This window comes from Rhinopithecus roxellana, chromosome 5, assembly GCF_007565055.1.
Source record: "Rhinopithecus roxellana isolate Shanxi Qingling chromosome 5, ASM756505v1, whole genome shotgun sequence".
Lineage (NCBI taxonomy): Eukaryota > Metazoa > Chordata > Mammalia > Primates > Cercopithecidae > Rhinopithecus > Rhinopithecus roxellana.
The window spans coordinates 141227096-141371274 of record NC_044553.1 but is presented as its reverse complement, the minus strand read 5'-3'; the positions used below and the strand labels follow the sequence as shown (position 1 = coordinate 141371274).

The 144179-nt window shown below is 36.0% G+C and overlaps 1 non-coding gene and 1 pseudogene across 1 annotated transcript; both read right to left on the bottom strand.

The window, feature by feature from the left end:
- Window positions 1–35622: 35622 nt before the first annotated feature.
- Window positions 35623–135517, bottom strand: LOC104657391 (annotated as a pseudogene).
- LOC115897845 lies at window positions 66538–66599 on the bottom strand. Its single transcript, XR_004057625.1, has one exon. It is a non-coding gene; the product is annotated as a U7 small nuclear RNA (small nuclear RNA).
- Window positions 135518–144179: the final 8662 nt, after the last annotated feature.

Genomic DNA, 144179 nt, shown 5'->3' with positions numbered 1-144179 from the left:
CAAGCGATTCTTCTACTTAACCTCCCAAAAGTGCTGGGATTACAGACTTCAGCTACCTCACCCACCCAACAATTCCAATGAAACATTTATAAAGTTAAGCGCCTTGTACTAATAAGGAATATTTAACAAAACGTACAACAAATATCCTACTGTGAGATAAAATATCAGAAACATTGCCTTAACAGTAACCCACAAAGCAAGGATTTTCAGCCCTTGCTATGTTCAAAATTTTACTGAACTTCAAAAAATGTAATAAGAAAAGTAAGACAGATAAAAACAATAAATGTAAAGATTGAGAAGTAATGAAAAAAAGACTTGTCTTTAGAGTAACACAGGATGGGTTCTAGAATTTTCCCCAGTACTGAGAAGTTTCCACAGGTTCTGCTACTGTGATTCAAATCCATATAATTTAACTGAGCTTTTCTCTATATAACTATGACCATCTTTACATGTTGAATGTGTACAGTTACAAAGGTAAACACGCACTGTCCTCTAAGATTCCATATGGTACAGAGATTAAGGGGTTCAGTGATTAAAATATGGAGTCAGAAAGAGTTTCAAATTTTGTTTTGCCACCTTAATAACTGTGATGTAGGTTCAAGTTAAATGACTTTTCAAGCCTCAGTTTCCCAGGGTTAAAATGGGAATGACAGTGTTTCGTGAACATATCTGTTGTCAACTTGATCATTTAAGATCAGCTAATACAAATATCTAACCCTTATGATAGTCATGCTTTTTTTCTTTTGTATTATATTATTTCCATAACGAATTTCAGAACCCGATTATATTGGACAACCTCATGTTCATTTCCATTCAAATTTGTCCCTTTAAGTTATTTAACATGATTCGCTATGAAGGTATCCCTACTTGGTATTAATATCTTGGCATCTGATACTGGTATGTTTGTTATGCTTGTTTTTTCAACATTTTGTAGGTTTTTATATAATGAAAACATTTGTCAGAATACAATGATTGTCAAAATTTATGATTGTATTCTGATAACACTTGCATTCCTCACTTGGGATTTCCCAAGACAGTATGGAAAAAAAGGATATATTTTATTTTTAGAAATTGTGGATGAATTAATAAATAGTTTGATTTCCTGCAGGTTTATGATAGTAGTTTTCTCAAAAATATAATGTTTGAGACTATCACTGAAACACTTATTTAAACAAAATATAAAATTATGTACAGTGTTTTACAAATGTGAAAAATATACAGCAGTATTAAAACTAGACATAAAGCAAAGCTATTTTTTCTATTTCTTAATTGTAATTATTTTACAATTATAAAAATGAAATAAAATTGATTATAATTGATGTGAGGCATTGGTCATTTACCTCTAAACTCTAAGAGTTTAAATCTTCCAAAATAATTTTCAATACTAAAGATATTTTCTTCCTGCCTTTTAGTGAGTAGTAAAAAATACCTCTAGAGGAATAAGTGAAAAGAGAACAATACCTTTCAAAGATGAAACCAAGATACTCTAGAGTGGAGAAGTTATTTGCTTTGGTAATATATAATTTTGTCTCAAGAAAACAGAGAACTGGAGAAAAAAAACAGAGAAATATTTAAAAGTTGTTTATATTTTTTCTCCTATTGCCATTTACGAAAAGAATGGAAAAAGGAACAGAAAATACAGACAAGCAGATGAACCTGAGGCCTGGTCTCAGGCTCTTGCCCCATTTGCTTTTGGTAGAGATGGACCTGCTCCGGAAAAGGCAGCAGATGTGCATGGGCTGCCTGGACTTGAAGGAGATGGGCAGAGGAAGGGGTGCTTAGCACAGAATTCTCAGATGTAAGCAGTCAGTAAAGCTGCTCTGCCTTAAATATGTTCTGTTAAATGTTCATATTCCTATACAATTCTACCAAGTGCTTGCCCAAAGCCTAATCTCAGTTCCAGCCATGGCAGCCCCCAGCCGAGGAGAAGCCTGGTCATATGTCCATAGCAGATGGCAATCATTTTATGGCAGTCTGGTTTACTCCTGTTTTATACAGGGTTATAGTGTTTCAACATTCATTAGGTTCTGATGAAGGACAACACAATGACCCCAGAATAGATGAAAGGTAGAAGAACTCTTTCTAACTTATAGCTCTGAAGGAGAGAAGGCTGCCACACAAAGCCACACAGGGACTTCTACCCAGGGAAAAGCTAATAGCCAGCTGGAACTGTAGGAGGTGGCTTATACATATATGGCAAGCAGGAAGGGGTTGCTAGGTTTAGTAGCCTTCCTATATACAGGTGCTTTGCATAATTCCATGGACCCTAAGGAAAAGGGGCTGTCCCAAGATATTTAGCACCTGGAGACCTCTGGCAATTGGGTGTGTGTATTGTAACTTGGAATCATTAAAGCCCAAATAAGGGAAGTGGTTGAGATGTATGCTTAGCAAATTGCCCATGAATGGTAATTAAGAATTCTTAGCCACAATCCCAAACCTGGGCCAGGACAACACTTGTGAAATATTATATTACACACACGTGGTTTATCTTTAGAAATAGATACAAATTGTCTATAGGCACTAACTGCCTAGAGTTTGGCTTAATATTTTAAATCAAGATCATCTCTGCTCTTACTGCCTTTGGCGAGCACACAGATTGTGTGCCTTTGTGCACCACAGATTGACAAACTGTGGTGCGCAGTAAAGCATTTTCCATATGTTTCCCTTTCCCCGCACATGAATAGCCTCCCCCATTTCTACATCACTCACTGGAGTGACATATCTGTTAATAAATGATGAGGCTACATTAACACCTCATTATCACTCAAATTACATAGATTACATTAAGGTTCACTCTTGGTGTTGTGGATTCTGTGGGTGTAGACAAATGTATACATGTATAATGTAACACAACCACCATTATAGTATCATACAGAGTAGTTTTACTGCCCTAAAAATCTTGTTGCACTCCATTTATTCATCTGTCCTTCCTCTTATCCCCTGGAAGCCACGGATCTTTTTACTATCTCCATAGTTTTACCTTTTTCAGAATGCCATATAGTTAGAACCACACAGTGTAGCTTCTTTTAGATAGTAATATGCATTACATTTCCCCTATGTGGTTTTCATGGCTTGATAGCTTATTGATTTTTAGCACTGAACAATATTCTATTGCCTGGATATAACAGTTTATTAATTCTTTCACTTACTAAAGGACATACTCATTGCTTCCAGGTTTGGGGAATTATTAATAAAAATGCTACAACACACCATAAACATCCCTGTACAAGATTTTGTATGGATATAGTTTCAACTCTTTTGAGTAAATACCAAGAGTGACTGAACACTGGATCATCAGGTAAGGGTATGATTGGTTATGTAAGAAACTGCCCATCTGTATGCCACAGTGACTGGACCATTTTGCATTCCCACCAGCAGTAGATAAGGGTTCCTGTTGCTCCACATCCTGGCCAGCATTTGATGTTGTCAGTGTTCTGGATTTTGGCCATTTTATAGATGTGTGGTGATATCTCAATGTTTTAATCTACATTTCTCTGATGACATATGATGTGGAGTATCTTTTCATATGTTTATTTACAATTTTTTGACTTCTTACCGACAGTGGGGGTTATTATGATGTGGGTGACATGGTTTTGTTTGTGTGTCTGTGTGGAAGCATGTAAATGTATATATGTCCATGTGTACAAGTCATACCCAGAGGCCTATCCTTCAGAATCCTCTACTTTAGTGTGTCAATTGAATCCAGGTCTCTGTTTGTATGCTTGAGGCTTAAAACATATTAAGTATTTAACATTCTCTGATTATTTATTCAGTTTTTTAATGTATTTAGTACTGTATATATCCCTTCTATTCTATCTCATTATTCCAGCAATAGGATAACTTAGGCCTCCTGAAGTGCTGTTCATGATGCAATACTAAATTGATGGAAAATGATTGCTCATTTTTCATTTGTTCACAATTTTAAACACATGTTATTACTTTTTTAGTTACAAGTTTTAAACTTCAACTATTTTTATTTACTGGAATACCTACTTGGAATGATCTTAGAGGCCAGCAGTTGATAACATATTATTTTAAAAATAAAATATGATGCTTTGTAGTTGGATTTTTAAAAAATCAATCATGCTTGTCGCCATCAAGAAAGATGTAATTATGTAAAAATGAAATCTAAATTGATACGAAGGAGATAGTCTTTATATTTGACAATGTGCTTTTCTAATAACATTTTCAAAAAATAAAATGTAGACATCCCTCCAAGACCATGCTTATGTCTAATCCTGTAGAAAAATATGCAGATATGTAGAGACATCTTGTCACATTGAGCATCATCGAGTTATCATGACACTGAACAGGCTCTGTCAAGTCTACGTATATGAGTACTATTGGAGAAGGTGAGGGACACATTTTAATGTGCAGATAATTCTGGTTTTACTATTGCCCACTAACTTCTTAAGTGCAGGTAGAATACTAGAAAGAAAGAGAAAAACAATTTTCAAAAAACCTTGGAAGAAAGAAAACCACAGACAATCCTGACTACCTTGAAATGGACATGTCAGCAAGCTGTGGGGTGTCCAAGACCAAGACACACAGTCATTTTCACTAAAATACTAATCCCAGCAGAACACTAAGTGTAAATCTAGTTACTTGCTATTCAGTGGCATTAATAAATCAAATTATCCAATGACAACTATGAAAAATTATATTTTTCTTTTATAAAAAACTTCACAGAAAAATTTGAACAGTTGGCAAATTAAAGAAAAAAAAAGTTGCAAATCAAATTCTAGCAGACTGTGTGAACTTGACCTTTCCTTCCCCATTATCCTGCCACTGTAAACTGGTAAAACACACATAACACTTATAGAAAAGACTGACAAGACCACATAAAAGAAAAATAATTTCCCTTACCTCTAAGTCCTCTCAAAAATGTCACTTGTTTTGGTCTCACATTCAGTGAAGTACCAGTTTTTTCAGGGACTCAATTTCCCTTATTTATATTTCATTCCCAAACCAAACATTTGGCATAATTTTGGTTAAGAAGGTTACCGTCACCATCTTTCATATCTAAGCACCATTGCTATGAAATTAGATTATAAATTACTACCCCTATGGTATATGAGTTAAAGTAGTGTTGCGTTATAAAGGATGTCAAGTGTTTATTTTATAATTATGCCATTCTACAGGGAACTTCAGTAAGTGAATCATGTGTGAGAAAGACAAACTCAATTTGTCCATTCAACAATAAGATTAATTTTAGAGAATTAAACATCCATTCATTTTAAAAACTTCTAATGAGAACTTACTACATTCCGGAGACAATACTGAGAGCATAAAGATAAATAAAACAAAGATCCTACCCTTTGGGAACACACATCAGAATAAAGGAGAGAGAAATGTGACTAATCCGAATACATGCTATCTTTCTCATGAATGATTCCCAGTGTGTCCACAGCATCTGGTAGGAGTTCAGCAATATTTTTTTAAATGTGTTAACAGAAAACAAAATAAAAGCTCTTGTAGGAATAAGATCACAGAGAGTTATACATGGGAGTTTTCTGAAGGTGATAGGGATAGGGAATAAGGATTTGTCTAAAATGAATGTACTCAGATTTGCTAAATGAACAGGTCATTATTTTTGAGGAGGGTACACAGTTGAAAGAAGATGATGAGGCAGAAGGTTAAACTGCACAACCAAGGAATCCAGTTAATACACCAGAAAGAACCTAAATAATATGTTCACAAGAGACTGAAAATGACACAAACAAAGTAATGGGTCTTTATATTGAGATACTAAGCTCTGAGGAGCAGGGACTATGTCCACTCTGTTCACTAGTATATTCCCAGGGGCTATGGAAGTTCCTGCAGCATAGAAGATACTCATTAAATATTGTCAGATGAATGAATGAAAACAATAATTGACATTTACAAAGGCTTTACTCTGTTCTTTCTATTATCTATGTTTATCCTCAGCAATTCTATGAGACATTTTCTATATTTACCCCCAGGAAACTCAAGCGAAGAAAGGAAACATAACATGCACAAATTTTCCAAGCAAAGTAAGATTGGAGCTGGAATGTAAAACTCGAGGTTGCAGATGCCAAAATTGGGACTGTATATCCCACTGATTCAAATAGAGATGTCTGTACATTTTTGTATCCTAATTTTCTTACTATTACCTAAAACTCAATAAGCTTATACATGACTCCCTTATGTTTTTGCAAGTACTTTCTAATTAATGATGTATCTGCATTGCCTAATATTCCAGTTACTAAACCTGTGTGACAAATTATCACAAAATGCATGGCTTACAATAATAAAAACATTCATTTTATTCATTAATATGCAATTTGGTTGGTTTTGGCAAGAGTAGGTCCACTCAGCTCTGCTTGGCATCAGCTGTGATGGTTCAAAGGCTGTGATTATCTGAAAGCTTGATCACTTTCATGTCAGGATGGCAGCAAGGCCTTAGCTGGGACTGTCATCTGGAACAACTATGCTCTCTCTATGTGGCTTGGGCTTCCTCAGAGCATGGGGAATGGGTTCCAACGGTAAACATCCAGAAACACAGAGAGAAGAGAAACGGATTGAAACAGAGATGCAGAGCAAGAGCAAAAGAAGAAGAGAGAAGAAGTAACTTTGCCGCCTGGTATAAGTTAGCCTTGGAGTCATACATCTCTATTGCCACTGTCTATCCATTAGCATGAATCATTAATGCCATCCAATGCTCACGAGGAGAATTAAACTCCATCTTTTTATTGAGAAGTTGCAGTGTTTAGAAGACTGCTTGGGACAATAAATACTACTGTGAGCATTTTTGAAAAACTCAACCTTTCCGATCAACCATAAAACAAATAGGAAATTCCTTTAGAAAATGGAATATAGATTTTTCATATTCATGGAAAAGAGTTAATTCCTAATGTCTTGATAATATCAATATCTTGTGTTAATTAATAATTTACTCAGTGTTAGTATTCACTTAATCCTCATAGATCCAGTTATTATCTCTATTTTAAGGTTACAGAAATGGAGGCACAGAGAAGCACAGCAACTTGCCAGTGTTACACAGCTAGTAAGGGATGTAGCTGGCGATCAAGCCAAGGCAATTTACTTTTGCTATTAGGTGCCACTTTACTGCCTTTCTTAGAGGAGTCTTGAAAAAAATAGTTATTAGCCAGTCACAGTGGCTCACGCCTGTAATCCCAGCACTTCAGGAGGCTGAGGCAGGAGGATCACTTGAGACCAGGAGTTTCAGATCAGCCTGGTCAACATGGTGAAACCTCATCTCTACTAAAAATACAAAAATTAGCTGTGCATGGTGGTGCGTGCCTGTAGTCCCAGCTACTTGGGAGACCAGGCAGGAGAATTGCTTGAACCTAGGGGGCAGAGGTTGCAGTGAGCGAAGATTGTGCCACTGCACTCCAGCCTGGGTGACAGTGAGACTCCATCACAAAAAAAAAAAAAAAAAGAAAGAAAGAAAAGAAAAAAGAAGGAAATAGAGTTCTTACTCTTACTCTACAGACAATGTTGACGGTTTGATCTTTCTTCCATACAATTTCCTTCCATTCACATGTTCTAGACAACACAAACTGATTTGGTTATACTGGCAATGTGTCCACTTAAAATATCGACAGAAAGAAACTCCATTACACAACTGAATTTCATGGTTTTTTTTGGCAAAGAAACTTATTTTATGAGCTGTTTTAGCAAATAACTATATATGTAGTTCATTAATATTTAAAATGTTAACAAATATTAAAGTGTAAGATATAAAGAAAAAGCACAAGAGAGATTTGAAATTTTTCTAAAAACAAATATTGTATATTATAGAATGTAAACTCTTTACTTCATAAACTGATCAGAACCTATATGTAAATAACAATATATGTTAAGTCAGGAAGCAGTTGAGGAATGTATGAATAAGATAAAGATATATCCTATTTTTCTTTGAAATGGTGAAGAATATTCTTGAAATATCTGCTCATAGTTTTCTGATTATATACTGTTGTGTCCTCAAACACAGTTTTTATTTTTAACTACATAGGATTATTATTTGCCAAAGCACTACTGCAATTTAAAAAATAATACATTATTAAAACTATTAAAATCTGGATAATTGGCATCACTGCAAAGTAATGTTAAAATCCTAGTTTCTCAGCACAGTATTCATGATTATTATTATCATAAAAAATCACTTAATGACTTCCTTTTTGCATTTTACACCTATATAAATTCAAAAAGCAATAGTCTTTTCCTTGTAAATTCTCATCATGCAAATTACACATTTCTGCTTATCTGTAGAAATTTTGAAAAGATTCATGGCATTCATGGACTTTTTAAATAAAAAAGAAAAAGCACTTTTCTGTACCTGGCTAATTAAAAAAAAAAAAAAAAAAAAAAAAAAAAAAAACCTAAACTTTTGGCTACTTTTTAGTAAACAACTAGATTATTTTATCTACAACTTATCATCCACCCAGTGTGAAAATTTATCACCTGTGATTTGAGATATAAATACTGATGTAAATATATAGCGTTTTAGCTTGACATAAATATGTTACATTAAATGGGTTAACATTGTTTAACATATGTTGGTTGTATATCAAAATGATTTGGTTCCCTTTAAAATGTCAGATTGTTGAATCACTTTAGAATATTCCAGTAATTAACTCAGACAACCTGGGTTTTAGGTGAGATGGATAATAAGAAACAGCTGGATCAGCTATTCTGCCATCAGGAGATATCGTCATAAAAGAAGGAGGTTTATAGACCCAAGTTCATAAAATATTAGAATGACAAAGTACCACAGAGATTGTATAACCAAACTGACACCTTTTAAGGATGAGAAATATGAGGTCAAGAGAATGACTTACCCAAAGTCACATAGCAAGTTAAGTGTTACAGTCAGCCGAGAACCAAAGTCTCTGTTTTCCAACACAAGGTGTCATCTTTTACATCCTACCATCTGCAATATGGACTGCAAGAAAACTAAAAACGTGGGTTTTTTTTTTTTTTTTTTTTTTTTTCCAGTACTATTTTACTTACTCTGGGGAAAAACCACAGCAACAAAACATGCACAGAGTGTCTTTGAGATATTAACTCTCAGAAAACACCGTGAAAGAATCTGACAAAATTAACTCCAAAGCTGTAGTTGGTTCCAGACAAAAGTATCTTTTTGGATTAGCTACAACACTTAACCTTAAACTATTTGACAGTATGTACAGGCTTTTAGTGCTTATAAGTTGCAGTAGACGGAATAATAACCACTCCAAAATATCAAGACCTAATCCCTGGAATTTATACATATTGTCTTATTTAGGAAAAGTCTATGCAGATGTGATTAAATTAAGAATTTTGAGATGAGGAGTTATGCTGGAATATCTGGGTGGACCCTAAAAGCTATCACAGTTATCCTTACAAGAAAGAAGCAGAGGGAGACCAGACACAGAAGAGAAGACAATGTGAAGAAGGAGGTGGAGATTAGAGGGATATGGCCACAAGCCCATTGTATAATCAGAGTTCTCCAGAGAAGCAGGATGAATAGAATGTATATATAAATGTATATAGAGAAAGAAACTTATTTTAAGGGATTGGCTTTTGTGATTGTGAAGACTTGGTGTATTAGTTCATTTTCATGCTGCTAACAAAGACACACCCAAGGCTGGGCAATTTACACAAGAAAGAGGTTTAATGGACTTACAGTTCCACGTGTCTGGGCAAGCCTCATAATAATGGTGGAAGGCAAGGAGAAGCAAGTCACATCTTACATGGAAGGCAGCAGGTAAAGAGAGAGAGCTTGTGCAGGGAAACTTCCCCTTGCAGAACCATCAGATCTCATAAGACTTATTCACTATCATGAGAACAGAACGGGAAAGACCTGCCCCCATGAATCAATTACCTCTCACTGAGTCCCTCCCACAATACATGGGAATTCAAGATGAGATTTGAGTGGGAACACTGCTGAACCATATCACTTGGTGAATTCAAAATCTAATGGGTGAAGTCATCAGGCTGGAGACTCAAGAAACAGTTTTAGTTCAAAGTCAAAGGCAGTCAGGATGGAGAGCCCAGAAAAAAGCAATATTGCGGATGAAATCCAAAGATCAATAATCATATGCTGATTATTATTTACTGAGTAAATAATCAAAATCAGTATAAATCCATTTCATCAAGAAAATGCTTTTAATCATTAAAAATGATGTTTCTGTTGATGCATGTTGTTATCAAATGAACTGTTATAATTGTTTGAAATGGTAAACCCATGACAGTGAATAAACTGAAGTTAAGACAAATTAAAAGCCATAGGTAAAATAAAAGCTACTGGTAGAATTTCCCCTTGTGAGAGAGGTCAGACTTTTCGGGGTTTTTTTTCAGGCCTTTCACTGATTAGATAAGGCCGACACACACTAAGGAGAGAAATGTGCTTTACTCAAAGATGTAAATGCAAATCTTAGACAAAAGCACCCTCACAGATACATCTAGAATAATGTTTTCTGGAAGCTGTGGCTCCATCAAGTAGACACACAAAATTAGACGTCATACCCAGGATTAGTCACTGGAAGCAAAAAGAGACAAGGAACAGATTCACTCCTGGGGAACCTGGAAAGATTATTTTTATGTTTTACTTTCTATTTTTTTTTCTAAAGAAACTATATTTTAAAATTCAAAATCAACTGTATGAATCTCTAAATACATTAAGTGAAACATCCTGAGGCACTTGGCATTCCAGTTCCCATAATCTTTTGCCCCATTTTATCAATCACTGCCATATTAATAAGGATTTTTAATAGTAGTTGAATAAGAGTCAAAATGTCTGAGCAAAAAGGAGTATAAATGTACTTCTTCAAGAAAATGCCTTTAATTATTAAAAACAATGGTTTTGTTGATGCATGTTGTTATTAAATATACTGATATAATTGATTTGAAATGGTAAATCAGTGCCAGTGAGTAAATTGAAGTTCATTCAAACTAAAAGCCATATGTGGGAAGTCATACCACACAAGCACACACACACATACACACACAAATATTTATATATTGACTTGTCATTTAGAACAGTGCCTAGCACAGAGTAAGTGCTACCCGTAAATTTATTAAATATGTAAATAAATCATTTAAAAATACAATTTAGCATAAATAAAAATTAAAAATACAGCTAGAAATAAATCCCATAAAAGATGCAAAATAGCCATTTAAAAACTTTTAAAACTTTATAGTAATTGAAGAATAACTAAACCATTGAGAGATGCAGCTTTTTTTTTAAAACTTTTATTTGAAGTTCAGGGGTACAAGTGCAGGTTTGTTACGTAGCTGAACTCGTGCCATTGTTGTAAAGATTATGTCATCACCTAGGTGTTAAGCCTAGTACCCATTAGTTATTTTTTTATCCTGTCCCTCCTTCCATCCTCCACCCTCCAAAAGGCCCCAGGGTGTGTTTTTCCTCTCTATATGTTCATGTGTTCTCATCATTTAGCTCCCACACGTAAGTGAGAACATGGGATACTCAGTTTTCTGTTCCTGTGTCAGTTTGCTAAGGGTAATGGCCCTTAGCCATTTAGGCTGATTCTATGTCTTTGATATTGTGAAGAGTGGAGATGCAACATCTTTATGGATTTGAAAATACAATTTGATAATGATGTTACTTTCTACCAAAATCATCTACAATCCAACTCTAGTCAAAATCCCTATGGGAATTCATGTAGAACCTGTGAAGCAAATTCTAAAATTTAGATTGAACAGAAAAATATCAAGCAATTCTAGAAAACAATTATCTTAGAGGACTCATTGCCAGATAACAAGCATATTGTAAACCTACAATAATTAGAAAAATCTTAACCCTCATGTATTACTTGTGGAAATGTAAAATGGTACAGTCACTTTGTTAAACAGTTAAACACTGTGTTAAACAGTTAACTTTACAAAAGTTAAACATGAATGACCACGTGATTCAGGAATTCCATTCCTAGGAATATATCCAAGAGAAATGTAAACATATGCCCACACAAAAACTTGTACATGAATGTTCATAGAAGGATTATTTATAACATTGGGAACAACCCAGTGTTCATCAACTGATGAATAGAAAAATATAAGGCAGCATATTCATATAATGGGATGTTATTCAGCAATAAAAATGAATGAAGTACTGCTACATGCATGGCTCAATCTTGAATAAATTATCCCAAACAAAAGAAGCCTGTCACAAAAGACCACCTATTGTAATTGTAGGATTCAATTTATATTAAGGGCAGAGACCAGGGAAATCTATAAAGAAAGTAGATTAGTGGTTTCTTAGGCCTGGAGTAAGGTGTAGTAGTGGATAGAAAGGGTTGAGGAGTAGGTGCTAATGAGTATGTGGTTGTTTTAAGAAGGATAAATATATTTCAAAAGTAGATAGTGGAGATTGTTACACAATCCTGTGAATAAACTAAAAATTATTGGATTGTATAGTTTAAATGGATGACTTATATGATATGAGAATTATACCCCAATAAGTAATACTCCTGCATGGGTAAACTAAAAGAATAATTAAACAGAATAGAGAGCCCAGAAACAAAAGCACTCATGTACTTAAACTTAATTTATTATACCACTGGGTTTTCAAATCACAGGTTAAAAATAGATAATAATTAGTAAATGATTTGAGAACAATTTGTTATTCATATGGGAAATATATGAAATGAATTCTTATCTACTCTATGAAATATTTTTATTCCACAGAGATTAAATAAGTAAATGCTATAGACAAAATGGAAACATTCTGAAAAAGAAAATAGAGAGCATCTTTATTTCTTTGGAATATTTAAGAAAAAGCAAGGCATGGTAGCTCATGCCTGTAATCCCAGCACTTTGGGAGGCTGAGATGGGAAGATTGCTTGAGCTCAGGAATTCGAGACCAGCCTGGGCAATATTATGAAACCCCATCTCTACAAAAAATACAAAAAAATTAGCCAGGCATGGTGACATACATCTGTAGTCCCGGTACCTGGGGGACTGAGGCAGGAGGATCCCTTGAACCTGGAAAGTTGAGGCTGCAGTAAGCCGAGATCATACCACTGAACTCAAACCTGAGGGGACAAAGTGAGATCCTGTCTCAAAAAAAAAAAAGAAAGAAAAAAATCACTAAACAACTAAATATAAAAGCATAAAGTTGACAATTTTTACTATATTAAAATTAAGAACTTCTGATCACATTAATATGCCACCATAAAGATGAGGATAAAGCACAAACTAGAATATTTATAGCATACATTTAAGTGACCAGAGAATTAGTATTTAACTGAATGGTGTATACCATTATACTCCAAATGATTTTTAATATCAGTATCTAAATGAATCATAGTATAATTAGTATCCAAATAAATTAAAGAATAACGAATAAGCAAAAGACTAACACCGTCATAAAAAATGTGAAAAGACATAAACTGGAAATTCACAGAATTAGAAGCCGGCATGGCTGACAGAAGGATGACAATTCTTAGACCTTATTACTAATTTTGAAAACTCTTAAAACTGCAAGGAGTGCATCCATTGGTCTGGCAAATATTATAAGACCAGGTCTTGCCAAATACTGGTGCCGGTATGGAAAATATATATCTTCATGTGCTTTGGAGGGCATATAAATTGTTATAAACACTCTGGAGAAGAATTTTGAATTATCTAGCACATTTGAAGATGTTCATAACTCATGCCCCAGCAATTTCTCTCTTACATGTATTCCCTATATTAGCTCTTGTACACCGGAAGATATTCATGAAAACATGCATGCCGCTGTTGTTTGTAACACTGAGAAAATGTAGAAAGTCAATAGACTCACGGCAGAGTACTATAACGTGGTAGCATGGGTGAATAGCTCAAGAATAATATTGAAATATAAGAGGAGGCCTTAGAATAACACAAAAGGCAAAATCATATTTCTATGTCCCTAAAAGAAATGTTTAGGGATGTAGAAAATGTGGAATGTAAGGAAAAGATATCGAACAGACCAGGGTCAGGCATATTCTACACCTCGGAGTTGCTGGTAAAGCTATGTTGTGGGTATGTGGATGTTTGTTTTTATTTTTATTGTTTTAAAAAGGCAATTAATGGTTAATGTAATATTTTGCATATATAATTATTATGAAAAGAAAATTTTTGTTTGTATAGAGATTTCTCAGTGGAGAGTAAGGAGGTAAGTTATTTTTGTTGTTCTGTTGGTTTGTTTGTTTGAGAGACAGGGTCTTTCTCTGTCTCTGTCTCTCAGGCTGGAATGCAATAGCAGGATCGTAGACTATAGCTCACTGCAGCCTTGATCTCCTGGGCTCAAGCAATCCTCCCTCCTCAGCCTCAGCCTCTCAAAGTGTGGGATTACAGGTGAAAGCCACCATACCTCGCCTTTATTTTTATTAATTCATTTTAGTAACCCAAGAATTTCAGACTGTTTACTTCACTCGTCTTTGTAATTGGCAAAGCTATCTAAGCAAATACTAAATGACATGAGAGTTAATCTAATTTAATGTAAAAATTCTATTACAACTACTTGATTTTTACTATTTTGGGGTAATTTTCCAATGAAAAATTTAAATGTTACTTTACAAGGCTAGATAAAACACTTTTGTTCATTAAGATAATTTGCTAAACCATATTTTAATTTTATCTGTTCCTCTATATCATAGTTTTTTTTTTGTTTGTTTTTTGTTTTTTGTTTTTTTTTTTTTTTTAAGACAGGTCTTGCTTTGTTGCCCAGGCTGGGGTGCAGTGGCATGATCACGGCTCACGACAATCTCCACCTCTCAGGCTCAAGCAATCCTGCCTCCTAAGCCTCCTGAGTAGCTGAAACGATAGGCAAGCTGTTTTATTTCTTAATACTACCAATGTGGTGGAGATTTCTTGATAGAACCTATAAGGTGGAAACTTGCTTCTGCTGCCTTCCTGGTGCATCAGAATGGACAAACACAGTCCTGGGGCTGGGTGTCTTGCGGAACCCAACTTTCTTCTTAATTTATAAATTACTATAGATGACATTTATCATGTTTTTAGTTAAATATTTCCATTAAAAAATTCCATCAGAGAAAAGTAAATCTAACATAAATTAACTCCAGTCCATCTTTTTAATTGTCACTCTTTATAATTCTCAATAGAATGTTTCCATAAAACCAGTTTTACTAGATGGTGTGATAAGAAAGTAAATTTTAGTTTTGATTGCTTTAGAATATAAAGTCCGCTCAACATTTCATTCATTAATTTTAATTATACCATTTGTAAGTAGTTTATGGTGGACTGGCCCTGAGCCAGACTCCTGTGTGCACAGGCAATGCACTTCAGTGATGATGTTTCTCCCTTCCATATGTCACATCAAGAAAAGGAGACTACTCTACTCATATGATCTATTTTGCTGGAACAATGTCAGGCTTTTTACTGGGATTCACCAGTTTTTCGGAGCATTCATTTTCTACTCTACTGAATATAAAAGTCATATCTCTATATAGGGTCCATTTTTATAGAAGGACCAATGAGTGTCTGAGTTCAAATGGGTCGATAAAGAGAAGGGTTGACAGTCAGTCAACACAGATTTATATAAGAAGGGAGATAAAAAATGAAAAAATAATATAAGCAAGAGAGAAAAAGAGATTGAGAGAGATTAGTTTTACTTTTATTTATTATTATTTTTTTTTTGAGGCGGAGTCTCGCTCTGTCCCCCGGACTGGAGTGCAGTGGCCAGATCTCAGCTCACTGCAAGCTCCGCCTCCCGGGTTTACGCCATTCTCCTGCCTCAGCCTCCCGAGTAGCTGGGACTACAGGCGCCCGCCACCTCGCCCAGCTAGTTTTCGTATTTTTAGTAGAGACGGGGTTTCACCGTGTTAGCCAGGATGGTCTCGATCTCCTGACCTCGTGATCCGCCCGTCTCGGCCTCCCAAAGTGCTGGGATTACAGGCTTGAGCCACCGCGCCCAGCCTACTTTTATTTTGTTATAAAGAGCTATTTCTTTTCTAAAATTTCCCAAAGCTGAACTCATGCATTCATTTATTCACTGATTTAATAAACACCTTTGGAGAAACTGCTGTGAGTCAGGGAATTATGCTAGGTAACACTGCAAAATTTCTTAAAAGTTTTCCCCAAAATTTCTCTCTGATATTCCTTGATACAAAAGGTTTAAAGGCTATGTTACTTTAACGAAGGGACTGATGAAGGTTAAACAAGTTTTTTACTACAGAACTTGAATAAATTGTTGAAAGGACATATAACGTAAACAAAGGGGTTGAAGAATGTTAAACACATTTGTTTATTGCATTCTCGTGACCTTTAATTTATAAGTATGCATTATAAATCTCCAACAGAAGCATATTCTATGCAGATTTTTCTAAGAATATTTCATTGAATAATCATTTTTATGTTTGTTTTTCATTTTAGGTTCATTTTAAGCTATGAAAAAAGTCATGAAAATGATTATTCGGTCAAATATTTTAAGCATTTAACCCTGAATATGAGTTTAAGATAAGAAGCTGATCTTTGTAGATTCACAATTCTAAATATAACTGGCAGGTGGGAAGAGGAGGCTTGGTTTTTTCTTTTGTTTTTGTGTTTATAGTTTTGTTTTAGGAAAACACCATATTTGCATTAAATATTTAATATCCTCTCTTATCAAAGTGGTCATTTTGTTTTCTGTTTTTCTTTCTAGCTATATTGGGTATAATTGACAAAAATTTAAGATGTACAGTATTTAATGTACGCATATGTTGTGAAATGATTACCAAAATAGGACTAATTAACATATCCATCACTTTACATAATTACCTTTTCGTGTTATTTATTACTAACAATTCTAGCTTTTGTATTGAATGGTTCTTCATACATACTAATTTATGCAACAATTATTTATTATATGTTATTATATACTAGACACTAAAAATAGGAAATACATTTTTGCAATAATTTTGAATTTTTTAAACTTAAATTATATTTTTAACCTACAGAGTGTTATGGCTTCTTTAGGAGCTTAAATGGCTTTAATAACATTTGTTGACAGATTAATCATTTCTGTGACACTTATGAATCATAATAATTCAAGTAAAATTTGAGTGTAATTGAAAAATCTCATATCATTAATACTCATTTTCATTACTCTTTAGCAAAAAGAAAAAACTGCTTTACAAACAGTTGATTACAAATTATATGACTATATCTGAAAATTTGGAAAACTGCATTTAACTAAGTATATTCTTAATGTTTCTGCTATAGAAAAAGAGAGAGACTGAAGAAGAAGAAGGAAATAAATACTTAAAAATGTGTATCTAAGCTGTATTTAAGCTATGAGACAGTGATGAGGGGGGAAATGTTATTATAATTAAGAAGGAACTACTGAAGCCATATAACCTCGTTAATCACCTTTTGCCAAAATCTCAAGCCATTTTAAAAATAGTCTGTACCTAAGACATGAATATGCCTTTAACAAACTCTTAACTTTCTGCTAAATTGCCTAAAAACAGTCCAGAACCCTGCAGTTAAAAGGTTGTACAAGTGAGCCTGTTAAAAGTAATAAACTAGGATCTATTGAATTATATGATTTGTTAGTAACTACCATTGAAAAACAAAATTGAACAGGATAATATCTGAGTAAGCATTAGACTTAAAAAGGGGAGATGTGCTAATGAAAAATTAGCCCATTAGCAATGATTAATAACATAATTTGCAATCATTTATATGTGACCCAATAAAAACAAATGTGGAAGGTTAGTTTTCCAATCTGGTAAGAGCTGACAAAACCTTGTTTAGACTAGAGCAAAATGTGATTCCTTTCCAGGCTTTGAAGCTGAGTCAACACAGACAGAACGAAGTGTAGATTTATTTTGGACAATTCTCTATAATTTGGATTACCATAGACTCTTTTCCAAAGTTCACTGCATAATTTTGACTTCTTTTTTACTTACTCTGTGTACTTTGTGTATCTAGAACTAAAGAAGGTATAAATGGTACCAGAAGGGTTATGGAGAGTATTCAAAAATCAACCACGTTTGTTTAAAAACAAAAAATTCAAAAAAACTACATGTTTAAAAAAATTGACACATGTGCGGTAATTTTATTTCTCAAAAAATAATTTCTATGTTAAGATTGGCATGGCGAAATTAGTTTTTAAACGAAAACTGGGACCTATGATTTGACAATACATGTCTTCCATGTGAAATATTTATAAGGACAGTTTTGCAGTGTTTTAAAATTGAACCAATTTAGTTATACAATTAGCAAATCACATTTATTAAAAATGTATCCTCTTTCAACCAGAATATAAGCCTATCGTGTATAAGAAAAATGTGGTATTCAACTTGTTATCATCAGATTCTAGAGCCTTGTGTATAGATTTTGTACAATTAATCTTTTCAATGGTTGAATAAAATCTTGTAGGTAATTAGAAATTTACTGGAAAACCCAAGCTGTCTGGTCAGTTTACATTTAGGCAGTAGAGTCAGGTTTCAGATAATCCCTTCTGTATTACCACAGTGGTTTTTGTTTGTTGGTTGGTTTGTTTTGAGATGGAGTTTCGCTCTTGTTGCTGAGGCTGGAGTGCAATGGTGCGATCTCAGCTCACTGCAATCTCCACCTCCCGGAATCACGTGATTCTCCTGCCTCAGCCTCCCTAGTAGCTGGGATTACAGGTGCCTGCCACCACATCCAGCTAATTTTTTGTATTTTTCGTAGAGGCGGGATTTCACTGTGTTGGCCAGGCTGTTCTCAAACTCCTGATCTCAGGCCATCCACCCGACTCAGCTTCCCAAAGGGCCATCATGTTTTGTGAGAAGACCTTTCCTTTTAGGTTATGTAAAGAATTACCACAATTATCCATTTTACACAGCTCATGTCTAAATGCAGCAAGGGAATGGACCAGGGCACAGTTAAATTGGGCCACACACAGTGTTGTTGCAGTCATTTTTACAGATGAGAATGTGCTATTGCTTGACCAATAGAGCTTCAGCATTCCCTATTATCTTGCAACTAGAGGAGGAAAATCCTGGAACTTAGTTCTGTCAGTCTGTCAGGATTTCAAGACCATGCCCTATTCCTATACCTCTCCCTGCACTTTTTCTGAATTTTTGGACATTGGACAAGAGAATTTTGTGACCCTCTTTAATAGGAAAAACTCTTCCCAACTATATCTTCTGTATCGACTGTCTCTATTTTGATGTTACTTGATCTGATTTAAGACAATGGCACTTTTTTATGTAAATAAATTTGACCACTCTGCATTCTATTTTTCCTTTGGTTTTTAGTGTCTTTAGAATAATTCAAACTAAAAGAATCTTATTCCAGGTAAAGGAAAGTCTACTATGAAGCATGCTAATTGAAAAGCCCTCATCTTTTCATCAATCTTACCACCATGTCTCCAGATATAGAGAGATCTCTACTGATAACATGCTCCTGGAGATGAACTTTAAAATAGTTAACATAGTGGCAGTGATCTAGCTTAGAACAGAAACTATCTAATCCCAGTTTTCCTTCATTCTCTCATTTTTCACTTTCTCCTTATCCATCTCCCATCTACTTTCTCAGGATTCATGATCTAATATTAATTTTATATGCTTGTTGCTATGAACCACTTATTTCCAGGGGCATAAGGATATGTGTGACAAAGCTTCAACTTATGTTTAAAGATTCTCCCTTCTCCCAATATCTTATATACAGGTTTACGTATATAGGCAGCCTATAACAAATTCCCACAAAACATACTCACATATATATTCTTTCATATTGATTTAAGAAGACATAACTTCTTAAATGTAATCAGCAAATGTTCTCTTCATATGAGATCTCTGTATTCTAAACAACTGTAGAAAAGTAGCACAGGTATCTATACCTCTTTATGATTGCTAGACTCCTATCTACATGAACACAGTAAATGAAAGACAGACAAAACACAGACAAAATTAGGCTGCACTAATGTTTCTCTAGGATAAAATTAGTACATGAAATATGAAATATATGCATTTAAAAATCTTTGATTTTGAAATTTAATGCCTATACTAAGGTTTTTCATTAAGGTTAATTATTACTTTTATCTACTCATGTGTTATCTGTTTTGTTTAGCACAAATTTTTGTATGAACTTGAAAAATGTAGAGGAGTTAGCAAGCTTCTGAAACAATCATCTTCTAACGAGAAAACCTTTACCTGCAGGCTCATATGTCTCCGTTCGTGGTCATATTTTGATTGTTAATGAAGAACTAAGATAATGCATTAGCTTACAGGATTAATACTGACCTTTTATCAAAGGATGTCTGTTGCAACAAATCCTATCACTCACTCACTCACTCACAGTAATGTTGTAGTTGGGAGGGCCAACTGAGGTTACAGCAGAAAAATGAACAAGCTTTAAATGTCAATACTTGTGAAATCCATGAAGCATAGCTAAAATAAGTAGTTTTAACTAGTTAAAACTACTTAAAATATCTTTAAGACAAGATTAAGTATCAAGTTTATGGTAGATCCTGGTAATTTGAAGAATGCCGCCTTCCAAAACAATACGCCCTAATCTTCCGAGTCTGTAATATGTTATCTTATGTGGGTACAGAGATTTTGAGGATGTGATTGAATTCAGAATCTTGAGATCCTGAGATTAACCTAGATAATTAAAGTAAAGCAAATATGCGTGCAAGGTCCCGATAAGAGTCAGGCAAGGGGATCAGAAGAGTAGTAGAAGGTGTGATGAAGGGAAGGAAAGCAAGAGGTTAGTGTGGTGCAGAGAAGGGGACCCCAAACTGAGACATGTGGGTGCCCTCTATCAGCTGGGAAAGACAATAAATGAATTTTCCCTTAAAATCATCAGAGAGAACCACCCCAGCCAATGCTCCTGAGAAGGAATTTGGACCCCTGGCCTCCAGAACTATAAAAGAATACATTTTGTTACCTCAGCAATAGGAAACTAATATATAGACATAAATCATTTTTGAGGGGCATAGGGGATAATCCAAAAGAACTTCAGATGTCCTTAATGATGTTCTCCTTTTTTACAAGTGAGATGTGAGAAAAAATATGATGATGAAAATTACCTTTTCCATATAGTTTAATATTCACACTATGCTGAAAAAAAACCTGATTTTAATGCCATTTTACATTTTTCCAACATCTCCTCTTCATTTCTATTTAATTCTCAAGGATTAATATAATTAATCTCTTTGTAGGTCAAAAATCCTAAACATTTTATTATTTTTATGTCTTCTGTTTAAGATAAGAGATTCTCGTAAAATTAGTCTTATTTAAAATTTAGTACGTAAATGTGGCAATTTGTAAAATAAACTTGTGTCATTGAATTTTGATTATTAAGTTCAGAAAGAAAGGAAATAGAATTTGTTGCCTGGACATCAGAAAATGTGGGTTCTACCTTGACTTAGTACATTCAAGCGTCTATAACTAGCATACCCTGATAGTTTTTTTTTTTTTTTTTTTTCATTTTATTTTATTTTATTTTATTTATTTATTTATTTTTTTTATTATACTTTAAGTTCCAGGGTACATGTGCATAACGTGCAGGTTTGTTACATATGTATACTTATGCCATGTTGGTGTGCTGCACCCATCAACTCGTCAGCACCCATCAATTCATCATTTATATCTTGTATAACTCCCCAATGCAAGCCCTCCCTCCTCCCCCCTCCCCCCTCCCCATGATAGGCCCCAGTGCGTGATGTTCCCCTTCCCGAGTCCAAGTGATCTCATTGTTCAGTTCCCACCTATGAGTGAGAACATGCGGTGTTTGGTTTTCTGTTCTTGTGATAGTTTGCTAAGAATGATGGTTTCCAGCTGCATCCATGTCCCTACAAAGGACGCAAACTCATCCTTTTTTATGGCTGCATAGTATTCCATGGTGTATATGTGCCACATTTTCTTAATCCAGTCTGTCACAGATGGACATTTGGGTTGATTCCAAGTCTTTGCTATTGTGAATAGTGCCGCAATAAACATACGTGTACATGTGTCTTTGTAGTAGAATAATTTATAATCCTTTGGGTATATACCCAGTAGTGGGATGGCTGGGTCATATGGTACATCTAGTTCTAGATCCTTGAGGAATTGCCATACTGTTTTCCATAATGGTTGAACTAGTTTACAATCCCACCAACAGTGTAAAAGTGTTCCTATTTCTCCACATCCTCTCCAACACCTGTTGTTTCCTGACTTCTTAATGATTGCCATTCTAACTGGTGTGAGATGGTATCTCATTGTGGTTTTGATTTGCATTTCTCTGATGGCGAGTGATGATGAGCATTTTTTCATGTGTCTGTTGGCTGTATGAATATCTTCTTTTGAGAAATGTCTGTTCATATCCTTTCCCCACTTTTTGATGGGGTTGTTTGTTTTTTTCTCGTATATTTGTTTGAGTTCTTTGTAGATTCTGGATATTAGCCCTTTGTCAGATGAGTAGGTTGCAAAAATTTTCTCCCATTCTGTAGGTTGCCTGTTCACTCTGATGGTAGTTTCTTTTGCTGTGCAAAAGCTCTTTAGTTTAATTAGATCCCATTTGTCAATTTTTGCTTTTGCTGCCATTGCTTTTGGTGTTTTAGACATGAATTCCTTACCCATGCCTATGTCCTGAATGGTACTACCTAGATTTTCTTCTAGGGTTTTTATGGTATTAGGTCTAACATTTAAGTCTCTAATCCATCTTGAATTAATCTTCGTATAAGGGGTAAGGAAAGGATCCAGTTTCAGCTTTCTACTTATGGCTAGCCAATTTTCCCAGCACCATTTATTAAATAGGGAATCCTTTCCCCATTTCTTGTTTCTCTCAGGTTTGTCAAAGATCAGATGGCTGTAGATGTGTGGTATTATTTCTGAGGACTCTGTTCTGTTCCATTGATCTATATCTCTGTTTTGGTACCAGTACCATGCTGTTTTGGTGACTGTAGACTTGTAGTATAGTTTGAAGTCAGGTAGCGTGACGCCTCCAGCTTTGTCCTTTTGACTTAGGATTGTCTTGGCAATGCGGGCTCTTTTTTGGTTCCATATGAACTTTAAAGCAGTTTTTTCCAATTCTGTGAAGAAACTCATTGGTAGCTTGATGGGGATGGCATTGAATCTATAAATAACCTTGGGGAGTATGGCCATTTTCACGATATTGATTCTTCCTATCCATGAGCATGGTATGTTCTTCCATTTGTTTGTGTCCTCTTTGATTTCACTGAGCAGTGGTTTGTAGTTCTCCTTGAAGAGGTCCTTTACATCCCTTGTAAGCTGGATTCCTAGGTATTTTATTCTCTTTGAAGCAATTGTGAATGGAAGTTCATTCCTGATTTGGCTCTCTGCTTGTCTGTTACTGGTGTATAAGAATGCTTGTGATTTTTGCACATTAATTTTGTATCCTGAGACTTTGCTGAAGTTGCTTATCAGCTTAAGGAGATTTTGGGCTGAGACGATGGGGTTTTCTAAATATACAATCATGTCATCTGCAAACAGGGACAATTTGACTTCTTCTTTTCCTAACTGGATACCCTTGATTTCTTTCTCTTGCCTGATTGCCCTAGCCAGAACTTCCAACACTATGTTGAATAGGAGTGGTGAGAGAGGGCATCCCTGTCTTGTGCCAGTTTTCAAAGGGAATTTTTCCAGTTTTTGCCCATTCAGAATGATATTAGCTGTGGGTTTGTCATAAATAGCTCTTATTATTTTGAGGTACGTTCCATCAATACCGAATTTATTGAGCGTTTTTAGCATGAAGGGCTGTTGAATTTTGTCAAAAGCCTTTTCTGCATCTATTGAGACAATCATGTGGTTCTTGTCTTTGGTTCTGTTTATATGCTGGATTACGTTTATTGATTTGCGAATGTTGAACCAGCCTTGCATCCCAGGGATGAAGCCCACTTGATCATGGTGGATAAGCTTTTTGATGTGCTGCTGAATCCGGTTTGCCAGTATTTTATTGAGAATTTTTGCATCAATGTTCATCAGGGATATTGGTCTAAAATTCTCTTTTTTTGATGTGTCTCTGCCAGGCTTTGGTATCAGGATGATGTTGGCCTCATAAAATGAGTTAGGGAGGATTCCCTCTTTTTCTATTGATTGGAATAGTTTCAGAAGGAATGGTACCAGCTCCTCCTTGTACCTCTGGTAGAATTCAGCTGTGAATCCATCTGGTCCTGGACTTTTTTTGGTGGGTAGGCTATTAATTGTTGCCTCAATTTCAGAGCCTACTATTGGTCTATTCAGGGATTCAACTTCTTCCTGGTTTAGCCTTGGGAGAGTGTAAGTGTCCAGGAATTTATCCATTTCTTCTAGATTTTCTAGTTGATTTGCGTAGAGGCATTTATAGTATTCTCTGATGATAGTTTGTATTTCTGTGGGGTCAGTGGTGATATCCCCTTTATCATTTTTTATTGCATCTATTTGATTCCTCTCTCTTTTCTTCTTTATTAGCCTTGCTAGCGGTCTGTCAATTTTGTTGATCTTTTCAAAAAACCAACTCCTGGATTCATTGATTTTTTGGAGGGTTTTTTGTGTCTCTATCTCCTTCAGTTCGGCTCTGATCTTAGTTATTTCTTGCCTTCTGCTAGCTTTTGAATGTGTTTGCTCTTGCCTCTCTAGTTCTTTTAATTGTGATGTTAGAGTGTCAATTTTAGATCTTTCCTGCTTTCTCTTGTGGGCATTTAGTGCTATAAATTTCCCTCTACACACTGCTTTAAATGTGTCCCAGAGATTCTGGTATGTTGTATCTTTGTTCTCATTGGTTTCAAAGAACATCTTTATTTCCTCTTTCATTTCGTTATGTACCCAGTAGTCATTCAGGAGCAGGTTGTTCAGTTTCCATGTAGTTGAGCGGTTTTGATTGAGTTTCTTAGTCCTGAGTTCTAGTTTGATTGCACTGTGGTCTGAGAGACAGTTTGTTATAATTTCTGTTCTTTTACATTTGCTGAGGAGTGCTTTACTTCCAATTATGTGGTCAATTTTGGAATAAGTGCGATGTGGTGCTGAGAAGAATGTATATTCTGTTGATTTGGGGTGGAGAGTTCTATAGATGTCTATTAGGTCTGCTTGGTGCAGAGATGAGTTCAATTCCTGGATATCCTTGTTAACTTTCTGTCTGGTTGATCTGTCTAATGATGACAGCGGAGTGTTGAAGTCTCCCATTATTATTGTATGGGAGTCTAAGTCTCTTTGTAAGTCTCTAAGGACTTGCTTTATGAATCTGGGTGCTCCTGTATTGGGTGCATATATATTTAGGAGAGTTAGCTCTTCCTGTTGAATTGATCCCTTTACCATTATGTAATGGCCTTCTTTGTCTCTTTTGATCTTTGATGGTTTAAAGTCTGTTTTATCAGAGACAAGGATTGCAACCCCTGCTTTTTTTTGTTCTCCATTTGCTTGGTAGATCTTTCTCCATCCCTTTATTTTGAGCCTATGTATGTCTCTGCATGTGAGATGGGTCTCCTGAATACAGCAGACTGATGGGTCTTGACTCTTTATCCAGTTTGCCAGTCTGTGTCTTTTAATTGGAGCATTTAGTCCATTAACATTTAAGGTTAATATTGTTATGTGTGAACTTGATCCTGCCATTATGATATTAACTGGTTATTTTGCTCGTTAGTCGATGCAGTTTCTTCCTAGCCTCGATGGTCTTTACATTTTGGCATGTTTTTGTGATGGCTGGTACCGGTTGTTCCTTTCCATGTTTAGGGCTTCCTTCAGGGTCTCTTGTAAGGCAGGCCTGGTGGTGACAAAATCTCTAAGCATTTGCTTATCTGTAAAGGATTTTATTTCTCCTTCACTTATGAAACTTAGTTTGGCTGGATATGAAATTCTGGGTTTAAAATTCTTTTCTTTAAGAACGCTGAATATTGGCCCCCACTCTCTTCTGGCTTGTAGAGTTTCTGCCGAGAGATCTGCTGTTATTCTGATGGGCTTCCCTTTGTGGGTTACCCGACCTTTCTCTCTGGCTGCCCTTAAGATTTTTTCCTTCATTTCAACTTTGGTGAATCTGGCAATGATGTGTCTTGGAGTTGCTCTTCTGGAGGAGTATCTTTGTGGCGTTCTCTGTATTTCCTGAATTTGAATGTTGTCCTGCCCTACTAGGTTGGGGAAGTTCTCCTGGATGATATCCTGAAGAGTGTTTTCCAACTTGGTTCCATTTTCCCCCTCACTTTCAGGCACCCCAATCAGACGTAGATTTGGTCTTTTTACGTAATCCCATACTTCTTGCAGGCTTTGCTCATTTCTTTTTCTTCTTTTTTCTTTTGGTTTCTCTTCTCGCTTCATTTCATTCATTTGATCTTCAATCGCTGATACTCTTTCTTCCAGTTGATCGAGTCGGTTACTGAAGCTTGTGCATTTGTCACGTATTTCTCGTGTCATGGTTTTCATCTCTGTCATTTCGTTTATGATCTTCTCTGCATTAATTAGTCTAGCTGTCAATTCTTCCACTCTTTTTTCAAGATTTTTAGTTTCTTTGCGCTGGGTACGTAATTCCTCCTTTAGCTGTGATAAGTTTGATGGACTGAAGCCTTCTTCTCTCCTCTCGTCCAAGTCATTCTCTGACCAGCTTTGATCCGTTGCTGGCGATGGGCTGCGCTCCTTCGCAGGGGGAGATGCGCTCTTATTTTTTGAATTTCCAGCTTTTTTGCCCTGCTTCTTCCCCATCTTTGTGGTTTTATCTGTCTCTGGTCTTTGATGGTGGTGACGTACTGATGGGGTTTTGGTATAGGTGTCCTTCCTGTTTGATAGTTTTCCTTCTGACAGTCAGAAGGACTGTCTGTTGGTCTGTTGGAGATTGCTTGAGTTCCACTCCAGACCCTGTTTGCCTGGGTAACAGCAGCAGAGGTTGCCGAAGATAGAATATTGCTGAACAGCGAGTGTACCTGTCTGATTCTTCCTTTGGAAGTTTCCTCTCAGGGGTGTACTCCACCCTCTGAGGTGTGGGGTGTCAGACTGCCCCTAGTGGGGGATTTCTCCCAGCTAGGCTACTCAGGGGTCAGAGACACACCTGAGCAGGCAGTCTGTCCGTTCTCAGATCTCAACCTCCGCGTTGGGAGATCCACGGCTCTCCCCAAAGCTGTCAGACAGAGTCGTTCGCGTCTGCACCGGCTCCCGCTACTTCCCCTGTTGGTCTTCAGCTGTGCGCTGTCCCCAGAGGTGGAGACTACAGAGACAGGCAGGCTTCCTTGAGCTGCTGTGAGCTCCACCCAGTTCGAGCTTCCCAGCGGCTTTGTTTACCTACTTAAGCCTCAGCAATGGCGGGCGCCCCTCCCCCAGCCTCGCTGCTGCCTTGCGGATAGATCGCGGCAGACTGCTGTGTTAGCAGTGAGGGAGGCTTCGTGGGCGTGGGACCCTCCCGGCCAGGATTGGGATATATTCTCCTGGTGTGCCTGTATGCTTACAGCGCAGTATTGGGGTGGGAGTTACCCGATTTTCCAGGTGTTGTGTGTCTCAGTTCCCCTGGCTAGGAAAACGGATCCCCTTCCCCCTTGCGCTTCCAGGTGAGGCGATGCCTCGCCCTGCTTCAGCTCTCGCTGGTCAGGCTGCAGCAGCTGACCAGCACCGATTGTCCGGCACTCCCTAGTGAGATGACCCCAGTACCTCAGTTAAAAATGCAGAAATCACCGGTCTTCTGTGTCGCTCGCGCTGGGAGTTGGAGACTGGAACTGTTCCTATTCGGCCATCTTGCTCCGCCCCCTTCACCCTGATAGTTTTTACACCCCATAAATGTACTCAGTTTCAGAGGCTGGGAAGTTAACAGTCAAGGTATCAGCATATTGGATGTTTGATGAGGGACAGTTTCCTGATTCATAGACAGTCTTCTCATTGAAACCTCACATGGCAGAAGGAGTGAGGAGGGATCCCTCTGGAGCTTCTTCTTTAAAAGCACTAATTCCACTCATGAAGGCTCTGCCCTAATGACCTTTTCACTTCCCAAAGACTTGACCTTCTAATACCATCACTTGGTGATTTAGTTTTCAACATATTAATTTTAGGGAGGACATAAACTTTCAGAACGTATTATTGTCCCTGAATCTCAAAATTCATAGTCTTCTCAGATGCAATACTCTTCTCATACATTTCATTCTATTGTTTCCAAAGTATTAATTTGTTCCAGCAGTAACCAAAAAGTTTAAAGTCCAAAGTCTCATCTAAATATTACCTATGTCAGATAGGGGCGAGACTTAGGGTACAATTCATTCTGAGGCAAATTGTTCTCCATCTGTGAACTTGTGAAGTTAAACATGTAATGTGCCTCTAAAATACAATTGTGGTTCTGGCATAAGATAGATACTCCCATTCAAAAAGAAAGAAATTTGAAAGAAGAAAAGAATGAAATGTTCCTAGCAAATCTAAACCCTTAAGGCTCAAGAACATATGTGTATATATGGGAAGTTGTTTAAGTCAGATATCTGGATTGATCACACTGGGGAACTGAGAGTTGGTGTAGGACTAGAAACTGTTTCAAGAGTGACTAAGCTTTACTTCTGGCATAAAAAATGTAAACATATTCAAAATGGATATGAAGGCAACATAAAATTATAATAATTCACTACATATTGGCATAATCATTGTATTGGTATCAGTTGAAAATCTCTTACTTATCCAGACAGTCTCTCTCCTTCCATTTTTCCTTCCATATTTACCCCTCAAGATATATATTGTCAATTTACGTATTTTTACTCTCTAAGTTTGCCTTTGAACATCAACCAAATTCCTACACGCAGATGTTGGTGTAACTGTAAGGGATATCTTTCTTTTTCTTTCTTTTTTTTTTTTTTTTCAGGACTCTTACCCTCTAGTAATGCACTTGCTATTCCTTACCTTCTTTAGCAATTTCTCCAAACAGAGCAAGTGACCAGTCACTACAGCAGCCTGAAGCCCCAAATTTCAAACTTTTCCCTGGAAAATTAAGGTTGCTATTTGAAACAAAGGAAATAAAACCAAGCAAAGTAAATAACAAAAGTGAATATGCTGTGGGCATGAAAATTTTAAAGCAATGTTACTAAAGTTGTAACAATGGCCCGTAGAAGGAGTATGCATAAACTCACACTCTGTCATTTGACATTTAGTTCTTTGCAAAGTGATTTGAGGTTTCAGGGCTTAAAAATATTGTGTAATTTATTTAACACTTATATAGTAATTTATATTTGTTACAATCTTACACAACTTTTATTACTTTGTGATTTATACTTGCTCAGTGTGCAAAACACTTCCTACATATTAAGGGAGAGCTTTTGAAATTGATCACTTTTTCAGCCTCAATAAGTTGTCATGTAATAAATTATAATAAGCTTAAATACTCATTAGTTCAGCAACCCGTTCAAGTTCAGTGTAAGCTAACTGCAGCCTAAAGGAAATAGACCAGCATCCTGAAATATGGCATTGATCTCTGTACTTTCTTGAGTTGATACTCCTTTCAATCATAGTATTTGATTCTATAATTGAGACTTCCAATACGGATGCTCAAGAATTTAAGAAAGCTTAGCTACTTAAATATTCAATCAATTCAAATATCATGAAAAACTTACATCGTTCAAGGCAGGACCAATGATTTTGAATTATCAGAAATTCGTCTAAGTTTCAAGAATATGTTTTGAACTTGATTGGTTCAATTCAGAGTTATTCAGCTAGTGTTTAATACTAGATTCAAAGTGGTACACAACAAACAATGAAAGGGATAGGGCAACTGTAATATGTAACTGACATGTCCTGTATCCCTTTTTCTATTTACAGTATAATCAAGATACTAGATAAATCTGGGTTTTGAATAAATAAGGCAGGCATAAACTAACCAAGGGCATCCTGGAGCTGACATTTGCTTGCACTGCGTCACTAGAACTAAGCTGTGAATCATGTTTCATACTGCTTCAACATTTAATATGAAATTACAAAGCAAGGCAGTAAGTAGGGCTGAATAATTTTAATGCAGTATATTACTTGGTTGCTTACCCTAACTCCAAGTTTTAAGTTAAAGGCAATCTTTAGGCCAGGTACAGTGGCTCACGCCTGTAATCCCAGCACTTTGGGAGGCTGAGGTGGGCGGATCAGCTGAGGTCAGGAGTTCAAGACCAGCCTGGCCAACATGAAGAAACCCCATCTCTAGTCAAAATACAAAAATTAGCCAGCCATGGTGGAGCATGCCTGTAATCCCAGCTACTCAGGAGGCTGAGACAGGAGAAACATTTGAATCAGGAGGTGAAGGTTGCAGTGAGCCGAGATCACGTCACTGCACTCCAGTCTAGGAGACAGCGCAAGACTCTGTCTCAAAAAAATAAAAAAAAAATCTTGAAAGCCTACTGATAACTTAGAATTCTGTTGATTTAAGTAACCACATGTTAATTGTTCTTCAATAGAAATAATTTTTATTTATGAAACTTTGTTTTCTGTGTAGATACTAACTTTATTAATAATAATGCTCTCCACTTTCATATATGCTACATCACTGACCAATTTTAGGTGTTTTCTCTTTTCCAGAAATCACTGGAGAAAGTAAAGAGGTTTTGGCATCAACTCAACTTGGATCGTAACATTGACTCTGCCACTTTCTAGTTGTAATGAGCTTCAATTTTTGTCTTCTTATAAAATGAGGATAATATTACACACTTCACAGAGTTATTGTGAGAATTCATTTAAGTAAATGAAGTAATTGACATGAAAACTGATTATGTAACTTGCCTAAAGTCTTCCAACTAGGAATGATGCTGCATATATTTAAATCTCTGTCTGTGACACTAAGGTAAGTGCTTTTGAACTACAACTTGTTGGTATTGGAAACAGTGCACAGTAAACTGTTATGTACTCAACCTTTATTTCTGCACGGAATCTTACACACTGCTTCTATTAAATACACACAGTTAAAATCTTATGCATTTAAAGTTTCTATCAGAGTGTGTAAAATCTCCTACTCTGAATACTAAGGTAGAGAAGAAATGTGCTCCTTCAGGTTCAAGAAGATTACACAAACCAGTTCTAAGAAACAGCCAGCCCTTCTTACCATGTAGTCATTTTAAAATAGATTCACAAATTATTTAATAATCCTCCACCCTTCTAAAGATGGAGCCTGATTTCCCTGACCTTAAACAAGTACTATCCTTACTAATTTGCTTCTAATTAATGAAATATGGTGGAGGTGATTGTGTGTGATTTCTGAGACTAGATCATAAAAGAAACTGCCTTATCCTGGTCTTTCTCTTCGAGTGCTTGCTCTGGGGAAAATCTGTTGTCATGTCATGTGGGCCCTCAAGCAGCCCTAAAGAAAGGTTAACATGGCAAAGAATTGAGCTCTTCTGCCAGCAGCTAGCAAGGAAATGAAACCCTGCGCCAACAGCCACATAAGGGGACAATCTTGAGTGAATCTTTCAGTCCCAGTGAAGCCTTTAGGTGATGGCAACTCAGGCCAACAGCTTGACAGCAACATTATGAAAGAATCTGAACTAGAATCACCTGACTAATCAATGCTGAAATTAATGACTCACAGAAAATGTTAGATAATAAATGTTTATCGTTATAATCCAAAAAGTGTTAGGGTAATTTGTTTTGAAGCAATAGATAGACAATGCACTACTGCTCTAAAGTACGCACAAAGAAATATGTCGTCCAAGACTTCTGCCTTTTTGTGTTTGTTTGTTTGTTCATTTGTTTGTTTTTTGAGACTGAGTCTTGCTCTGTTGCCCAGGCTGGAGTGCAGTGATGCGATCTCGGCTCGCTGGACCCTCCACCTCCCAGATTCAAGTGATTCTCCTGCCTCAGCCTGTACTACAGCTGAGACTACAGGCACGTGCCACCATGCCCAGCTAATTTTTTTGTAGTTTTAGTGGGGACGGGGTTTTACCGTGTTAACTAGGATGGTCTCAATCTCCTGATCTCGTGATCCGCCTGCCTCGGCCTCCCAAAGTGCTGGGATTAAAGGCATGAGCCACCATGCCTGGCCCCTTTTTCTAAAGAACAAAAGAGAATTCAGCTAATTTTTGCTGAGATATTTATTACAAAACAAATAAATTTGCACAAATCTAGTAGGTGAGTTCAGTTGGAATAAAGGAGTATAATTTATCTAAGAAACAGATTTGAAGTTTGTGTGCCATGATATTCCTTTGAGTATCAGATTATCATATAAGGTAAAACAGTGTAGAACTTTTTAGGCAACATGGGAGACACATGAGCATTAGTAAATTTTTAAAATTCTTCTAGTATCCCAAGGGATTTATGTTCTCCAGGTGACAGTGGATCTAAAATAAGACTTGCAATCATGACTTCAACTTTGATGCAGATCATAAAATCACAGAAAGGAAGCTTGCATCAGAACTCAGTCAAAAATAATGCGATACTTAAGCAGACTCCAAGTGCTTGGGGAGTGAAATTCAGCTTTGTAGATGCGCATACAGCTCCCACAACCGTCAGAACCCTCTGACAGAGGGCAGGTTGCTGATGCATTACAGAATGCTTCTGGCTGGTACTCTGTTTAAACAACCTAAAGTGATGCATAGCTGTTGGTGCTCTATTCTAAGCTGAAATCTAGTCTTTTAAACTTAGATTTTCCGCTTCATTTATGCAAGAAATAGAATAGTTCTCTCTGTAATTCACTTAACATTCTGTCTTAGTTTATGAGATATTTTCAAGAGGAAGAAATCATAGAATAAAATAGCTATTTAATAATAGGCATTAGTATTAGTATTATTAATAATACAATGTATTTTACGATAATGATAGAACTTTAACACCCTTTGTTCTCAGCACATTTTACCTATCCCGGATCTATTCTCCTGTCACTGAAAACACACCTACGTAGTCCTATCACATATTCTGGGCACATTGTAGGCACTGATAGAACTTATTAAAGGAAAAAAATATATATAACTTCCAATAGATGAAAAGCTAATTGGTGTGTTATACTTCTTTGGTGAAAGGCATTGTCCTCTTTGATCTACTGTATAATGAGATTTATTTGGAACATCAAAGCTTTCCATAAAAACTGAAAAAATGTTTTGAACAGTAACATAAGCATCACATTATTGTGACTTATTAGGGAAATGCAGAAAGATGGAGCAGCATCATACTTTTTGAAATAAGGAGATCATCCTCTTAAATAAAAGGCTGTTGTTTTGAGCACAACATGTTTTGGAATAGGTCATTTCGATTATTGATTTTGGATGTATTATGAAGACCTGGCCTCTTCTTTTTAATGTTAAGAAATGATCTTCTCTTTTAAATCTATGTTCTCACTAGCCTGCTCAATGCTTTTCTAACACTGATATTAATGGAATAATATAACTACAGTAATTTCACATTTTCATTTCTTTAAAAGAAAATCTCTCAGAATATCTCTTATGGTTCATGCTTTAATAATGATGTCAGTTATAATACTACAGGGGAACTGTCATTTCTTCAACATGAACAGGAAAATTAGAGCTAAAGAGCCAAGACTAGAATGATGGCCTAAAGGCAAAACACCAAGACTGCCTTTAATTCAGGATGTAGATCTACCTATAACCAAATAAGCAGACCTCTCATATTTCTAGATAGTCTAACTTAGTCCAGTAGAGAACTAAGCTGAATTTTGTAGACAAAGCCCACTAAACTAATAAAGAATATATGCATTTTCCTGGCCTTCCCTCTTGCATTTCTTTCTTGGAACTTTGCATGATGGTTGTTACTTACCGAGGACCAAGTCTTCTAAATAATAAATGCAACCTAACTCCAAAAAGCCCATTTTAATGGCTTTCTTTTGAGAGTGGTTCACAGTGAATTCTAGTCACTTGTTGTCACAGCTCCATCGTCTGTAACTCTTTCTTGATACAGTGAACTGCAAATGAGAATCAGAGCTGAAAGTTTGTGTTATGTACGTACAAATACTTATATAGGTTTTATGCAGCCATGTAGGCACACACACACACACACACACACACACACACACACACTGTATTAGGTATAGCTTTTCCTGAGGGTTCATAATGAAAGCTATAAACTCTTATCCTTCCTAACGGTTGACATTTCAAATTATTGACAGAGGGACAGAGAAGGCATGAGGGGGCACTGTGCCATCACCATGGGGAGGTTTGAATTAAAATCAGTAGGACTTCAACAGGTGCTGACTGTACCAGAGAGAATGTAGGCAGCTCTCATCACTGCTTTACATCACACTGTAGAACAATAAGCATTTTTCCTTGCTGCTGCCTCAAGGCAGTAGATAATTTTTTAAAATACATGTTTGGTGCTGTGAAAGAAAAACAGGATCTTCGAATCTTCATAACACTAGGCACTCCATTAGTTGGAACTCTGTCCTGACATCGAGGTGCCTCTGTCTAGGTAATGCACCCAAGGCTGTGGCAGCCTCCATTTTTCAAAATATAGATGTAGATAGCCATGGTCCCACTGCTAATATACTCTGTGTGTCATCAGAGATGGCACTGCATGTATGCTGCAGAGATTTACCATCTGTGCCCTCTGAAAGGGCAGCCACCAAAGCCCTCTCCACACCTCGGCCCACTGGAGCCACACTTGGTGTGACTGAAGAGTGCTGCCCTGGAATGTCAGGAGCAAAGCATTGAAATTATTCTATCCCCTAGGCCCTTGTACTCTGGGCCTGTGATGCAAAGGTCAGCTCTAATAATTTCCAAAATGCTTTTGGGCTCATTCTTCTATTGTATTTATGAATAGCACCTGGCTTCTGTTGACATGGAAAATTCACAGAAATCACCTTATTAAATAGTAGCTTGGAAACATCTTTGTTGTCTTTTGAAAAAGATTTCTCATAGTTTTCTTATGCGGATAAATTGAGAGTTTTCCAAAATGCTAAGCTCTGCTTCCCTCTGGATTAAAAATGTAACATTTAAGCATTATATTCTTTTTATTTTATTTTATTTTATTTTATTTAATTTTATTTTATTTTATTTTTGAGGCGGAGTCTCGCTCTGTCGCCCGGGCTGGAGTGCAGTGGCCGGATCTCAGCTCACTGCAAGCTCCGCCTCCCGGGTTTACGCCATTCTCCTGCCTCAGCCTCCGGAGTAGCTGGGACTACAGGCGCCCGCCACCTCGCCCGGCTAATTTTTTGTATTTTTAGTAGAGACGGGGTTTCACCGTGTTAACCAGGATGGTCTCCATCTCCTGACCTCGTGATCCGCCCGTCTCGGCCTCCCAAAGTGCTGGGATTACAAGCTTGAGCCACCGCGCCCGGCCAAGCATTATATTATTTTAGCATTTTACTTTAAGCACTCAAGAGAAGTCAAGCTTCACTTTCAAGACTTTACTAAGAAATAGCTTCAGCTAAATATCTAATTTCATTACTCACAAGTTCTACCTTCCACAGAACACTAGCACACAAACAGAATATAGCTAAGTTCTTTGCCACATTATAATAAGAATTTCCTTTTCTTATTTGTGTTTCCAATAACACATTTCTCATTTTTGTCTGAGACTTCATCATAATGGCCTTTATCCTTCATGTTTATAATAGCATTCTGTTAGGGATTACTTAGGTATTCTCTGAAAATTGAGGCTTTCTATCTGAGTCCTCACTAGTATCACCCTTAACAATCTGTTCATAGCAACATAAGCTTTTTTTAAACTGCACTTCAAAACTCATCCAATCTCTACACATTACCCAGTTCCAAAGACTTCACATTTTAGGTATTTGTTACAGCACCACCTCCCTTTTTCAATACTGATTTTTTGTTGTTGTTTGTTCATAGTTTGTTTAGGCAGTTATAAGAAAATGTCATGGACTGGGTATCTTTTTTTTTATGATGAAAAGATATATATATATGTATGTATTTAGAATTAGGCAGCTGGACTCAGTTTAGATGATCCCAATTTTGTTAGCAACATCCAAAGCATCGTAATCAAGAGTCAGTCGAACATATGCATTCTTCTCTCCATCAGGCCGAATCAGGGTGTTGATCTTGGCCACATCAATGTCACAGAGATTTTTCACAGCCTGTTTGATCTGGTGCTTGTTGGCTTTAACATCCACAATGAACACAAGTGTGCTGTTGTCTTCTATCTTCATGGCAGACTCAGTGATCAGCGGCAAGTTGACGATAGCATAGTGGTCAAGCTTGTTTCTCTGGGGGGCGCTCTTCCGAGGATATTTGGACTGCCTCCGGAATCGCAGTGTCTTGGGCCGCCAGAAGGTGGGTGACGTGCGGATCTTCTTTTTTGTGTGTGGCTTTGGACACCTTGCAACACTGCCTTCTTGGCCTTTAAAGCCTTCGCTTTGGCTTTGGCTTTAGGAGGGGCAAAAGCTTCCTTCTTCGCTTTCGGCGCCACCTTGTGAAAAGGCTGGACTGGGTATCTTATAAGCAACTCTTATGTTTCACAGTTCTAGGGTTAGCCCAAAATCAAAGCACTGGCAGATTCAGTACCCAGTAAGGGCCCATCTCATAAATAGATGGTTCATTCTGGGATATCTTTTACAAGGGCACTGATTTCATTTATGAGAGCTCTGACTTCATGACCTAAGTACTTCCCAAAGGTTCTGCTTCCTGGTACCATTACATTAGTGATTAGATTTCCATCAAATTTGGGGAGAGGTACAAATATTCAGACCATATTATTTACTATGCCAAAACTAGTAAAACAAGTGATACCATTTTAACTATCTAAAAGTGAGGAAATGTCTTTCATAATTGATTTTTATAGCTACATTTTTTAACATATGATGAACTAATATGAAGCAAATAAATGTGATTATGTAAAACAACATGAAAATCGGTTAGAATAAAACATTTTAGTCCATGAAATCTTAATTTTATTAATATTTTGACTACATAAAATACATTTTCACATTTACAGAATGAGGAAATACGAAAAATAATAAAAATAGTTTTGTTTAATAAAAGGCATCCAAATTGCAAAAGAGGAAGTCAATTTACCTTTTTTTGCTGATGACATAATTGTATACCTAGAAAACTCTAAAGACTTCTCCAAAGACTCCTAGACTTAATAAATGATTTCAGTAAAATTTCAGGACGCAAAATCAACATACAAAAATCTGAAGCATTTCTAAACACTAGTTACATTTAAGCTGAGAATCAAACTAAGAACTCAATCCTGTTTATAACAGCGTCTAAAAATATAAAATACCTAGATGTACATTTAACCAAGGAATTGAAATATCTCTACAAGGAGAACTACAAAACACTTATTAAAGAAATTGTAGATGACACGAACAAATACAAAAACACACCATGCTCACAGATTGCTAAAATCAATACTGTTAAAGTGACGATAAAGCTCAAAGCCATCTACAGATTCAATGCAATTTCTTTAAAATTACCAATGTAATGTTTCACAGAATTAGAAAAAACAGTTCTACAGCTCAAAGCCAAAACAATCCTAAGCAATTGGAACAAATCCAGAGGCATCTAATTACCTGACCTCAAATTACAATACAAGGCTATAGTAAATAAAACAGCATCATACTGATAACAAAACTAGACATACAGAACAATGGAACAGAATAGAGGATCCAGAAATAAAGCTGCATACCCTAAACCAACAGATCTTTGACAAAAATCAACAAAAATAGATAGTGGGAAGAGGACACCCTATTCAGTAAATGGTGCTGGGAAAATTAGCTAGCCATATGCAGAAGAATGAAACTGGACCCTCTCATCTCTCATCATACACAAAGGCATTTCCTCATCAAAAATTAACTCAGGATGGATAAAGACTTAACTGTAAGACTCCGAAACTATAAAAGTCCTAGAAGAAAACCTAGGAAAGACTCTTCTGGATTGGCCTAGGCAAATAATTTATGACAAAGATGCCAAAAGGAAATGCAACCAAACCAAACCAAACAAAACAAAAGGGCTTTAAACTAAAAAACTTCTAGAGAGCAAAAGAAATAATCAATAGTATAAGCAAACAACCTACAGAATGGGAGAAAATATTTGCAAATTATGCCTCTAGCGAAAGTCTAGTATTAAGATTCTATGAGGAACTCAAACAACTCAACATAAAGAAAACAAACAACTCAATTAAAAACTAGGCAAAGGACATGAACAGATATTTTTCAAAAGAAGACATACTGTGGGCAACAGACACGTGAAAAAATACTCAACATAAATAATCATCAGAGAGATGCAAATTAAAACCACAATGAGATACATTCTAACACTATTTGGAATGGTTATCATTAAAAAGTCAAAAACAACAGATGTTGGCATGGACTTAGAATAGAACTTTTTTACACTCCTGGGATTGCAAATTACAACCTCTATGGAAAATTGTGTAGAGATTTTTTCAAATATCTAAAAATAGAACTACCATTCAACCCAGCAATCCCATTATTGGATATCTACCCAAACAAAAGAAATAATTACATTAAAAAAAGATAAATGTACTCATGTTTATCACAGCACTGTTCACAATAGCAATGTCATGAAACCAATCTAAATGTCCACTACTAGTTGATTGGATAAAAAAATGTGGTACATATATACCATGAAATATTATGCAGTCATAAAAAAGAATAAAATCATGTCCTCTGCAGTAAAATAAATGCAGCAGGAGGCCAATATTCTATTCTGAGTAAAATAACTCCCAAACAGAAAATCAAATACTACATGTTCTCACTTACATATCAGAGCTAAACAAAGGATACCTATGAACATAAAGATGGAAATAATATACATTGGGACCTCCAAAGGGAAAAAGATTGGAGGGGGTTAAGAGTTGAAAAATTACCTGCCAAGTACAAAGTTCACTATTTGGATGTGGGTTACACTAGAGACCTACCCATCATGATGCGATATACCCATATAATAAACATGTGCCTGTAGCCTCTGAATAAAAAATTTTAAAAATAATAATTTGATTAAAAATATTATACATGATTCAATTTTATCCTCTAAAATTGTTTTTAATATAGTTGATATTCTATCTTTCTAAAAAATGTCTAATATACCAGAAAAAATGATGGGAAGAAGCAATATTTGTGATGAGCTGATTAAGTTTAGAAGATAAACTGACAACAAGCCACCTTTCCACAGCAAATGGTTCTTGGATAAGTGCCATGCCCTTGTCTCCTTCCTTTGGATTTCTGCCACGCTAAGACTCAATAGAAGCTATAAGTATTGAACCTGGCCAATTGCTTAATTCCTTTTAACTTTGCTTATTTAAACAGAAACTACATTCTATAATGAATATATTTTTGCAAAGTCCTTCCTGTAGGGAACGTGTTGAGCAAATAACATTAACAGCTTTGGAGTTCTGTTTTGAAGTACTTTGATTTGCTTAATATAGTCCTATAAATTATCTCAGTTTAACATTAGGGTTCTGTATTTCCCTAATTTTGGAAGGATTGACAGAATTCAAAGCCAGTCTTCAGAGTTAAGATAGTCACACACTCTATGTGTTTGGGAACTTTTTTCTTTCTATGTATTTGTTACTTTCAGGAAATTTCAACATAATTACAGTATTCAGAGGTAGTGCACAAGGTTTTAGTCTATTGCCTAACTCTCAGGGGATCTTTGAAGAAGCAAATTAGTCACAGTTGCATGTCCCTTCAGAAACATTGCTCTTATGTATGTATTCAGATTTATAATTGAATGTTTGAAAAATAAGTAAGTGTTTTATTAACCCAATACCTTTGATGTTTTCTAGTAGCCATCAGGAAGGAGAAAAAATTTAGTTTTGCTGCAGTTGCCAATAAACCTAATGAGGAATTGTGATACCATGAGAAATAATGTCAAGTACTACGTATCTAGACATAATGGTGATTTAACACTATATTCCTGAAATAAGGATATTTGTAGTGTGAACATCACAATAGTATTTTATATTATTCTTATGATACTACACTTAGATTTTTCTTTTTATGTTAATTTTATTGATAAATATTAAGTATACATACTTTGGGAATACATGTGATAATTTAATACATTCATATAATTTGTAAAGATTAAGTTAGTGTACTTAGGAAATCCATCACCATAAATATTTGTTTCTTCTTTATGTAAGAATCATCTTAATTCTTCTCTTCTAGCTATTTTGAATTGCACAACAGATTATTGTAAACTATAGTCACCCCACTGATTTATCAAACACTGCTTTATTTTTTCTATCAAATTTTATTTGAATGCATTAATCAACCTCTCTTCATTCCCCCCTCTCTTTCTTGGTCTCTGGTAGCCACATATTTACTCTCTATATTCATGAGATGCACTTTTTTTTTTTTTTTTTTAGCTCAAATATGAATGAGAAAATGCAATATTTGTCTTTCTGTGATTGACTCATTTCACTTAATGTAATGGCTTTCAGTTTCATTCATGCTTCTGCTAATGACAGGATTGCATTTTTATTTGTGGCTGAGTAAGCAGTGTGTATACATACCACGTTTTCTTCATTCATTCATTCATTGATGGACACTTAGGTTGATTCTTCATTTTGGCTATTGTGAATAGGGCTACAGTAAACATGAGTGCAGATGTCTCTACAATATATTTATTATACTAGAAGTGGAATTGCTGGATCATATAGTAATTCTATTTTTGTAGTTTCTGAGGAACCTCCATACTATTCTTCATAGTGTCTGTACTACTTTACATTTCTACCAACAATGTATGTGCGTTCTCCTTTCTCTGTGTCCTCACCAGCTTCTATTACTGTGTGTCTTCTTATAAAGCCCATTTTAACTGGGGATAGATGATATCTCATTGTAGATTGGATTTTCATTTCTGTGATGATTAGTGATATTGAACACTTTTTCATATACCTGTTTGTAATTTGTGTGTCTTCTTTTGAGAAACGTCTATTCAGATGTTTTGACCACTTTAACATCAGATCATTATTATTACATTTTGCTATTGAGTTATTTCAGCTTCTTATATAATCTAGTTGTTAATCACTTGTCAGGCAGGTAGTTTGCAAATATTTTCTCCCATTCTCTGGGCTGTCTCTTCACTTTGCTGACTGTTTCCTTAGCTGTCCAGAGTTTTTTTAGCTTGGTATAATCCCATTTGTCTATTTTTGCTTTGGTTGTCTGTGCTTTTGAGGTCTTAACACCCACTCTCAAAAAAACAAGAAAAAAATGTACCCTAACCAGTGTCCTAGAGCACTTCTTCAATATCTGTGATTTATTTAGAAACTCAATATATACCTTGTTTAAACCCTTTCTCAGTCACTCAGGCTTCTTTTTTTATTGAATAGATGTAATAACAAGTCAGTGATAATTGACTAGATTGATTACACTATACACCAAATTCAAGTAAAATAAATATATTAAATTACTTTTGAATAATCATCACCAATGTGAGCTGACAGATATTCACCAAAAGTGAGGTATGTTTCAGAGTAACATGAACTCTGATTTTTGACCTTTTACTAGTCTATACTTTGATTCAGTGATTTGTATGATTGTACTGAAACTACTTCAAAATATTGCATATTTGAGTAATATAATTATGACTATAATAGATGCCAAAATTGAAAACAAAACTGTATTTGCTGGTGAAAGAGAAGAGATTAATATAATCAATTAAATTTGATGAAGCAAACATAGCATGAATGAAAAAGACAGCATTCATTAAACACTTTTAGATGTGAAACACAATACTGAGAGTTTTTACATAGGTTTTCTTATTTAATTCTTACTATAACCCTGGAATATGGAATGTGTATTACTATTATCCATGTTTGATAGATTTGGAGGTCAAAGGATGAAGTACATTTTTCAAAGTCACAAATTCAGGTTTTGAATGTAGTATAATTTCAAAGTATCTCATCTGCTTTGTGCAATAGTGCCCTCCTAAAAGCATATGCTGTGGCCTAAGTAACCAATCAGACTATAATAATAAGATGAAAGACAATCATTAGGTAATGGTACACATAAAAATGACTTGGACTTTAGAGAATAGTGAATGAAATGTTAGTAAATGGTGATAACTATAGCATCAAAAATTAAAGTGATCTTAGATAGTAACTAACTAGAACTAAAATTCAACTGGGGCCACAGCTAGCACATTAGAACACTTCAGTGAGAATTCCAAAAAGAAAAAGAAAGTGCCACTCCAGGCAGATTGAGTCACAAAATACACCTCTACTTGATAGACCAATAATGATAAAGTGTCCCCTCCAGCAGACCAACTAGAAAGACACGCTTACTCTAGGGTGAGAATCAGAGCCAAAGCTTGAAGAGATAACCAATGATCATTTGCTCCATTTTAACCCTCACTATGTAATGCTAAATAGTTTTTACCATATTTGTATTGATTGAATTTGATATTTGGTGTGGATAGACATCTAATTTAACTTTTTATTTAAGAATATCCTTTTTTTTTTTGTCCATAACATTTGCTAACTAGTTCATCCTTTCCCTAAAGATCCACAACAGTTGATATAATTTATGATCCCAACGAACAGTTTTGAGAGTGCTAATTGCTAAACTAAGTCAAGGCAACTGATCTAAGCTAGATGAAAAATAAAACTAGGATAAATGTTTACTCTACTTTTGGATCAGAGACCATATATATGACTCCGTTAGTTTATTTGTGCTTGCAATGATTTCACCCTGTCTGAATTAGTAACGCCTCAGTGTTCCACAAGAGGGAACCAAAACGGTGAAGTACTACATTCACAGGAGAAACTGAAAGAAAGAACCTCAAAATGCCTAAGGAGTTGACTGATGAAGGTGTTTCTCTACCAAAACCATTCAATAAAGACTGCAGGAGATGGGTCTTTCTTAAAGTGTAATGACAGTACAAGACTTCAAGGAACATACAAAACTAAGAAAACATGAAGTTGACAAAGAAACATGGTAATTCTCCAGTTACTAATGACAAAGAAATGGAGATCTATGAACTTCTTGACAAATAATTTTAAGCAATTTTTTGAAGGAAGCTTAGTGAGCTACAAGAGAACACAGGCAATTCGTTGAAATCAGGAAGATAACACATAAACAAAATCAGAAGTTCAAGTTGTGTTTCTATACATTAAATACAAACTGCCAGAAAAAAGAATTTAAGAAAACAATAACATGTACAGTACAATAAAAAATATTTAGGAATATATTTAATCAAGGAAGTAAAAGTTTTATACACTGAAAATTATGACATTGTTAAAAGATATTGAATAAGAAACAAATAAATGGAAAGATATCACCTGTTTATGGATTGGGAAAATTAAAATTGTTAAAATATCTATAGTACTAAAACAATCTACAGATTTAATGCAAATCCTATCAAAATTTCACTGGCATTTTTCATACAAAGAGAAAAAAATTATAAGAATTTTATATGAAAACAAAACACACAAAGTAGCTAATACAATCTTAAGAAAGAAGAAAAAGGTGGAATCATCACACTTTCTGATTTCAAATTGTAAGGCTTATTAATCAAAACAGTATGATACTAACATAAAAATAGACATATATTCATACAGATATACATATACTTGTGTGCATATATGTGTGTGTGTGTACATACACACATATATGTACTGGTATACATACTGGCATAAAAACAGACACATGCATACATATATACATATACATGTATGCGTGTCTACACACACACACACACACACACACACACACATATATATATATATATAGTGGTATAGTCTATTCTAAAATAGAGAGCCCAGAAATAAACCCACACATATGCAGTCAATAATCTCCAACAAAGATGCCAAGAATACACAAAGGGAAAAGGAGGGTCTCTTCAATAAATGGAAAAACCAGATATTCATATGCAAAGGAATGAAATTGGATCTTTTCCTTACACCATACACAAAAATCAACTCAATATGAATTAAACACTTAAATGTAAGACTTGCATTGATAAAATTCCCAGGAGAAAAACACAAGGAAAATGTTTGCTATCTTTGAAATGATTTTTGTAGTATAACATCAAAAGCATAGAAAATACAAGCAAAAATGAGAACATGCAACTACATCACATTAAATCTTTCAAACAGCAAGAAAAAAAATCAACAAATGACAACGGCACTTCCAAAATGAAAGAAAATATTTACAAATCATATATATATATATGAATTAATATCCAAATACATTAGAAATTCATACACTCAATAGCAAAATACCAAATTACCTGATTAAAAAAATATGGACAAAGGACCTGAATAGACATTTTTCCAAAGAAGACATACAAATGGCCAACAGATACATGAAAAGGTGTTCAACATCAATAATCATGATGGAAATGTAAATCTAAACTTCAATGAGCTATTACCTCATGCCTATTAGGATGGCTATTATCAAAAAGACAATATATAAACAAAGTTGATGAGGATGTGGAGAAAAGGGAACTCTTACATATTGTTGGTCGGAATATAAATTATTAAAACCAGTAGAGAAAAAATTGGGAAGGTTCCTTACAAAACTAAAAATGGAACTATTATATGATCCAGCGGTCTTGCTACTGGGTACATATCCGAAGGACATAAAATCACCATCTTGAAGAGATATCTGCACTCTCATCTTTATTGCACCATTAATTTACTGTACAAGTCAAGTTATGAAAGCAATCTTAGTGCCCATACACGATGGGACTTAGCATGGTTGTGATATAATTTAACAATGTATATGTATGTAAAATAATGATATTGTACACCTTAAATACACCCAATTTTTGTCAATCATACCTTAATAAAGCTGGAAAAGTATACCAGTAGTTATTAAAATTTAATAGTTTTCCTCATTTATTAAACTTTTTTATAGAAGCAAAGAGTATGTGATCTTTTAACATGTCATTTGTAGAAAAAATTAAAATAAGACATATCCAATGTTTATTTGGTTGCCTACAAAGATCACAGTTACATTAGAGAAAATAAAAGCATCCAAAAATAACAACAAAAACAAAGAAAAACTGACAAAGTGGAATTATTTTTGTATGCATCTAATGTTCTACCAACTTCAACCCAAAGCTGGTAGACAACTGTTGATATCTGTTAACCAGTTTGTTATGGCTTCAGTCTTAAGTGGCTAGGCACCATTCAATTCATTATGTTACCTTTAATTAATCTAAAAAGCCAGTGAGATAAAAAAAATCCAGTGACAGACTGGATGAAGAAAATGTGGCACATATACACCATGGAATACTACGCAGCCATAAAAAAGGATGAGTTTGTGTCCTTTGTAGGGACATGGATGCAGCTGGAAACTATCATTCTCAGCAAACTATTGCAAGAACAGAAAACCAAATACCGCCATGTTCTCACTCATAGGTGGAAACTGAACAATGAGATCACTTGGACTCAGGAAGGGGAACATCACACACCGGGGCCTATCATGGGGAGGGGGGAGGGGAGAAGGATTGCATTGGGAGTTTTACCTGATGTAAATGACAAGTTGATGGGTGCTGACGAGTTGATGGGTGCTGACGAGTTGATGGGTGCAGCACACCAACATGGCACAAGTATACATATGTAACAAACCTGCATGTTATGCACATGTACCCTAGAACTTAAAGTATAATAATAATAATAATAATAATAATCACTGCATAAAATGTTTTCCATCTCACATTTGCCATGTCATAGATAATACTTTTTTTTCCGTTTGCCTATGGAGGTGAGTTCATTTAATTTCTAAAAAGCCTTAAGATGACCAAATTTTTAAATGACTGACAATATTAATTCTGCTTTGGTAAGTCAGTTACAACTGACTTCTGTTTTGGTAACCGGATTACAGTTGATTTGTTCGACAGTGGCATGCAGAAATTGTAAAATGGAGGTGCCCCTTTATTATTTTTATAACAATTTTATTTAAATTCAGGCACATTTTATTTTATTGTGCTTTACTTTATTGAACTTTGCAAACACTGTATATTTTTACAAATTAAAGATTTGTGGCAACCCTGCATAGAGCACGTATATCAGCACCATTTTTCCCAACAGCATGAGCTCACTTTAGGCTTCTCTTTCACATTTTGATAATTCTCATAGTATATTCAAAGTTTTCATTACTATTATGTCTGTAATGGTGATCTGTGATCAGTGATCTTTGATGATAGTATCGCAATAATTTGAGGGCATCAAAAACAAAACCCATATGAGATGGAGAACTCAGCTGATAAATACTGTGTGTGTTCTGACTCTTCCACTGACCAGCCCTCACGCCATTTCTCCATTGTCTTCAAGCCTTGCTATTCCCTGAGACACACAATGTTGAAATTATGCCAATTACCTACCCCACAATGGTCTTTAAGTGTTTAAGTTACAGGAAGAGTCACACATATTTCTTTAAATCGAAAGCTAAAAATGAATAAGCTTAGTGAGGAAAACATTGTCAAAAAACAAGATAGGCAGACAGCTAGGCCTTTTGCATCAAACAGTCAGCCATGCTGTGAATGCGAAGAAAATTTACATGAAGAAAATGCTAATTTAGCGAACACCCAAATGATAAGAAAGTGAAACACCCTTATTGCTGATATGGAGAAAGTTTGAGTGGTTTGGATAGAAGATCAAACCAGTCACAACCTTCTGTTAAACCAAAGTCTAATCTAGATCATAACCCTAACCCTCTTTAATTCTATGAAGGCTGAGAGAAGTGAGAAAGCTGTAGAAGAAAACATTGAAGCAAGCAGATGTTGGTTCATGAGGTTTAAATAAACAGCCCACCATATCCATAACATAGAAGTGCAAGGCAAAGCAGCACGTGTTGGGGTAGAAGCTGAAGCGAGTTATCCAGAAGATCTAGGTAAGATAACTGATGAAGTTGACTACACCAAACAGCAGGTTTTCAATGAAAACGAAATATCCTTATGTTGGCAGAAGATGCCATCTAGGTCTATAGGTAGAGAGGAGAAACCAATGCCTGGCTTCAAAACTTCAAAGGACAGGCTGACATTCTTGTTAGGGTCTCAGCCAGCTGGTGAATTTAAGCTGAATCCAATGTTTATTTACCATTTCAAAAAGCCTAGGGCTATTAAGAATTATATTAAATCTATTCTGCCTGTGCTCTATAAATGGGACAACAAAACCTGGATGACAGCACATCAGTTTATAGCATGGTTTACTCTATATTTTAAGCCCACTCTCAAAACCTAATACTCAAAAATAAAACAAAGTAGATCTCTTTCAAAATATTACTGCTCAGTGACAATGTACGTAATTACTCAAGGGCTCTGATGCAGATGCACAAGGAGATGAATGTTGTTTCCATGCATTATAACGCAATATCTATTCTGTAGCACACACATCAAGAAGTAATTCTGACTTTCAAGTCTTATAATTTAATAAATATATTTTGCAAGGTGGATAGATGATCAAAGCAGCCAAAACAAGCAGCTGCCATAGAGAGTGATTCTTCTGATGGATCTGGAAAAGGGAACAGAAAAGCATCTGAAAAGGATTCACTATTCTAGGTGCCATTAAGAACATTTGGGATTAATGGGATGAGGTCAAAATAGCAACTTTTACAGGAGTTTGGAAGAAATTGACTCTAGCCCTTATGGATGACTTTGGAGGTTCAAGACTTGAGTGGAGGAAGTAACTTCAGATATAAAAATCACAAGAAAACTGGAATTTGAAGTGAAACTTTAAGATGTGACTGGATTGCCGCAATCTTATGATAAAACTTGAATGATATGAGTTTCTTACTATGCATGAATTTACTCTTGGTGAAAATGTTGTGAACATTGTTAAAATTACAAAATTACAACCAAGGATTTAAATATACATAAACTTAGTTGAAAACGCAGTGGCAGGATTGAAGAGAATTGACTCCAGATTTCAAAGATCTACTGTGGGTAAAATGCTATGAAACAGTATTGCATGCTACCCAGAAATTTTTCATGGAAGAGTCAATTAAGTAGCAAATGTTATTGTCATGTTAAGAACTTGTCACAGTGACCGCAGTCTCAGCAACCACTACCCTGATCAGTCAGCAGTCATAATTGTTAAGGAAAGATCTTTCAGGAGTTAAAGGATTATGACATGCCGATGATTCAGTCCATTGTTAGCATTTTTAGCTACTTTCTAAATTAAGGCATGTACATGTTTTTGACATACAGTATTGCTCACTTAATAAACTATAGTATGTCTAGTGTAAACATAAGTTTTACATGCACTGAAAGAAACAAGAAATTCATGTGGTTTGCTTTCTGTTACATTTGCTTTACTGTGGTGGTCTGGAACAGAAACCCCAATATCTCTGAAGTATGCCTGTAATTAAGTTAGTTATTTTTAGCATCTTTCTCATTTACAGTAGAAATAGAAAGTATAAAGCCACATGTATTTTATTCATTTTCATGTGCCCAGAAACAAGCATGCTGTGTTTCACATCGAAGGTTTTAATACATCATTTTTTAAAAAGAGATTATACTGGTGCAAGGCTTTGCATTACTACAAACCAATCTAAAATGTTATTCAGGTAAATAAGGGAAATGCACATATTATTAATCAGCAGATCCTGCTAATCTATGAGGATACAGGTGTTAAGAACCACCCATAAAAACATCCATTGAAGTGCATTACATATAAAATAGGGACAAAATGATGAATGTAGAGTCAACAACCAGCAGAAAAGATCCAAAATGGATTTAAAATCCACGTCTGGGAGCATTTCTTCTATTCAAAGAAAAACATTTTATATCAGAAATTTCCAAAAGTTTTCCCTTTGGCACCAGTCAATTCAGTTCTACAATATCAAAGATTTACAACGATAGCTAGAAAAAACAAATTTGTGTAATCAGCCAGCAAAAGCTGCCTGATTGTGCAATGTAAACTCTGTATTATACTAAGAAAGGAGCTTCTACAAATGAAAGGCATGTCCACTCACTGATAAATAAACTCTCCATTAAATAAAAATGTTTTGTATCCAAACACATTTATAATTGCGTATTACAGTTGGAAGAAATATTTTATTTTTAAAAGCACTTAAAATTAAATATTGGCATATACTTTATCAACCACTACTGATAAATGGCAGATGGTATAAAAAGCACAAATACACTCTTGTATATTCTGTGACTTCAGCCTAGCCAACTCCTGAGGTCCACATTAACATCTAGATGCTGGGATTTTGTTGGTTTGTATGAATGTGGCCTGATCATTTCATTATTAACTTCATATTTATTTACGACAGTTGTATATTTTATGAATCATCTTTTTATCAATTGAGCATTCAAAAATTATGCATAATTTACCTCCTAGTAATAATTAAATTACATAAAAGGTAGACTTCAGTTTTGAAATATTTGGGAAAAATGAAGCATATCTGAAGGAAAACAAATTTTCAGGAGATTTACTCAAGAAAATTGCTATGGTCACACATGGTTTCTGGCATGCCAAAACCATCTCGAGGAGTTAATTTACTTAAGATTTGTGTCTTTGTGAATATCATAAGTTTGCAGTTAGGCAAAGAGTAAAAGGTAGATGGTGATATAGATAGCCTCAGATGCACGTGTAAGCTTTAAAACATGTTCTTTCTACATTTTGATATAGGTAGCCAAGGTATCAAGTTGCAAAATAACTTTTTCAGTTATGTGATCTATGGACCCTATGGCTGGCAGCAGATGAAAATGTGGAGTCCAGAGTTTCAAATCATGTCAGATGAAGAATCAATAGTGCAAGCTTTTGTAGAATAGGTGATAACTTTCAGATACTCTTCCTTAAAAATTACAGTAAAAGAAAGCTGATTGTCATTGGATATTCAAGTAAGGTTGTGTAAGAAATATTTGTGTTTGTTTCTGCTTGCTGAAACTTAAAACACCAAGGATTTCATTATAATTTGCCTAATTCCTCATTCTGTTTGATAATAATACCTAGAAACAACCTTTGTTAATATTTCTGTCAATTATGCAGACAGTGGTAACCACATATTATCATATTTCTCCAGTTAATTCACTTTATGAGAAAGAAAACATTCACCAGACATTTAATTTTCAGAAGTTCTTCCAAGTTAATATTGAAGGTTCTTATACTAATCAGATGCTGAACATATTCTATGGCAGTTCTTTTATGCCAAAGGCACAAAAATTCTCAAAAGCTACCAGATGTTAAAACTGTTTATTTTTTTCCAATACTTGTATTTTGTAGATCAGGACGAGTCATCACTTTTAGCACGTGTTACTTGGCACTTAAAAAATGTCCCTCAGTGCTCTGGGAAAATAATAACTAAATATTTTTAAAAATCTAAAAACTTCCCCAAAATCTTCTTGTGGCCCATCTTATTATGTTTTTAAAAAAATAAGATGACCATACTATCCTAAGGGAAAGCATTTTCTAGTAATTCATTTTTTTGCTAAAGTGGATACTGTTTAAATAGTCCTTCTAAAAACATAGCAAGCAGATTGTTGTTTCTATAGCAGTAACAGTACTATTTCAAGTTAAATAAAAATTAAATGTGTTCTAAATGATAGGGCACAGCTTATTTTAAGTGGCTTGACTCTCAAGGTGTATGATGAGACTTGTTAAGGCTAGCTTCCAAAGACACAGTTATTTAAAGGAAACTGGTTAGATGGAGACAATATTCAAAAAAGTTCAGCATTATGTACTCATTCATTCATTCATTCAATAAGTAAGGCCTTCAGTTGTTCTTCTAAGAGTGGGTGGAGGCTTTTTCTTCTTGACACTTACATTCTAGTAAGGAAGAAAGAAAAAATAAAAAGTCAAATAAACAAATTCTTAAATATATAATGCCAAGTAGCAATAAACAGTAGGAAGAATAGAGAATGAATAAGAATAGTGAATAGAGATTAAACATAAGTGACTATTTGTGACCAAATGGATAAGGAAAGTAGTCGCTATGTGAGTAGAGACATATATGTGGCAAGAAGGTGAGACATGTTTTTCTAGGGAGAAATAAGTTGAAAATATGCTTAACATGTTTGAGAAAAAGCAAAGAGGCCAAAATAGTTAAAACATGTCAAGAGAAAAGAGAAAAATAAGGCATAAAGTTTGAAGGCAGCACAAACCAGATCATATAGAAGAGAGTAGTTCATGGAAAGGAGTTGGAGCAATTTAAGAGATTTAGAAAGAAGACTTATATTAAAATAATCACACTGACTAATGTATGGAAGAATATGCTATGGGTAGAAACAAATATGGCAGAAGTAGGACAAACTAGGAGACGATTACATAATCAAGGCAAGAGATGAGGGATGGTGGCTTGATCAGAGGTAGTAGCAGTGAAGCAAAGAAAATATATTTGGGATATATTTTCAATGTGGTGTCATTTTCTAAAATTGAAAACACTTGGAAAATAACAGCGATGAGTGCAAAGGTCAAACTTTAGGCAAAAGCCATATTAAGGTTATGATCGTTAAGATAGATACCTATTAGACATTTGAGTAAGAACGTAAACTATATAGATAGATATTTAAGTATAGAAGAGAATTCCATGCAATAAATTAAAGTTTTGAAGTCTTGAATATTTTTAAAGCCACACATACCAGGAAAATGAATGAAAAGAGACAGAAAGATGTCTAAGTTGGGAGCCCTGGAGCACTGCAACATTCAAAGACTGCAAAGAGAAGGAGGGCTCTTCAAAGGATATTGATATAGAGAAGTCAGTGAGATTGGAGGAAAGCCATGAGAATGCAGTGAACCTAAAATCATGTTTAAAAAAGTTAGTGTTTAAACAAGGATACCCTGAATAACTGCTGAAGAAATGTCAAGTAACATGTCCTGTGAATTGGTCACTGGGTCACTGGGCTTGGCAGCATGGAGGCATTAATGAGGTGATTTTTCTTGGAGTTTAGTGGGAAGAAAAATCAGACTGAAGCAGTCATCCAAAAAGCTGAAGAGTGAAACATTCAAAGTATATTTGTATTTTGAAACATTAGACTGTTCAAAGTACGTCCGAAACACAGCAATTGCAAATAGCATGTTATCATTAAAAACATGAGCCTTTAATATAACATAAAACAGTTTGCGTTTTTTAAGTTTTCAATAATCAACCAGAAAAATGATTATAATATTAAATATGTTATGATGACTTTTGACCAAGAAAAATAAGCTCATATGAAATTGTAATTGATTTTAGGAATGCCAAATACAATCTTTAATCATGAAATAAGATAACACAGAGATGAAAGTTTAATTTAAGAATATTTTGAATAACTTTTATACATCATACATGACCAGAACCTTTAGGGAATGAACTATATGAACAGTCTCTTTCCTTTTGCAATAATGTCTTCACTGTCTTCAAAAATTCAGTCTTTATGTTTCTTATGGTTGAAATATAAAGACTTTTACATTTAAAATTACTTAGTCTTGGAATTGGCTTTTTTCATGGCCTAACCCAACAAAGATTTTAATATTTTTCTCAAAATGTATCTACTCCTTGATCAAACTAGCCCTTCTTTCTGGGCTAGTATGAATGTCTTTCCTACCGTAATATTCATGAGGACATAGACTTTGTCCGTAGAATTCAAATTCAGATTTCTTCTTCCTGACAGTTTCCATAATATTCATAGTCACGAGCTTTTGCTTCTGTCCTATTGAGCTTCGCTGTACTGTTCTTCGTATTATCCTGCCACATTACTCTGTATGCCAGCATGCCTTGCTTCCTACCAGGGCGCAAGTCCTTCACTACATAAGTCTATGTTCTGTTCAACCTTGCAACTTGATATTACTAGCTTACTCAATAGCCTACTTAGCACATAAGTACCTGAAAATGTTGTAAGAAGTATTTAATTAATTATTTGTCTTGTGAATTCCTCAAGTGGCAGAAAAAGTAATGTGCCTACTCATAATTTATTCGTTCCAATGGTCATAATAAATTTAGTAGTTTATTTTCAATTTGATACTATTTAATTGCTATTTATATATTTTTTGGAGTATTTCCATAATAGCCCAGAACAATACTGACAAAGTGTATTAAATGGTGAAATTGTGGAGTCTCTGCTTTTGCTGATTTTCTTAGTATTTAAATATTTGTTGTTTCTTAATCTATATTTTCACATTTAGTTTTCTTATTTTCTCATATAGATATTAAAATGTTTAAGATATTATTTATTCAATAGCAACAGTAGTGATTAAATCAGATTATTTCCAATTTAATATCTGTCAGATAAATGAAGAATCATGTAAGAAATAGCTGAAATCACAATTGAACTACTATGCTATAGGTTAGTACAAATGAAATTCCAAAAAAAAGTATGCCTGCCCTCACGAAGCATAAATTTATGTTGGAAAATTAAAATATTGTAGTTGGATAGAAATTTGCTCATAAAAATCAGATAAACAAAATACAACATTTTTATCTTCAGAAATCTTCCTAATTGCTGGGAGGCAGTAAACTAGAATAGTATTTGAAGAATCAATTAATGATATCTCAATTTTTCCTGATTTATGTAGCATCATTTGAGTAAATATCCTGTCTCTTCAAAGGCAAATTTCATGATGTGGCTGAAGTTGTCCACTGCTTTCTCTTTTCTTCTCAAAGATGGATTCTGGACCAAAGAGGAAATATGGTTGCCCCGGGATTTAAAAAGCAGAGTTCAGGGGTGAAGGTGAGGACTCTTTCTGATACCAGTCCTTATGTGAGTCAATCAGCTCTCCAGTGAAACTCTTTTGATCCTCCTATACGTGTGTGAGATGACTCCCAGAGTCTGTCACTGGCCTTCTTGATGACTGACGTGCTAACGTTCACTCTCGGTGACATGCAGCCCGTGATCTCCATGGTGCGAGAATAACCCAGTGCACAGCCCGCTTCCCCTTGCTGACTGATTCATTTCAACTCTCGCTGGCACTGCATCACTTCAAGGTCTGACCGTGGTTCCCGTTAAATCTTAAACCTTGATGGCTCACCCTACAGCTTTAGGACAAAAGCCTGCTTTGTCCCTCTGCAAACATATCCCTTCTGGACACGGACACCTCTCAACTACTCATTAATCAGTTACTTTACACTTTCCCCATCTCTCTGCAAACATATCTCTTCCGGACTCCCACATCCCCTCAACTACCCATTAATCAGCTACTTTACACTTCCCCCACGGGGAATGTGGATATTGTGGTTTCCTTCCATGCACATAGGAACCACCGTCGGGCAAGAAATGGTACCTCAGTCTATCTCATCACTCTAACAGGCCTGCACTCTTTGTGCTGGTAGGTTGCCACACAGCTCCCCATAGAGCAGGATTATTTTCAGAGTTCAAAATAGGACTCAGGACAAAATCTCCCATGTTTTTCAACCAACATATCTAACACATCTCTTCTTCAGAAATTTAAAACCAAAGAAGTGAAATCAAATGTGCCTCACGGTTGCTTCTTCAACCTCTATTCTATCTGTTTCTCACAGTTCTCTGTGGCTGGAGGGAAGGCTTTATATATTTTTCCTGATCTGGAAGAAAATTTCGATACATTATACTCATTCACCCCTTCCTAGGTGGCTTTTACTTTCTTCTCCTGTGAGAATACTGGTCAGGATGCTGGAGAAATACAAACTCCCCAAATGAAGAAAAAACGAAAACAATGTTTCTCTATATAAGAAGACTATGATTAGAATGAATTCAAGAACATAACTCTCTTCAGGGTATGGTATTCTGAATTGAATATATTTATATATCATTTATTATGCTTAATTTTTTATTATATTTTATTTGTTTGCATTTGCTATTTTGTGCCATACATCTAGATTTTACCGCTTTTCTTTTCTTTTCTTTTCTTTTCTTTTTTTTTCTTTTCTTTTCTTTTCTTTTCTTTTCTTTTCTTTTCTTTTCTTTTCTTTTCTTTTCTTTTCGAGACGGAGTCTCACTCGGTGGCCCAGGCTGGAGTGCAATGGCACGATCTGGGCTCACTGCAATCTCCTCCTCCCAGGTTCAGACCATTCTCCTGTCTCAGCCTCCACAGTAGCTGGGACTACAGGCGCCCGCCACCTCGCCCGGCTAATTTTTTGTATTTTTAGTAGAGACGAGGTTTCACCGTGTTAATCAGGATGGTCTCGATCTCCTGACCTCGTGATCTGCCCGCCTCGGTCTCCCAAAGTGCTGGGATTACAGGCGTGAGCCACCGTGCCCGGCCTTTTTTTTTTTTTCTTTTAATCTCTGATTGCTAGAATATTTTTCTGAAAAAAAAAAAATAGGGTCAAATCAAAAGAATTCAACGGTTCTTTTATAGACCTGTTAATCTAAAGCTATACTGTGAATAATTTTATGTCTAGATTATTATTTTCCTAGGTGTGGTCTATGGACCTATCTGCTATAAATATTTAATTTGAGATTAATTTTAGCTACCCGTGACAAGGCCATGGTGCTTACGTTTTCCAGGTATTATCAAGATTTATATACATAGAGTAGCAACTATTATATTTTAGCTTGTTTTACAAATTATACTAATTAGAGGGTGGAAGCAATGTAATTTTAAAATGGAATATTGGCAGGTTAATATTTGCATTCTGTTATTAAATAGTTATTCTATATGTTTAAAATACAGAGTAGAGCTGATGAACTGTACATCATACAGAAAAGAAAAAAATGCTAGTTTTCTTCTAAATTCAACATAATTATATCTTTACTCATCATTCAGCTTCAAAGCTAAGTGTCAGGTTTCCAAAAGACAAAAATAGCTAATTTATTCTGCACTTAAAAGTTTTGGATTTTTCTGAAATATGAAAAAAGTGTATTAATTATTAGAATTACTTGAAGGTGAAGGAATTGAGTTCTTTCCAGTTTTATGATTTTATAAGATTGTAAAATCATTTGATTGATTGTGGTTTCTTCAATAGTTGTAATATCCAAAGTGATTGATATCCATAGAGTATCTTCTATGTAGGAGGAAGGCATTATTTTTAATATCATTATTACCATCTGTAATACTAAACTGCCATTTCTTTTTCAGTTCTCTGCTAGGCATTGTATTAAGGTTATTATATCAAGTTCTAGTAACATCCTTATCAAAGTTTTAAAAATGTATCCTCCCATTCTATGGATTAGAAAAGTGAATCTCAGAGAAATGAAACTATCTAAAATTCTTCATTTAGTGAACAACAACTAGTTAAGATTTCAATCTAATTTACATGCCTGACTTGAAAACCTGTGTCCTCCTAGATATACGTTGTCATATGGCTAGAATAATCCATGAAAAAAATTTTCAAGGGTATATCATAATGTTTTAGACATTCTATATTAAACCAGTTAATAGGCCTAGTCTATAAAAATGAACTTCTCAGTTGAAAAAGTTTGGGAATATATGTGTATTTCAAAGACATCAAACCAAGGGGACCCTTGGGAGGTTGAGGGTTTAAATAAAGCCAAACAGAGAGTGATGACATCAGCAGGTCTTATTGGGCATTCACTCTTGGTCTACGAAGACTTCTCTGAACACTGCCTCCTCCCTTACCCCAAGAACAGCTGATCCCCTTTTGTTTCTGTCAATTATCTGTTTTTCTTTTTTAATTTTTTTTTTCCGCGCTTGTCTCTCTCCATTGCAGTTCCTTGTGTTGTAATAACGTAACTAAATTATTAGCCAATTGCTATTTACTTCTCCTACTATTTACTTTAATTTCCTGGCCCTGCCCTTTATCCTTCAACCTTAATTAAAAGCTAGTTTCTTTCTGGAGTTTGAGTATCATAAACCAAATCCTAAATATGCCCAAGAGGAACACATAATGAGCAGAGAAAGCTGCTTTATCAAATTTGGGCCATTGAAAGGAGGAAAGGTGGGCAATTTAATAAAATCTGTGTAGATGAATTTTCATACTGGATAGGAATAAATGTTTCCTCAATGACCTGTAGGGCTAGATGAACAACAGAGTAATTGATCGATCTGCCTCTTCCCAACCTATTAGCACTGTTTAAGTTTTCCACAGCAAGATAGTCACAACTCCAGGTAAACCTGTGATTTGGTGGAGCTAGGTAAATAGGCACTATTGATACAGAGCAGGTTCTTGGCTTCACTCAGGAAGGAATTCAAAAGTAAGCCAGTGGCAGACGAAAGCAGTTTTATTAAAGTGGCAGAATTACAGTTCTGTGACTACTCCTTGCAGAGTAGGGTTAGTCCATAGTCGGTGCACTGAGGGTAGCAGCCTATGGGTTATTGGGTAGCTAGATTTATATCCACTTTCAATTACATCTAAATTAAGGGACAGGTTATTCAGAAATCTCTAGAAAATGGGCATTAACTTCCACATGTTGCCATGGTATTTGTAAACTGATGCTGGTGGGAATGTCTTATGCTGATTGGTAGTGAGAGCAACTACAGATTGCTTTCAGCACCACTTGCCAGTTCTGGCTGGTTTCCAGTCTGGTAGGAAACTGAGTCCTCCCCGTCTCAGACCTCATTCCCCACTCAGAAATTGGATATACCTTCTTAATTTTAAAGGGGTTGGAAAAAGGTGCAGGTCCATCTTCTGTAACTGCTTCCTAATGATTTTTTGGCTGTAGGCTGTGCCTAGCAGTAGATGAGTAAAAATCTCTGCACATCTGATCCAAGGGACCCAAATGTAGGATGCTTTTTATTCTCCAGATCAGAAGGTAGGATGGGTTGGAAGGCTTCTACCGGCATCATTTTTACATGGAATTATACGATATGGAAGACACAAACTTTACTAGGAGGCTAAACAAGCAAGGGCCAACAGTTAATAATAATAAGATATCTAGTAGAGGTACTAGGAAAGGAAAAAACCAGGTGAGACTTAGGAAGGCATTTATAATAGTCAATCAGATATAGTTGGGATCAGTGACCTGGTTATATCTATGTAAACAGGTAGCTTGTGTGTGTATTTTTTGGATATTAATCTCAACTTACCTAGAATTACTAATAAATATGCATCAAGTTTTATTAATAACTGCACAGACTCCACCTTATTCAGCTAGTAAGTAATCCAATGCTAGTCTGTTATCAAGGATTACATTTGCCAGAGGGTGCAGGGACTCTTGAATTCTTGTTAACGCCTGATTTGTGTTGGTAGCCAATGATTCTAGGATTTGAGTCAAGTTCTTTAATGTTGACTCATGGATAGCAAATCCACCCCAAGGAGGTTGCTAGTACTATTGCCACCCAGATTCCCATCAGAATTAATTCCGACAAGACTGGGTGTGCTCAGGGTGGGACGGCCATAGACCTGCCAGAATGAATTATGTTGCTTAATTTTTTCTGATACTCCTGTGTCTCATGCGGTTATAGAGGGTGAATTCCAATGGTGCAAAAGTGGCCAATATACATTCACTCCTATTCCGATTTTGATATATAAGGAAAAGCTATCCCTAAAAGGATAGGTGGCTCCTCAGTAATTCAGAAGTAGTTGTAGAGTGAGATTTCTTCCCACTCGTGGCCACAAACAAAAATGAGCCCTATTAGGGCACAAATTGAGGCCCTACAGAAATGTGATGTCCATCCTTTGCTGCCAAGTTGGGTATACAGAAATATTTTTTCCTTGCTCCAATGAGCTGGTTAAACAGTCCTTGTTTTCCAGAGAGGGCTACATTCTCACATTGCTAGATTAGGTGGTTGTTTTGTTCTTGCACTTTCTGATCCAGCAGAAGGCATCACATATAGTTTCCTCTCTTACAAATGGAATCCCATTTATCTCACTGTGGTTTGGGAACTGTGACTAGAGCTGGATCGGAGCATCACAGGGAAACCCTCCTTTTTATATTATCAGCACAATCATGGGCGCAAAACATAGTATCATTAGCACACTGGAGATATACATACCCAACTTCTCAGGTGGAATCCATTAAGTTGGAGAGAGCTCCACCTAACAAGTAGCGGGGTTTAAATACTTTGAGATCACTATGGTTTGTTAGGAAGTCTGGGCACATGACTGTAGAATTTTTCTGGATGTGCTAGATGGTGGAGCTCTCTATCCTGGGGATGTTGATGACAAATACAGCAACCATTAAGATGATTCCCTGACACTATAATTTTTGAAATATTTACTATGAAGTTTTGTTTTCACTCACACTGGATTATGTTAATCAGGAGAACAAACACTAGTCACAGGGGCAGTATGGTGTCTGGTTGGGCCTTAGAGTGGCCTCTACACCCAACAAAGACAAAGGAGGTTTTTCCAAGGAGGAAGCAGTTGGCCAAAGCAATAGAAAAGAAGTATCAGGAAGAGAAAACTCACATTTCACAGCACCATGTTAGACAGCGTCTCACTCTTTTGCCCAGGCTGGAGTGCAGTGGCACGATCTCGGCTCATTGAGAGCTCCACTTCCTGGGTTCAAGCGATTCTCCCACCTCAGCCTCCTGAGTAGCTGGGACTACAGGTGCCCACCACCACGCCTGGCTAATCTATTTATTTATTTTGTATTTTTAGTAGAAATGGGGTGTCACCGTGTTAGCCAGGATGGTCTCAATCTCCTGACCTCGTGATCCTCCCGCCTTGGCCTCCCAAAGTGCTGGGATTACAGGCGTGAGCTACTGTACCCGGCTGAGTGTTGATTCTTTTAAATGAGTAGCCGTGGCTCTCCAAAGTTTGCAGCTGTAGGTCGTAGGTCTTCCTTTTGTGCCTGCAGGTACTCAGAAGGAACAGGTTGAATCCTGGAGAAGGCTATCCAGCGAGTAATTCCCTGGAATTTAACAGCAGTGGTGGTGCTCAACAACATTCAATAAGGGCCCTTCCATTTTGGTTGTAATTGTTCATCAGAGAATACATTTTTCCACGTTTTTAGTAAGACTAAGTCTCCTGCTTGAACAAGGGAGCTATTCTTTCCTTTGAGTGAGGAAGTAACACTTCATTTCCATATGCCCGAAAGGCCTCTTGAAGATGGCCTGAATTGATAATATGAGTGAGTATTCTATGAGTGTCTTCATCAAGTAGCAGGTCTAAAGTTAAAAAGGGTCTTCCATAAGTCATTTCAATGGACGAAGCTTTAAGTTTCCCTTTGAAGCCATCCTCTTCCTCGAAAGTGCTATGGGCAGGAGGAAACATCAGGCCTCTGACATCTTTTGCCAGAGTTTTGTTAATGTCGTTTTTAGAACATGAATGGCTTTTTCTACCTCACCTAAGGATTGAGACCTCCAGAAGTGAAGACGGTAGGTAATGCCTAAGGCTGAAGAAACCCGCTGGGTCACCTCAGCTGTGAAGGTGGGTCCTTATCACTTTGCAAACTTTTCGGTAATCCCAAACTGGGGACAATTTTTTTTAAGCAATAATTTGGATACTTCCAATGCTTTTTCCGTCCCTATGGGGAAAGCTTTTAGACACCCAGTGACAGTGTCTATAAATACTAGCAAATATTTTAGTCCACTGTAAAGGGGCATTTGAGTGAAATCTATTTGCCAGTCTTCTCTAGGATATATTCCTTGGTGTGTAAGTTTGAGTAGTGGGCGGGGCATGGGGTGGCTTCCTGGCTTGTTACAGGCACAGCGTTCACAGGCCTTGGTGAAACTTCTCATAGTCTGGAAGAATATTTGAGAATCCCATCCCAAATATGAGGAATCGTGAAAATGCCTAATTAGTTCCCACTGCTCAGCTTTGGGGAGAGTTTGTTGTTTCTAGCAACCACTCTGAGTGATCATTTTATAAGCTTTTCTGTCCTGCCCATTTAATTTCCTCAAGTGTATAGCATGGTGCCACTGGCATGGTCGGAGTTCCTGGTGTTAGTGTAGTAATCTGGAATGCCAGTGTTTCCTTAGCTGTGGCCTTGGTTGCTCTGCCAGGACAATTCCTCTAACAACAGGAGAGTCTCCCTTTTGGTGTTCCCTGCAGTGAATAACTGTTACCTCCTTTTGGAATTGGAAATGTCTAAAAGTTCCAGCATCTCAGAGTGATGTTATCTGAGAGATCTATTGGCTGTTAATAATCCCCTTTTCTTCCATATCACTGCTTGAACATGGAGCACCAGGAATCCATATTTGGAGTCAGTAAACATGTTGACTCTTAAATCTTTTCCCAGTTGGAGGGCCTTAATTAGAGCAATTTTTCTACTTTTTGGGCAGAAGTCTGGGGAGGTAAAGCATTGGCCTCTGTGAGTTCTTGCTGGCTAACCACAGCATAACCTGCCTTTCTAACTACCACATGAATAAAGCTACTGCTGTCTGTTAACCACTCAACACCAGGGTTGGGCAGGGGTTAATTTTTGAGGTCAGGCCTGCTAGAGGAGGAGGTCCATTCTATGGTTTCCACACAAGAGTGAATGAATTGCGGATCTGTTTCTTGGGATGTGAAATCTGGCAGCAGGGTAGCAGAGTAGACATAATTTAAGAATAACATCTGGGGTGTCAAGCAGAATGGCTTGATATGTGAGTAACTGGCCCCGTTGGACACCGATGTCCTTTTGCCTCTAGGACACCATGTACTTGATTTTCCAGGCTACTGCATAATTTAAATTGTTGTCCCAAGATAAACTTACTTGCTACTTCTACTAATAAAGCAGTGGTGACCACAACTCACAAGCCTTCTGGCCATCCAGCCACCACCTGGTTTAGCTATTTAGAAAAGTAAGCTACTTGTCTGGGATTATACCTGAGTCTTTGAGCTATGATACCTAAAGCTCTCCCTTGTTTTTCAGCCACATAGAGGGTGAAAGGCTTTTCTAAATTTGGAAGTCCCAAAGGAGGGGCTGTTCCCAACTTTTCTTTTGGGGTTAAAAATGCCTGTTGACAGGTATTATCCCAATTCAAAGACTCATGATCACTGCTTTATAGAGCTTCATAGAGTGGTTTTGGCATGAGCCCAAACCCAGGAATTCAAATCCAATGAATACAGTCATTTCCAAAAAGACTCTTAACTGTTTCTTCATCTGAAGGGGCTAGAGTGCCAGGATAGTATCTTTTCATTTTGAGGCCAAGGTCTTTGTCCCAGGAATGAGCATAAACCCCAATATTTAACTTTGGGTATAGAAATTTGAGCCTTGTGTGGGGATAATTAATACCCTTATTTTCCAAGAACATTAAGGACCTGCACTGCATTTGTGTCACAGTCTTCCCTAATAGTGCTGGAAATTAATAGGTCATCCACATGTTCAACAGGGATCCATTAGTTAACAGTAGTTCCCTCAACCCTTTTGCCAATGCATTGCCAAAGAGATGGAAACTGTCCCTAAAACTATGGGGAAGGACTGTCAAGGTATGCTGAGATGCAGCATGGATGTCTGGATCAATGCATTCAAAAACAAAAATATACTGGGATTCTGGAAGTAAAGGTATGCAAAAGAAGGTATCCTTCAGGTCTAATACTAAGAACCAGTTAGCATCTTCAAGGACTTGGGTCAATATTGTGTAAGGATTAGGAACTATTGGGTGGACTAGCACTGCTGCCTCCTTAACTTCCCTCAGATCCTGAACTAATCTATAATCCTCATTTGGTTTCTTTACAAACAAAATGGGAGTGTTACATGGGGACTGACAGGATTATAGTAATCTGTACTTTAGAAAATTTGGTATCAGGGACTGGATGCCCTCTTTGCCTCAGGTCTCAAAGGATATTTTTCCATGAATAATTAACATTGAGTTTTAAAATAATCTGGACTGGGGGTACATTAACAGCTCTACCAGGAACTTCATATTCCAAGCAGAGCTGTTTACTTGAGAAGCAATATGCCATGGAAGAGTCTTTTTTTTTTTTTTTTTCTGTGTTAAGGCAAGCACTTAGAGCTAGGAGAAGTGTCCCTTCCTGCCCTGTTTTCTTCTGAGGCTCTCCAAATTGAACTATGACCTGTAATTGGGAAAATAATTCTGTTTTCAGTAAGGAGACAGGGCACTCAGGCATAAGCAGAAAACTATGAGAAAATGTATGGTCCCGCATGGTGGAATGAAGGGGATAAGTGAATTTCCTAAATTTTGGCTGGCCGTCAATCCCTGTTATGGTAAAGGAGTGGGAAGGCAGTGGCCCTAAGTAATGGGTTCGAACTGTGAAAGCTGCTCCCATATTCAATAACTCAGTATTTTTTACCTTCTCTGTCAAGTGTTGCCTGAGGCTCCTATGTGGAGATGGTAATGTATACAGTGAGAGGTGTAGGCGAACTCAGGCTCTGACAGTCCTCTGTTTTCTTGGTTATTATGGGTCTGGGTGGCTCAGACTCCCTTTTAAGCCAGAGGTAGTCCTTCCTCCAGTGGCCTTCTTCCTCACAGAAGGCATGCTGATTTTGGTCGAGGGCCCAGTGAGTCGTGGGCTCTCGTCTGGGCGTTCCAGATGCCGATCTTGAAACATATCCTCAGGATGGGTAAATCTGAGGTAGCAGAGCGCATAAAGCAACTGCTAAAAATTGCACTGTGGGGTTATTTATTTTGGTTTTTATCTCTTCCTCCGCCCTACCCCTATTGTTGTAAACTCCAAAGGCCATGCTTAAGAGTTGGCCCATGGGAGTTTGGGGATCCACTGCTGCCTTTTGTAATTTCCTCCTAATGTCAGGGGCAGATTGAGTATTAAAATGTGTGCCCAGGAGAGTTCATCTCTCTGGGGAGTCAAGGTCTACATTAGAATACTTCCTGAGTGCCTTAACCAAGCGTCCCAGAAACAGGGCAGGATTTTCATCTCTCCCCTGACTTCTCTAACTTTGTCATAATTAATTGCTTTTCCACACAATTTTTCATGCATTCTACTGAACAAGTTAGCATGTGATTTCGGCGTTTGAGATATAGGGAACCCCTCTGGGAATCCCACTGGTACGCAGATCTGCAACTACATCTCCCCAGTATGATAAATGTCATGGCCTTGGTTGTGAGTGGCCTCTCCATCTGCATTTTTATGGCCAGTGCCTAGAATTTTTTTGTTTCTCTTCTTGATACAGTAAGTGAATAATAATATTTGCAACCTATGCCAAGGTAAATCAAAGGACATGGTCAATTTACTAAACTCCTCTGTAAATTTCCCTGGATCCTTTGAAAACCAGCCAAATTTCTCCTTGGATAAAGTCAAATTGGACATGGAAAAAGATGCATATACTCTGTGTTCCTCCACCTCCATCGACTACCTCGCACAATGAACACAGCTTCAATTTTAAGGGTTGATATGGGACCCACTCATGGTGGTACTGGTTGGGCTGATTTCCTCAGGCAGTGGGAGCTATGGGCTAGAGCTAGATATGAGGGAGATGGGTGCCTGATCACCTTGGGGTAGAATCCTGTGCAAGGTAACTGGTGGGTCCTCTCTCAGAACTAGGGGACTGGGGAATCTTTGAAGGGAGTGTAGTCTTTCTAGGGGAAGCAGCTAGGAGACAGTTATCTAAGATATCTGAGACAACTGCTTGGTGCCTGGGAGTATCATGAGCCAGACCCATCATACAGCTATCCTGTAAGTCAGAATCCTGGTAGAAAGTCATTAAAGCCTGCACATAAGGAACTTTTCCAATTTTCCTTCTCCTTTTACAGAATAAGTCTAATTGTAAAATAGCATTATAACTTTAAAAACCTTGTTTAGGCCAAATCTCTTGGTGCTCCAATTTGTATTGGACCCAAACAGTGTTGCAACAGAAAATGATTTTGTTTTCCTCTTTAGATCATCTAATTTGAATTTGCTCCAGTTGCCTAAAAGACACACTAGTGGCAAGTCCTCTAAGACGTTCGCTGTTGTATCCATATGAAATAAGATTCTCTACAGAAATTTCTTTTTTAGTTTGCATAAGTCTAATGAAAGCCTAATTATTTTCCATGTTTAATTCCCACCTTCTGCAAAGAAAGTGTAAGTATAAGTAAATACAGCTTTATAAAAGTGGATTATGCACTATGAGTGGGCAGTAGAATGATGAATCTAAATTCTACAGAGAGCAAAGCAAATATCTTAGTTTTCACAAAGAGGGACCAAAAGAAACAGAAGGTGATTGTGGAAGGGAAAATGGGAAGGGGTGAACAGCATTGTTCAAGGGGAGACGTTGAAGACCCTGACTTGCCACGGAATTCTCCCAGTAGCAGAGAAACTGAAAAGAAAACCAAAAACCCTGGCCCCTTTAACCAAGATGGGCTTGAACAAGGCAGTTTATTGGACAGAAAGGAAGACAGCACAAGGGAGGGGCCCATAACTAGCTGTTAGAGAAAATAACAACTTCTAACTTCAGGCCAAAAAAAGTGAGACCAAGATTCCCCCAGGGAAATGGGGGAATTCCCCTCAATTCTAGAAGGAATGTCAGTGCTGAAAATCCTGGAGTATCCAGCAGGGTGGACAACAGTACCATTGCCAAAAAACACAAAGCAACCAAGTAAGAGCGAATGATGGTCTCCTCACCAAAGGCTGAAAACTCCAGAACATCCAGTGGTGGCTAACAGTGAGCCCCAAATGCCAAAGTGGGGTCACAATACAACATAACTCCAGTAACCTAGAGTCGATATACTGGGGCACCTCTCAAAAATAAAGGTCCTACTTTAAACATTTGTCAAAATATAGCTTGCAGGGGGTGAAAACAAAATTATTGCAAATGAAACACACATCCAGGACAGAAAATAAAATGACTCGTGGAATAATAAAATGGCATTAGAGAATAAAGGATTGAGGGATGGGGCAAAAGGATGTGCCTCTGTCCAGGGCACCCAAATGATGGGGGACTTTAAATTGACCACCTAGACAGAGGTTCTGTTCCCTGGTTCACCTGATATTGAAGGGGGTGGCAGAGAGGACACTCATCTGCAAGAGCCAAAATGGTGCCAACCAGTCTCCAACATGAGAACTGGGTGATGGTCTCCTCAGGTACCCCCCAGCTTGGATAGTCTCAGCTGCCACAGGTAGACCACCATGCAGACCCATCACCCACCAGCCAGAACAGTGAGTACTCCACAAGGCAGCAGTACTGTGGCAACTTGCCCATTCGCTTGACTCCATTACTTGTCAGGAAAGATGATAGCCCTGAAAAGAGCCTTTGGTTAGTGTTCCAGCTCTTCAGTATTAGCAGCTCTTTGATGTTACATACTCAGTACTACAACCCTTGGAGCTTGGGTTGCCAGTTGCCTTGCTGTCTCGCTGACCACCACCTATTGCTGACATCTCATCATTTGTCCACTGTCCCTACCTTACTGCCTCTTGCCACCTCTTCTCAAGCTACTGGTTGACTTACTAGTGATGTAGGGCAGCTTCTTGGCTTCACTTAGGAGTGAATTCAAGAGCAAACTCGTGGTAGAAGTAAGTAGCTTTATTGAAGTGGCAGTGTTAACAGTTCTGTGACTGCTCATTGCAGAACAGGGCTATCCCATAGACACTGCACTGAGAAAAGGAGCCTAGGGGTACTTCTATGGGTTTTAGGTAGCTGTATTTATGCCCACTTTTATTTACATGCAAATTAAGAAATGGTTTATTCAGAAATCTCTAGAAAATGACCGGTAGCTTCTGGGTGTTGCCATGGAATTTGTCAACTGTCGCAGGGCTGGTGGGAATGTCTTACGCTGATGGGGAGCTTTCAGGGCCACTTGTCAGTTTTAGCCAGTTTTCAGTCTGGTCAGGGAGATGAGTCCTACTTGTCCCCTACCTCACTATGACATCACCATCACCACAGAGGGAATAAAGGTGAAATTACGTTTTAATTAAAATCAGAAAAATATATTTTATGGTGCATGACTGGCCAGAGAATGTCATAACTGCATTTGCTTACATCTCTATCCCATTCTATAGACTGAGATCTACTCTAAAACAGACACTGAACCGATCCCAGCAGTTACTATTTGGCCTACATCAGGGTAACGGTCCATTAAATATTTTAGAAAAAATTTGTAGCCAGCCTACTGTTTTATCCGCACATTTATTAAAGAATCATAGTTTTCTGCTTTTATTAAAAAAAATCAAATGAAGTCTCACTCAGAATAATAAAAGGCTGAGAAGAGTGAGTTATTTATTTGGGGATAAGCACACGATTTCTTTTGTTCAATAATTTTTTGGAAGGACTTTCTCGTAAAAACCAGAAAGCCCACTAGACAAATTCTAAAAGAGCTATAACACTCAAATTTTTTTTCAAATTTTGATTGACCGGTAAAAGCAAGTGAATATATACTTTCTTCTACAATCACATGCATCTTTGTTTTAATAGAATAATTTTCAAATAATTTTCAGTAATTTTTTTCACAATGAAATCCTGGCATTAAATTCTAATATTTATAGGTAATGAAAGCAATTCAGAAACTCAACAGAGAATTTGATTCACTGAGGGAAAATACTTCTTTATTTGCAGAAGGCTTGGAATAAATATTTAAAAGTACAAAAGTTTTAGTGAGCATTGTTTGAAAATCAATGCTTTTATCTGAGAAAACAATCTGATAATAAATATTATCAGAAAATGTAATGCCTCAGGAGAACAAGATTTTTCTGTTATGCCTCAGTCTCTCCTTTGGCTCACTTTACCATGAGAGTAGAAAGAAATAGATAATATTTTACCTATACCCCAGTTTGAAGAGCAAGAAAATGTAACGATCTGTTTAGTCTAAATCATCAATTCATCAGTACCGTGAGTGATGCATAGTGGGCTTGATTTCCCATGAATGTATTGCCAGAAATAATCAATCAATTACTCAGTATACTAAACATACTCATTTTTGGCAGAGAAAATAATATTTTTTAATAATATTCTATTAGGTGGTATATTTTATAGGATATATTCTGGTATATACTATAGTATATGTACTATAAAATATACTAGTTTCAAGTTTCTCTCAAGACTTAATTTTCGCCCATGATCTTAATGAACATGCATAAAAGCTGTTGTCCATTTCTTTATCACTGGGGGGAAGCAAATAAGGCAACTCTAGAAACAAGACCCAGTGAGAGAAAGCACTTGCTTTTTGCAACAATTGTGTAGCTCTGTCTAGATTAAAAACTCAACATTTTCCCATTCAATCTCTTCAAAGCTACTTGCTCTCCTGTTTCCTCAGGTTAAGTGTGATGAGAAACAGACCCATGGGTTGTGACCTTTTCTAGGATGAAAGATGCCATGACTAAAATATTCTGTGATTAATGTATATTCATTTTGCTTTTGATAGTACTCAGTGTTGATTCAAGTTTTTGAGATAATTAAAAAACCTGACTTGGTGAGTTACTGCTATGTGTAGCTTGAACTGCTGTGATCTCTGGAATATTTTGTGCCCATATGATTTAAGGAGTTGGCTTGAAGTACACGACTTCAGCTCTTTTTCTGTCTCTTATTCCAAAGTTCAGCTAATAAAGAACACCCTGTTTGAGCTTAAGCATAAGACTTTTCTATTCAGGGACTTCTTAAAAAGGCACAAGGCAAGAACAGATGGAGACTAGCTGTTGCCTGGGAGAGGGAGCAGCTCCAATGGTCATCACATGGGTGCAAGGACTTATTTGAGCCCTTACAGTGTGTGTACATTAGAGCCCATCTCTGTGTGGGCGTAAGTTCCCTCATACCTGTCTTTAAAATCCCTGCCTCAACTCTCCATCCCCAACCCTCCTAGCACCTCCACATGTTCCGCAACCCGTAAGTTCTCCACATTCCCTTCAACTTACGGATTTTTATGGAGACTTCATCACATAGGCATAATCTATTGTTAGCTAAATCTCCAGCCTCTCTCTTCTTCCAAAAGCAGATGAAAAGTGGGGCTGAAAATTCCCAACTTCTAACTGTGGCTTGGCCTTTCTGGTGATAAGTTCCCATCTAAGAGCCCACCAAGAGTCATCAAGAGTCATTAGAACAGAAGACACTCCTACCAATCCCGAAATCCAAAAAAAAATTCTGTAACTCTGTAACAGAAACCCAGGATCAAAGATGAAAAATTTTACCAATGGATTCTTCCCACACCACTATCTGGAAGAGTTTTAAAAGCTATGTTTCAGGAAGCAAAGGCAAAGATCTATCTACCTGCCTATTTATCTGTCTATCATCTGTTCTCTCCCCCTCTTTATCTAAAGAATATATACATATATGTACATTCATATGTGTATACACAGACACACACACATACATAAAATTTCACAGTTACAGAGTTTGATATTAATGTAGCCACTCTAGCTTGATTTTAATTTATTTTAATTAGTGTTAGCTATGGTATTTATGTTTAAATTCTTTTACCATTTACTTATTTTATATTTATATTTAAAATGGATTTATTTTAGGCAGCATATAGTTAGGTTTCGCTTTTGTATTCAATCTAAAATTATCTTCCTTTTAATCATGACACATTATTTTCACTTAATATGTCAAGATTAATATGGTTAAGCATAAAACTGCTGTCTTACTATTTGGTTTTTATTTGTTCTACATAATCTTTTTAAAATGTTTAAAATTTTTTGGCAGTGCACAGTGGCTCACGCCTGTAATCTCAGCACTTTGGGAGGCCAAGGAGTGCGGATCATGAGATCAAGAGATGAAGGCCATCCTGCTCAACATGGTGAAACCCCGTCTCTACTAAAAATACAAACATTAGCTGGGCGTGGTGGTGAGCACCTGTAGTTCCAGCTACTTGGGAGGCTGAGGCAGGAGAATCACTTGAACCCGGAGGCAGAGGTTGCAATGAGCCAAGATCACACCACTGCATTCCAGCCTGGGCGACAGAGCGAGACTCTGTCAAAAAAAGAAAAAAAAAAGTTTTAAATTTTTTAAACATAAATTTTATTGTGTATATTAAGGTGTACAACGTGATGTTACGAGATACAGATAGTAAAATGATTACTATAATGAAGCAGATTAATATATCCATCATCTCACATAGCTGTCCTTTTCTGCGGGAAGAGCAGTTAAAATCTACTTATTTAGCAGAAATCCCTAGTGCAGTACAATGTTGTTAACTATTGTCCCCATGTTATGCATTAGATCTCTAGACCTTGTAACCCTATATGATTTTTGTTTCTTTGCTTTTCTCTACTCCTGTCATCTTTGGGATTAATGAAATAATTTTCTGATTCAGTATTTTCTTCTACTAGTTAGTAGTTGTAAATTTTTGTCATGGTGTTTTTGTGTTGCTTCGTGGTTTATAGTATACCTCTTGAATTTATCACAATATCCTTTGATAGAATTTTGTATCTTTTTATAGAGAGTGTAAAAAACTTACCACAGGACAAGTTGTAGTCCCCTTTATGACATCTGTGCTATTTTTCTCACAATTTTATTTCTACATATCTTACAAACATTATGATACATTACTATTTTCTCTTTCAACAGTTAGTTATTACGTAGAAATTAAAATTTTATGTCTATATGTATCTGTATCATTTCTGGTGTTCTTTATTCTTTTGTGTAGATTCAGATTTCCATTTGATTTTTTTTCTTCTAAATAGACTTTCTTAATATTGCTTATAATTCGATACTATTAATTATTAATATTTAATAATAATAAATTATTTCAGCTTTGATAGTACTACAGGATTTCAGTTTTTTAAATATGTTTTTTCTTTTTACCTTTACTTTTGAAAGCTATTTTTCCTGGGTATAGGTTTCTACATTGTCAGTTTTGCTCTTTTATTACTTTAAACATGTTTCTCCATTGTATTCTAGCTTATATTGTTTCTGCCAAGAAGTATGCTATCATTCTTATATTTGATACTCTACATAATGTATTTTTTCCTGTTTGTTTTTAAGTTTTTTTCTTCATTACTGGTTTTAAGCAGCTTCATTAGTGTTGCTTTGTGGTTTTCTTCTTGTTTTAGAGACTTGGAGATCATTGAGGTTGAATCTGTGGGTTTATGGTTTTCATCAAGTTTGGGAAATTTTCGGTGATTGTATCTTCACATTTTTTTCTGTTCCTCTTCTCTCTTACCTCCTTCAGGGATTCCAATTAATATATTAGCTTAATTAAAGTTTTCCTAGAATTTACTAATATTCAATTTATTTTTCTATTTTATTTTGCACAATATTTAGCATGTTTTCAATTTCAATAACCGTTTATTTTCCTGTGCCTCATCAGGTATGATCCTATTCATTATATTTTACAATCTCATGTATTTTAGGTTTCATCCTAGAAGCTTAATTTTTATGTTTTATGTCTTCCATTCCTCTGCTTAAACTTTTCTTTATATTCTTCAACATATCTTACATACTTCTGACAAATATTTTAGTGCCCTTGCCTATTAATTATATTGCCTATACAATTCATGTCCATTTCTATTAATTGCTATATTTTTTTCTCATAGTGATCTGTAGTTCCTGCTTCTTTGCACTCCTGGCAATTTTTGTATTTGATGACAGACATTGGAATCTTACATTGTTGGCTGTTAGATATTTTTGCATTTCTATAAATATTCTTGAACTCTGTTCTGGGATAGAGTTAAGTTATTTGGGAACACTTTGATCCTTTTAATGCTTGCCTTAAACTTTCTTAGGTAGACTCAGAGTAGCCCTTACTCTAAAGCTATTTTTCTGCACTAATGAGGCTATACTCATCTGAGTATCCTTACTGACATCTCAGGAATTTACAGGTATTTTTACACCTATGACAGGTGAGAACACAGACTACTTTCAGTCCAGTTTTCTCTCTGTGGAATTGTCCCTCTTATCCTTTTACTTGTTTATTTTTCTAAACTCAGTCGCCATACATCCATCTGTTAACCTGTATTCAGCCAAAGACTAATGAGGATCACTCTGAAGAGTTCTGTAACATTCTCTTTGCGGAATGTTTTCTGCAATACTCTATCTTATGAATTCTAGCTGCTTTATCCTCCCCAGACTTAAACCTCTATCTTACTAATTTTGGGTAACTACTAGAACCTGTGTGTGTGTGTGTGTGTGTGTGTGTTTGTGTGTGTGTGGTGTGTTTCCCCTCTCTGTACTGTGAATTGAAAACACTTTCTAGCCATTAGCCTAGGAAAAATGTTCCACATAACTTAATTTCCCTTCTCTTGGGAATTATTATCTTGCACCAGCTATTTTCACATGTATAAAAATCATTGTTTCATAATTTCTTCTGTATCATTTTTTAGTTTTTTATTTCAAGCAAAGAGGTAAATTTGTTCCCTGTTACTCCATTTTGGTTGGATGTGTAAGTTTAATTATGTTTTAAGATCTGAAGCATATTTTTGGGAAATAATTCAATAAGAAATGCATATTAAAGTTTTATCTTTTATTTGTTATAATACTAGATCTTTATTCTAATACAGAATACAACATATTTCATAAATCTCCACTTTTTATCTTGCACTATGTGGGTTGTCATGGAAACAACAATGAAAAATTATAAAATATGATTACTAGTCCCAAGCTGCTTGCAGATTTTATATAGATACATGGGGAATAATTAGTTACTATAAAGTCTTCACAAATTAGTCATTAATCTAAAAATTCTAACCCATCTATGGGTCAGCAGTAAAACACGATACCATTTCTGCCTCTAAAGCTAAAAATCTGTTATAAAGTATTGCCTGAATTGTAAGAACGATAGCTATTAAAAATCATGTGCTAAGGACTGAATATTTGTGTCCCCACAAAATTCCTGTGTTGAAATAATAACTCCCATTGTGATGTATTAGGAAATGGGGCCTTTGACAGGTAATTAGGTCATAGGGACAGAGCCCTCAAGAATGAGTTTAGTGCCCTTATGAAAAGAAACATGAGTGAAATGATAACTTTCTAGACAAAATGGGAATATAAGGTGAAGATAGCCATCTGCAAACTCTGATGTGGGCCCTCACCAGACACTGAACCTTCCTGACCTTGATTTTGGACTTCCCAGCCTCTAGAATTGTGAGAAACAATTCTATATTGTTTAAGTCACTGTTCTATTGTTAATCGATGGTATTCTGTCATAGCAGCCCAGAATAAAATATATGATTGTATAATTGTAAAGGCTGTTTTTGACTTCCAACTGGAAACTAAGAGCTTATTAGAACAGTCTAGAAAAGAAAAAGAAGAAAATTTCTTTGTTATTTTTAAACTGAAGTTCTGATGATAATTAATGCTTAATCTCATTTTTTTCTGAAATAAGATATATCTCTTCATGTATCCAATAGTAGATACATGAGTTACATAGCATTAACAAATGAAACTGTAAATGTTGTTTGTTCTCTATGCCATGTACATTCGAGTTTGAATTTTTTCTGGGGTTCCTGATTTCCTAAGGTTCTTTGATTACTGAACTTCTCATCCTTTTCCTTTGATCTGATTTTCCTTCTCCACCTTTTTCTTTTTGTAATACACAGGGAAACCTCAGTCTTTTGAAATCACTAGTTCTCTTTCACAGAATATCAAAATGGAGCAATTTCAGTGATGGCTCAGTGTCTAGGATTATGGGTTTTCTTAAAAAAAAAAGTGCTAATTTTTTAAAATTTTGCTTTTACTTAGTTCAAATCTTTTATCCACTAAACTTCACAGAGCCAATGCTCTTAGGTAACTTATTCTCTCTTATCTCTTCCTTCTCTCTCTCTTTCACTTTCACACACATACTTTTCACACTCACACACACACTTTCTTACTGTCATTCTCCCTTCTATTTCTTAGTTTAACTTAAGCTAATATACAAAATAAGTTATCTTTTCTTAAATTTCTGCCTATTTTGTGCATCTAACACAAATCTGTTACACGTTATTTATACTGCCAAAATGGATCCTTTGCAAAGGGACTAATTTAACCTCAATTTTATTTCATTTTAATTATTTTACTTACAGACTCTGGCACGTTTGAGTTATAGGTCACAAACAGAAATAAAAGAATTGGATACTGGATTATTGAATGTTGTGTGGAGAAGAATTCGTTTCATCACTTGGAGAAGGACTGCTTAGTGCATATACCTGATGTGAACTGGTATTATTTATAAGTGCAGAGCAATCTGAAAATGTCATTATGGTAGGAATGTACTCCTGCTTTAAGGGAGGCAAAGCCTAATTTTCTCTTTCACCTTTAAGTCAGTCAGTTCAATATCTGCTATTCCCCAACTACAGGAAGACATTATAAATGTGATTAAAATATGATTTTTGTTGGATGTCTGACAGAATAGTTCCTACTGAGAAGGCAGGCACAGTAAAAAGAAAAGTAGTTTAAGATACATCATATTAATGGAAAGTACACTTACAAAGAAGTCTCTTGATTCATTTTGAGAATCATGAACAAACTGGAAACTGGAGTTGCTGTGAACTGAAAACACTCTTGAAACTGCATGGTGATGGCAACTGCGGCTGACATTTAAGAAGGTTACGTGGCAATCAGATTCTTATAATTTTTCTCACCACTACTGAGTTACTGAATACTGGTAATCTCCCAGCGGAGGGTGTTCTTGGTTCATTTCCAAAAAAAAGAAGTTAGAATAAGCATACAAGATCGTGCATACTTACTTATACTAAGTTTTGGACCCGTTGTGGTTCATCCATTCTATTATTACTAAATGTTGCTCATGCTGAGAAGCTCCCTAGCACTAAGAGTCTCACACTTTATTTTAAATCTCAGAGCTTTAAATCAAATACATGATTTAATATGTTCCTGGTGCCTCAAAAAAAGAGAGGCTCAGCTGTCCAAGCCCCAGATAACCCCTGGGGAAGGTAAAAGTTCAAAATGCCTGAAATTTCATTCACCTTAGTGAATAACAAACAAAATTGTCAAAAGATGTTGGATTAAAGTGTTTTTTATAAACATACAAAATTTAAAAAGTATAAAAATGATATAAAGTTATAGCATCACATCATAACACCTGTAAAGTCATAGCACTGGGGGTAAATGTTTGTGTGCCAGAGCTATCAGCCTTTTCAGCTACATAATTTATATTGGAATCACATGATCATAAGAAAAATATGAACCCAAATATTTAATAGTTCCATTGAACCATTAGACTTGTACACCAGCAAAATTTTAACTATTCCTAAATGTTCTCAATTCTTTCCTTCCTAAGGCATTTCCTTTTTGTTAAAATATAGGAAAATAACTACTGTTAGGTGGAGTCATGCCAACAGTGCTTATAAAGAGGAAGCATTTAGTCTAATTTCTCAATTACAGGGAAGGACCATTCTATTAATGTATTTTGTTCTGTTTCTTTCTTTTTCCAGAGAATGTTCCCTATCTTTGGCTTCTGTTCTTCTCAGGAATATTTTTACATGCCATTTAATAGCTATCTATGATTTTAGTTATTCTACTCCATCAAGGTTAAAAAGGAAACCAAAGATAGCCATGCCTTATTTTGTTCTTAATCAACCTTGAACCAACTACTTAACTACTGTTTTCAAATTAATCTTTAGGTATTGCTTCTTGAGAAGAAAAAAACGAATTCCTTTAGCTATTTCACGAATAACAGTGTGCCATATATTTCAAGAGTGATCTTATCTCTTTACTATTTGTTATACTGTTGTAATATAATTTTGTAATAGAACATCAAGATAACTATTAGCATATATAATATACTAATATAATATCATATATTATATACTATAATAGATTTTCAATGCATGATGGTTGAGTGAATAATTAAACTTATGCTATATGTAGTGTATATAGGCATGAGTAAGTAAGCCTGACTAATCTTTAAGGCTTGGTCTACCTGCTGGGCTTCAGTGTGGATGGTGTAGCCCGGTGAACACATGCAGTGTAGTATTGTTTGCATATGTATCCCCTGCCAAATCTCGTGTCGAATTGTAATCTCCAATGTGGGAGTTGGGAGCTGGTGGGAGGTGATTGGGTCCTTTGGGTGGCTTCTCTTGAATGGCTTAGTACCACCCTTTTGGTGCTGTTCTCACAATACTGAGTGAATTCTCATGGGATATGGTCATTTAAAAGTTGGTGGCATCTCCCTTTTTGCCCTCTTGATCCTGCTCTGGTCAGGTGACTGTGCCTTCTACCCTTTTGCCTTCCACCATGATTGTAAGTTTTCTGAGGCCTCCCCAGAAGGTGCACAGATGCTAGCATCATGCTTTAGTAGAGCCTACAGAACCATGAGCCAATTAAAACTTCTCTGCATTTTATATTACACAATCTCATGTATTTCTTTCTTTTTTTTTTTTTAAACAGGGTCGTGCTCTGTTGCCCAGACTGAAGTACATTGGCATGATCTAAGCTCATTGCAACCTCCACCTTCTGGGCTCAAGCAATCCTCTTACCTTAACCTCCTGAGTAACTGAGACTACAGGCATGCACCACCATACCAGGCTAATTTTTAATTTCTCTTTTGTAGAGATGAGTTCTCACTATGTTGCTCAGGTTGTTCTCAAACTCCTGTGCCAAGCAATCCCCCTGCCTTGGCCTCCAACAATGCAAGTAGAACCTAACACACCGTGGCATGTCAAGCAGCTTCCCCTCAACATGAATTTCAGCAAAATACCCTACACAGATTATAGATACTACATCTTAGTGTTTTATAGAAATTTCCTTTTATTCCTCCTTAGATAGTTAGTAAATTCTAAGTCAGACATGGCTGGCAATTGTTTACACTAATTTCAGCATTTGTACATAAGATTAGAGTAAATATAGTTTCCTGGAGAAACTGTATTGTTGTTGCTTTAATTTAGACTTCTAGATTCAGCTTTGAAAGAAGGCTGATATACTAGGTCTGCAAAGAGTTCCAAGCATCTTTACTTTTAATAGTCAGTCCAGATGACTCTGATGTAGGGGGCCATGGCCCTTGGTCCCAACTGATTTTGATGGCTATTACTTATGTTGAAGACCTTGTTATCGGTTGCCAAAATTTCTCAATTTCAGTCATTTTAAGGTCACTAATTTTTTTCTATTATTACAAGATTATCAGACACTGAATTTCAAAAGGCAAGTTGTACAAAAGTCTGTCTTGACTCTTATCTCAGTAAGAAGAAAAAGTTAGCACTACAATGCTATAGTCATGTTTATGTTTTTGTTTTCATACGCATTTCATATTTAAGACTCAGTGGGCCTCACCAAAAAACAAAGGAAAGTTATATAAAAACTATTTAATGACTAGTTTTAACTGGAATGTATTATGGTTTTGGAAAGCCTAAAATTACTCAAAATCATCTCATATTATAAATCATGCCTTTCAATAGAGATAATATTTCCCCCAAGGGGACAAAAATTGGTTTATGAGAATTAAAATTACCTCACTATTTTTATAAACTGCATATAAATATATATTTATATATATATATGTGTGTATATACACACATATTATATGATTTGGCTCTGTGTCCCCACTCAAATCTCATCTCAAATTGAAATCTGCACATGTCAAGGGAGGGACCTGGTGGGAGGTGATTGGATCATGGGAGCTGTTTCTTCCTTGCTGTTCTTGTGATAGTGAGTGTGTTGTCACTATGAAACTAGAGCTGGTGGTTTTAAAGTGTGGCACTACTTTCTCACTCACTCTCCTGCCACCATGCACAACGTGCCTTGCTTCTCCTTTGCCTTCTTCTGCCATGTTATAAGTTTTCTGTGGCCTCCCCAACCACATAAAACTGTGAGTCAATTAAACTCTTATTTATAAATTACCCAGTCTCAGGTAGTATCTTTATAGTAGTGTGAAAGTGAACTAACACAGAAAATTGGTACCAGGAATGGGGTGCTGATCTATAGGTAACCTGAATAAGTGGAAGAGACTTTGGAACTGAGTAATGGGCAGGGGTTGCAAGAGTTTGGAGGGCTTAAAGAAGACAAGATGTGGCAAAGTTTGGAACTTTCTAGACACTTGTTGAATATTTCTGAACAAAATTCTAATAGTGATATGGACAATGAACTACAGGCTGAGGAAGTCTCAGATGGAGATGAAAAACTTACTGGGAACTGGAGCAAAGGTGATCCTTGCCATAATTTAGTAAAAAGATTGGTGGCCTTTTTATTCTGTCCTAGAGATCCGTGGAACTTTGACCTTGAGAGAGATGATTTAGGGTATCTGGCATGATATGGTTTGGCTGTGTCACCACCCAACTGTCATCTTGAATTGTACTCTCATAATTCCCACATGTTGCAGGAGGAAAAACCTGGAGGGAACAGTATGGTGGTTTCCCTCATACTGTCCTCATAGTGAATCAGTCTCACTAGATCTGATGGTTTTATCAGGGGTTTCTGCTTTTGTATCTCTCTCATATTTCTCTTGCTGCCACCATGTAAGAAGTGCCTTTCACTTCCCACTATAATTCTGAGGCCTCCCAGTCATGTGGAACTGTAAGTCCAATAAAACCTCTTTTTCTTCCCAGTCTCTGATGTGTATTTATCAGCATAAAAAACAGGCTAATGCAGTAAATTGCTACCAGTACAGTGGGGCGTTGCTGGAAAAATACCTGAAAATGTGGAAGTGACGTTAGAACTGGGTAACAGCCAGAGGATGGAACAGTTTGGAGGGCTCAGAAGAAGACAGGAAAATGTGGGAAAGTTTCGAAGTTCCTAGAGACTTGTTGTGGCTTTGACCACAAACCTGATAGCAATATGGACAGTAAGTCCAGGCTGCAGTGGTCTCAGCTGGAGATGAGGAAATTGTTGGGAACTGAAGCAAAAGTGACTCTTGTTATGTTTTAGCAAAGAGACCGCCTGCATATTGCCCTGTCCTAGAGATCTGTGGAATTTTGCAGCAAAGCTTTCAAGAGGTGACTTGGGTGCTGTTAAAGGTATTCAGTTTTATAAGGGAAACAGAGTATAAAAGTTTGGGAAATTTGCAGCCTGATAAAGTCATACAAAAGAAGAAAAACATTTTCTAAGGAGAAATTCAAGCCACCAGCTGCAGAAATTTGCATAAGTAACAAGGAGTTGAATGTTAATCCCCAAAACATTGGGGAAAATATCAGAGGTCTTCACGGCAGCCCCTCCCATCACAGGCCTGGGGGCCTAGGAAAAAATGGTTTTGTGGGCCAGGCCCAGGGTCCCTATGCTGTGTGCAGCCTAGGGACTTGTTGCCCTGCATCCCAGCTACTCCAGTCATGGCTAAAAGGGGCCAACCTAGAGCTCAGGCTGTGGCTTCAGAGCATGCAAGTCTTTTTTTTTTTTTTTTTTTTTAAACGTTACTTTCTAATACTACCTTTTTAAAATTGTTTTTTAGATTTTTATGTTCCAGGTTTTTAAAATTTATTTAATTAGAGAATCACATATCTTTTCACAGGTTTTTAAGTATACTATTTATTGAGGTTATTTTGATATAATTACTTTCCAAGCTCTAAAACAGCAACAATATTTGGCTTCCTGTAAATATACTCCTGAGATAGGCAGCATGCTTTAGCATCAGGGTAATTTCAAACTCATTAATAGGTTGATAAACCTCTCCTCTTCTATATCTAAAAAGATACTGTGTAGGATTAGTATTTTTTCCATAAATCAGAAAGAATTAGTGAAGTCATCTGGGCCTAAAATCTTTGTGGGAATGTTGAAATTAAACATTCACATTTTTCATTTGATATAACTCTATTCAAATTCTTCATTTCTTTTTGAGTTACTTTTGGTAATTTATGGCTGTCATAAAATATGAAAATTTCATCTAATTTTATTAGCATATAGTTGCTCATAATAGTCCTCTATAGCCCTTTAATATCTTAGAGATCCATCATGGTGTCTTCTTTTCATGCATAATATTGGTAATTTGTATTCTTTTTTAACCCATATGGCTAGAGGTATACTGTTATTTACTTATTTAAAAAAATCTTTAACTTCACTGACTTTTTTCTGTAGTTCATTTCCTATTCCATTGATTTACACTATAATATTTATGATTTTCTTTCTACTTGTATTACATTTATTTACTCAGCTTTGTCTATTTTCTTTAGATGTACAATTAGACAATTTTTAAGAAATTTTAAAAACATTTAGTGCTATACATTTTCTTCTAATCACTGTTTTAACTGTGCCACAGAAATTTTTACATTTTATATGTACAATTTATTCACTTCAAAACAATTTCTAATTTTCTTTTTGCTTTTTTTGAGCCATGAGTTATTAAGAAATGTGTTGTTTGATTTCTAAATATTTTGTGTTTTTCAGATTATTTATCTTTATTTATAATTTAAGTCTATTCTGCTTAGAGAGTATACTAATGTACTCTGTAAGATACCCATCATTTTTGATGTATTTAACTTGTTTTATGGCTGTGACGCTTAATTTTATCTGTCAACGTGGCTAGACCATAATACCCAGATAGTTGGTAAAACGTTATTCTTTTTTTTTTTATTATTATTATACTTTAAGTTCTAGGGTACATGTGCATAACGTGCAGGTTTGTTACATATGTATATTTGTGCCATGTTGGTGTGCTGCACCCATCAACTCGTCAGCACCCATCAATTCATCATTTATATCATGTATAACTCCCCAATGCAATCCCTCCCCCCTCCCCCCTCCCCATGATAGGCCCCAGTGTGTGATGTTCCCCTTCCCAAGTCCAAGTGATCTCATTGTTCAGTTCCCACCTATGAGTGAGAACATGCGGTGTTTGGTTTTCTGTTCTTGTGATAGTTTGCTAAGAATGATGGTTTCCAGCTGCATCCATGTCCCTACAAAGGATGCAAACTCATCCTTTTTTATGGCTGCATAGTATTCCATGGTGTATATGTGCCACATTTTCTTAATCCAGTCTGTCACAGATGGACATTTGGGTTGATTCCAAGACTTTGCTATTGTGAATAGTGCTACAATAAACATACGTGTGCATGTGTCTTTGTAGTAGAATAATTTATAATCCTTTGGGTATATACCCAGTAGTGGGATGGCTGGGTCATATGGTACATCTAGTTCTAGATCCTTGAGGAATTGCCATACTGTTTTCCATAATGGTTGAACTAGTTTACAATCCCACCAACACCTGTTGTTTCCTGATTTTTTAAAGATTGCCATTCTAACTGGTGTGAGATGGTATCTCATTGTGGTTTTGATTTGCATTTCTCTGATGGCGAGTGATGATGAGCATTTTTTCATGTGTCTGTTGGCTGTATGAATGTCTTCTTTTGAGAAATGTCTGTTCATATCCTTTGCCCACTTTTTGATGGGGTTGTTTGTTTTTTTCTTGTATATTTGTTTGAGTTCTTTGTAGATTCTGGATATTAGCCCTTTGTCAGATGAGTAGGTTGCAAAAATTTTCTCCCATTCTGTAGGTTGCCTGTTCACTCTGATGGTAGTTTATTTTGCTGTGCAGAAGCTCTTTAGTTTAATTAGATCCCATTTGTCAATTTTGGCTTTTGCTGCCGTTGCTTTTGGTGTTTTAGACATAAAGTCCTTGCCCGTGCCTATGTCCTGAATGGTACTACCTAGATTTTCTTCTAGGGTTTTTATGGTATTAGGTCTAACATTTAAGTCTCTAATCCATCTTGAATTAATCTTCATATAAGGAGTAAGGAAAGGATCCAGTTTCAGCTTTCTACTTATGGCTAGCCAATTTTCCCAACACCATTTATTAAATAGGGAATCCTTTCCCCATTTCTTGTTTCTCTCAGGTTTGTCAAAGATCAGATATCTGTAAATGTGTGGTATTATTTCTGAGGACTCTGTTCTGTTCCATTGGTCTATATCTCTGTTTTGGTACCAGTACCATGCTGTTTTGGTGACTGTAGCCTTGTAGTATAGTTTGAAGTCAGGTAGCGTGACGCCTCCAGCTTTGTCCTTTTGACTTAGGATTGTCTTGGCAATGCGGGCTCTTTTTTGGTTCCATATGAACTTTAAAGCAGTTTTTTCCAATTCTGTGAAGAAACTCATTGGTAGCTTGATGGGGATGGCATTGAATCTATAAATAACCTCGGGCAGTATGGCCATTTTCACAATATTGATTCTTCCTATCCATGAGCATGGTATGTTCTTCCATTTGTTTGTGTCCTCTTTGATTTCACTGAGCAGTGGTTTGTAGTTCTCCTTGAAGAGGTCCTTTACATCCCTTGTAAGTTGGATTCCTAGGTATTTTATTCTCTTTGAAGCAATTGTGAATGGAAGTTCACTCCTGAATTGGCTCTCTGCTTGTCTGTTACAGGTGTATAAGAATGCTTGTGATTTTTGCACATTAATTTTGTATCCTGAGACTTTGCTGAAGTTGCTTATCAGCTTAAGGAGATTTTGGGCTGAGACGATGGGGCTTTCTAAATATACAATCATGTCATCTGCAAACAGGGAAAATTTGACTTCTTCTTTTCCTAACTGAATACCCTTGATTTCTTTCTTTTGCCTGATTGCCCTAGCCAGAACTTCCAACACTATGTTGAATAGGAGTGGTGAGAGAGGGCATCCCTGTCTTGTGCCAGTTTTCAAAGGGAATTTTTCCAGTTTTTGCCCATTCAGTATGATATTAGCTGTGGGTCTGTCATAAATAGCTCTTATTATTTTGCAGTACATTCCATCAATACCGAATTTATTGAGCGTTTTTAGCATGAAGGGCTGTTGAATTTTGTCAAAAGCCTTTTCTGCATCTATTGAGATAATCATGTGGTTCTTGACTTTGGTTCTGTTTATATGCTGGATTATGTTTATTGATTTGCGAATGTTGAACCAGCCTTGCATCCCAGGGATGAAACCCACTTGATCATGGTGGATAAGCTTTTTGATGTGCTGCTGAATCTGGTTTGCCAGTATTTTATTGAGGATTTTTGCATTGATGTTCATCAGGGATATTGGTCTAAAATTCTCTTTTTTTGTTGTGTCTCTGCCAGGCTTTGGTATCAGGATGATGTTGGCCTCATAAAATGAGTTAGGGAGGATTCCCTCTTTTTCTATTGATTGGAATAGTTTCAGAAGGAATGGTACCAGCTCCTCCTTGTACCTCTGGTAGAATTCAGCTGTGAATCCATCTGGTCCTGGACTTTTTTTGGTGGGTAGGCTATTAATTGTTGCCTCAATTTCAGAGCCTGCTATTGGTCTATTCAGGGATTCAACTTCTTCCTGGTTTAGCCTTGGGAGAGTGTAAGTGTCCAGGAAATTATCCATTTCTTCTAGATTTTCTAGTTGATTTGCGTAGAGGTGTTTATAGTATTCTCTGATGGTAGTTTGTATTTCTGTGGGGTCGTTGGTGATATCCCCTTTATCATTTTTTATTGCATCTATTTGATTCCTCTCTCTTTTCTTCTTTATTAGTCTTGCTAGCGGTCTGTCAATTTTGTTGATCTTTTCAAAAAACCAACTCCTGGATTCATTGATTTTTTGGAGGGTTTTTTGTGTCTCTATCTCCTTCAGTTCTGCTCTGATCTTAGTTATTTCTTGCCTTCTGCTAGCTTTTGAATGTGTTTGCTCTTGCCTCTCTAGTTCTTTTAATTGTGATGTTAGAGTGTCAATTTTAGATCTTTCCTGCTTTCTCTTGTGGGCATTTAGTGCTATAAATTTCCCTCTACACACTGCTTTAAATGTGTCCCAGAGATTCTGGTATGTTGTATCTTTGTTCTCATTGGTTTCAAAGAATATCTTTATTTCTGCCTTCATTTCGTTATGTACCCAGTAGTCATTCAGGAGCAGGTTGTTCAGTTTCCATGTAGTTGAGCGGTTTTGATTGAGTTTCTTAGTCCTGAGTTCTAGTTTGATTGCACTGTGGTCTGAGAGACAGTTTGTTATAATTTCTGTTCTTTTACATTTCCTGAGGAGTGCTTTACTTCCAATTATGTGGTCAATTTTGGAATAAGTGCGATGAGGTGCTGAGAAGAATGTATATTCTGTTGATTTGGGGTGGAGAGTTCTATAGATGTCTATTAGGTCCTCTTGGTGCAGAGATGAGTTCAATTCCTGGATATCCTTGTTAACTTTCTGTCTCGTTGATCTGTCTAATGTTGACAGTGGAGTGTGGAAGTCTCCCATTATTATTGTATGGGAGTCTAAGTCTCTTTGTAAGTCTCTAAGGACTTGCTTGATGAATCTGGGTGCTCCTGTATTGGGTGCATATATATTTAGGATAGTTAGCTCTTCCTGTTGAATTGATCCCTTTACCATTATGTAATGGCCTTCTTTGTCTCTTTTGATCTTTGATGGTTTAAAGTCTGCTTTATCCGACTTTAACAAAAAAAATGCAACCCCTGCTTTTTTTTGTTCTCCATTTGCTTGGTAGATCTTCCTCCATCCCTTTATTTTGAGCCTATGTATGTCTCTGCATGTGAGATGGGTCTCCTGAATACAGCAGACTGATGGGTCTTGACTCTTTATCCAGTTTGCCAGTCTGTGTCTTTTAATTGGAGCATTTAGTCCATTAACATTTAAGGTTAATATTGTTATGTGTGAACTTGATCCTGCCATTATGATATTAACTGGTTATTTTGCTCGTTAGTTGATGCAGTTTCTTCCTAGCCTTGATGGTCTTTACATTTTGGCATGTTTTTGCAATGGCTGGTACCAGTTGTTCCTGTCCATATTTAGGGCTTCCTTCAGGGTCTCTTGTAAGGCAGGCCTGGTGGTGACAAAATCTCTAAGCATTTGCTTATCTGTAAAGGATTTTATTTCTCCTTCACTTATGAAACTTAGTTTGGCTGGATATGAAATTCTGGGTTGAAAATTATTTTCTTTAAGAACGTTGAATATTGGCCCCCACTCTCTTCTGGCTTGTAGAGTTTCTGCCGAGAGATCTGCTGTTAGTCTGATGGGCTTCCCTTTGTGGGTAACCCGACCTTTCTCTCTGGCTGCCCTTAAGATTTTTTCCTTCATTTCAACTTTGGTGAATCTGGCAATTATGTGTCTTGGAGTTGCTCTTCTCGAGGAGTATCTTTGTGGTGTTCTCTGTATTTCCTGAATTTGAATGTTGGCCTGCCCTACTAGGTTGGGGAAGTTCTCCTGGATGATAATCCTGAAGAGTGTTTTCCAACTTGGTTCCATTTTCCCCCTCACTTTCAGGCACCCCAATCAGATATAGATTTGGTCTTTTTACATAATCCCATACTTCTTGTAGGCTTTGTTCATTTCTTTTTCTTCTTTTTTCTTTTGGTTTTTCTTCTCGCTTCATTTCATTCATTTGATCCTCAATCGCTGATACTCTTTCTTCCAGTTGATCGAGTCGGTTACTGAAGCTTGTGTCTTTGTCACGTATTTCTCGTGTCATGGTTTTCATCTCTGTCATTTCGTTTATGACCTTCTCTGCATTAATTAGTCTAGCTGTCAATTCTTCCACTCTTTTTTCAAGATTTTTAGTTTCTTTGCGCTGGTACGTAATTCCTCCTTTAGCTCTGAGAAGTTTGATGGACTGAAGCCTTCTTCTCTCATCTCGTCAAAGTCATTCTCTGACCAGCTTCGATCCGTTGCTGGCGATGGGCTGCGCTCCTTTGCAGGGGGAGATGCGCTCTTATTTTTTGAATTTCCAGCTCTTCTGCCCTGCTTCTTCCCCATCTTTGTGGTTTTATCTGCCTCTGGTCTTTGATGATGGTGACGTACTGATGGGGTTTTGGTATAGGTGTCCTTCCTGTTTGATAGTTTTCCTTCTGACAGTCAGGACCCTCAGCTATAGGTCTGTTGGATATTGCTTGAGGTCCACTCCAGACCCTGTTTGCCTGGGTATCAGCAGCAGAGGTTGCAGAAGATAGAATATTGCTGAACAGCGAGTGTACCTGTCTGATTCTTACTTTGGAAGCTTCCTCTCAGGGGTGTACTCCACCCTGTGAGGTGTGGGGTGTCAGACTGCCCCTAGTGGGGGATGTCTCCCAGTTAGGCTACTCAGTGGTCAGTGACCCACTTGAGCAGGCAGTCTGTCCGTTCTCAGATCTCAACCTCCGTGTTGGGAGATCCACTGCTCTCTTCAAAGCTGTCAGAGTCGTTCGCGTCTGCTCAGGCCTCTGCTGTTTCCCCTGTTGATTTTTAGCTGAGCCCTGCCCCCAGAGGTGGAGTCTACAGAGACAGGCAGGTTTCCTTGAGCTGCTGTGAGCTCCACCCAGTTCGAGCTTCCCAGAGGCTTTGTTTACCTACTTAAGCCTCAGCAATGGTGGGCGCCCCTCCTCCAGTCTCGCTGCTGCCTTGCGGATAGATCGTGGCAGACTGCTGTGTTAACAATGAGGGAGGCTCCGTGGGCGTGGGACCCTCCCGGCCAGGTGAGGAATATATTCTTCTGGTGTGCCCGTTGCTTAAAGCGCGGTATTGGGGTGGGAGTTACCCGATTTTCCAGGTGTTGTGTGTCTCAGTTCCCCTGGCTAGGAAAAGGGATTCCCTTCCCCCTTGCACTTCCCAGGTGAGGCGATGCCTCGCCCTTCTTCAGCTCTCGCTGGTCAGGCTGCAGCAGCTGACCAGCACCGAGTGTCTGGCACTCCCTAGTGAGATGTCCCCAGTACCTCAGTTGAAAATGCAGAAATCACCGGTCTTCTGTGTCGCTCGCGCTGGGAGTTGGAGACTGGAGCTGTTCCTATTCGGCCATCTTGCTCCGCCCCCTGGTCAAACATTATTCTTTATGTTTCTGTGAATGTATTTTTTTTTTCTAGATGTGCTTAACATTTAAATCAGTAGACTTTCATTAAAGCAGATTACCGTCCATAAAGTGAATGAGACCCATCCAATTAGCTGAAGGCCTTCGAGCAAAAAAATAAATAAATAAATAAACTGGCCTCTCCTGAAGAAAAAGAAATTCCGCCAGATGCCTGCTTTTATACTACTGGAGCTGCAACAGTAGCTCTTCCCTGAGTACCCAGCCTGTCAACCTATTCTGCACGTTTTGGACTTGCTAGCCTCCACAGTATTGTATGAGACAATTTCTTAAAACAAATGTCTCTCTCCCTCTCTTTCTCTCTCTACAAACAAATACACACATACACTCACACACAGAGATACATACACACACAGAGAGAACCTATTACTTCTATTTCTCTGAAGAACTCTAATACAAAAACCCAGCGTATGTTCTGTTTTGGTGAATATTCCATGTGCCCTTCAAAAGGATGTGAACTTTACTTGTGTATGAACGTGTCAATAATTGTAAATTGTTTAGCTAGTTGTTAATTTTTTTTTCAGGCCTACTTGTTCTATTAAATAATAAAGAGAAGTGTGAAAGTCCTCAAATATAATTAGTGGATGCATCTATTTCTAGTTGCAGTTTTTCAGTTTTTGCTACAGGTTTTATGAAACCCTGTTACTAGAGACATATACTTTTAGGGTTATGTCTGTCTGCTTGATGAATTTACCGTTTCATTTTTATGAAATGTCCCTTATAACTCCTGGTAATATTCATTATTTTAAATTCTACTTTTTCTAATGATAATTTAGTAACTTCAGCCTTCTTCTTATCAGTGTACATATTGCATACTCTTCGTCTTCTTTTAGTCTTAATGTTTCATATTGAATCGAGTTCTGTAGGGGTAGCATATAATTTGGGTTTGGGTTTTTATTCAGTCTAAAAATATTTGCCACTTAAGTAAAATGGTTAGGTTATTTGATTCTAATGCAATTATGAATACATTTGCTTTTAAATCTATAATTTTGCTATTACTATCTGTTAACTTATTATTTTGTTCTTTTTTTCCTGCCTTCTTTTGGGTTCAGACTTTTGAAGATTTCATTTTATTTTTACTAAATTTTATTTGCTCTTAAGAAATTAATTAGAAACTGCCTTGGTTTTTGTTTTTTTAGTTGTTTGCTCATTTGTTTTTGTCTACTTGGGCTACTTTGAGTTTCTTAGGTGTGTGGGTCTAGTGTTTCCATCAAATTTCAAGATAAATAAATTTCACTATATATGTAAAATACACAAACTTCAAAATATATAAATATATGAATATATATTGTACAAAATATATATACAAATATATGTACTATATATAAATATATGTACTATATATGTGCATATACAGATACATATGTGTATATATACACAAAATACATCAAGTATATATATGTGTGTGTATATACAAATATACACAAATTATAGTGGGTATACGTTAACCTGCTTTATATTGGCTCACAACTACCTGTTGATTGTTTGCGTTTTTTGTTTGTTTTTTAATCTGTTTATTTCCCTTATGCTTTCCTTTGGCTACTTTTTGCTGCTACGTCTTCCAGCTTTCTGATCTTCTGCACTTCTTGATTATCTGCTAATTCCATCCATTTAAGTTTTAAATGATAATGCATTTTACATCTCTAGAAGTTTTTTTGTTAAGTATTTCATTTATCTTCTTATATGTTCATATTTCTTTTAAATATGTGATTATAATAACAGTTGTTTTAACACTTTGCATCCTTATTCCATTACTTTATCATTTCCAAAGCTATTTTGATTGATTGATTTTTACCTTGTTTTATTGAATTTGGACATTGTGGATTTTATGCTATTGTATGTTAAATTTTTCTGTCTCCTTTTAAATAAAATAGTGCTGTTATTTTTCTGGTAATATGTAAAGTAACTTGTGGTTCGATTTGTTCTTCTGAGGCATGAGTTTAAGTGTTGATAGCCAGGTCTTGTATATTCACCCTAGGGATAGGCAAGCCACAGTAGGGTTTGGCTCTTCTAGGGTCTCTACTAAATTATCTGAGTGACCAATGAAGACCCCCCACATGGTCAGAGCTGAAATGCCTTATTACCTGCATAAACTGAGAATCATTGAAGTCTCCGCATTCTGGCACTTCTTTGGTCAACATCCTGGCTTTTTGCTTTATATAGGAAGCTTTTAGTATTCAGCAAAACTCAAGATGAACCCTATACAGATTTCTGCGTGGCTTCCTGAGGTCTGATCATTGTCTTTAAAACTCAGCAAGACCCCCGTCTGAAATGTATCTGCACATTGATAGTTGGAGTGATCCTGTGACTCACCTGATTTTACATCCTTATTTCAGGAGTCACAGTCCTGTAACACCTGTAATCCAATGTCTGAAAAGAATTAGTTCATATATTTTGTTCAACGTTTCATTTGTTTACAGCATAAATGTAAATCTGCCTCTCTTATTCTATCATGCTTGAAAGAGGAAATTCTTTTTATTGGTAAAATATAATTTGAGCTATTTTCTAAAGCTTATCTTCTTTAATCTTTACATAAAATGGATTTTGTTTCTTTTTTAGACAAATGTATATTTTAATTCCTAAGAACCTACTCTCATTTTATTTTATTCTCTTTCATCACAGCATGGTACTGATTTTAGTAGAAGAAAACTGTCATCTTCAGTCTCTCATAGGATATTCATTAGATTTTTAAAAAATATCCTCCAGTTGTTCAATTACCTTTGGTTTCTGTGGCTAATTAGTCTATTTGTTTATTACGGTCTTTCACACAGACCCAAACACACACATGCATACACACAGACACACAGACACACACACACACACACACACACACACACACATTCCACACTTGCTAACATGAGTATGGAGCCTAACAAACAGGACTGTTTTGGACAGCGAAGAAATTTTCTAAGAATTTTCTGGGCTGTTATTTCCACTGCTCAGTTAATCATTGCTGAAACTCTGTCATTTTTCCGCTAGTGGTTTCTGCTTTCCTTCTGAACATTACACTAGATATACACTCTTTAACATATATTTACTGTGATTTCTGTTGGGAGCAAAGAAAGTTAATTATGCATGTTCAGCCTATTGTCTTGAAGTTGATGGTCAAACTTCCGATTTTTAAACAGATTTAAGAAATGTATTCTATATGAAGAAGATGTAAAAGTAGTAAAAGAAGATTTGCTTTTGTTTGAGTAAGCATTGTGATGATTTCCACAGTGGGTGTGAACTAAAAGCGATTTTCTATTTTATCAACATGAACATCTGTCTGCAAAATTTTGTAAAAAAATATTCTGTCTGTCTATAACACTAGATTCTTAAGGCTTAAGCATTTTGTGCCATTGTTAATGCAGGCTGTACGTCTATTATTTTTTACGTCTCTAAAAGTGATGTTTCTGTTAATTGATGTGGCTTATATTTTCGACAATTTTTAAAGTTGACAAACTATTTTAAAAAATAAATAGTAACCAATAAGCTAAACATTCCAATTTGTTAAACTATGAGACTGCATGATTTCCTTTTAAAAGTGGCTTACAGCACGTTATTCTGATCCCAGTAAAATCGCTTTTATCCTCAAAAATGCTCACTTTCTTTCTTCAAGTTGAACAGCTTTAGATTAAAATAAACTACAAGATAAAGGTTAACCTGCTATCATTTTTTCTTTTATATTTGTACCTATTTAATTATGCTGTCTATGTCATCTGTGAAAACGTTTTCACTGGAATCACAGAGCGAGAATTCTATATGTGATAAGTGAAACATATAGTCAAAGGCTGTGAAATAACTGTTTCCTCTTGTTCCAGAACAGCAAAAATAAATTATGTGTTGCTAATAAAATATATACAGAAGCAGATATGATTATAAAACACAACAATTAAAGGGTGAACTTTATCTTAATCCTAACATGTCAGGTTCTAACTGCAGAATACATTGATTAAATATATTAAAACTCTTTAGATTGATTACTAGAGGAAAGTGATTACAACTCTTTAGATTACTTACTAGAGGATTGATTAAAACTCTTTAGATTGGTTACTAGAGGAAAGTATTACTGTCCTTGAAATCTACAACATCAATGTTCCTATGACTAAGAAGTAACACAACATATTGTGTGAGTTATATAAAATATGCTTGAATACAATCCTAGAGAACATCCAGTTAGGAACAATCAAGTTTAGGGAGATACACAGACTTTAATGTAGTATGTGTCTTTCATTTGTAATCTTTATGCCACTGCTGGTCTAATATGCAGATGACTGTAAAACCCTAACTGTGGTAATTGATTATCTCCTAATGAGCATTTGTGCATCTAATAACAATTATTGTCCATTTACATCTGCTATACATACATCACATATCTCTAGGGAAAATCCTAGGGTTTTGGCTGTGTCTTATACTGAACCACTAATACATCAGACTATTCTTTTGACATAGTGTCAGGTTTTACTGCATAACTAACATAATAACGCCAAACATACGCATCATGTCCTCCTTAGCATTTATAACATTACGCAAATAAGGTAAACATTTCCCTTGGCAACCACTTATGAATTTTATGTTTACACTTACTTGTTGAGTCATCTAAAAGTCAGTTGATTATTTAATAATATTAATGAACAATAGATGATTATTAAATGATTTATGCATTTTTTGTTAATATTGTTTCAAAAAGCAATTCAGTTTCCTGTAATGTCATAAGAAATAAATGCCATTTAAATAAAAACTTCAATAAGAAATAGCTTCTTCTGCTCTTTATAAAATGAAAGTTAATAAATTGTGATATTCAACAGTTACATAAATTGTTATTGATAGTTAAGTTGAATTAATGTGTTTCTGTAAAAGTATTACTCTGCAATAGTGTTATAAGTGTTACTTTTCAATGTGTTCTGTTATGAGTCACAATTTCAGCATTATTGATCAGTTTAACTCTGCTTAAATAAAAGTATGCTACCTATTCCCTTACCTTTGTGAAGGCTAGGGTAAAATTAAGTTTCAAGCCAATTTGACTCTAGCACATGTACCGTTTCACCTCATTAAAATAAACATGTTTTTCAATAATCATAATGTTACCATTTAGTTATTCTGTGGTTCTTTGTAGAAACAATGGTTTACTTTGCTAGTAGAAACATCTTTTTGGCTCTTAGGATCTCCAGTCCAAATACATTTTTATATCAGTGATGAATTCTTAAAATGCCTATGAATTCTAAAATTAGTAAGTGACTGTGGCTCAGGCAAAGAAACTCAATGACTCCTCTTTGAAATGGTAAGGATACATTTTCATCAAACACATGTATCCAGAAGACACTCTTTCTTTATAGTTTAAATAAATCATCCCAACCTCCAATTCTTATTCCTACAAATTTTTCTGCACAAATTCTCCTATTTGAATGTCCATTGTTTCTTTGGCTGGAAAATACTGTTTTTCCATCTTAAGCAGAAGTCTTCAAATTCATCAGGTAGGTAAGATTTCTCACTAAATCTGAGTTGTGACATTAATCTTTATTTCATTGACTTTTTTTTTTTTTTGAGATGGAGTCTAGCTCTGTCACCCAGACTGGAGTGCAGTGGCGAGATCTCAGCTCACTGCAACCTCCTCCTCCTGGCTTCAAGCAATTCTCTGCCTCTGCCTCCCAAGTATTACAGGCACCTGCTACCACGCCCAGCTAATTTTTTGTAATTTCAGTAGAGGCAGGGATTCACAAGCTTGGCTAAGCTGGTCTTGAACTCCTGACCTCGTGATCCACCCGCTTCGGCCCCCAAAGTGCTGAGATTACAGGCATGAACCACCTCGCCCAGCCAACATTTTTTTTTTTACCATCCATTAACAGAGACTGAGTGGTATACACTCAAAGTCATTGGCACGTATCTGTAGGTCAGATTTTCAATAACCCTCAAACATACTGTATAATTTTCCTACGCAAGGCAGGAAATAGAAAATATATATACTGTATAATTTCTATATACTGTGTATATATACTGAATATGTATATTGTGTATATACTGCATAATATAGAATGTAGTGTATAATTTTCCTATGCAATGTAGTCATATGGTAGCTTCAATATAAATATTTCCTCTGATTACAGTATTGTTTAATGTTGAAGCTAAAAAAAGGTAACCTAAATTACCTACATATTACAACAAAAACTAACTAAATTCATGAGTTTATTATAGGCAAAAACATCTGAGATCTCGAAATAAGTAATTCAGAAAGCAGAGGCTTCAGTAGTGGTCATGGTGACAGGGGTTGAAGATGTTAATGACATCAGATACACTCTGAGCACCCACCACCAGCAAGTGAACCTGGTCGAGATGACACACTAGCAACAAGATTAAGCATACAGTTTATTAGTTAACTCTTTTATAATTTAAGGAAATTAATGTTTTGAAAATTAATCATTGGACAAAAATAGAACTGTATAATAGCTAAACAATTACAAAGTTCATCACAAAACACTAGATTTATTTAAACACAATTTTTGTAATACTTTTCTCACTCTTTTTCCCTTTATTTTCATGTCATTGAGCCCATTTATGGACCAAGATATTAGTTCAAGATCAGAATATTATCTCAGAATACATTTTATAAGAAAGTTAGCTCATATAGATATATAGAGGTAGAAAACATGTCCTCTTATTATAGTATCTCATAAAATAGACATAATTAAACTAAAACCTGAGACATTCTTACAAGTAAGCAATGAAAATTAATGCTAACAAATCATAAGAGAAATGGTTTCTGTTTTTTCCTAATCAAACACAGCTTTCCCTTTACACCATTTACAACACACTGGGGCCTAAAGTGTAGGCACAGATAGAGTACTCCAAAGAAAATGGGCCACAGAAGATTGAAAACATAATCAGTAGTAAATCCCCAGGTTGTAGAGTCACATATTTTGAGTATTCCTATCTAATCCCAGAAGATTATAGTTATTAAAGATAATATTTTTGGACCTGACACATTTGCTTTCTGCTTAAAAGCATCGCTTTGTGGGTGAATGCCAGTATTATCATTATTATTACTAGCACTATGACTACGTGGACGGCTGCTGCTGTTACAAAGGGTAGATCGTGTGTCTATTTTCAGGTCTAAAGAACTGTTCACTACTCACTCATTTTACGAGATTGATTGCCTTTGGCCATGACTTAGTTACAATGACTAACATCTGGAATCCACTTAGGAGAGATTTATTATTAGTAGCACAAACTCTTGATCTTATTTTTGCAGCCATTGTTAATTTTGAACAAAATTGCCTTCTTTTTCCAGGTTTCAATTAGTAAAATATCCGGGTATACCTATAATATTTTTGACTGCTGAATGAGTTACTATTTTTATTATTTGAGCATTCTGAGTAGTTTGTGTATAAGTTATGGATCCGTACAGAGTTTTCAAGACTTTCTGCTGTTTTCTTATTTACCTTGTAGACCTTCTCCACACCAACTTTACTTTCCAGGATCTCAATAAACAGCATAGCTTAAATTATATAATAAACTATTTTAATGAAGAAATCAAGCCCTGAGGAAAACCTTGTACTCATTTTGAGGGGAAGCTAAGTATGTGTGCAGTCGTATTTCTTTTAGTGATATGATTATGCATCCATTATCGAAGTATATATTTTGAAAAGAAGCGTCACCTTTAATGGTGATTAATATTCAGAGAGACAATGGGAAAGAAAATCCATTGTCCCCAAGTTTTTGTTATTACTGTTTTTAATTGTCCGAGAAAACTAAGCCTTAACTATGTTCATTTGAGGATTGTCTTTATGGATGATGCTCCTGACAAATGCCCATAGTATTGGGACTATTATCATTCTTTTACCAGGGATTCACTCAGAATTGTGTTACTCTTGACCAATGATTGCTGTGAGATTTGCAGAGAAAGTCTCCCTATAAAACAATATCAAAATCAATTGTAAAGAAGAAAGCTGAGACAGGAAGATAATTTCCATTTAAGGTTATGTTATGTTGCCATTTTTTTCTCACTGAGACATCACACATTTCTATCAGCAGTTTTCTAGCAGTGTCTATAATTTCACCTCTAATTGCTCCAATGATCAGTGAAAATACTAAGTGTCACCTAATTAAATAGAACATAGGGTAGCTTGTCTTTGCTACTCTTGCATCATAGACTAAAACAGGATATACAATAGCACAATAGCAAGTTTGAGCTGAGCATCAGAAAGACAGGTTCTAATTCCTACTCTGAGTCACAACAGCTACGTCATCTTGGGAATGTGCTCACCTGCTTCATTTCTTCCGTGAATTGACACAATTGTATATACCTGGTAAATGTATAAGGATGCAATAAGTTAAGAAGTGAAATGCACTTAGAATAGTCCTCAATTAATTGTAGCCACTATTGTTATTATAATTCCCACTTAAGTTGTGGAATAATTCCAGTATGAGGCAGATTATGAAATAATGCGGTTTTTCTTGTAGGCCAGTGGCCCTATAAATTTCCATTGTTATCTGCTAATGAATATTTTGAGAGCAGACTTTCATAAAAATAAATTAAGCTTAGGAAAATAAAGAATTACGAAAAAACAGTTTTATCAAAAGTCTGCCAGAATATCATAGGCTGTCAAAAATGTTTAATCAAAACAGGCTACTTTTAATGATACAATCAGCCATTTCATTTTGCGTAATATCTGTACATGTATTGTTTATGTTCAACTTGTAGTCACGTAAAAAATTAACACATACTTCACGTTCATGGAGCTTGTTTTAGCATATGCTTTACCTGGTGTGTTTTCCTTTCAAGATAGGAGAAACAAAGACAAAAATGGTACAGCTTACTTCCAATGGCCTTTTAACAGTGATAAAAGATGTGCTGCAGGTTGCTGATCCTACTGTCTGTGGTTGTCTATTAATTGTCCAAGAACACTCATGGTCTATACATTAATTTTAATATTCAAGATTATATAAAAAAAGAAAGCATTTCTGACTCTCTGTGTCTTTTGCTGTTTTGCTTTGTTTTGCCTTGCTTTGCATCTTAGCCTCTCAACTATTTTCTCAAAGTTCGTCCTGGAAAAATGCTGTGTTTTGTGAACACCTCTGACTTGAGTGCTTTCAATGGATGCATCCTCAAAAGAGAAATTATATTCACTTGAGTGTGACCCACTCCATATTGACAGTCTTTTCTTTGAATATTTGTTCTATATTTTTGTTTTATCTGTAACAGCCATCCCCTAACATGGCTGTTTCCCCTGGTGGGGACTGCTTTTTGTCCCCACCCCACCCCCAAACTCTGTGTATCTCATGATTGGGGAAGGGGTATTTTCTCAGGTACTGATTTCTCACTATAAAGCATTTATTCTCCCCATTGAACACAAAAGTCTTCCTCTTCTAATGCTACCATCTTTTCTGTCACCAGACCAGTCTCTTCAAGGAAGCTGAAAGGAACTGCCTACACGTGTGTCAAGCTATTTTACCCTAATCTTTCTTTCATAATGAATTATTTTCAAATATACAGTAAAAGTAGAGCATAGTAGAATTATATATTAAAAATACACAGAATTTCAGGTATGTAAATATCTATTTTTAATGGCTCAACATTTTTTATTTTTTCTTTCTTCCTCCATTTCTTTCTCTCTTCCTTTTTCTTGCTCCTTTCCTTTCTTGTCCTTTTCTTGTCTTTCTTTCTTGTCTTTCTCTCCCTTCCTTCCTTCCTTCCTTCCTTCTTTCCTTCCTTCCTTCCTTCCTTCCTTCCTTCCTTCCTTCCTTCCTTCCTCTTTTCCTCTTTCCTTCCTCCTTCCTTCCTTCCTCCCTTCCTTCCTCTTCCTTCCTTCCTTCCTTCCTTCCTTCCTCCTTTTTCTCTTTCTTTCTCTCTCCTTCCTTTCTCCCTTCCTTCCTTCCTTCCTTCCTTCCTTCCTCCTTCCCTTCCTTCCTCCTTCCTTCTTTCTTTCTTTCTTTCTTTCTCTTTCTTTTCTTTCTTTCTTGCTTTCTTTCTTTCTTTCTTTCTTCTTTCTTCTTCTTTCTTTCTTTCTTTCTTTTTTCTTTTCTCTCTTTCTTCTTTCCTTTCTTTCTTTCTTTCTTTTCTTTCTTTCTTTCTTTCTTTCTTTCTTTTCTTTCTTTCTTCTTTCTTTCTCTTTCTCTCTTCTCTTTTTCTCTCTTTCTTTCCCTTCCTCCCTTCCTTCCTCCCCTCCCCTCCCCTCCTCTCCCCTGCCCTTCCCTCCTTCCTTCCTGCCTTCCTTCTTTCTGTCCTTCTTTTTTCATTCTTTCTTTTGACATAAAACATTGCAGATAGTAAAATCTTTTGTTCCTTAGGTTCTCCTCTCAGATATCCTCTTTCTTCCTTCTCTTAATATTAATACATTTATTAATCCTTTTAAGCTTTTACTATATATGCATTAATTTTGTGTATTTTTAAAACTTTATATAAAATAAAACTCTGCATCTTACCTTTTATAGTCAATAGCATGTTTTAAGATGTATTTTTCTTAATATCTGTGTACTAAAATTTCTTCAATAAATTTGTTTGTATGTCTCCTTGTGTGCATGTTTAAGAGTTTTCTGCAATTTTTATTCTGAAGTAGAATGTTTGAACTTAAAAATATGCATAGCATTAACCAGATAATATACAATTTCTCATTAATCATTCCAATTTATACTCTTGATATCAGTGTAGGAAAATTCCAGTGTATCTATATCTTCATCAATATTTGATTTTCTTTTATTTACATATTTTTCCAATCTGATAGATGTGTAGTGATATCTCATTGGTCCTCAAAACATGTTATTCCAATGTGGTTCCAATCTCCACAAGACAAGTTATTTCCTTTCTGTAATGATTACCATTAGCTTCTAAAGTGCAACATAAAGTAGACATATTTCAATCTTCAACTGTCTCAGTAGCACTTGAAATAGTTTACCACTTCTTTTTCTCTGAATATTAAGTGATTGATATTTACTAAATGAATGACTTAATAAATGAATGGAAACTACTCAGTATTTGTGGAAAGAAGTAATCTCTCAACCAACAAAGCAAAATAAGTTTTTTTCTTTTATTTCAAATTGAATAAAATTTATTTCCTAAGATATTCATTAAATGCCCAGTAAGTAAAAGTATGTATACTAGACATGAAAGATTCAAAGATGCAATTCTTACCTTTTTAGTATGGAACCATGTCTGGGGTAATATACACTACATAAATATGTGTCTAGTAAATAACATCAGCAGCATGATCTCTTTTTCTTAAAGTATCTTTTATATTGCAAAATTCATATATGTTTGAAAACTTCATTTTCTGACTTCTCTAGAAAGTTTGTGCCAAAAAGCATGAGCTTTGTCTTGTTTACTTTACGTACTGAGGGCATAGAACAGTGCCTGATACATGGCAAATGTTATAAAGTCAATTTATATTTGTTGAAAATGTTAAAAAATTGGAAAATAAAAAAAATCTGTAAAATTTTTATTTTAGTAAGGGTTCATATGAAATTTAAGGTGTGTTATTCTTTATCCAATATCTCTCAATGATACAAAGATGATCTGGTTAGAACTTACATCGTGCAGAGAAGAATAGTACAATAATATGATCAAAGAACAGACATTTCTCTGAGAATGGATGGGCAAAAGAGAATGTAGAAAAAACTCATACCTCTTCATTTGGGTTTCAATATGAGTGTTGAGACTTGCCTGGGTTGATCTTGCAGGATTTATCTTAATGCTGCATAGGTGCATTCGTAGATTGGTTTTCAAACTCCCCTGCCTCACAATTTATATGACTTCTGAATCAATAACCGTAGTAGTCCTTGTCACATAAAGCATTTTTTTTTAAACGGTGTGTGAGTTCCTAAAATGCAGCAATTTAAGTGCAAATTGTTACAAAAAATGTTGTACTTTAAGCCATGTTGTTTTCAAATACAAGAGATATTTCTCGGCACCACTCTCACATAGTAGGTGTTCAATAAATGTCTATGGCATTATTAAGCTAAATGTTCCTAGCATGCTGTTCAAAGAGTTTTTGGTCAAAGGAGAATCTAAAATAATCTATGGGCTTCCAAAATTGGGAGATGTCTTAGTTTCGGCTGTTATAACAAAAAGTACTGTAGAAGTAAACAACAAACATTTATTCACTACAGTTCTGAAGACTGGGAAGTACAAAATCAAGGTGCCAGATAATTCAGTTTCTGGGCAGGGCCCTCTTTCTGGTTTGCAGAGGAAAACCTTGTTGTATCCTCACATGGTGGCAAAATTATCTCTCTGACATATTTTTTTAAAGGGTAGTAATCCCATTCATAAGGGTCTACCATCATGATCTAATTACTTTCTTAAAGACCCACCTCAAAATACTGTCACATTGGGGATTAGCACTTCAACATATGAATTTGGGGAAACACAAACTTTCAGTCCACTGCAGGGAATAATGGTGAACAGGCACAGGTGGGAAAGAAAGAAGGTTCTAAATGGTAGATAATTTGATAGTCTTGCCTACATCAGAATGATCTAGAAGGCTTTTATAGAAGTAAATATCAAGTGATTGTATCGATATTTAATGTGTCAGTTTTACCTGGTGTCAAAATACTTTATAAAAGAAACAAATGTAACAACAGAAACCATGCTGAAACTAGGATTTTGTTTTTTCCCACAGAATTATAAAACATAAACCTGTCAATCAAAGCTACCTCCCAGATTCAGGGCTCTGGTCTCCCAGACATAACAAACTCCTCCTTGTATTCACAAGCCCCAGAGAAATCCACTTGTGAGCTCTCGAAGCATCTAAAATGAATCCTGATAATCTGGTCTTTAATAACAGCAGACCACCCAAAGTTGGCAGACAAAATAGTAATTTATTTTCAGAACAAACTGCCTTTATTTTTGACAGGAAGACTCTTCCTCCACAAAGTCTCAGGGAGAGGATTACTACTTTCTGCACACTCAGTGAACATTTATTACTGAGTCACCAGAAATGAACAAAATATAAAAGCCTTAGAACAAACTTAACAAAACAGCCTTGAGATTTAAGGGGGGAAATATTAAAGAAATATGTATGGGAAATGGTCTACAGGAAACGATGAGTTACTTAAAATTTTCCAACTGTCAAACATTCTCTAGGCACATCTATTCACCTAAAATGTATAATCATATACAGACTTGTGAATGAGTGTCTCATTTGAAGATTCTAAACTCTTTCTTTAACACATATATTGATCTTTAATACCTTTTTCCTGCCTAGCTCCTAGTAATGTTTAGCTCTTAAGAAAGAAACTTGTGTGTTGCTACAAGCACATCAAAAGAATGGCATTAGAGAAGTGTGAGTCATAAAAGCCATGATATCTAAGTGAAATTCATCCTCTAAATTGCATGGTGTATGAGATTGTGATAATAATTTTCTGAAAACCTTCATTAATATCTTATAGAGCACACTCATCAGTATAAAGATGAAATACACAAAATATCTACCTCTGGACTAACAACTTAACTTGCAGAATTAAAAAAATTGGGGCGGGCGCGGTGGCTCAAGCCTGTAATCCCAGCACTTTGGGAGGCCGAGACGGGCGGATCACAAGGTCAGGAGATCGAGACCATCCTGGCTAGCACAGTGAAACCCCGTCTCTACTAAAAATACAAAAAAACTAGCCGGGCGAGGTGGCGGGCTCCTGTAGTCCCAGCTACTCGGGAGGCTGAGGCAGGAGAATGGCCTAAACCCGGGAGGCGGAGCTTGCAGTGAGCTGAGATCTGGCCACTGCACTCCAGTCCGGGCAACAGAGCGAGACTCCGCCTCAAAAAAAAAAAAAAAAAAAAAAAAAAATGGAAATATGTGAGATATGATGGATCAGAAATTTTTGTTTGCTTATTGTTTGTTTTTTTAACTGCTGGGAAGATTAGATTTACAAGTAGTGATAAAAGGTGTATAAGTAAGTAGATTTTCTATGTGTGAGATGTTGAAATAAGGAGACTGGCAAATTCCTTTCCCAGAATAGGCAAAGATAATTAAAACCTTTTCAATCTAAGCTAGACAGAAAGAAAAATCTCAAACTTATGGACCCATTAAAAATGGCAGATGAATTCCACAGGTTTAAGAAAACACTATTCAAATAGAAAGATAAAAATAATTTCTGGAGAAATTTCAGATCCAAGTATCAAAACAGTAGAATCCTATTTTGATTGAAATTAGTAAAAAAATCTTGTTCCTAAGAAGAGGTGTTTTTTTTCTTAATAATTTCAATTTTTGTTTTATATTCAGCAGGGGGTATGTGTGCAGGTTTGTTACATGAGTGCATTGCAAAATACTGAGGTTTGAGGTATGACTGATCCTGCTACTGAGGTAGTGAGCATAGTATCCAATACATTTTTAAACCCTTTCTTCCCTCCTATCCCCCTCTAGAAGTCCTCGGTATCTATTGTTGCTATGCTTATGTTCATAAAGACCCAGTGTTTAGCTCCCACTTATAAGTGACAACATATGGTATGTGGTTTTCTGACCCTGCATTTATTTGCTTAGGATAATGGCCCCCAGCTGCATCCATATTGCTGTAAAGGATGTGATTTCATTCTTTTTTTATGGCTGCGTTGTATTTCATGGTGTATAAGTACCACATTTTCTTCTCCAATCCACCATTGATGGGTGCCTAGATTGATTCTACGGCTTTATTATTGTGAATGGAGCAGGGTTGAACATATGAATGCATGTGTCTATTTGGTAGCATGATATATTATCTTTTGATATACCTCCAGGAATGGGATTGCTGGGGTGAATGGTAGATCTGTTTTATGTTCTTTGAGAAATCTCCAAAATGCTCTCTACAGTGGCTGAAGTAATTTACATTTCCACCAACAGTGTATAAGCATTCCCTCCTCTCCACAGCCTTGCCAGCATCTATTGTTTCCTACTAGCTATTCTGACTCATGTGTGATGATATCACATTGAGACTTTAACTTGCATTTATCTAATGGTTAATGATGTTGAGCATTGTTTTTCATATGTTTGTTGGCTGCTTGTATGTCTTCTTTAGAGAAATGTCTTTGCTTGTTGAACTAAAGTTTCTTACAGATTCTGGGTATTAGACCTTTGTTGGATGCATAGTTTGAATATATTTTCTGTCATTCTGTAGGTTGTACGTTTACTCTGTTGAGTTTCTTTTGCTGTGCAGAAGCTCTTTAATTTGAGTCCCAGTTGTCAATTTTTGTTTTTGTTGCAATTGCTTTTGAAGACTTAGTCATAAATTTTCCCAAGGCAGATATCTAGAATGGTGTTTCCTATGGTTCTTTCAAGGATATTTATGATTCGATTAAATCTCTAATCCCTCTTTAGTTAATTTTTGTATGTGGTGAAAAGTTGGGGTACAATTTAATTTTTTTGTATATGGTCAGTCAACTCTCCCAGCACAATTTATTGAATAGAGAATCCTTTTCTTACCGTTTATTTTTGTTGACTTTGTCAAAGATCAAATGGCTATAGGTGCACAGCTTTATTTCTATGTTCTCTAACCTCTTTCATTGCTCTATTTGTTTTTCATCAGTACCATCCTGTTTTGGTTATTGTAGCCATATGGTATAGTTTGAAGTCAGGCAACATGATGCCTCTGGTTTTGTTTTTACTTAGGATTGTTTTGGCTATTCAGGCTCTTCATTGGTTGTGAATTTTAAAATAGTTTTTCTAATTCTGTGAAAAAAAAGGACATTCGTAGTTTGATAGAAATTGTACTGAATCTATAGATAGCTTTGCGTAGCATGGTCATGTTAATGATATTGATTCTTCCAGTCCATGAGTATGTAATACTTTTTCATCTGTGTTTTCTATTATTTCTTTCAGCAGGGTTCTGTAGTTCTTCTTTTAGAGATCTTTCACCTCCTTCGTTAACTGTATTCCTAGGTGTGTGTGTATGTGTGTGTGTGTGTGTGTGTGTCTATTGTAAATGGGATTGCATTCTTGATTTCACTCTCAGCTTGAATGTTATTGGTGTATAGAAATGATACTGATTTTTGTACCTTGATTTTGTGTCCTGACACTTTACTGAAGTTGTTTATCAGTTCCAGGAGCCTTTTGCTGTAGTCTATAGGATTTTCTAGGTCTAGACTCGGATAATGAAGAGAGTGATTTTTTTTTTTATTTTAATTTTTCCTGTTTGAATGCCTTTTATTTATTTCTCTTGCCAGATTGCTGTGGCTGGGACTTCCAGTACTATACTGAATAGGAGAGGTAAGAGTGGATATCCTTGTTTTGTTCCAGTTCTCAGGGGGAATGCTTCCAGCTTCTGTCATTCAGTATAAAGTTGGCTGTGGGTTTGTACAGACGACTGTCATTATTTTTAGGTATGTCCCTTTGATGCCTAGTTTATTGAGGGTTTTTATCATGAATAAATGTGATTGAAAGCTTTTTCTTTGTATATTGAGATGATCATATCGTTTTTGTCTTTAAATCTGTTTATATGGTGAATCATATTTATTGATTTGTGTATGTTGAATCAACCTTGCTTTCCAGGAATGAAGCCTACTTGATCATGGTAAATTAACTTGTTGATGTGCTGCTTGATTTGGTTTAATAGCATTTGGTTAAAAATTTTTGCATCTATGTTCTTCAGGGATGTTGGCCTATAGTTTCTTTTTTCGTTGTGACTTTGCTAGGTTTTGTGGGTTTTTTTGTTTGTTTGTTTTGTTTTTAATAATCAAAAAGGGAGCAGTTGGAAAAACACTGGACAAGTTGGCTGAATGAAGAATGAATGTGTGTGCTGTATTTAGGAGGGTTAGAGAGAGTGTGGTGAACCGAAGGGAATGCAGCATGTAAGGAGCCTCAAAGGATGGAGAAATAGAAAAGAGAACTTACATGTAGAGTTCATCTACTTCACTGATTTATAATGTGCTCTTTTGTGCCAGGATACAGAGAAAAATAAAACCTTAAATTACTATGCATAAATTATAATAACTACTTCTATAATTAAATGAGAGATTTGAATCCATATTTCTTTAATAATATAAGAAGAGAAAAAGTTGAAACAAATACTTGGTAAGTGAGATCCTCAGGGCAAGTGTTGGCTGGAGACAGCAAACAACTCCACTGTTAGGGTTGTGGTACTTAAAAGATAAAAATAGAGGGTTCTTAATTCATTAGAATTTTAAGTAAATAAATGTTATTCACACAAGTATGTTCCATGTAATAACTTGGACATGCTTTAACTGCAAACTTATCTGTTATTTATTTAAATTCACATTTTACCCAATACCCTTTAATTATCTGACAACTTCATCTGCATTAAAATGTAGGTAGGAGAAAGATGAGTTAGTGAAGAAGAAAATACATGGTAGTAGGCCATGCAGGACGTAAAAATTAAAAAACACACAAACACACAAAATAATGACGTTTACTGTACAGTTTTAAATCAAATGGTATACGGTGCCATAATATATACCTTCTCAATTTTAGACTCACATTCCTTTAAAAGGCCACTACGTAAAGCTTGGATAAGTGGTTTGATGAGGAAAAGGGTTAACATAAAATTATATTATAGGAGGGACAGTGGCAAAGTCTGGCATAAAGTGACAATTAATAAATCATGTGTAGTTCTGACTTTAACACGACTAAAATCAGAACCTTATTTCTCTTTTTCCATTTCTTCCAAACTTGTTCTATTCTCAACGTTGCAAAATGGATACAGGCTGTGTTGCATTTCTCACCTACAATATGAGCAGCGAAGCTTATCCATTCCGTTGCAGCAGGTCCAGAGACGTTTCACTGAAGTGCTTTGGTTTTTATTGAATTGCATGCTTATTATCTCTGGACAAAAAGATGTGTACATGAAGAGGATGTTTTGATAGGCCTGACCTGAGCTGTATGCTCACAATAAAAGCTAGAGACACAGTCATTTGACATTAAAACAACTGAGAAAAGATGATGAATCTTGAGAAGATATTGTGATATTACGTACAAAAGAGGGGTTATAAATAGTTTATGGCCAAAACAAAAACAAAAGAAAAAAAAGTAAGATAACAAACAAACAAACAAACAAAACTAGCAATGTTCCACTATAAAGTTTAAATAGATCTCACTTTGGTTCAGACTTTAGAAACTGATTGACATCTGGGTTATGTATATTTCACTTCCCACTTTCTGCATGGTAATCTTCTAAACTTTAGAAACTTACCTTATAATTCCTTTAGGCTTGCTATGAAGCCTGCCCCAGATAAGCGCCTCATAAAAGAAGAATAAACAAATGAATGAATAAAAGCAAATGTCATGCTATAGACTTTTGAATAAAAAGATTTTCTCTACAACATATTAAAAGAATGAACCAGCAGAATGTTTTCAAACTTTAAATCAATTTTGTTTAAGTTAATCACGTCTGAGATGATAAATAAATCAACAAGAAAAAAGTGAACTTCAAAACGTGTATCTTTAGGAGTATTTGAATTGGAAAACCACTGACAATTGCTAAAGTGACCTTTGACTGGTTATTCATCTTTGGAATGGGAAGAAAACTTACCTGATCGTGTTGTCATGATGATTAAATGTGACTTATGTACATGCAAGTGCTGAGCACTAGTCTATTACCTCTATGAGCATTGCGATCACCATGGCATATCCAGGGACTAGCTCAATTTCTAGTACATTAGAGGCACTTGATAAATGTTTCCTTAATTTGAAATCTGAGAAGAGGACATTAAGGTGAGTTATCCCTTTTTCTTTCTTTTCTCCCGCCTTCACCTCTAGAGTGAGTGTGTGTGTGTGTATGTGTGTTTGAGAGAGAAAGAGTGAGAGAGAGAGAGAAAGAGGTGGGGGTGGAGTATTATTTAGGGTAAAAATACAAAGTAGTAACAATTCATTGTCCTTTTAAATCAAACATTATTCAAACTTCACATGTCACACATGTCAGGAATCCATCACATTTTACTGAATATCTAAAATTTCATTTGTTTTCACTCTGAGTTCTTTCACATTAGATCCAGCAGTTGAGATACATTTTGCTCGTGCTGCAGTTTCCTATTATGGATATGTAATGTGTCTAACAAAGAAATGAGAAACTAAAATTGTTGCTTTTGCCTCCTGCCCCTCATTTCTTTTTCTCATGATCTGAGGAAGGTCTTCTGTGTATAATATAATCCTTCAAAGGAAAAAGTTATCTATGGATTAATTATACAGTAACATAAGAGGAATTTTTTATTATTTTTTAAAATTTCCTTAGGTTTTTGGGGAACAGGTGGTGTTTGGTCACATGAGTAAGTTCTTTAGTGGTGATTTGTGAGATTTTGGTGCACCAAAATCACCCGAGCAGTATTCACTATACCTAATTTGTAGTCTTTTACCCCTCACCCCCCTCCCAAACTTTCCCCCAAGTTCCCAAGGTCCATTGTATCATTTTTATGCTTTTGCATCCTAATTGCTTAGCTCCCACTTATGAGTGAGAACATACAATATTTGGTTTTCCATGACTGAGTTACTTCACTTAGAATAACGGTCTCCAATTCCATCCAGGTTGTGGTGAATGCCATAATTTCATATATATATGAAATATAGATATATATTTTACAATTTCTTTATCCACTCATTGATTGATGGGCATTTGGGCTAGTTGCATGTTTTTGCAACTGTGAATTATGCTGCTATAATCATGTGCATAAGTGTCTTTCTTTGTATAATGAATTCTTTTCCTCTGGGTAGGCACACAATAGTAGGATCGCTGGATCAAATGATAGTTCTAAGTTTTCATTCTTTAAGGAATCTCCACACTGTTTTCCATAGTGATTGTACTAGTTTACATTCTAACCAGCAGTGTAAAAGTGTTCACTTTTCACTGCAACCAGAAAACTTTGTTGAATCTAATGTGATATGACTGAATATCTACAGGTTTTACTTAATTTTAAGTGTTCTATGTCAGTTAATATTTATGTCATCATCTATAGTAAGTTCCACATAAGTATATAAAACCATGAAATAGACCTAAGTAAAATTTCAAATATCTGTTTACATTTATAATGAGTTTTAAGATAGTGTGAACTTAACTGATTTAAGTTAATATTTAAGTTTAAAATTTAGGTCAGAAATTATAAAGGGATGATTTTGTAGTTAATATTATGAAGGAAAAACATTTCTACCATTTACTTAGAGTGACTGGAATTTGTATGGCTTATCAACATTAACTTACTTTTACTCTGTGCATGTCATTGAACTTTATAATAGTTGAGAAATATAAATAATAATAATGTCATAGTATATATCTAATTACTGCTGATTCAGACATAGACAATATCTTTGAAATATTTGATGTGTGTTCCATTATTGTCATAAACTTTAAAATAAAATTAACTTTAACTGATGATAAAGGTAACTTATAACACATATCAGACATGTGGGAAGCTTGGAACTCCAATTATAAATTGTGAACAAACCCACTACACAGATAATCTCTAATTTTTTAACATATTATTCTAAACCACTTTCTATGTACAAACAGCAAGTACATATTTCAGCATTATTGACTGTATTCTGTGGAGTTTGGAGGTGAGGAAGTTTGAACAATGGGGAGGTATTAGCAATTGCTGTCCCATGGAATTAATATTTGAGAGGCTAAGAGCCAGCAGACACCCTGGGAAAGCTGGCATGTGTGTCAAATACACATAAAAAACGAGAAATATGACGTGAAATGAGGCTGGAGAGATGAACAAGGGAAGATCACAAAGGATGTAAGAACCTTTGTCTTTATCATGAGAACAATGTTGTAAATGAATCCTAGGAATGACATTAAATGACACTCTCTGTTGTTAATTTTCTCTCACTTGAGTGTCTGAAGACCCTCTAAACATGATGAGATATCATTTCCCCAAAATTATGTTACTTAACTTGGCAAAAAGGTGAACCAAATGTAATCACATTAGGGCTTTTAGAGTTTTTTCTAGCTGGTAAAAGAAAGAAAAGCCAGAGAGATTTGCAGCATGCGAGCGACTCAATGCATCATTCCTTCTTTCGAAGGTGAACGGGTCCTCATCCTAGAATCTAGGTGGTCTCTGGAAGAAAAAGCAACCCCTGGCTGACAGCCAGCAAAGCAGCATGGACTTTAGTCCTAAACCTGATGAAATGAAATTCTGCCCAAAACAGAAATGAGCCTGGAAATGAATTCTTTCCCAGAGTCTCCAGATAAGATTCTAGCCGGAAGACTCCTTTGTTTTAGCCTCTTGAGATATTGAGCAGAAAACTCAGTTGAGTCTACTTGGACTACTGAGCTACAAAACTCTAAGATAATAAGTTGGTGTCATTTTAAGTCATAAAGTTTTTGGTAATTGCCTGCAGTAATAGAAAACTAAAGGTAATGGAAAATATTAGACAAAGCAGTATCAAAATTTGATTTGCATTTTGAAAATGTCACTCTCTGGGGAAATGGAGAGAGAGAGAGACAGAGATAGAGTGAAGAAAGAAAGAGTTCTCGAGCACGTGCAGAAACAGCAGAAAGATCTGTTAGGAAGCATTTGAAATAATCTAGGACAAAGAAGACAGTATCTTGAACAAAGAGTAAAAGATGCAGTAATGAAGATTTTAAAAAAGAAAATCAATGTCCATAAAGAATGTGCTACTTTTTTTTTTTTTTTTTTTTTTTGGTGTTTATCTGTTTTTCTTTTTTTTTTTTTTTTTTTACTTATTTTTTTTTTTTTATTATTATACTTTAAGTTCTAGGGTACATGTGCATAACGTGCAGGTTTGTTACATATGTATACTTATGCCATGTTGGTGTGCTGCACCCACCAACTCGTCAGCACCCATCAATTCATCATTTATATCATGTATAACTCCCCAATGCACTCCCTCCCTCCTCCCCCCTCCCCATGATAGGCCCCAGTGTGTGATGATCCCCTTCACTTTTTTTACTCATTCAACTGAAGATGTTTTAGGAAGTGTGCTGGGTAATAGCGACAATGAGGATTGTGCTAAAAACATATACATTTTCTATATCAATTTCTACCCTCTCTCTCCCTTCCTCCCCTAGAGGTTGTTCTGTAGAGACTACAGAAATGAATTCTCCTGTCCTATTGTTTTGATTTGAATTTAACCAATGAGAAGCACTGGTAAGGGACTGGAGGGAGGGAAGAGAGTGAGGCCAGAGCATTCTTTTTTTCTATTATATTCGCTATATTTTCATTATATTCATTACATTTTTCCTTCATATTCATTATTCTTGTTTGCATTTTACTCAGTTTTCTCCCCATGAGTCATTGTGAACTGATTGCATCACTTAACCAAACGTCATAATGCCTATTGGTGGCCCTCTCCCCTTCCCTTCTTCTGGATCTGGCACATGGTCTTTTCTATTACCCTCTTTAGGCCTAGGGGTGATATACTAGGTCTGGGAATTGCATTATCCCCGTCTATGGCCAGTTCATTGTAAATAGTTTCACCTTGAATTATCTTCAATTTACTCTCTCTGAGGATGCCATCAATTCCATGTATGGATTTCAAATCTAATCCAAGTGCTTAGCCCCTTTTTCACTATTGCATGTTGTGAATTCAAGTATCACCCAAATGGTGATCATATGCACTGTGATAGATCAACCTAGAAGAGAATCATATATGGGAAGGGCTGGCTCAGGGCAGAGAGTAGATTTTGTTCAGATTGGATAGGTAGCCCTTGAAGTATCATACCAACTAGCAAGTGGAAACATTAAGTAGGAGGCTGGATACGTGAGTACATTAGTCTCTTTTCATTCTGCTGATAAAGACATACCTGTGGCTGGGGAGGCCTCACAATCATGGTGGAAGGCAAAGAGGAGCAAGTTACATTTTACATGGATAGCAGCAGGCAAAGAGAGAGCTTGTGCAGGGAAACTCCTCCTTATAAAACTATCAAGTCTCCTGAGACTTATTCACTATCATGGAAACAGCACAGGAAAGATCTACCTCCATGACTAAATTACCTCCCTTCGAGCCCCTTCTATAACTTGTGGGAATTCAAGATGAGATTTGGGTGGGGACACGTGTCAGCCAAATTATGTCAATGAGTTTAAACTTTTACAGACAGGTGAAGCCAACAGATAGAAATAGTTCAAGTATACAAAAGCTGAATCCATAAATATTATGAGATTTTATAGGAGGTAAAGTATACAAAGAGAAAAAGGCCTAAAATTTTCTTAGAAAGTTTGGACACCTTAATATTTAAAATACTGATAATATAACTTATATTTATAAAGACAGGCACTTCTGTACACTTTTGGCAATGTAGAAATTATGCCTCAGAAGGCCATGTGTCTAGAAAGTGGAAGAGCAGATAGTCTGGCTCCAGGGCCTCTAAACTGGATAAAGATTACCAACAAAGGAGACAGAAAGAGTAGCCAAAGAGGATGGTGGGATAACACACAATTAGAGTGATCATTCTGATGACAACAGTGTCAAACACCACTGAGGAATCAAATGTGATGAGCACATAATGATATTCATTGGATTTAGTAACATGGAGATTGTTTTTTATTTCTTTTGCTTTTCAGTCACAAAAAATTATGCAATAAATTTCTTGCATGCACCATTATGCTTTTATCTTTTTCTAGAAGTGGAATTGCTAGATCAATGAGTATGTCCATTGTAACATTGATAAATAATTTCAGATTACTATTCAGAAAAGGTAGACATTTATACTCATACAAATAGTAAATGAAAATGTGTGTTCCATCAAGTCTTTCCAGCATTGCTCTCAACTTGATACCTGTCCACCTAAAATAAATTCCAGTGTTGTTTAGTTCTATGTCTATATCTGACTAGTAGAGAGGGAGAAACATCTTGCATATAACAGTTGTGAAGTTATTATGTTTAGGGGTGTGACTCTTACAAAAGACAATGACAAAGAAAAATCTGTCAATTATGCCTTTTTAATGTCTGACAAAGCCTAAGTCAATGATGTCCATTAGCATATATTATTTTAGATTAATATTAGCTAAAATTAATTCAAGAAAAAAATGCTTCTGTAATCCCTTTACCTTGCTGCATTTTTATTCCCATTTAGCAACCTTAAGCATCTGACATTTGTCATGTAGCCAAATACATATTCATTGAGCAAGATGACTGATGATGATTGATTATGATGATGACAGCAATGATGATAACAATGGTGATAGTGAGGATGACACTGACAATGGAACTCATGCCTTGATGTAGTCTCTCAAGAGTAAGGTATTTTCCTTTTAATATTTTTCAGATTTCTTTTTAACACAATTGCACTCAAGAATTGGAATATCATTTGTATTTCATTTTTTATCATTGTGCAAAATGAGCAGGAATAAAGGAAGTTAAAATAGGAAACAGAATGAATTGTGATTTTTACTCACTTGTAGATGTGTGGGTGTAGGCTATCTCTTTGCTATTACCTGCAGCTCTGCCTAGCTTTGTATAGTTCTATGATATTCTATCTAATTTACATTCTGCTTCTTTAAGACTATCTTTAAATTATTGGTGTAGTATAAGCAATACATCTTTTAAATTATAACTTCCTCCCACAATTATCATATAACTTCCTGTCTCCAACCTAAACACTTCTCTGGCATTTTATGAGTTATCCATCTAGATCTGCTATTTGGTCCACATCTTTATAATAAGAAATTCCCATGGAAAACAGACTTAACACATATTTATAGTACTGTTGGCTCATGCATACAAAGAGTACAGGGAAGTTTGGGTCCCATATTTGGCTCACAATTGAAGAAGATTGTTTTGCACATTTGAGGGACAATAAGTATTTTCCTTCAAAAGACAACAATATGAAGTATAGTAAATTAACTTTCTCCAGAGCAGAATATTTTTAGTAACTGTAGATTCATGTGATAGGTAGCAAAGAGGGTTTTACAGCAAGTTTGATGATAATTTATCATTTTTCTAAAGAAATACAATAATTTAACAAGTTAAGTGATAATAAAATAATACAATGATAAATAGGATATATCAACCTAAATTTGAACAAAATGCTTACAAATGTCCAATTTTAGTGTTTTCATTTTTGAAATGCCACTGCTCATTATATGAATATTGTCCTCTCTAAAATGTATCCAAAATAACAAATTTAATTGGCTAACTCCCATCGCTTAATTCATAGCATTCTATTGACCATTCAAAAAAGTTATCCTCTGGCTATAATATCCAGCACAATCATTTTGATGCCTAAAGGAGGGTCTCAAAGATATGCAAGAGTCCTTGCTTATCAAAACATACACATTTTCTAATGGCATGTGTATGATGATGGGTAACATAATCCAAGAACTCTGATATAAAAGGTTAGAACTCTAAAAGGACTATTTCGAAGTTGCTTTACATGTAAGTATTGCTAGTTTTCCTGTTTTAAAATGTTTTGCCTCATTATCCTGTACTTTGTATTTCAAGTGGTTTATTCTAAATGTACACATTAGCAGTTGTACAGCTAGGCACTTTTATTCATGAGTGACAAAAGCAATTAGTTGAAGGCCAAAGGAAGGTAGCTCTTGTGAGGTATGGCATGATACAGAGGTCCAAACAACATCTTTGAAACTCGATCTGGCTATACCCTTTGCCCAAGATTGTCTTTGTGTTGGTGCAGGCTCTCTCACGGTGTCAATTCAAGCACTGTCTTTACATATGTCTCTCATTTGAGCAACTCCAACAAGAGAGAACATTTATTTGGAAACAGTTTCTAGCAAAATCCCAGGGTTGGGCTGGCATTCATTGGTATAGTTTCTGTATTAGTTCATTTTCATGATGCTGCTAAAGACATACCTGAGGCTGGGCAATTTACAGAAGAAAGAGGTTCAATGGACTTACAGTCCATGTGGATGGAGAGGCCTTACAATCATGGTGGAAGGCAAGGAGGAGCAAGTCACATGGACGGGAGCAAGTCACATGGATGGCAGCAGGCAAAGAGAGAGATTGTGCAGAGAAATTTTCCCTTATAAAACCATCAGATCTTGTGAGACTTATTCACTCTCACGAGAACAGCATGTGAAAGACCTGCCCCCATGATTCTATTACCTCCCAACAGGTCCCTCCCACAACATGCGGGAATTCAAGATGAGATTCAGGGGTGGGGACAGAGTCAAACTATATGATTCCACCCTGGCCTCACAAATTTTATGTTCTCACGTTTCAAAACCAATTATGCCTTCCCAACAGTCCCCCAAAGTCTTAACTCATTTCAGCATTCACCCAAAAGTCCACAGTCCAACATCTCATGTGAGACAAGGCAAATCCCTTCCATTAATGAATCTGTAAAATCAAAAGCAAGTTATTTACTTAGTGGATACAATGGGGATACAGGCATTGGGAAAATACAATCATTCCAAATGGGAGAAATTGGCCAAAATAAAGGTACTACTGGCCCCTTGTAAGTCCTGAATCCAGCAGGACAGTCAAATCTTAAAGCACCAAAATGATCTCCTTTGACTCCATGTATCATACCCAGGTCATGCTGATGTAAGAGGTGAGTTCCCATGGTCTTGGGCAGCTCCGCCCCTGTGGCTCTTCAGGGTACAGCCTCCCTCCCAGCTGCTTTCATGGGCTGGTGTTGAGTGTCTGTGGCTTTCCAGGCAGACAGTGCAAGCTATGGGTGGATCTACCATTCCGGGGTCTGGAGGATAGTGACCCTCTTCTCACAGCTCCACTAAGTGGTACCCAAGTAGGGACTCTGTGTGGGGACTCTGACCTCACATTTCCCTTCTGCACTGCCCTAGCAGAGGTTCTCCATGAGGGCCCTGCGACCGCAGCAAACTTCTGCCTCTGCATCCAGGCATATCCATACATCCTTTGAAATCCAGGCAGAGGATTTCAATTCTTGACTTCCATGCACCTGCAAGCTCAATACCACGTGGAAGCTCCCAAGACTTGGTGCTTGCACCCTCTGAAGCAAGAACCCAAGCTGTGATTTGGCCCCTTTGGTCACAGGTGAAGTTGCTGGGAGACAAGACACCAAGTTCCTAGGCTGCACACAGCACAGGGACGCTAGGTCCAGCCTACCAAACCATTGTTTCCTCCTGGGCCTCTGGGCTTGTGATGGGAGGGGCTGCCATGGAGACCTCTAACATGCCCTGGAGACATTTTTCCTGTTGTCTTGGAAATTAACATCAATACTTATGCAAATTTCTACAGCCTGCTTGAATTTCTCCTCAGAAAATGGGATTTTCTTTTCTATCACACTGTCAGGCTGCAAATTTTCTGAACTTTTATGCACTGCTTCCCTTGTAAAACTGAATGCCTTTAACAGCACCCAAGTCACCTCTTGAATGCTTTGCTGCTTAGTGATTTCTTCCTCCATATATCCTGAATCATCTCTCTCAAGTTCAAAGTTCCACAAATCCCTAGTAAAGGGGCAAAATGCTACCAGTCTCTGTGTTAAAACATAATAAGAATCACCTTTGCTCCAGTTCCCAACAAGTTCTTCATTTCCATCTGAGAACATCTCAGCCTGGATTTCACTGTACATATAATGATCATTTTGGTCAAAGCCATTCAACAAGTCTCTAGGGAGTTCCAATTCCCTAAGTCCTCCAAATTTCTCAGTCCTTCAAACTGTTCCTACCTCTGCCTGTTACCCAATTCCAAAGTCGCTTCCACATTTGCAGGTATCTTTACAGTAGCGCCTCACTCTACTGGTACCAATTTACTATATTAGTCTGTTTCACACTGCTGATAAAGATATACCTGAAACTGGGAGATTTACAAAATAAAGAGAGGTTTAATAGACTTACAGTCCATGTGGCTGGGAAGGCCTCACAATCATGGTGGAAAGCAAGGAAGAGCAAGTCACATTTGACATGGATGGCAGTAGGCAAAGAGAGAGCTTGTGCAGGGAGACTCCTTATAAAATCATCTGATCTCATAAGACTTGTTCACTATCAGGGAACAACATTGGAAAGACCTGCCCCATGATTCAATTACCTCCCACGAGGTCTCCCCAACAACACATGGAGATTCAAGCTAAGATTTGGGTGGGGACACAGATAACCATATCAGCTCACACCATATTTAACCATTCCAGGCTGGGCGTGGTGACTCATGCCAATAACCCTAGCACTTTGGGAGGCCAAGACAGGCAGCTCACTTGAGGTCATGGGTTTAAAAGCCTGGCCAACATGGTGAAACCCCATCTCTACTAAAAACACACATACACACACACAAAAAAATAGCAGGGCATGGTGGTGGGTGCCTATAATCCCAGCTACTTAGGAGGCTGAGGCAGGAGATTACTTGAACCTGGGAGGTGGAGGTTGCAACTAGCTGAGGTCACACCACTGTACTCAAGCCTGGGTGACAGAGCGAGACTATGTCTCAAAAACAAAACAAACCAAAAAAAAAAAAAAAAAAAAAAAAAAAAAAAAAAAAAAAAAAAAAAAAACCTCCAGTACACAATAGTGTAATTGTGAGGTTGGGAGGGTATGATGTTCTGTTTTGGATGTCTGTGTTACATGCCCAAGTAGCTACCCCATCTAAACCAAATGAACTTAGATTAGGAGAGAGAAAAATATTGCATCCTGAAATATCTAATAAATGAGTACATTTTAGCTATTTCTATCTGATTCATAAATAAGAAATTCTGAAACTGCTGAAAAATCTTTCACAAAACCAACAGTATTTACTTTTTCTTCTCTTGAGGCACAAGTAGCTCATTCATCTCAGAAAAGCACTTAGTATTTAACTGTGTTTTAATGTGAACCTTTCCTGGTTAACCATTACTAAAGCCAAAGTGATGAAGTAGTGAAGCACTAATTGCCTCCAACTCTCCTTCATCTCAGAGTTAGATACAAGTGAGATACGAATAGGCAAAAAAAATTAGCTAAAGAGAGATGGTGTAAGTGTGCGGCATGTAAACCAACACTTGTTCTGAGTTAGGGTGCTCATCTGGAAAAACAATGATGAGACTGAATATTACTGTAATCCATGGAACCAATGCAGACAACTTAATGAGTATGTGGTGCTATGGTTTGAATGTTTGCCCCCTTCAAATCTCATGTGAAACTTAGTCCCCAGTTTGGCAGTACTGTAAGGTGGGGGCCTTTAAAAGGTGACTGGATTGGCTGCGTGCAGTGGCTCAGCGCTTTGGGAGGCTGAGGAGGGTGGATCACAAGGTCAGGAGATCAAGATCATCCTGGGTGACGTGGTGAAACTCCGTCTCTACTAAAAATACAAAAAATTAACTGGGTGTGGTGGTGGGCGCCTGTAGGCCCAGCTACTCGGGAGGCTGAGGTGGGAGAATGGCGTGAACTTGGGAGGTGGAGCTTGCAGTGAGCCAAGATTGTGCCACTGCACTCCACCCTGGGCGATAGAGCTGCACTCTGTCTCAAAAAAATAAAAATAATAATAACAAAATAAAAAAGGTGACTGGATCATGAGGGGTCTGGTTCTAGGGATTATTGTATTAATAGATTAATGAATGAATCGTCTAATGAGTTAATGAATTAATGCGTTTTCATGGAGTGGAACTGGTGGCCTTATAAGAGGAGGAAGACAGGCCTGAGCTAACAAGCTAAGCCTCCTTGCTGTGTGATGCCCTGTGTTGCCTTGGGACTCTGCAAAGAGTCCCCACCGTCAAGAAGTCCCTCACCAAACGTGATCACTAGACCTTGGACTTCTGAGCCTCCATAACTATGAGAAATAAATTACTTTCATTTATAAATTACCAGTTACAGGTATGCTATTATAAACAGAAAACAGACTTAAGACATGTAGTGAAATCAAGTCATAATTAGCACAGGTTGGCAAAAGACAAATAAAAAAGTAACCTATAGACTTTGCAAAGTTAAGATTCACAAGAGTGACTAGAGAACAGAGCAATTTTAATCAAAATGAAAGGGTACCATAAGATGGCATATTTCTAACTATATTCCTTAGAACCACAGTTCCTAGGAATATTGATGGAAAATGCAAAAAGGATTCATTGGTGAGATAAGATTTGAAAAATCTGAGAAAAATGAAGCTTTCTTTCTTAAAAAACTTCCTTAAAAGCTTTCTTTCTTCCAAGGCATCTATAACCAGGTGCTAAGCATTAGCTGTCCCTGGCTTCTTGGCTACTGGCCCAAAGGCTCAGGGAATAGTCGGTGTCAACATAAGCTTGGGCTGGGATCAGGTAGAAGTAAGTATTAGAAAGCAGGTATTGGGATTATCTGAGGTCAGCTCACACTGAAGCTAAACTAGATGCTGTGTTATCAGGTGCATTTTGCTTCTGATAGATTAGGCCTTGAGCGGTCAGGAGTGGCGGATTAGACACAGACATAAGCCAGGCTTTGACTTAATAGGTCAGGCAAAGGTTTGGGCAGAGGCCTGAATAGATTCAAAATTCTCACTAAGATCATTATTCCATATCACTCTGGGTTTACTCATCTCTGCCTTTTCTCTAGTCCTATCTGATGGCTTGATGTATTTTAAGAGGATTTAATCCTTTTTATCAGGGAAACAATAGAGTAATGACGTAATTTATGGAGTGCTGACTTTAGGGAAAACACCACTCTAAATTTTCCGTGCTTATTTAAGTGCCAAACCACCTTATAAAGTAGGACATTTTATTAGTATATTGGAGGAAACTGAGTCCCAGAGAATTAACTAAATTGTGTGAGAAACAACTGGGTGTTGAAATCTCCAAAGCGCGTACCCAAACACCTTGCTTTCTCACCTCATTCGCATCAGGGTTTTCAATACCTATTTCACATTTTTTTAAAATGGCAATTTCTAACTGGGCTCAGGAGTCTACTCTCTTCATATTGCTCACCAAGATGCTACAGGAAGCTTGTCTTTCTTAAAATTCATTGTTGGGCAGGAGGGAGGTAGCTTGCTTGTCTCCAAGGACAGAGATGGAACATTCAGAAATATGATACCAACCGTTTCCTCAGGACCACATATGGCCTCTGGAATCACAGGTATCTGCTCCTCCTTCAAAGTTACCAGTTATACAGATTATGTTCTTTGTATTTTTTCCTCATTTCCACTCTAAAACAATGATCATGTCCCTCGTAATTAATTGCTCCAAGATCGTCAGCACTATGTAAAATGAAGATGTTTGCTTTCAGTTGCCCTTATCCCTAATTCTTAAGTCTGTATTTATTGCCAAGATTAGGCAAGCAAAGTGTTTAGGAAGAGGTAGGAGAAGAAGGTCAGGTCTTTGAGAGATGGATGAGAAGAAAGAGATTTTTGTGAATGAGGAGGTTAGCAGTTTACTCAACTAATAGGTTCCTTGTCTGCTTTGTGGCAGAGACCTGGGAAGGTGCAGTGGTCAGAGGGTAATAGTTGTGGAGTAAGACTGGGGAGAATGGCCCTAGGCATGGGGTATTCCAGCTGTGGCAGGGCTTACTGTGTCCCCAGCATAGCCTAAAAGGAGTCATTTAACTTTTGGGGGGTCATGCCAATGTCTTAGAGATAACCACCCAAGACTATGGATATCTTTCCAAATGGCTTACTCCTGTACATTTTGGTGGCCTTTTCATAACACTACAGGAGATGCAAGGGAAATCAGATCATGATAGAGACCTGACATTTCTATCAGCCTAGCACAGTTTTCCTCAATTCAAAATGCTTTTGTTGCCAGCAGACATTTGGCATTCTCTGAAAACATTTTTTGTTGTGGCAAATGGGGGTGGGGTGTTGTTACAGGCGTTGAGTTGTAGAGACCAAGCATGCTGTGAAATATCATACAGTGCACAAGAAAGCCACTACCACACACAAAAAATACTGGCCACATGTCAGTAGTGTTGAGATATGTCAAAAATATATCAATAATTCATAAAGATTGAGGTTGCGAAATCCTGATGAAATGATTTGGCTCTGTGTTCCTACACAACTCTCATCTGGAATTGCAATCTCCATGTGTCAAGGGAGGGAAGTGATTGGATTATGTGAGTGGTTTCCCCCATGCTGTTCTCATGATTGAGATCTGATGATTTGATACATGGTAGTCACTTCTCTTCTCTCTCACCTGCTATCACTTCTGTCTAACCTGCTGCCATAAAAGATATGCCTGCTTCCCCTTCCACCATGATGGTAAGTCTCCTGAGGCCTCCCTAGCCATGTGGAATTGTGAGTCAATTAAACCTCCTTTATTCTTCATAAATTACCAAGTTTGGGGTAGTATCTTTGTAGCAGTGTGAGAACAGACTAATACAACTGATGATCTAACAACAAAGCATTCTACATTTAATTTAATTTAAGGGGGGATAAAAAGTAATAGAAACATCTGATTTCTTCCATACTCAAGATTGTGGCTGTAAGGAGATTCCTGTTAAGATGGCTTATAGACACTCACATTGAATTGTTTTACCTTTGAACTAAGAGAGTTAGGAACTAAAATAAATCATTTTTCTTAAATTCTTCTAATTATGCTAATACACCTCTTATTTTTTTCATAGAATAAATGCAAAAATAGTTATGAACAACAAAGAATATTTATAGTCAATTAAACATTTTATTTTATTTATTTTAAATTTATTTATTTATTTTATTCATTTTATATCAAAGAAAGAGACCTATCTTAATATGTCAATTTAGGTAGCTGGATGCCATAATCACAGGTGGGTACCCCACGTGTGTTCCAGACCACCTCCAGACAGCTCGGTGATTACCTGTGCACAAGTCCAGATATCACTAGCTAATACTCAGAGACTTTTTAACAATATTATCAATCGTTCATAAAGATAAAGGTTGAGAAATTGTTCCTTTTCTAAAATGGGACAATTCAAAGTCTCTTCTCCTCAACCTTATTTTCTTTTTTTTTTTTTTTTAAGGTTGGTAGGTTTTTCTTTCTTTTTTCTTTTTTTCTTTTTTTTATTATACTTTAACTTCTAGGGTACATGTGCATAACGTGCAGGTTTGTTACATATGTATACTTGTGCCATGTTGGTATGCTATACCCATCAACTCGTCAGCACCCATCAATTCGTCATTTATATCAGGTATAACTCCCAATGCAATCCCTCCCCCCTCCAGCCTCCCCATGATAGGCCCCGATGTGTGATGTTCCCCTTCCCCAGTCCAAGTGATCTCATTGTTCAGTTCCCACCTATGAGTGAGAACATGCAGTGTTTGGTTTTCTGTTCTTGTGATAGTTTGCTAAGAATGATGGTTTCCAGCTGCATCCATGTCCCTACAAAGGATGCAAACTCATCCTTTTTTATGGCTGCATAATATTCCATGGTGTATATGTGCCACATTTTCTTAATCCAGTCTGTCACAGATGGACATTTGGGTTGATTCCAAGTCTTTGCTATTGTGAATAGTGCTGCAATAAACATACGTGTGCATGTGTCTTTATAGCAGCTATAATCCTTTGGGTATATACCCAGTAGTGGGATGGCTGGGTCATATGGTACATCTAGTTCTAGATCCTTGAGGAATTGCCATACTGTTTTCCATAATGGTTGAACTAGTTTACAATCCCACCAACAGTGTAAAAGTGTTCCTATTTCTCCACATCCTCTCCAGCACCTGTTGTTTCCTGACTTTTTAATGATTGCCATTCTAACTGGTGTGAGATGGTATCTCATTGTGGTTTTGATTTGCATTTCTCTGATGGCCACATGCTCATGGATAGGAAGAATCAATATCGTGAAAATGGCCATACTGCCCAAGGTTATTTATAGATTCAATGCCATCCCCATCAAGCTACCAATGACTTTCTTCACAGAATTGGAAAAAATGGCTTTAAAGTTCATATGGAACCAAAAAAGAGCCCGCATTGCCAAGACAATCCTAAGTCATAAGAACAAAGCTGGAGGCATCACGCTACCTGACTTCAAACTATACTACAAGGCTACAGTAACCAAAACAGCATGGTACTGGTACCAAAACAGAGATATAGACCAATGGAACAGAACAGAGTCCTCAGAAATAATACCACACATCTACAGCCATCTGATCTTTGACAAACCTGAGAGAAACAAGAAATGGGGAAAGGATTCCCTATTTAATAAATGGTGTTGGGAAAATTGGCTAGCCATAAGTAGAAAGCTGAAACTGGATCCTTTCCTTACTCCTTATACGAAAATTAATTCAAGATGGATTAGAGCCTTAAATGTTAGACCTAATACCATAAAAACCCTAGAAGAAAACCTAGGTAGTACCATTCAGGACATAGGCACGGGCAAGGACTTCATGTCTAAAACACCAAAAGCAATGGCAGCAAAAGTCAAAATTGACAAATGGGATCTCATTAAACTAAAGAGCTTCTGCACAGCAAAAGAAACTACCATCAGAGTGAACAGGCAACCTACAGAATGGGAGAAAATTTTTGCAATCTACTCATCTGACAAAGGGCTAATATCCAGAATCTACAAAGAACCCAAACAAATTTACAAGAAAAAAACAAACAACCCCATCAAAAAGTGGGCAAAGGATATGAACAGACATTTCTCAAAAGAAGACATTCATACAACCAACAGACACATGAACCTTATTTTCCATAGTCTCAACTCTGTTCTGCATTGGGCAGCTTGCACAGCAGTAAGATCTGCCATTCATCTTTCAGCGTTGAGCCTCTTGAGGATCTTTTTTATAATAAAAGTGTATCAGTATCTTTGTAAATCCAAAAATGGACAATGGAATTAATTGCAGTGTCAAGGATAGAAAGAGTTGACAGGAAAGATTTTCGGATAAAATATTGAATCGTGTTTGAAGGACATTTATGTTTTACCTTTCATCCTTTTATAAAGGGAAGAGATTTTATGAAACACAGCACTAAGCTAAGTAACAAGAATATGAGATAGTATTGAGCTAAAATCTTATACTGATATGACAATTCCACGTACAAATATAAAAATGTGATCTATTGCTCTGTAAAAGACAGTTGGATGAGAAATTAAATAAGCTGTGATAGCAATGCTTAAAATTAACATCCCCAGGTTTTAAGAGATTTTAAGAGTTTGATAATAATTGCTTTTTAAAAAATCTTAAGTCTATGGGAATTTACTGTTAAAGTGCAGCTTAAAAATAATATTTTCTATTTAATATATAAATGCAGGTGCTGTAGACACTGCTGACAACGTGTGTACTCAGAGACACAAACTGCTCTTTTGAGGTGAGCCTATAATATTGCCAAAATGCATAAGATTCAAAGAAAATTTAAGCAGTCTCTCCAATAAATGGCCACAAGGCAAAGAGGAAGGGAATTTAAACTATAATTCTAAACATGTAGCCCTTTTGATACATTCAGATAAACTAAACTTGTTTTATATCCAGATATTTGCAATTATGTATTTCAGTTTTCTTGACTATGTTAAAAACATTACTTATAGACCGACAATTCATTTTGGAAATTCTAAACCCAGTTCTTTAAAATAAAAAGGTGATCCAAGGTTGAGGTATATGGATAGGTTTGGGGCAGTTATCAATCAGTCAGCCATTCACCAGGGTCTAGCTAGTTGTGCCCTACTATTGATAATAACTGTTTAAAATCTAAGAAACCCGTTGTGATTCTATATGCCATGTCATGAGGAAGCACAGTCCCTCTCCTCATAACATGCAAATCAGTTGTTCGAGAAGCATCTTTGTCTTGCAATAACCTTAACTAGGTTATGTCCTTTGGATTTAGGTTTTCTAATTATCTAGGCAGTGTAAAATCCTCACCCATTTCTCTCCACTTTTCTGAAGAAAAACAAACAGACAAACAGCTACAACATGAAACCAGCCAAAAAATTATCTAGATATTTTTGTGGTTGATCACTCAGAATCCAGCACACAAAGACAGAATTTCTCCTTTCATTATATTATACTATTTTTTTCTTCTTTTTTCATATCACTCTTCCCTCTAAAACATAAACTCGCCCAGGGTCCAGTTATCGCCTTATTCAATTCTCCATTTCTGTGTCCTTATGGCCTGGCACATAGTAGGGACTCAAAAACTGTTGACTGAGTGAAATAATGATAGTTCTTGTTTTTACGTAATTTTAACGAATATGCAGAAGGCCACAGTAATAAAAGAATGATAAAGCATTCTGCCTCATTCTTTGCCCATGGAAATCTCTCTGACAAAACCACCATTTCTAGGGGAAAATGATATCATTATGATAGAGGAGAAACAGGCAACCCAAGCTGTATAGCAAAGGAAAGGGCAAGGACTTTAATAAATTACTTCTCATGTGAAAGATGGTTAGAGGTGGAATTAAGTGTGTTTCTTATAGCCTGGCAGCGGATGTTTAAGCCAACATAGTGTTATATATTTTATGTACTGAGAGGCAGGCTTGGCCCCTAGGAACCATCAACTACTGAATTAAATTTAATCACCTATGTTCATTTATTATAGATTCCCAAAGGCTTTTCTCCATGCTTCTAGGCAGCTGTGTTGGTTTCCCTTCAGCTTTTTTCTAACTTTTTAACCTTGTGACCATTTTTCTTCTTTCCAGTTTTATACATTTCTGCCTAAATGTTCTTGCTTTTCCCCTAAAAAGTGACCACAAGCATTTTGAAAATAGAAAAATACAAGTACTGAGGATACATGTATTTTTTAAATTTAGTGCCTTACTTTTTAAATTGAATTTTTATTTGGGTAAAAAATCTGGTATTTTCATAAGCTCTTTTGTCGCTAATGAGCATTGTTTCTGGTTGAAAATGCAATTCGCTAGAGCCTGGAGAATTGGGGGCTTAGATACATTCAAGTAGTAGTTGAACTATGACCACTTAACTGTAGGTCATGATTTCTCATTAACCTCTTGAAAACTAGCACATTCACCATTGCCTTGTTTCTGCCCCTTATACAAGACAGTCACTGTATTATAGCTTTCTAATAAACCCAAATGCATATATTAAATCACATTCACATTGTTCAAATAATTGTCCTTTATTTCTCTTTAACTCAATCTAGTGTGGGTTTTTTTTAAATCATTTTCTCCATCTGGAGGTAAAAGGCTTTTGTTCTGTGTCTTAAATACATACATTGATCACATTAACTTATTTACTCATCCAGTAAAAATCCTATGTCCTGTTGCAAAGTCTGATGCGCAGTAAGTGAGGCAAAGTTCTTACCCCCCAAAAGCACAAATTATGAAGTGCCTAAACCTTGTGGTGACTAATATCATATAAACATATCTCTAAAGAAAAACTGCCCCTCTTGCCTGGGGTAATTGGGCAGGATAGCCACCCCTGAGAAGATAATACAGAGTTTGAACTCCAATGAATGATTTAGCACATTTCACTAAATAGAAAAACAATCTTGCATATGAGTGCGTCTATGTGTACGTGCACTGGAAAAGGAAAGTTTGGGAAGAGCACAAGGTCAAAGATTTTTGTGATGAAACACTTTGATTTTGAGGAATCTGTAGCAATACGAAAATACATTGCATGTTTAGAGAATCTTAAGTAGTTTCATACTACTGAAAGTTAAAGGGCATTGTACTCTCTCTCTGAGAAACATCCAACAGGCAAGAAGGAACCACCACGGAACATTTAAACAGCGAAACCATTTATTAGACAATATAATATATGAATGCTCTAATTTACAAAGAACATGAGGCATATAGAGAAGTGTATTACATCAGGTCTATGTTTCAGAATATATATGTTGTATATATATATAATATATGTAATATATATAACATATGTACTATATATTATATAATATATGTAATATGTATATAATATATATTATATGTAATATATATGGTTACTGTATAGAAGAAGAGAAAAAGTAATTAGAAAAAAACTAGTCTCAGTAAATACAAGCATATCTCCTTGTATCACACTTTGCTGTATTGTGCTTTGGCGATGTTTTGTTTTTCACAAATTGAAAGTTTGTGGCAATCCTGCATCAAGAAAGTTATCAGCACCGTTATTCCAACAGAATGTGCTAATTTTGTGTCTCTCTGTCACATTTTGGTAGTTCTTACAATATTTTAAACTTTTATTTAATATTATATATATTATGGAGATCTGTGATCAGGGACCTTTGGTGTTAATAATATAATTACTTTGGGGCACCAAGAACTGCACCTATATAAGATGGTGAACTTAATCAGTAAATGCTGTGTGTGTTCTGATTGCTCCACCTACTGGCCACACTCCTATCTCTCTCTTCCTTGGGCCTCTCTATTCGCTAAGATGCCATTGAAATTAAGCCAATTAATAACCCTACAATGGTTTCCAAGCGTTCAAGTGAAAGGAAGAGTCACCCCATCTCTGATGTTAAATCAAAAGCTAGAAATAATTAAACTTAGTGAGGAAAGTATGTCAAAAGCCCAAATAGACTGAAAGCTAGGACTCTTGTGCCAAACAGTTAGCCAAGTTGTGAGGACAAAGGAAAAAGTTCTTGAAGGAAATTAAAAGTGCCACTTCAATGAACACATGAATGATAAGAAAGCAAAAAAAGCCTTATTGTTGATGTGAAAAATGTTTTAAGTGATCTGGATAGAGGATCAAACCAGCCACAACATTCCCTTAAGCCAAAGCCTAATTTAGAGCAAGGCCCTAATTCTCTTCAAGTCTATGAAAATGAAGAGAAATGATGAAGCTGCAAAAGAAAACTTGGAAGCCAGCAGTTTGGTTCATGAGGTTTGAGAAAATAAGTCTTTTTTTTTTTTTTTTTTTTTTGCCTTCAGACTGAGTCTTGCTTTGCTACCCATGCTAGAGTGCAGTGGCATGATCTCGACTCACTACAACCTCCACCTCCGAGGTTCAAGTGATTCTCTTGCCTCAGCTTCCCAAGTAGCTGCGACTATAGGAAAGCACCACCATGTCTAGCTAGTTTTTGTATTTTTAGTAGAGATGGTTTCACTATGTTGGCCAGGCTGGTGTTGAACTACTGACCTCAAGTGATCTGCCCACCTTTGCCTCCCAAAATGCTGGGACTACAGGTGTTAGCCACTGTGCCCTAAGACATTTTTATAACATAAAAGTGCAAGGTGAAGCATCAAGTTCTGATGTGGAAGCTGCAGATCTAACAAGATCTAACTAAGACAATTGCGGAAAGGTAGCTACACTCAACAACACATTTTCAACGTAGACAAAACAACCTTATATTGAAAGAAAGTGCCATCCAGAATTTTCATAGCTAGAGAGAATTCAATGTCTATCTTCAAAGCATCAAAGGACAGGCTGATATTCTCATTGGGGACTAACTGTAGTTGGTGACATTTAGTGGAAGCCAATGCTCATTTACCATTTAAAAAATTCTAAGTCCTTAAGAATTATACTAAATCTACTGTACCTGTATGATATAAAGGAAAACACAAGGCCTAGATGACAGCACTCCTGTTTACAGCATGGTTTACTGAATATTTCAAGCCTAGTTTCAAGACCCACTGCTTAGAAAAAAAGTTTATTTTAAAATAGTGCTGCTTATTGACAATGTACCAAGTCACTCAACAGCTCTGATGAAATGAATGAGGAGATTAATGTATTCATGCTTGCTAACACAACATCTCTCCTGTGACCCATGCATCAAAGAATAAATTTGACTTTCATATCTTATTATTTAAAAAATACATTTTGTAAGGCCATAACTACCATAGATATTGATTCCTCTGATAGATCTGGGCAAAGTCAATTGAAAACCTCCTGGATCTTTCATCATTCTAGCTGCTATTAAGATTATTTGTTCCCAACACAAAGAAATAATAAATGCCTTACATTATGAATGTGTTAATTACCCAAATCTGATCACTATATATGTTTTAAAATATCACTATTTACCCCATGAATATGTACAATTATAACTTGTCAATTTTAAGAAAGAATAATCATGATTCATGGGAGGTCAGAATATCAACCTTAACAGGATTTTAGAAAAAGTTGATCCCAACCTTCATGGATGACTTTGAAGAGCTCAAGACTTCAATAGAGGAAGTAACTGCAGATGTGATAGAAATCGCAAGAGAACAAGAATTAGAAGTGAAGCCTAAAGATGTGACTGGATTGATGTTATCTCATGATAAAACTTAAATGAATGAAGAGTTGTTTGTTATGGATGAACAAAGAAAGTAATTTCTTGAGGACAATCTACTCCTGGTGACAATGCTGTGAACATTGGTGAAATGACAACAAAGCATTTATAATATCACATAAACTTCATTGATAAAGCAGTGGCAGGGTTAGAGAGGACTGACTCTAAATTTGAGAGAAGTTCTACTGTGAGTAAAATGCCAAATAACAAACAGCTTTGCATGCTATGGAGAAACCTTTCATGAAAAGAAGAGTCAAGAAATGTGGCAAACTTTATTGTTGTCTTATTTTAAGTAATTGTCACAGCCACTCCAATCTTCGGCAACCACCACCCTCATCAGTCACCAGCCTTTAACATGGAGGCAAGACCTGCTGTCAGTAAAAAGATTACAACCCGCTAAAGGCTCGCATGATTGTTAGCATTTTTTAGCAATATAGTATTTTGTAATTAAGGTATATACACTGTTTTTTAGACATAATGCTACTGATCACTTAACAGACTACAGTATAAACACAATGTCTATATGCACTGGAAAACAAAAAATTGTGTGACTTGCTTTATTGTAATATTTGCTTTGTTGCAGTGGTCTGGAAATGAACCTGCAATATTTCCAAGGTATGCCTGTACAGTATACATCCTCCACCTGAAGTATTTTAAATTTTATATTTAATTTAGTAGTAGCTCAAGATTATCACTGTCACAAGTGAGTTAAATTCACATTTATGAAAAAATGTGCAGCATTAATGTGTATATTCATGTAAGTAATATATTTTATAAACTTTAGTTTGACTCAAAACAAGGCAAAACACTTATTATCACAACTTGGAACATCAGTAAATCAATATCATTATTTTTAGAACTAAGAAAAAAGTAAACTTTGAAAACTAATTTTAAGTATGTAATCTAAAATACGTATAAAGTAAAAATAAGTCATGAAATCTGTATATACTATGATCTTAACTAATTTATTTCTTTGTATTTCTGTACTCAACAAACATTTACAATAAAAAGAACATTTTGAAAGTAACTATATTAGAATATTATCTGTTATTGTCTCTGAGAAATGAGACTATAAATACTTATTTAATTATTCTAGCCTTTCAGCAATTATGGAATTATGTTACAGTTACAAAAATCAGAAGAAAGAGAAGGTAGGAAGAAGAAAAGAAAGAAAGTATGAATATAGAAAGGGAAGAACTTAAGTTTAAAAAAAAAGAGAAAAAGGCAATAAAAGGATGCATTGTTTTATGACTTGCCTGAGTAGAAAAGGAGATTTGAGAAAGAAAAACAATAAACTACAAAAAAACAAAAAACAAACAAACAAACAAAAACTACCCAAGTGGTTGAAACACAATGATTGCTTGTTGAATGTAAAAACTAACCTTTTGTGAATATTTTGACCACTTTACAAGACCTTGGACTTTGAGTATGAATTGTTGATCTGTTACAGTCATGTGCTGCAGTTTGTCTTTTTCTCACTCTTGCCAGTTCATTCCTTTCATGTCAATGGAAATGAGATTTAGTGATACGAAACGCATTTTTGTCAGCAAGTCATGCTTAGGATCCACACACAGTCAGGCATGTAGATAACACACACTGCTCTTAATATCCCAACAATTCAACCTCCATTTCTGACCTTTCCCACTTATGGCATATTGAAATATAAAAGTCCCAGTGTATGCAAACTTAAAAATGAGGAAATTTAAACTTTTGTCCCGGGAAGGATGTAATTTGGTTTAACAACTATGCTCACTAACTCTGAGTGTAAAATCTTAGCAGAGGGACTGGGTGGGGTTTACATGATACTATTAAATTCAATAAAGAGAAGAAAGGGTCTATTCATTCACCCATTCAAACTAATTTTTTCATTGTACTTTTTATTGTTTGTTATCCCTAAAAGGATGAAATTCAATATGTAAAATACGTTTTTTTAAGAGATGAATCAGCTCTAATGCCAAATTCGATAAACTCAGTTGCTAAATTCACATTTCATTATCATAAGAGGGGGGAAAATAAATGATTCCCCAAATGTTAACTATTTTTCTCAGAAGCTCCAATCTGGAAATTAAGGGTAAGTTATTGGAGTGCTTAGAAGCCAAATTGATATTTGGAAAATAAAACTCACATAATGATTTTTGCAGCCAGTGTATTTATTCTGAATCCGACAGCCATTAATACACTTTAAACTCCAGGGAATGGAAGGAACCAATGTGAGTTACTTTATTATCTCATTTATAGGGGATATATGACTTTAGAAAGAACTGTGATTACAGAAAATTTGGCTTCACCCCTTCATTGCCTGACACTTAATGTATTTATTCTGGAGATCCTATCTTCTCTAGCATAGAAATACCACAAAGATCTCATGGAATTACATGAAATGCTCTCTTTCAATGCCTTTGAAATTTCCAAAGAAGAAAATCATCCTTCAAACAGTCGGTAGCAAAACCTTCTGACAATAAGAAGCCCTAATAAGAGATGATAGGTCTATGTAAGTGATTAACAACTTTATTTATGTTGCCATATGGCTAATTCATGGTTTAAGCAAGGTAGGGCTGCATTGCTTTTAGCCTTCTAGTTTGTGTTAAGATCACAGCTTGCTAGATAAAAACCTCTCTGAGTTAGATATTCATTTCAAGAAACTCAACATATTGATGGATCTCTTCTATTTGTCTCTTTGAACATTTGTCTTGTTATTCCCAGCACAGAGAGGGTATACTAGAGCAACATGGAGCAATTAACAGAGCAAGGGATCTGGATTCAGGTGGCCTGGGTTCTAGGTCTGTATCTATCTTATAAAAAGTGACTCAAAGCAAGTTCTAAGCATCTCTGGACCTCAGTTTCCTCCTGGGCAACATGAGGACTGACCATTGTATTATAATATCAACTGACTCTGCAGTCTTAAAAATCCATCTCCTATGAATAAAGATGTGAAACTGAAGTAAAGGGACCATATTATTTGACAAAATACAACTCATTCTGAAAAAAAAATCAAAGTGCTAGAGATGAATTACATTACTACAAAAGTGCCGAGACCAGCTTGGTCAGGGAGACTCTAACCCAGCGGCGCTAGAGGAATTAAAGACACACACAGAGAAATATAGAGGTGTGGAGTGGAAGGGAAATCAGGGGTGTCACAGTCTTCAGAGCCGAGAACCTTGAACAGAGATTTACCCACGTATTTATTGACAGCAAGCCAGTGATTAGCATTGTTTCTATAGATTAAGTATTCCTTACGGGAAACGAAGGGATGGGCTGAAATAAAGGGATGGGTTGGGCTAGTTATCTGCAGCAGGAGCATGTCCTTAAGGCACTGATCGCTCATGCTACTGTTTGTGGTTTAAGAAGGCCTTTAAGCTGTTTTCTGCCCTAGATGGACCAGGTGTTCCTTGCCCTCATTCTGGTAAACCCACAACCTTGCAACGTGGGCATCATGGCCATCATGAACACGTCACAGTGCTGCAGAGATTTTGTTTATGGCCAGTTTTGGGGCCAGTTTATGACCAGATTTTGAGGGCCTGATCCCAACACAAAAGAGTCATTGTTTTGCTTTGCGCTTCAAATGTAGACACTAATATAGCCAAAGAGGTTGACCAAAACTAGATTCGTAAGGTATACATTTAAATTAATTATCAGGACATTAAAAACTGCTCTAAATAAGTAATCAAATTACATTGATTGGTTTGTTTTGTACCGTTAGTTGGTCCTAGTTCAAAAATGCTTGCATGTTTAGAGAAAATACTAAACAATAACAGATGATGCTATAAAAAGTGTGTGCACGTTCTTAAAAACAGTCTTACAGGACATTTTATTAAATGTGTGTTTTACAAAACCCAAAATAATTTTCTAACTATGTCTCGCAACACATTTAGAAGGAAATTTGTAATGCATAGGAAAAAGTAAGAAAAAGGACCATAATTTTCAATTAAAATTGACCTTTAAATTTCATAATGGACAAAAATCGACTCAGTGCCTACAATGCTTATATAGATAAAAATAATGATGATTGTATCCTGTCTAACACGGTGAAACCCTGTCTCTACTAAAAATACAAAAAATTAGCTAGGAGTAGTGGCGGGCGCCTGTAGTCCCAGCTACTCAGGAGGCTGAGTCAGGAGAATGACGTGAACCCGAGAGGCAGAGCTTGCAGTGAGCTGAGATCGTGCCACTGCACTCCAGTCTGGGTGAGAGAGTGAGACTCTGTCTAAATAATAATAATAATAATAATGATGATGATTGTAATAATAGCAATAATATTTAGCATATGAGTGCTACGATATCAGGAAAGCACTGTGATAAGCACTTGTATTGCATTATATCATGAAATTTCCCTAATAATCCTATAAAGTAGATAATATTATGTGACTTTACAGAGCAGGAAACTTGCTGACTTTCAATGTGAAAGTTGAACACTGACTACCCATAGGTACTAAGAAAGGAGCAATAGACATCAGGGCCTGCCGGAGGGTGGAGGGTGGCAGGAGGGTGAGGATCAACAAACTACCTATCAGGCACTATGCTCATTACTTGGATGATGAAATAATCTGTACACCAAACCCCCATGTCAGGCAACTTATCCATGGAACACACCTGAACATATACCCCTTCAACCTAAAATCAAAGGTGGAAGGGGGAAAAAAAGAAAGTAAAATGGCAGAATGAACAGGAATAAATATATTTGTTTTTCTCAAAGTGGTTTCTTCAAATTATAGCTAGATAGTGTTGCTTTAGTCATATTTAATCTGGCTCTGCCCATACAGCAATTACAAAACTGAGAAAAATAGTTTTCCTTTGGGAACTTCCTATGCTCCTTGCTAGATATTGTCTTTATTTGTCTAGTGTTTATTTTTTTAACTTTATTTTATTGAAGTGTAACACATAAAGTACACCAATATCACTTGTACAGTTTAACTTTTACAAAGTATGCACACTTAGACAACTTCCACCAAGATTAATATGTATAACGTTTCCAGCAGCCCAGCACTTGGCCTCATAGCCTCCTGTGGTCATTGCCCACCCAGTGAAATATAAGTGCCATTGTGCCTTTAACACTGTGTATTAATTTTTTGGTTTTATAGCTACATATATATATGTGTGTGTGTGTGTGTATATATATGCATATATATACACATATGTAAGTTTATATATACACACATACATATGCATATTTTTTAAACTTTTAAGCTCAGGGATACATGTACATGTTGTGCATATTTATTACATAGGTAAACATGTGTCATGGTGGTTTGCTGCATAGATCATTCCATCACATAGGTATTAAGCCCAGCATCCATTAGCTATTCTTTCTGATGCTCTCCCTTCCCTTATCCTTACAAGCCTCTGTGTGTGTTGCTCCCCCGACGTGTCCACATGTTGTCGTCATTCAGCTCCCACTTGTAAGTGTGAACACGTGGTATTTTTCTGTTCCCACATTAGTTTGATGAGGATAATGGCTTACAGCTCCATCCACCTTCCTGCAAAGGACATGACCCTGTTCCTTTGTATGGCTGCACAGTATTCCATGGTGCATATGTACCACATTTTCCTTATCCTGTCTGTATCTATCATTGTTGGGCATTTAGATTGATTCAACATCTTTGCTAATGTGAATAGTGATGCAATGAACATGCACATGCATGTATCTTTATAATAGAATGATTTATATTCCTTTGGGAATATACCCAGTAATGGGATTGCTGTGTCAAATGGTATTTCTGCCTCTAGGTCTTTGAGGAATTGCCACATTATTCAAAAGAATACGTATATGCAACCAACAAACACATGAAAAGTAGTTCAACATCACTGATCATTAGAGAAATGCAAATCCAAACCACAATGAGATACCATCTCACTCGAGTAATACATCTTAGTAGCAGCCGTTTGTACTCTTTCATCAGTGACTTCTTTTACTCAAACTCAAAATCATGTGTGTGGTTTATCTCTGTTCTTACAAATAGGAGTAATTTGTTGTTTTTAATTCATGTACAGTACTTCATTGTTTTGACTATACAACAATTTACGTATCCAATTCACTTGTGAGGAGCATTGGAAAATATGACAAAATTGGGGCCAATATAAATGATGCTGCTGTTGACATTCTTCTTTGTATCTTTCAATGCGTATATATGGATATACCAGTTGACTGAAACACAGACACATTGCAATTTAGAATTTATCTTGTGCAAGTGTGTGTGTGTGTGTGTGTGTGTGTGTACAAAATATTAGGTGATGTGTTGTTTTAATAGATACTGGAAACAAGTTTTCAGAAGTATTTGTAATATTTAATTTACCCTTAATTATTAAAACTTGTAATTGTTCAACATGCTAGTCAACACACTTAATATTGTCTATTGTCTATTTATTTTCTCTTTTTTTGTTTGTTTAATTTAAGCAATTCTTTATTTTTTATTTTTTGGTTTAACATGTTTTATTACATTTAAGCCTCACACAAAACTTGGTAGATACTAATGTCAAGTTAGCTTACAAATGAGAAAAAAATGATTCTCAGAGAAGCTTTCCTGTTGCATATCAGGAGATGGCAGGGTCTTGGATGGACATGGCAGACAATGCCTTCTTGATCATTATCATGGGGAAGTTTGGTGTCCAAGCCTTGGGTCAGTGTAGAGCACCACGATGAGGACAAGAAGCTTTCCTGTTGCATATCAGGAGATGGCAGGGTCTTGGATGGACATGGCAGATGATGCCTTCTTGATCATTACCGTGGGGGAGTTTGGTGTCCACGCCTTGGATCAGTGGAGAGCACCACGATGAGGACACCTCTGTGACCCAAACAGAGCAGAGTGCCAGAAAGACCATGAAAGACTCACACTTGACAGTATCACTTCTGCCCTCTGGGGTCTTGTGGTCAGCTGGAGAGGTGTGATGATGATACTAGACTCAGGAGACTGGGCTGCAATTCTGATGAGCGTATACTGGTATGTCTTTGATATCATTGCCTTTTAATTGGCATTTCTCTAATGAAGTACCATTTTGTAAAACTTTATGGTATGGTTTAGCTGCATTCCCATCCGAATCTTATTTTGAATTGCATTTCCCATAATCCCCATGTATCGTGGGAGGGACCTGATGGGAGGTAATTTAATAAGGGGGATGGTTACCCTCATGCTGCCCTAGTGATAGTGAGTGAATTCTCATGAGATATGATGGTTTTGTAAGTGGCTTTTCTCCCTTTTGCTCAGCACTTCTCCTTGTTGCCGTCATGTGAAGAACATGTTTGCTTCCCCTTCTGTCATGATTGTAAGTTTCCTGAGACCTCTCCAGCCATATGGACCTGTGAGTCAATTAAACCTCTTTCTTTTATAAATTACCTAGTCTCATGTATGTCTTTATTAGCAGCATGAGAAAGAACCAATACACTTCACATATGTGTGTTGACTTTCTAGATGTGTTCTTTTGTGAACTGCCTGTGCTATTTTTCGTGTTTGTTTTTTTCTATGAAGTGTTTTTTGTCTTTTTCTTATTGCTTTAAAGATATTCTTTATAAATACTGGATATAAGTCTTTTGTCAGATGTGTGCATAGCAAACATTTTCTTTCTCTGTTTTACATTTTATTTCTCTGAATAGTTTATTTTGATGGAAAGGAATTCTTAATTCCTTTCTTTAATGACATCCAGCTTATCAAAACTTTCTTTTGTGAATTCTGCTCCATTTAAGAAATATTTGTCCACCCCATGTCATAAGGATATTCTCCTATATTATCTTCTACATGCTTTATGGTTTCTCTATTAAATTTTCAGTGGCAGTGGAAGTCAACCTATTTATAATATGCCTAAACACCTGCATAAAAGACCATTTTGTTCTATTTTGATTCACAAATCCCCTTAAAACTCTGTTGAAAACTATAAACGGTCCTCTTATGCTATAGAAAAAACATGGGGGAAGGTTTTACTAGTCACCTTCACTATTGAAAAATTCATCCACTGGACTTTATCCCCTGCCTCTATGTTGTATGCCTAAAAATGTAGGAAGACTGGAATCCAGGAATGTGTCATCATAGCAACCTAAGAAATACCAGAGTGATTGGATTATTCAAAGGCACTTTTAAAAAAGAAAGGTGGTGGTCTTAGAACAAATAAAATAAATTTCTTAAAACCCTTCCACAGGATCAGCAATAAGTTCCTGCAGTAAATAAAAGCTTCAGTCAAAGAGAAATCATTTTTTCATGATTTTGGCAAAAATATGCAGAAACTTTATTTAGGTTACTTCAGTATAAGATACCTTAGATACTGGCCTATATTAATCCAAGCAACAGTAGAGTTTCTCCAGGAGGCCTAAAGGAAACAGATTTAGGGGTTCCACAACTGTCAGAATCAAGAGGCAGTAGACAGTTTCAGCCTTCCCACTTGCTAGAGAGATAGCAAATATATATCTAAGTTCTCTTAGGAAATATCCCAATATTTATACATAGTAAGTAGAGTTAATTATGAATACATAATATTTTCTAATCAATTAAACACAAAGTAACTTAGATATAATAAGACTTTTCTGGAATTTTAGACATGCTCACCATTGTTAAGAAATGTGTATAATTTACTAAATACTATTGGATAAAATCTATTACTTAAGGGAAATATTTAATGGGTTTAAAAATTGAAATGCTACAAAAATCATTTTTAAAATAATTAAAAGTAAGAAAAAAGGCTGTGTTGAAAATGTAAAACATAAATTGAGCAAGATTTTAGCAACTTCAATAGAACAACTGTTAATTATTTTAAAAAACAAGAGATAGCTGCAGTGTTTGAAGGATGATTTAATGAAACACAACAGGTGGTTTAAATAAATTATGAATGTACATTAAAACTTTTGGCTGGCACAATCATCATTGCTATAATTATTCCTAATATATTTAGAGTTTAGAGAACTGGTTACTCAAACATGTCTGTGTTTGTGTGTGGAAAAAAGAAAAATAGGATGTAAAATGCAGGAGAACTTCGACTCACTAAACATTTCAAAACAAAGATGTAGGAACTTGAAGTACTTGAGGCAGCAAATGTTTACCTTGCCATTCCGTATCAGGCATGCAATAGCAGACACAGCATTCATGTATTCATTCCTAATTAATACTAATAGATGATTTCACCAGTCAAAATCAATGAAAATCAGATAATTTAGAGAATGCATGGAGTGTACCAACAAAAAGATATTCCTGACAACACAGAAGGAAATACTCTTGAGTGACTAAACTTCTACAGACTCCTCCAGAAAAATAGTATTAATGTAATTATGCAAGAAAAATTTGGAGATTTAGGGACAATATGGTAATAGGAATGAGATCTGTAATGATATGGAAAATATGAACTCATGAGTTAGTCAATTAACTCATGAGCAGAATGGTATAGCTCAAAGAATCTGAGTTCGAGAGACAAATAGATCTGTTTGGATAATAGCTTACTCAGTGTTTAGTCTCTCAGGTACAGTTTTCTCACATATAAAATCACTGTAAAAAAAAATGCCTACATTGCAAAGCTGTTTTGTGAGCTGTAAATATATAAAGTGCCTGAAGATGCAGTCAATGCATGAACACTGTCATTAGGACTAATAATGTCCTTCTCTTTTCATGAATATCTTTTGTGTCCATGAAATGGGGGAGAAATCCTTGAAATGCCTATCAAACTTGAGAACTCCGGGAAGAAGTAAAATACGACCTTAGGCTATTAAATCTTAGAAAATAAAAATCTAGCAGCTTCCAATTCAGTCTTCTGCCTGCTACCTACCTGCCATGTGGCCTAGAGGTGCTAAAAAAGCTTTTTGTCGAAATGCTGGTGTTCTGACCACTAGCAGCAACCTTATTTTCATTGCTTAGTTGACTGGAAAGGGTCGCCATCCATACATATTGCAATTTTGATATTGCAGAGTCACATTGCAATTGTTCTACTAATTTCCTCTGGTGGTCACAATTGTTCATCGTTATCAGTCAGACCCAGAGCTCAACGGGGCCACTGTGAAACTGCAGTTGAAATCCATTCCCGGCATGCTACATCCGTCCCCAGTGACCCTCAGTCTCAAACCACCACGTAGGATGTTCTGTTTGAGGCACTTATACGCTCATGGGCCTCATGAATTATCACCGACAAGAAATACATTTATTTCCATGTGAATTCCATGATTAACAGTGCTATAAATAATGGTAAGCCAGAGGAAAAATTTTTAATTGGAAGCACATGGGCAAGGATTTTAGGTTTCCTTCTATTTCATCAGGGTGATTTTATTTCCATGGGCATTCATTATCATACCTGACAACTGATGGCTTTATAGGTGATTTTATTGGCGGTTTTAGAGAAGACTTAAACAGGCAGAGATTAGCAAAGTAACAAGTGACGTTGTCAAGCAAGGAGGTGGTCATCACTGTGTAGGCAGAGAAAGGGGAGGAAAGGTGAAGAGTCTACCACTCATTTTTTTCACACAGAAGAAATGTGAAGGTTGAAAAGATGGAAAAATGGCATTAGACAGAGTTAATGGGAATAGTTAATAGAAAAAGTGGTTCTACAATTGAAACATACCTCTAAATTTCACACAATAACATGGTAACCAGGTCACATTGCCGAGAGCACTGAGCTATGTGAAACTAAAGCAGAAAAGCAAAAAGTCCCACCGCCAGATTTACTTTCATGCCTCTGCTGAATGGCCATCTTTCAGCCCAGAGCCAGGAATTGATTCTCTGGCACCTCTTTTCTCAATATTTTGAATTTGGATTTATCAATTTGTGAGCACTTGAACCATAAGCAAATATATGCCTAAGAGGTTCTTGTTTTGTACAAGTATGGAGTTAATCATTCATCATTTATATGTTATTTTAACAAGGTAAATGAGACAAGACAATGATCCTGTACATGCTCACATTTATATAACTAATTTATCTTTCATGTGCAGATTTTTAGACTAATAGTTGCCCTGAGATTCATACCATTCGTAAATCACATGTAAAATTATTTGGTAGTAGGCTTGTGGTATGTACCAATCAATGGAGTAGTTTCAAAAATCCAAAATTTAGAAATGATAGAAATAAAAGCAAGTATTTACTGATTATGGATTTTCATACCTATTATTCATAGTATCATGTTTTCATGCATATACTTAGACTTAATATTCAGCACAACAATATGCAGTAGTTACTCATATTTTAACAATAAGGAAACAGGCTAAAATGGCATAAATGTTATCCATTTCTCCAGCCAAAGAAATATAAACTAGTATGAGAGATACTTGATCCCCAAATTATCTGGTTATAAAACCCATAATCTTTTCAACTACTCCAAACTTGGTAAGTGACTGATACCATGATAGACATTCAGGGAATTGTTGGAGCAAAATAAAACTTGTTTTATCAAAATAATCAAAATGTATGTGTTTTAATAGGGTATGTTGTATCCTGTTTTATTAGGATATTTCTCAGTTATCAGAAAATCTTCCTATAATTAGACAGACAGTAATCAAAATCGGAATAGCAAATAAAAACAATCTGAAAGACCTAATAATAGCTTTAATTATGCATATGTAGGTGCTTCATATTTTGTTTTTAAAAAGAGTAGGGGCCGGGCGCGGTGGCTCAAGCCTGTAATCCCAGCACTTTGGGAGGCCGAGACGGGCGGATCACGAGGTCAGGAGATCAAGACCATCCTGGCTAACACTGTGAAACCCCGTCTCTACTAAAAAATACAAAAAACTAGCCGGGCGAGGTGGCGGGCGCCTGTAGTCCCAGCTACTCGGGAGGCTGAGGCAGGAGAATGGCGTAAACCCGGGAGGCGGAGCTTGCAGTGAGCTGAGATCCGGCCACTGCACTCCAGCCCGGGCGACAGAGCAAGACTCCGTCTCAAAAAAAAAAAAAAAAAAAAAAAAAAAAGAGTAGAAAATGCTATCTAGAAACCACAAACCATGTGAAATCTGCCTTTTGCTTCAACACAAATATTTCTATAAAGACAAAAAATTAGTGATGCTTTGAGATTTATTTTCAGAGTTTTAAAGCTACCAATTTTATTTTTTTGAAGAACAGAGCCTAAGACTTAATAGTTATACAAAAGATAAATCATCTATCCATGTAATTAACTCAAAATTACAATGGCAATAAAGGTACAGTTAAATTCATATTGATATATGAAATTGTATAGAATGTTAATACATTTAATTGACATTTAATAAGATAGCTGCAGCAAGTTAATTGGATATCAATTTACGTAGTTCATAAATGTCATTTTTTAAATAATTAAGCTCATATCCTGAAGTTAATGTTCATATAGTTTACCATGAATTATTAACATCTATTTATTTATATGTATATAATGTGTTTCAGTCTTCCACATGTCTTTAATCAAAAAAAATTATTTCTTATTTATTTATGCTTGTCAGTTAATGTGCAGAAACATAATACATTAATTTTCGTCATTACAACTGAAATCAAACTTACATGGCCACTTACTATTGTTCCTTAAAGCCTGCAAAATATACCCAGTTAAAACTAAAAATCTTTTCTTCTTATCAAGTTCTTGAAAAATACCTCAAATTTACTCTTTTCTCTAAAGCTTACTTAACTCTCCTTCACGTATAACAAATTTCTTCTTGCTGTCTCCTCCTTTTGGGTCTTGGAAATTGTGTCCTACCAATAACTACTCTTTAATTTTATGGCCTTGGAGTTGCTGGGTAAAGATGAAAAACAATAAAGCTGATGCACAAATGGTTCCTTCTTCATTTCATAATCAAGTAGAGAAAAATAAACAAAGTTTAAAATATTACAATAGGTATAATTTCATCAGCAATATTATGTCACAGACTTGGAAAAGTTAAGGCCATACCTATTGGTCCAGCTAGATAAGCTAGACAAGATATCAAAAACAATTGCCCTAACTACGTCAGAACACAAAGTTACCTGAATCTAGCTGCCCATATTAAGAGCAAGATGAAAACCAAATGAGCTAGCAACTCTTCAAATGTAGTGTGAGCAAAACATAACCAAAGGAATAGAAACTACTTCAATAAAAGAGTTCTCTAAAACTGTACCATCTGATAAGGATTAGGTGATAGTTTGAATTCAATGAAATAAGTGTATAATGAACATTACTTATGAGAAAAGTGTGAGATTTTGTTTTTAAAGCAGCACCAAGGGAAAACATTGAGTATAAAGTAATCATGCATTGGAAACAACAAATAACGAAATAGACATGGCCAAATATTAGTGAATTTAATCAAAAACATATTGCACAGAAAAAAATGATACAGTTGCTGTGAAGGGTTAGAAAAAAGAGACTAAAGTAATTCAGGAAAAGATGACAAATACAAAGACCATAGGAAACCAATGTAACCAACCTACAGTTTACTTGTTTCCTGAAATTGACAAGTCAATGTATTTGTTATGAATATATTTTATCTATTATATACACAATAGACAAATATATGTGTTGTGTGTGTGTGTGTGTATGTGTATGAAATATATATCTATCTCAATATATTTTCTATGGACTGAAAGTTTGTGTCCCTTCAAAATTTGTATGTTCAAGTCATAGAACTCACAATCATGTTTGGAGATAGAGTTTTGAGAGATAATAAAGTCGAGATTAAATCATGAGGGTGTGGCCTCCAAGATAAAATTGATCCTCTTATAAAAAGTGATATTGGAAATCTTGCATTCCTTTTCTTCCTCTACCATGTAAGGACACAGTGAGTGAGAAGGTAGCCTTCTGCAAGCCAGGTGGACAGCCCTTACCAGAATCTCAACATGCTGAACCTTCATCTTGGACTTTCCAGCCTCTAGAACTGTGAGGAATACAAGTTTCTGTTGTTTTGTTGGCCTGGTCTCTGGTATGTTATTATGACAGCCTGAGCTAACTAATACAAGATTTAACACCAAAAATTCAGAAATAAAATATGGAAAAATTGTTAGGAAATTAGTCACTGGGTCTATATGGTGAAAACACACATTGTATGTATGACAACAAAAATGATTTGGAGTGCTCAACATCAAAACATCCTGTTGTTAAGCTATTGAACTTCAGAAACAAGAGTAAGAAAGGCAGTATGTAGGCATCGAGGAAGAAAAAACAGATAATGTATTTTTAAAGGAGCGTAATATGTTCTAGGTCATTACCTCAATACTGTTATAAAATTTGGTTAACTTACTGCATTAACTTACTGCATTACCAACAATACCATCACAAATGAAGGTATTGTTCAGGCCTCCAGGTGGAAAAGCAAGTCGCCAACAAGAGTTGAAAAATAGACTGACTTCATCTTTCTCTTCTATAGTATCTATAGTAAGAACATAAAGAGTCAATGGCTATATATATAGGTGAGGACCAAACAAACGGGTTACTCACAAATACATGCCGTCAAGCACCCTTTATAACATATAGGCAATAGCTAGTCATTTAAAATAATAAAAATGAGACCACTGTATCATTGAGGTCATATGGTCTTTAAAAAATGAAGAAAAAAGAAAGTTATTTGAGGATGCAATCAAGTCAAACAATAATGAATTGAAAGTCAAACAATAATGAATTGAAATAAATAAGCAGGTAATTGAAAGGCGATGTATACAAGTGGTACAAGTATCAAATTTATTTAAATATCAAACTAAGATTAAATAACTAAAAAAGTGATTAGATAATAAATGTAAATATTAAAATCCCTGACAAGGTGAAAAGTATCAGCATTAAAATTGGTAGATAAAAGGAAGGAGGCAGAAGGCTTGAAAAAGAGAAGATGATGCAATCTTTCATGAAAGAATATGTATTAATACTGCGAAACTCAAATTATTTAGTTTAAAAAACTCATTATTTAACAGCTTTTTAAGAGTTATAATGACCTTTCAGCTAGTATTTTTTTTGTGTGATAAAACATAATTTGTAGTTTGGCTACTTCTTCCTATGTCATATAGCTTTTTTCCATTTGATTAAATCAAATTATGAATAATTCAATAAAGTGAATGCTGTTTTAACAATAACAGGTATAGTTTGACTCAATTCTTACAATTGGTTTTCTATCTATGCATCCATCTTGCAATTCATCTTTTTTACATTTGGACATCAATAATTATCTAGAATTACGATAACTAAATTTTAATTCTCATTGTGTTAGAGTAGTATAGAATTATACTTTCTTCCTTCCTTGTACCTTTTTGTATTCTTCAGAGCCTAATAATCAAAATGTATTGATTGTATACATTATTCTAAAATAAATACATAAATCCAGAAATTACTTTATCTTCCACTACCACTAACTTTAGTGACATGTTGATATATATCCTTTTACCATATATTCAGGGAGAACGAAATAGAATATTCTGAATATATTATCTGTCAAGGACACAAAGCCTTACCTACATTTTCCAAACTCTGTATCATAATTTGAATTTACTTGCACATTCTCTGTTGGAATCTTCCATTTTTAATACATCTCATATGCTACCTCTTTTTGAGAAAACCTTCTCTCATTTCTTTTTGAAATTAGCTTTTTCACCTTTAGGGTTCTCAAAACATATTTTTTACTCAACTTCTATTAAAATATAACTATTTTAACATATTCTGTAAAATATAAATTCGTTAAGAGAAGGGACCAAATCTTAATTGTTACATTATCTGGAAAGCTCGTCAGTAATTTTTCATAGTTCAATAAACATTTTCTTAGCTATGATATAATAAGCTTTGTTAACATTGCTAGTCAGGTATATATTGGTTTTGTGTTTCTGTGTATTTACAATAAACACAAATGTAAGGTGTAATCAAGTATATTTTTTAAATTTTTATAATTGCCTATTCTAATTACACAAGTTTTAAAGCGTGCCTTTCTACAATGGGTGCTTGTATTTCCATTACAGCTAATGGTCTGGGAATTCCACTTAAGCACTATTTTGCTGTACTGCTTGCAATTCCTTTATGTGTTTGGATATAAAATTTAACTTTTTTAAAAGCAATTTGCCATTTGGATTTTTCATTAATTCATACTGGACTCCTCTCTCTCATGAGTCTTGTGGCTAGAAAAAATAGAGTGAATAAACCACACTGTAGCACTGTGGCTTAACTGATGCTAATATGGACATCAAGGGATTTAAAGGCCACCATTCATTCTACGTATGTCTCTGCATTATACCCACCATTTGACTAATGCAACTAAAATACATCTTTTTTTTTTTTTTTTTTTTGAGACAGTTTCACTCTTGTTGCCCAAGCTGGAATGCAATGGCGTGATCTCAGCTCACTGCAACCTCCACCTCCCAGGTCCAAATAATTCTCCTACCTCAGCCTCCCAAGTAGCTGGGATGACAAGCACGTGCTACCACACCCAGCTGATTTTGTATTTTTACTAGAGATGGGGTTTCTCCATGTTGGTCTGGCTGGTCTTAAACTCCCGACCTCAAGTGATCCACCCACCTCAGCCTCCCAAAGTACTGGGATTACAGGCGTGAGCCACCGCACCCAGCCCAAAATAGATCTTTTTAATGGTATAATTTGTAACTCCAATGACAGAGGAAGAGGATTTCCTGTACTTACAAAAAGGGTTCGTTGAAACTAAATTAGATTTTGTTGAATAAACCAAAAAGAAAATATCCCAGATACAATTCAACTTTTGGGAAATCAGTTTATATAAGACAAAACCCTGGCACATGATGTGCTGATTTATTTTAGGACTGAATTTTCCTGTGTGAATAATATCAAACAAAATGGAACTTGCCATAGCCACATGTTAATTTATTGCCAGTTTACAAACAAGTGAATTTTCTGTAAGTAGAAGTAGAACTTTTTTGGTTTTGTTGTAAATCTAACTAGAACATATATTTTAATTTTTGTCAAATTGACTTGATTTTCAATATTTTGAAATAAGAATACTGTGTAGAAGAAACCGTTTTTGTTTTTGTTTTTCCTAAGAAATCAGAATATCTTGAGATATTGGCTCCATTTTCCTCTATGTTAAAAATTGCAGAGTTGAGTAGTGAGAGTCTCCTTTGGAAGAGATATAAAATCTCCAGTTTGCCAAACACTCACCATGCCCTCTTTCTGTGAACAAAACTCATTATCATTTGAGATACTTTTTAAAAAATTAATAGACTTTATGTTTTAGAACAGTCTTAGGTTTATAGAAAAATTGAGCAGCTAGGACAAAGTTCCCATATTTCGTTTTCTATGCACACAATTTTCCCTATTATTAACAGCTTGCACTAGTGTTGTATCTTTGTTACAATTCATAAATCAATACTGATGTGTTATTATCAACTAAAGTCTGTAGTTTAAGTTTCATTCTTCACACTGTACAGTTGCATGGGTTTCAACAAATGCATGATGTCATGCATTCACCGTTACAGTAACACACAGAATTGTTTCCCTATCCCTAGAATCTCTCTTGCTTCACCAATTCATCCTTCTCCCTTTCCCTGAAACCCATAGCAACCATTGATATTTTCACTCTCTAGATTGTCTTTTCCATAATCTCATATAATTAGAATCATACAGTATATAGCCTTATCACATTAGTTTCTTTCACATGGGAATTCATATTTAAGATTTCTCCATACATGTTCATAATTTGGTAGCTTTGTGTGTGTGTGTGCACACGCATGTGTTTTTAATTATTAAATAATATTTTATCCGATGAATGCAGCACAGTTTGTTCTGCTTGGTTTAACAAAGTCCTTAGTCTGATCATGTACAAACATCTTAGTTGCTTCTACTTTTTGACAATTATCACCAAAGCTGCTATGAACATTTGCATACAAGATTTTTTGTGGGCTTAAATTTTGAAATTAGTTGGGTAACTGTCAAATAGCACAACTGATGATTGCATGGTAAGGTTGTGTCAATTTTTTAAGAATTGATGAATTTTCTTCCAAAATGGTAGTAGCATTTTAAAGTTTAAAACAACATGTATATTTTTGTCTGACAGATCCTGTAGATCAAGAGTCTGGAATGTATTATCTGGGGTTTTGCTCAGGGCATCACAGTGCTGAGATCAATATGACATCCTGGCTAGGGTCCTATCTGAGGCTCAGGGTTTTCATAAGTCTTATTCAGATTGTAGACAGAACTTAATTCCTTGCAGTTGTGGGACACAGGTTCAATTTTTTATTCTTTTCTATTGGTCAGAGTTCACTTTCAGCTCTTAGATGCTGCCCAGAGTTCCTTGCCATAAAACTGCCCCCATGGATCCTCTCACAACTTACCTGTTTTTCTCAAAGCTAACAGGAGAATTGCTCTCATGATTTGAACCTCTCTGATTTCAGAAAGGGACCAGTTCTTTGGAAGGGCTCATCTGATTAGGTCTGCCCCACCTAGGATAATCTCAGCTTTGGTTAACTCAAGATGAACTGAATTAAGACTATAATTATATCTGCAAAAACCCTTCACCGTTAACATAAAATATGATCTAATTATGGATGTGACGTTTATCATATCTTTAGTCCTGCCCACATTGAAAGGGAGGGGATTATACAGAGATTGTGCACCAAGGTGTGGAGATTTTGTCGGTTATCTCAGAATTCTGTCTACTTTTAAAGAACAATGAGTAGAAATGGAACTGCATAGCATGCACACACATACTTTCATATTTAAACCAAGTGTTTATATATTTGAACTGCTTTACTGGTTAAT